At 42.1% G+C, this 123,775-nt stretch overlaps 2 protein-coding genes across 2 annotated transcripts; both read right to left on the bottom strand.

Annotated features, from left to right (window-relative positions):
• Positions 1-16,343: 16,343 nt before the first annotated feature.
• Positions 16,344-21,953, bottom strand: LOC120030817 (neurexophilin-1-like). The gene is made up of 2 exons (XM_038976270.1): positions 21,906-21,953; positions 16,344-17,105 (listed from the first exon to the last, which is right to left on the bottom strand). Exons 1-2 carry the CDS (start codon positions 21,951-21,953, stop codon positions 16,344-16,346), a joined length of 810 nt encoding a protein of 269 aa, XP_038832198.1.
• A 776-nt stretch (positions 21,954-22,729) lies between these two features.
• On the bottom strand, positions 22,730-115,921 carry LOC120031609 (thrombospondin type-1 domain-containing protein 7A-like). Its single transcript, XM_038977414.1, has 33 exons — positions 115,633-115,921; positions 114,307-114,789; positions 113,493-114,216; positions 112,660-113,448; positions 112,026-112,551; positions 105,650-105,701; positions 86,709-87,540; positions 82,555-82,809; positions 81,389-81,570; positions 70,583-70,738; positions 69,698-69,901; positions 64,620-64,814; positions 56,911-57,169; positions 52,541-52,656; positions 49,585-49,720; positions 49,226-49,329; positions 47,677-47,871; positions 46,991-47,257; positions 42,452-42,630; positions 41,844-41,849; positions 41,430-41,563; positions 41,044-41,197; positions 39,470-39,611; positions 36,357-36,472; positions 35,571-35,688; positions 32,925-33,070; positions 32,271-32,445; positions 29,256-29,429; positions 28,115-28,210; positions 27,895-27,980; positions 27,323-27,536; positions 26,604-26,691; positions 22,730-24,831 (listed from the first exon to the last, which is right to left on the bottom strand). Exons 1-33 carry the CDS (start codon positions 115,919-115,921, stop codon positions 24,741-24,743), a joined length of 7,683 nt encoding a protein of 2,560 aa, XP_038833342.1. The 3' UTR covers positions 22,730-24,740.
• Positions 115,922-123,775: the final 7,854 nt, after the last annotated feature.

The following is a 123,775-nucleotide window of genomic DNA, read 5'->3' as shown; positions in this document are numbered from 1 at the left end:
AATAAATAAATACATATTATTGAAGAAGGCACAGTGATACTGAAACGTTGGTGTTTTACTCAATACATTACTGGGAGTTTATATATATGAAATGTGCGACTATTTATTTTTCTAGGTTACCGTTTATTCGCCGTTAGTCAGCACCTCCACACAAAACAATTTTATCTGGGTGTGCTCCAACTATCCTTTTTATTAGATCAATATCTGTTTTAAAATAAATACATATTATTTTGAAAGAATAGCTGCCAAATACTTTTTATACAGGGAGGGACCAGGAAATCTGGTCACAATGCGGACACAGTGGACTGATATGAGACACATTTTAATACCATGGTTTCCATGTGTTTGATATCATTCCATTTGCTCTGTTCCACCCATTATTATGAGCCGTCCTCCCCTCAGCAGCCTCCACTGGAGTAAACATATTTCTGAAAATGTGGGCACAATCAGAATGTGAACAAGATCAGGGGCTGGATTCACAAAACATTACTTACGAAAAAACTTAAGAAGGTGCTTAAGACAAAAAATAAGTTCATAAGATAGTTTGTAAATGCAATTCCTCAAAATGTTCTTAGGAACTCGTAGTTTTCTTAGGAACTTTGTAAATATCTTTCTTAAGAACTTCGTAAATATCTTCTTATGTGGCATTGACATTAGTGACGTGCTTGAAACTAATAAATAAGCCTATGTGACAGGGATGATAGGATTTGGCCCACTATAATAAAATGTTGATATTTACATTTTATTACATTTATTTTTTTGCTTTATGTCTCGAGAATAAAATGTTTTAGTTGGCTCGTGGACCCTTTACACACACACACACACACACACACACACACACACACTATAGCCAGACTGACGTTAGCTACTGTACATCAAAATAAAAAATGGATAACCAAGGAAAGCGGAATAAAAACTTCAGCAAACAATAGCTTGAAGTGATGGTGGAGGAAATAGCAGCCAGGAAATGATTGCTGTTGGGGAGACTTGAAAACTGCGGGGTCACTGCAGACACCAAAAAGAGAGGATAGGCAAGAGTGGCCGAGTCTGTCTCTGCCGTCGGGGGTATGGCAAAGGACAGAGACTCCGTAAAAAAGAAGTGGTCTGACATCAAGTCGGCTGCTAACATGCTGCCCAGACCGGACACGTCGCGTGCGCGAGCGTCGCAAAATAAATGTAGAAATCCATGTTATTCAATTATTGCACCCACTCTGCTCACGCACGCCAACGAGCGTCTGCGATGCCAAGGGCTAAAATAGAACTCCTTTCTATTTCTGACGCAGATCGCGCTGCAAGTCCTGCCTCTCTCATCCCCTCATTGGTTTATAGCACCAGGTACCCACGCCCTATCTCCTCATTGGTTATACCCACGTGGGTGACTGAAAGACGAACAAGGTCAGTGGCGGTAATCGCAATATAAAGTCAAGAGAAGAAAAAGCCTGGAAGGAAGAGAGATGACTAGAAACGATTCGGTTGACCGTTTTATGTGTGGATTAATTGGCCGAGTAGAGGACCTTGTGCATTTCAGGTGAAATAACAACTCAATGTTTATATCCCAGGACAAATTAGCTAGAAACAGCAAGCTAGCTAAATAGGACAAATTAGCTAGCAAGTGCAAGCTAACTAGCTAAATTGCCATAAATGTTTAATGCTTTTCGACCTGTCCCCAAATTAATATAATTGGTTCAGAGTTTGTTTTGATATTTTAACCTGCGTGTCATGATCGCGTTTGGTGTGGGGGGACAAAATACATTTATGCACGATGGAGCACGCACGCAGCCGGTTTGGGTTCCGTGTTAGTTAACCAACGCGTCCCGACATTATAGCCAACAACATAGCTAACGACGTTAACGTTAGGTAAGTTAGCCAAGTTCTTCTTTGCAAATTGACGAGATAACGCTAGCTATTTAACACTTATAGAATATTGTAATATATTGTTAATAACTAGGTAGCTAGATAATGCACGTTTAATTTGATTTCTTGCTGTATTTAAATATCCGGTAGCCAACTGTGTCTGTGGTGCAAGAAAACGTTCATGGTTACAAAAGTATCCATTCGTCTCAAGACAAGGGTTTAGCTGTCCTAAAGTTAAGTACATTTCCAAGAATAAATCCTAAAGCATTATTTTCAAGAATTTCTTCTTAACTTTTTTCTTAGGAAGAAATTTAGGAAAAACCTTAAGAACATTTCCAAGAACTTTATTGAGGAATAGCAACTTTGCTTAACTTTCTTCTTACGTCTATAGTTAAGGAAAAAATGGCAGTTAAGAAGAAATTTCTTAAGAAGGTTTTGTGAATCCGGCCCCAGGACAAATGATGCATTACAGCACCAGCTAATTACACAATTACAAACACTTACCATAAGATGTGCTAATTGTGATGGTACCATTTAGATGAACCAGAAATAAGAAATGATCAAGGTGACACCCCCACACATGTGATATCATTGAAAAGCCCAGAATGTCCTCTCAAAGGTAAACCAGGACCTAACACAGTGGCATGTATGGCCTTAGAGCTAAGGAACAAATATTAATGTCCATTAGAGAGGACAAAAATTAATTGTTGGGTCTCAGGAGGATATGACATCATGGCCTTATGATGAATTGATTAACAAATAAATACAAAATATAGTCAAGGGACAGCCCTTTGAAAGAGATGGAGAGAGAGCGCGAGAGAGAGATATGAAGAATGCAAAAACCTTGGAAAGAAATTGAGAAACCTATCCAACCAAAAACACAGAGACCCAGAAAACCTTAACTTATGCCTTTATGGGTAAACACTGAAACAGTACATAAGTACCCTAAGAAAAAATAAGGAACAGCATGTCAGAAAACAGCTCAATGTGATTGAAGAATGCATAGAATCAAATCACTTCTGGGAAATTGGAACACACTAAACAAACAACACAAAGAGCTATCTATCCAAAACCACTTCTCCAGCCTTTTCATCATATAACAAAGAACCAAGAACAAAAACATGATAATTTACAAAACTTAGAATCAGCTATTAAAGACCACCAGAACCCATGGGCTTCTCCAATTACATTGGATGAGCTACAGGACAAAATACAAACCCTCCACCCCAAAAAGGCCTGTGGTGTTGATGGTATACTAAAGGAAATAATAAAATATGCAGACCATAAATTCAAATGGGCTATTCTTAAACTCTTCACAATGATCCTCAGCTCTGGTATCTTCCCCAATATTTGGAACCAACATCTGGTCACCTCAATCCACAGAAGTGGAGACAAATTTGACCCCAATAATTACTGTGGAATCTGCGTCAGGAAAAATCCTCTGCAGTATCATCAACAGCCGACTCCAACATTTCCTCATTGAAAACAATGTTCTGAGCAAATGTCAAATTGGCTTCTTACCAAAATATCGTACAACCAATCACGCATACACTTATTGACAAACAAACAAAACAAAAGCAAAGTCTTCTCATGCTTTGTTGATTTCAACAAAGCTTTTGACAAAATTTGGCATGATGGCCTGCTACACACATTGATGGAAAGGGGGAAAAACATATGACATTATAAAATCAATGTGCACAAACAACAAGCGTGCAGTTGAAATTGGCAATAAACACACATATTTCTTTCCTCTGGGCTGTGGGTGAGACAGGATTGCAGCTTGAGCTCCACCCTCTTCAACATACTATATACAGTATATCAACAAATTGGCGAGGGCACTAGAACAGTCTGCAGCACCCGGCCTCACCCTACTGGACTCAGAAATCAAATGTTTGCAGATGATCTGGTGCTTCTGTCCCCAACCAAGGAGGACTTACAGCAGCACCTAGATCTGCTGCACAGATTCTGTCAGACCAGGGCCCTGACAGTGAATGTCAGTAAGACGAAAAGAATGGTGTTCCAAAAAAGATCCGGTTGCCAGGACAACAAATACATATTCTATCTAGACACCGTTGCCCTTGAGCACACAAATCATTTTACCTACTGTACCTTGGCCTATGTATCACCACCACAGGTAACTTCCACAAGGCTATGAACGATCTGAGAGACAAGGCAAGAAGGTCCTTCTATGCCATCAAAAGGAACATAAAACTCAACATCCCAATTAGGATCAGGCTAAAAATACTTCAATCTCGACTTTGTTTTGGGCCTAACAAAACTTGTGCCATTATATCCTCCAAACACCGGCTTCTCAGGCATTATCACTTAAATAGAATGCCTCTATGGTTGTAAGGTCTGGGGTCCACTCACCAACCAATAATTCACAAAATGGGACAAACACCTAATTGAGACTGCCTGCAGAATTCTGCAAAAATATGCTTTGTGTACAACTCAAAACCCCAACCAATGCATGCAGACTTAGGACTATACCCGCTATTTATCAAAATCCAGAAAAGAGATGTTAAATTCTACAACCACCTAAAAAGAAGCAATGCCCACACTTCCACCACAAAGCACTCACCTACAGATAGATGCACCTAGAGAAGAGTACCCTCAGCCAACAGGGGCTCTGTTCACAAACACGAAGAGACCACAGAGCCCCAGGAAAGCAACACAATTGACCCAACCAAATTGTGATAAAGGAAAAAGATAACTATTTTACACACTGGAAAGAATCAACCAAAAAACAGAGCAACATGGAATGCTATCTGGCCCTAAACAGAGAGTACACAGTGGCAGAATACCTGACCACTGTGACTGACCCAAAATGAAGAAAATCCTTGGCTGTGTACAGACTCAGTGAGCATAGCCTTGCTATTGAGAGAGGACACCATAGGCAGACCTCGCTCTCAAGAGAAGACAGGATATGTGCCCACTGTCCACAAAATTAGGTGGAAACTGAGCTGCACTTCCTAACCTCCTGCCAAAGGTATGACCATATTAGAGACACATATTTCCCACAAAGAATTTGAAATCAACTCAAACTTTGATCAACTCCCATATCTATTAGGTGAAATATCGCAATGTGCAATCACAGCAGCAAGATTTGTGTCCAGTTGCCATAAGAAAAGAGCAACCAGTGGAGCACAAACAACATTGTAAATACTTATTTATCTCCCCCCCACTCTTCGTACTACAACTATTTGCACATTGTTAAAAACTCTGTACATAGCTGATAATATAACACTTGAAATGTATTTGTCTTTTAGAAATTATTTTGAGTGCAATTTTTACTGTTAATTTCTAATTTTTTTGTTGTTGATGTTGTTAAATTAGTTTCTTCTTCCTAGGCCGTTATTGAAAATAAGAATTTGTTCTTAACTGACTTGCCTAGTTAAATAAAGGTGAAAAAAATAAAAATAAAGAAGCCCCATTGAATTGAGAGAGAGAGGAGAGAGAAGGGAGAGAGAGAGAGCATACAGAATGTGTCTTTGATTTACTAGCGCATAATGTTTTCATAATAAAGACACATTTGTAAGAGGCAACATCTGTACTGCAATAACATGGTTTCCATCAGCATACATTAACCTACTATGGACTATCAAGGAAATGAATAGCAGATATGCTGCGGTAACAGTTATGACCATGGGATAGCAGCAAAACATCAAGGAAAGGAGAAAGAATTGTCCCTCCCTTTCCATTGAAGCACTGACCTATAGATGTCTCATCATGACAGAAGTCCATTCAAGTATAGTTCCTTACATTGCATACTATTATGGAGATGATGCCTCATCAATTCAATGATAAAGATACAATTAATAAAAAGTTGTTGAATCCTCATTGTGAGTTTCAACATCATAGGCCCACCAAAAGGCTTATGACTGAACCAAATAACCTTTTTTCATGTCTATCTATGGAATGTATCTTTGTGTGTATCTATATCTATGTAATGTATCTTTGTGTGTATCTATATCTATGCAATCAATCAATGTGTGTATTTATATCTATGTAATCTATCTTTGTGTGTATCTTGTGGTGGAATTATTGTAATCAAAAGGAGAGACTTTTAGATTTCTTCAAAACAAGCAAACTTTATTATTTAATTAGTGCAGTAATGGAGCTGGTCGGTAATCACCCCCGGAGGTGATCACTGAGAACTCAACCAGCTGGTTTGAGCCACAGGATCTTATAGCAAAGTCCATCCTCCTTCAGTCTACATGACAAACAACAGATGTATGGAATGGGTCACAAGGTTAAGATTTGTATGAAAGATACTTATAATTCACAGTAGACAGTATCTGCTGTAAAAACAGTTCTTATTGTGTAGAGACCAGTGTCTGGCCCCCCAACTCCATACTGGAGCCATCTCCCCCTGGTACCCCAGTACAGAAACATTAACTCATGCTCTGGAATGTGGTATCACCCAAAGACATCGTAGATCTTCTAGAGGCCCATCCTCAGTAGAACACACACAGATGAGCGTTCTAACAACCCCTTATTCTGTTGCATAAAACAACAATTTGATGCAATAACAGCATTATAACATAATTTTGTAATTTCCACCATAATCTACACTTCCGGTCAAAAGTTTTAGAACACCTACTCATTCAAGGGTTTGTCTTTATTTATTTGTCTAGTGAAGACATCCAAACAATGAAATAACACATATGGAATCATGTAGTAATGAAAAAAGTGTTACATATTGTTATATATTATACATATATATTTATATTTGAGATTCTTCAAATAGCCACACTTTGCCTTGATGACGGCTTTGCACACTCTTGGTATTCTCTCAACTAGCTTCACCTGGAATGCTTTTCCAACAGTCTTGAAGGAGGTCACACATATGCTGAGCACTTGTTGGCTGCTTTTCCTTCACTCTGTGGTCTGACTCATCCCAAACCATCTCAATTTGGTTGACGTCAGGGGATTGTGGAGGCCAGGTCATCTGATGCAGCACTCCATCACTCTCCTTCTGGGTAAAATAGCCCTTACACAGCCTGGAGGTGTGTTTGGTCATTGTCCTGTTGAAAAACAAATGATAGTCCCACTAAGCCCGAACCAGATGGGATGGTGTATCACTGCATAATGCTGTGGTAGCCTTGCTGGTTAAGTGTGCCTTGAATTCTAAATAAATCACAGACAGTGTCACCAGCAAAGCACCCCACACCATAACACCTCCTCCTCCATGCTTTACGGTGGGAAATACACATGCAGAGATCATCCGTTCACCCACACCGTGTCTCACAAAGACATTGCGGTTGGAACCAAAACTCTCCAATTTGGACTCCAGACCAAAGGACACATTTCCACCGGTCTAATGTCCATTGCTCGTGTTGCTTGGCCCAAGCAAGTCTCTTCTTATTATTGTTGTCCTTTAGTAATGGTTTCTTTGCAGCAATTCGACCATGAAGGCCTGATTCACACAGTCTCCTCTGAACAGTTGACGCTGAGATGTGTCTGTTACTTGAACTCTGTGAAGCATTTATTTGGGCTGCAATTTTGAGGCTGGTAACTCTAATGAACTTATACTTTGCAGCAGAGGTAAGTCTGGGTCTTCCATTCCTGAGGCAGTCCACATGAGAGCCAGTTTCATCATAACGCTTGATGTTTTTTGCGATGAACTTGAAGAAACTTTCAAAGTTATTGAAATTTTCCGTATTGACTGACCTTCATGTCTTAAAGTAATGATGGACTGTCGTTTCTCTTTGCTTGTTTGAGCTGTTCTTGCCATAATATGGACTTGGTCTTTTACCAAATAGGGCTATCTTCTGTATACCACCCCTACCTTGTCACAACACAACTGATTGTCTCAAACGCATTAACTTCTTATGGCTGCAGGGGCAGTATTGAGTAGCTTGGATGAAAGGTGCACAGAGGTGCCCATAGTAAACTGCCTGCTCCTCAGTCCCAGTTGCTAATATATGCATATTATTATTCATATTGGATAGAAAACACTCTGAAGTTTCTAAAACTGTTTGAATGATGTCTGTGAGTATAACAGAACTCATATGGCAGGCAAAAACCTGAGAAAAAATCCAAACAGGAAGTGGGAATTCTGATGTTGGTAGATTTTCAACACAGCCCCTATTGAACAAACAGTGGGATATGGATGAGTTTGCACTTCCTACGGCTTCCACTAGATGTCAACAGTCTGTAGAACCTTGTCTGATGCCTCTACTGTGAAGTGGGGCCGAAGGAGACAGGAAATAGTCAGGTCTACCATGACCTGACCATGCTCTGACCATGCACGTTCACATGAGAGGGAGCTCTGTTCCATCGCATATCTGAAGTCAATGTAATTCTCCGGTTGGAACGTTACTGAAGATTTATGTTAAAAACATTCTAAAGATTGATTCAATACATCGTTTGACATGTTTCTACTGCCTGTTACGGAACGTTTTGACATTTCGTCAGCTTTTAGTGAACGCGCTTTCTAACTTTGGATTTGTTTACCAAACACGCTAACAAAAATAGCTATTTGGACATAAATGATGGACATTACTGAACAAAACGAACATTTCTTGTGGAAGTGGGAGTCCTGGGAGTGCTTTCCGACAAAGATCAGCAAAGGTAAGTGAAGATTTATAATGCTTTTATGAGTTTTGTTGACTGCACAATTTGGCGGGTAACTGTAGGGCTTCCTTTTGTGGCTGAACGCTGTTCTCACATTATTGAATATTGTGCTTTTGCCATAAAGCTTTTTGAAATCTGACACAGCGGTTGCATTAAGAACAAGTGTATCTTTAATTCTATGTAAAACATGTATCTTTCATCAAAGTTTATGATGAGTATTTATGTTATTTGACGTGGCTCTCTGCAATTTCTCCGGATATTTTGGAGGCATTTCTGAACATGGCGCCAATGTAAACTGAGGTTTTTGGATATAAATATGAGCTTTATCGAACAAAACATATATGTATTGTGTAACATGAAGTCCTATGAGTGTCATCTGATGAAGATCATCAAAGGTTAGTGATTCATTTTATCTCTATTTCTGCTTTTTGTGACTCCTGTCTTTGGCTGGGAAAATTACTGTGTTTTTCTGTGATTTTGCTGTGACCTAACATAATCGTTTGTGGTGCTTTCGCTGTAAAGTCTATTTGAAATCTGGCACTTTGGTGGGATTAACAACAAGATTACCTTTAAAATGGTATACGATACATGTATATTTGAGGAATTTTAATTATGAGATTTCTGTTGTTTGATTTTGGCGCCCTGCACTTTCACTGGCTGTTGTCATATCATCCCGTTAACAGGATTGCAGCCATAAGAAGTTTTAAGAAAGAAAGAAATTCCACAAATTAACTTTTAAGAAGGCACACCTGTTAATTGAAATGCATTCCAGGTGTCTACCTCATGAAGCTGGGTGAGAGAATGCCAAGAGTGTGCAAAGCTGTCATCAAGGCAAAGGGTAGCTATTTGAAGAATCTAAAATATAAAATAATGTTTTGATTTGTTTAACACTCTTGGTTACTACATGATTCCATATGTGTTATTTCATAGTTTTTATGTTTTCACTATTATTCTACAATGTAGAAAATAGTAAAAATAAAGAAAAACACTTGAATGAGTAGGAGTTCTAAAACTTTTGACCGGTAGTGTATATCTATCAAATGTATCTTTGTGTGTATCTATGTAATCTATCTTTGTGTGTATTATTTTTTTAAACTGGCAAATAAAATCAATCAATTATCCATGGATTTATCACAATTATATGTGTTTAATCACTTATTTGTATTATGTAACGAGGTAATTCTCATTAAATATGCAAAAACATTGTCATGTGAATCTGTGCAGTATAATCTACGAACACAGAACCAAATCTACCTAAAGCACTACTCTGTCATACTCTTCACACAAATCATAATGTCTCCTTTCCACTTCATTTAAACTTCCCTTTACTCTGAGAAGTTCATAGCTTGACCTCTGACTTCACTGGAGGGCTCTACGCCAGGCTTGGGCTAATGTAGTAGTGTCTCATTTTAATCTTGATCTCCATAATTTCCATACTTACTGATGTCCTCCACCCTATCTGTTCCTCCAACTGGTCTTATCTCAACGTCCTGGATCTTATCAAACCAATTTGGTTCTACTTAAACTACACAAGAAAATGGAACATCTTAAAATAGTTTTTTTTGGCAATACAATTCAATCAGGATAGACTCACAGAGAAAGGTTATCAATTTATGAAGATCTCAATCAGACCGGAGGCTACCTAACTGATTGTTTCTTTCTGTCTGACAAGTGCCATTCTCCTACTGCATCTTGTGTCCCCACACTTGAGGATAATCTCCATTAATATCTTGTCTTCCTTGTCACAGTCTTGTTCTTTGTTAAAATACTTCCCTCTACCCTCTCACAGTCTCTGCTACATTAGCAAATGTCACAATTAACGACTAATTGAGCAAATTGGTTTGTGTCTGCAACCAACAAACGGCATATTATTTCCCAGTACACTGGGTCAACATGAAAATGAAGTTTGTCACTATAGAGGTTTCCACTCCTCCAGATCCCTTGACCCCCAAATGGACTTCCTGCCTTGATAGGTCACTAACAATTGCCCAATTGACTTTTCTCTCTGCAGTTAAGCTTGATGATAAGGAACCATGGCATTTACTGAGAACCATAATACACTACTCTTATCTCTGTATCTGCTGTACAGTAAAGCTATGTCTGGATTTGATGGGAAACAATTCTAGATTGTTCATGTAGATTGGTCGTTTTTATTGATCCATAGGTTGGGAGTCACAAATTCCACTCTCATACCTTCTCATGATGGACCTAGGCTTTATGCTAGATTAAAACAAAACAAATGAGATGTATAAAAACCTAGGTCCATATTTTACACAGCATACTTGACCACAAGACTCTCCTGACCAGTCTTGTAAGCATTATGTGCATTTTACCAGCCTTGTATCTCGACTCTTACAGATGGAGAGAGAAGACCTGATAAAGGCTTTGTGCCAAAAGCCAGTGCTTTCCAACATTTCTTTCTCTCTAGAGTAATGACCAGTTAAACCCTTTTTTTAACCTAAACGTCTCTGCCCATCTTTGTTACAAAGTAGTGTCTGTTTCTCTCTACCTTTCCTCAGTTTGTCACTAGAACATGATCCAGATTCCAAGCCGAACTCCTCAGTGCCCAGTCATGGTTCATCACTTCTTCTGCTTGTGTTTGAAGATTAGTCTGTAGTACAGATACATCCTCACTGGGCATCCAGGCAGCTTAGAGGCCAAAATCCATAATCCCTTCCCCTTCATGGGAATTGTCCATGCACTTTACTACACTGCAATACGGTCGCATTTTCAGCAGGCTTTCAAGTCCCAGCCACACACAACCAGTGATGTGCATGTTGTGTGTTTCACCAAGTGTTGATTTTGAGAGTTAGATTGGGATATTGTATTTTGGATCCCTTCTTATCAACAGTTAATGGTTGTCAGTTACTCTTGGAACAGATGTGACAAGCACTCTTAATGTTCAAACTACTCAAGAATAATTGCTTTTAATAGGTCGAATGACATTGAAATCAAGTCTTGTCATCGTTTCTCTGAATTTCACTGTACAAAAAATAAAAGCCTTTGTCAGGGAAAGTAAAGCACTATCTGTTAATGCCATTGCCTGGCTAGTTCCATCCCCACACTGTTTGGCATGCTATGTGGCACTGAGGGCAGAATTCACGTCACTGTGTTGGCACAGAGTTTGACTCATTCAAGGTTGAGCCTTGATTTAATGGTGATGCATTTTTTAAGTGCATCATCTCTCTCTCTCTGCGTAGCACCTAGTCCATCTCTGTCACAAACACTGCCTTTCTATCCCACCTTTAGCGGTAGAGGTAGGAGGAGTGGTTCTAGAGATATAAATCAATTGAAAACTAACCCCCAGCTCAAAAACATGCCGACCCTGATTGTTTCATTGCCAGAATATCCAAGGTGGAGTAGCAGCAGAGTAGTTAAAAGTAAACATGGCACTTTATACATCAACTGGTCATGAATCATAAATACTGTTATTTACATGTCTGGATATGTTTTTTTTCTGTAATTGAAATGGGGCCAAACATATTCAGACAAGGGAGCTGAGCTCAGCCTCTTCTCCTCTCGCTGGCAATACATAACGGTAGCAGGGAAATACGGCTACATTGTCCCTGCTGATTGGAGGGCTAACACAGATGATGGGTAGAGGAATGTGTGAGAGGCATGTAATCCGCTTAAGCCTCATGTAAATTACAGAAACCAATGGATCCTTAACTTCAAAACGTCAATACTTACTTAGGTGTCTGCTTTAGATCACACAATTTCACACTTACCATTGATGCTACATCAGAACGATTCAGCCCTACTTAGCGTAATGTGTAAGTATAATATTGTATACCCAGCTGTGTAACTATTACGCTAAATTGGGTCATTGTCCCTATGATCAGAATGTGAATTTGATTAATGTGGTAAAAATTTCCAATTGAAAATGCTTCCTCAAGTCACCTTTAGAAAGCCCTCTATGGAACATTTGATTCATGGCTTGATTCTCTTTATTCTATTGAAGCAATAGGTTGAATAATAGTTGACCTGCTCTGAGTTACAGTGAAAGCTGTTGGAAATATCCATACAGAGTTTGAAAAATGTACCAGCTGACAACATGAACATGTAAAAATAGCTTCAGAAACTCTCTTAATGAATATAATGTGAGAATGTGTAGGTGTAGAAGCCTACTGTTCCAGAGAGTAGCACAGACAGATGTTCATATGGTGGGCCAATTGCACTCAAATTATGTCAAATATGAATTCTCTTCATACAGTTGAATGTTGAATAGAATTACGTCCTTCTCCAAATGGCAACAATTTGCCTGGAACTGAGTGACAAAAGTTTAGCATGTCAAATATTGCTGCACGAGCAGTTTGACAGGATTAATAGAGCGTAAACTTAATTGGATGTTGCCACAATTCATTCTATTCAGATGGGCTAAATAGTAGTGTTCATTTTGCAGCATATTTAGGGGCGAAGTGTTCATACCTAGTTCTGCCCAGGGGCATTAATCCAGACTAATGAAACGATCCTATCCTCTGTGGCTTTTTAATCTATTCACTGGGAAAGTAATTGACAAGCCACAGTATGTGCATTAGGATAGCTCCATCACCAAAGGACAGCTGTCACTAAAGCAATTAAAATGACAAAGTTTAATTAATTCTCTCTAGTTTTACCTGATATGAGACGTTCACAATGAGTGAGCTTTCATTTCCAGGATAGTAATAGCGTTTGGACGAGAGCAATTCATTTGTAATTCAAAAACCACAAGCCATTGTCTGCTAGAGCTTTAATAGTATTTCACACAGAAATTAACACCACAGATTCAAAGCAAAACACAACATGAATTCTGCAATAACATAAGATATGAAATGACAATAATGAATTACTCTGGAATTAGATGCCAATTGCACATACTCAAATAAGTCATTTGACATCCCATCTGCTTATCTGTTTATGAGTGATGTGCTATTTGGTCACTAATATAGATGTCATATCAGATAAAGAGCTAGGCTAAACAAGTGTACCTAGCCCTACATATAGTAAGTGAAGGACTGCAACAAGCATGATACTTAGCATGCTTTTAGCTTAGCTTCTTGAAAAAAGACCAAGACACAATGAATTACGGAGCCAACTACCTCCGACACCAGGAGAGCAGGATCCCAATAACTTTTTAATCCACCTAAATGTCAAGGCAATGTTTACAGGTCTCCTCCTCCTCCCAGTCTCCAATGGCTGCCAAAAGGCCAGTGGTTAGTCATCTGTTTACTCCTGCAGCTACTGGGTGTCATTGGGAGTCTGAAGGAGAAATCCCCTGATTCTATCTGCCATTTGTGACAGTTCCCCAGACCACATTAATCAGGAAGGTATCTGAGAGCAGGAGGAGACCAGAGGCTTGATGTACGGCTATGGCCCAGGACAACTGTACCAACGGACTGGATCTGGGATGGGGGATAATTCACTCATTAAAAGCCTTGTGTTAATCATGCAGTAGTATATTACAGATGGAGGGTTTCATTCATAGAAATGGTACCAGATAGAGCTTAGACTCAGAACCAAGTGCAACTATCGGACATGGCCCATCACAAAAGAGTGCAGTTGAATTGATATATATATTTCAAAGAAATAATAATTAGTAATTATATTATAATAATTATAAATCAAGTATAATGTATTACACAAAATGAAGACGAGTGTCCAGTTTGGCAACATATTTAACTGATATTATACAGAAAATGACTCTTTATAAAAATGGAAGACCCACTCGAATAATATAATCTGAAACATTTGTCATCCAGTAGCCATGATGACAGATAACTGCTCTCAATTTATGAGTCAAATGTTAACGTTTATTTCTGTCAGCTTTGTTCATTCACATCATAAATCCCTGTTCACACTCTCTTATCACATAGGCCCCTCTCTTCACAGGAAACAAAACCTATTTCTTATAAAGTACCTTGTCAAATCTTCCATTTCATTTTTCAGTTGTGTCAACAACAAACGAGTCTGTGTGCAAGTGTACAGTACTGAAATACCCTGTAGTAGTTGACTAGTTAGATGTACAATGCAAACCGCACAAAGAACTACACCTCAAGGTGCCTATCAACCTCATAAAGGATTTCTATTCACATTGTGTGTCAGTGTAATTCCCAGACATTATTCTCTCACACAGGGATGACAATCACAGTGATGGTTCTCAGAGATGTTTCACAATCAGCTACAAGCATCACATTTGCATAATGAAAGCTCAATGGCCAAATCGAATATCCAGTATCATTATTGTATAGTGTTATTACATCATCATCATCATCCAGAATTTGCGTTATTGATGTCAGCATTGGTTGTTATAATGTGTGGAGAGATGTCCCTGCAGTTTAATATATGTCCTCTGGCAAGCAGCACATTTTATGCTGTAACTTCCTTTGATTTCATTGGTTTAATGTTTTATAGCGAACAGAGTGGGGACTCTTTACTGTGTTTTTTCCTCATGGGGCAAACATAAATGGTTCTTTTTTAAATATTGAAATACACTTAGATCCATAATGAATGAAAGTCCTCCATTGATCTGATTTACTCTGCATTAACTTGTGTCGGATAGGATATAACTGAGGGCAAGAGATTGCTATCAACATGGCATCAACGTCAGAGCTGAAAACCATTGCTAACATTTTTTTCTTTGTTATCTACCAAAAACAATGTACACTGAGTATACAACACATTAAGAACACCTGCTCTTTCTATGATATAGACTAACCAGGTGAATCCAGGTGAACGCTATGATCCCTTATTGATGGAATAGGTTAAATCCACTTCAATCAGTGTAGATGAAAGGGAGGAGACCGGTTAAAGGAGGATTTTTAAGCCTTGAAACAATTGAGACATGGATTGTGTATGTGTGCCATTCAGAGGGTGAATGGGCAAGACAAAATATTTAAGTGCCTTTGAACGGGGTATGGTAGGTGGCAGGCACACTTGTTTGTGTCAAGAACTGCAACACTGCTAGCTTTTTCATGCTCAACAGTTTCCTGTGTGTATCAACAATGGTCCACCATCCAAAGGACACCCAGCCAACTTGACACAATTGTGGGAAGCATTGGAGTCAACATGGGCAAGCATACCTGTGGAACGGGTTGACACCTTGTGGAGTCCATGCCCTGAAAAATTGAGGCTGTTCTGAGGACAAAAAGGGGTGCAAATCAACATTATGAAGGTGTTCCTAATGTTAGGTGTACTCAGTGTTTATCTGTAGGAAATGTTTTTTTAAATATAATTGTTCTTATTAAATGTAGCCTAGATCCGAGATGCCTGCTATTTAGTGTGTATTTTCCCCATGTTGATGTTTTAATAATTCACTGAGACTGAAAAATAAACAATTTTGGAAGGATCTGTATTTCTGGCTGTCATACAGATACAAACATGCAACGAAATAGATGGCACGTCTTAATGCGTTCTGACACTTTCCTTCACAGTAAGTCGGCATCTACCTATTTCATTTCCGCTTTGTAATCACCAGTGACAAACAGAACTGGACAATGAGAGAGAAGGAAAATGAAAAATGCTATTCCATCAACACACAATTAGAAGACCGAAACCGTTTCTAATAGAATAAAGTGGGCTTTATCAGTTATTATTTACATAATGACAAATCTTCAGAGAAGGCTCCGGCTGAGCACTTTCTTATAGCTACTGTAGAGGGTCAAAATACATGAGTAAAAAGTATGCCAAGCCAGGAAATTTTGCGTCCTAAATGCTCTTACAATGGCCATAGGGAAGGTCTGCTCAGTGTAGCGATCTCACAAGCAGCAGGGATGCATTGGCTTTAATATTACCTTTTAACAGTTCTGTTCCGACAGTAAAGCATCCTCCCCTGTTCTATTGAGGGCCGTGCCAGCCTAGCTCAAATCAACTGACACCTCTCATGAGCGAATGCCCTGTCTGTCTCTGTTCCTTTCCCTTAGCCGCTCAGCCAATCACCCGGTGGGGAGGTAGGGAGTATCGCTGTGGTAGTTGTAATCCGGACACACTTTCTGCACCAGCTTGTAGTCGGTGCTGTAGAAGGAGATGTAGATGCAGATGACTTTGAAGGGCTTGGAGCACAGCCAGGACACATGGCTCTGGGTCTGCTCCTGAGGGCAGCTCTGCGAGGGATCGTGGGAACACAGCGACTTCCTGGTGCCCTTCTCCACCTTCTCGTACTCCACCCTGCAGTTGAACACCTTGGTGTCTTTGGGCTTGAGGACCGTCGACTGCTGCAGCTGGAACTCCACGGCCTTGGTGGGCGGCACCAGCCCCACCGACACGTTGCCCTGGCCCGTAGCGTTGTGGCGGAAGTAGACGCTGAACGTGCCGTTTCCGTGGTCTACGATCTTCCCGGTGATCAGCAGGTTGAGCTTCACTGTCTTGATGTTGGAGTGGAAGTCGCCCCAGCCGAACATCTTCTTGAACTTTCCTGTCTTGACGATGGGTCTCCTCTTGGATCGGGAGCGGGGGTCATGAAGGCTAGAGGTGTTGTGGAGCCAGTCCCAGAGCTCCTGTTTAGAGTACGGTTCCAACTTGTCATAGTTCAGATCCAGGCCAGACAGGTTCTTGTCATAAAAGCTCTGGGAGAGCAGACGACTGATGGATAAGTCCTTGCTGGTGTCTGTTGTCCAGAGGTCCTTAGCTCTTGACTTTGGTCTCTCTGACTTCAGAACGTCTGAACTTCCAGAAGCAGATGAATGGGCACTTGTAACCTGTGGAAAACAAAGAGACATTACAATCCTATATCAATGATGAAACACAACAGGCATGCCGTGAATGGCTTAAACCATTAATAAAATAAGCCTGCTGTGTAGGATAAAAAGTGATATGTCCTTGATATGCCATTGTTTTGTTTTATACCAATAGATCATACATGAACTGTAGGTCTGAAATGGCAATAAAGTCAATTCCCATTTGAAATTCAGTGATTCTGAAGGTCGTGACTAATGGATATAGAAAGAATATGTGACAAATTCAGTGCATGACACAATTGCCTCATATGAACACAGTGTCCTTTATCAAGAGTAAGGATATTCCAATCCTGCCATACATATAGATGACTGAAGCGTTTATTCAGTGGCCTACAGACGTGATGCAACACCAGACTATTACCTGCTGAATGTACCCTGAACGGTTGATTGATGATTCCTTTACTCCGGCCCTCATAATAATACAGATGACAGGGCTAAGATTCCCACTGCACTTCACGAAGAATGGTGACAGTGATGGCCTAACCCCATCTGTGGAACGTGACAGCAGATCTATCTGGGCAAAGTCTTACATCTTGTACCTTTACCTCAGATCAATACTAGGAGAATAAGGTTTTCTCTCTTTCACAAAGTTCACTGGATGACATTGCGGTAGGGTAGTCTGTATATTGCAACAGTTATAGAGCGAATGCATGTTGGATTTGGACATAGAATACTTCATTTGAAAAAGGTCATTTGTGGTGCTCAAGCCTAATTTCAATCTCATCTTTGTTTTGGACCAAATATGACTTCATACATTGAACATGAAAACAATGGGGGAAAAAATTATAATCTGCCATCTTGATTTAATTTCAAATTTTTCTTCAGCAATGTGAGTTATAAAGGGGACAGTTTACTAAACTCTGGTTAAATAATTTGTATTTTTTTGCACTTCGCACAATTATTTTGCACTAAGGAAATGTCGCTGCAATGTTCTTTAACTTATACATTTGCGTTCTCCATCTGAAAAGAAATAGGAAAGGTTGAGTGCTTCAGTTTCATTGAATAGGAAGTATGACCCATAATTCAAATAAGCCCCATTTATTTCCCAAGGCTTACTCTTTCCTGATTCATTAGCAGTGGGGTCTCCAATGACCAAATGAAAAATAGCTTTCATAGAGCTGTAATTACCTGTGCTGCTAAATGACTGAAGCTCAATCTCAATGGATTCCCCCTACTTGGAAGGACAGCCAACCATTTTTTTCTCTCTCTCATTTAACCTTTATTTAACCAAGAGAAAGACTCAAGGTTAAAAGCTTATTTTGCGAGGGCGACCTGGAAAATAAAATATTCCGTTTTTCTTTAAGGATCTCACAACATATATCCCATTTACTTGATTCAGACATGATTCTCCTAAGCAATCATATGCACAATTACACTGTATAGGGTACATCTTAAATTCCCAACATTTTCTTGAGAGCTAGCTTGGTCCTTACTGTCTTGTCATGAGGGTTATTATACTGGGTTCAACACTGACATCCAATTAGTTTTCATCTGAAGCACCTGACAGCCTGTGCAAACTGTCATGGTCGGGATTAGAGGGCTCCATGTCACATTCGCAGAGACCCCAATTCACAGATTATAACCAACCTGTAATCCACACGACAGAGATTAGGCAAATCAAGGCTCTCCTGACTAAACCAACATTTACATCAAGGCAGCCTTGTCTGTGGAAACAGGGGAAAAGGCCAAGATTACCTCGCTCTGTTTGAGAGCATGTGAGACGGAGAAGACAGAAAATTAAAAATGTTTCGCTGGTGTTAAATGGAGGTGGAGAAACAGGTTGTCACCAACAGCTGTACTGGGGTGAATTTGAAAAATGTGAGGCATTGCTCATCAGCCAGTTCTAAATCTCACTTTTTGTCAATCTTACCTGTGGCCTCAAACAAACCAGAATTCCTGCACATGATTACACAAATGCTGGGATGATTTTATCATGGAGGACATACCCTGTTAAAACCTTATTGGAAATACCCTAGCGAGTCCTATTGAAAATACCCATGGACATAATGTAGTAAACACAGTAGATGGATGAACCTGAATGTTATCTCTTCCTGTTAAGGCATCCTTTCCCTAGATAGAGGAAGATAAAGTATGGTACTATACAGTAGCTTCCCTTAAGATAAGGAGGATATGCTATAGGTTAAAATCCCAATATAACAACAATGTCTTGTTCTGATAAGACAACCTTGGTAGCTAAAAAACACCTAGGAGAGACTATTAAAAATGTTTGAGCTTTCATTCACTGAAATGGTACTGCAGCTGGAACTCTTAGGGGGGTTTCTGGGGCAGACTTGTCTCTTCTGACAGACTGTTACCATTTTAGCAACTAAATTAAGTTAATTCTGGGTGCTGAGACTAGCTGACACTTCCGGTTAAACAGTCATTAGAGCTGGAATGGTTGGAACCAGCTATCTCTATTCTTATTCAAAGCAACAATGTCGTCCATCTTGTTTAGGTAGTTGGAGTGGTTTGTTTACCATAACTTGGCTCAGGATTTTGTGTTCTAGTGAAACAAAATTGCACCATGTTGATTAATCAATATACATCCAAGAATCATGGCCAATCCACACCTTCTATTTAGCATATAAAGGATCTTCACTGACATGACATACTTGAGGTCCCTTTCAACTCTCAGCTACCATATGTGCCTAAATGAATCTCAGAGAGCACCTTACAGCACTGGTCAATCAGAACCATTCAGAATCTGTGAGTCCGCAGGGACATGATTCCATCGTTCAGTGAGCAGAATGGAATTGGATCTAAGCGCAGTAAGACTGTATACATCTCCAGGGATATGTTTTAGGGCAGATGTGGCCTACTCTTCTCCTGGAGAGCTACTCCCAGCAGGGTTTTGTTCTAGCCCTAATCTAACACTTGATTCTACTAATCAGTAGCTCTCCTGGGGGAGCTGGCCATCACTTTTTTAGGGGATCGTTTGGTTGTACTGATATCCAAATTGATGTTGGAAAATGTAGGATTTTCTTTCTCTGATGTTTTCATGGATCAGCTATAGCATTCTCCGAGATGAACAGCGATCAACGTGAAATCACCAGAAAGCTCGGTCTCCATGTTACCCCCACTGTTACCTGAGGGGGTCAAAGATTATGGGCTTTAGAGTGAGGCATCTCAAGACATCTCAAATAGGTGTGAAATAGAATGATAGACTATCAAACATAGCAAACTTAGGGCGGTATTCTCGCCGTGAGGTCTGTAGAGGATCAAAACGGTCAGTAGTTGGACTGAGGGTATTATCGTGGCAACAAAAAAAAAGCCACTAGTTTCTCCAACTCACCCAGAGGATAAATACATAATCATATTATTTCACACACGAGTTGGTTCAAAGGGGTCCAAAATAAGTTTGCGAGGTTCCCATGGGTCTGTCAATCTGTCGAAGGAGCTCGAGGCTAGAGTTTAGGATGCGCCGAGCACGAAACAATTATGACCACCCCATTAAAGCATGGCGAAGCAATTTGGAGGCGAAGCCTGGAAAAACATTCACATCAAGTGGTACAATTGAGAGTAAACACTTTCTATACCTCCAACACTTCATGTTTACAGTACTGTAATGACATTTTACAGTAATGTAGTATTAGTTTAATATAATTGCATCATAATCCACTGAATAAAAGTGTTCCTTAAAAAAGAGAAGGCTTCATTAGTTCAGGGGATAAAATGATTAGTGAGCCTAGTCAAGTGTGAAATTGAGTTCATCATTTTCAAGACTGCGAATTAAATTCGATAATGGGAGTTAAGTCGTAGAAACAATTATTATTAATTGACTTATTTCAATCACTATGCAAATGAAGTGCTGATAACCCAAGGTAACTATTGAAGATTAGTCAACTTTGTGGGATTAAGTTCAAATAATGTGTAAGAGACAATTTGGGCCTGTTTCTCTTGCTTGTCTGTTGACAGATTTACCTCATGCAGGGTTACTACGTACCAGAAGATTAACACAATTGGGATGTCAGAAACTGTGATGGCATAACAATAAAGATATTATGTCAAGCTTCTCAAAAGGTGAAATGTCAAGCACTAGTACTTTTCAACGAAATTGAGTGACTCAAATGGGAGAGTAATCTGAGTTGATTGATTCAAATTAGATCTACAACCATCGGAATGGGAATGACAAAATGTTTCCCTCTGCCCACAACATAATAGTACATCTATTAAAACAATAGATGAGTCAAAGATGTAAAGGGAAATTTCACAGTGGTTCAACTTCATATTCATCATCTCCAGCACCAACCCAACATCAATATATGGGAAAATGACACGTTTCTATGTTTTGTAGTAAAAAAAGATAATGGAAGATAAGTGTTTCCAATGACATCGTCAGTGTGCATCGTGTGATTTTAACCAATTGTTAGTATGCATTGCCTACTAATTGTCTACTAATTGGTTGGCGATGTCATTGGAAACACTTTTCTTCCTCTATCTTCTTTACTACAAAACATAGAAACGCGCCATTTTCACATATGTTGATGTTGAGGTGGTGCTGGAGATGATGAATATGAAGATGAATTATGGTGACATTTCCCTTTAAGAGTAAAATCAAAGACTGGTGCTCTCCAAGGTGCTGAAAAGTATACTCAAAATATGTATGCAGCATATACATTTAGCAAACACTTGTGAGTAAAAAGATCTTTGGAAAAATGCTATGGCACAGACAACATCTGTACATTTAGCTGGTAGCTTTGAACTCAAGATTTCAAAAGACAGAAAAAATACTAGAGAATTTACAACAAAAACTCAACTTACCATAGAAATGAGTGACAGGAGAACAAGGCACCAACATGTGGACTTCATTCCTCTTGGTAGTCCTTCACTTTTCATGCCAACCTGTACGCAAAACCCTTTCTTGAAAAAAATCGAATTGACTAGGTAAAAATGCCACAACTAGAGATAAATGACAAAAGGAAACCTGAAAAAGACCCTGGAGCAAATAGTAGGGATCAATCAATCTTCAGATTGACTGAGGGTTGAAAATCAAATGCTCTGTCTATGTTTTGTCTATTGGAAGATATGAATGATACGTTCTTTGTGGCAGGATTAGTGGCGGTGTTGCGTGAATGGTAGTGCTTGTAGGTCTGATTGTCAGTGTGATGTGATGTTTTATAGAGCGAGAGAAAGAGAAGAGAGAAAGAGGCAAAGAGAGAGAGAGGGATAGAGAGAGGCAGGAAGAGGGAGAGAGAGAGGGAGGGAGAGAGAGAGAGAGAGAGAGAGAGAGAGGCAGGAAGAGGGAGAGACAGAGAGGCGAGTAAGAGGGGAGAGAGAGGGAGGAAGAGGGAGAAACCGAGAGAGAGAAAGGAGAGCGAGGGAGGGAGTGATAGAGAGGCAGGAAGAGGGAGAGACCGAGAGAGAGAAAGAGAGAGAGAGGAGAGCGAGGAATGGATAGAGAGAGGCAGGAAGAGGGAGAGAGAGGGGGTAGAAATAGAGAGTTGGAAAGGAGACTGCAAGAGTGCCTTGCAATATAACTTTTCATTTGTGTCTAGAGAGACATCTAGTGGTCTAGATCTAACATAATGACAGCACACTCTAGAAAGGCATCAATCAACATTTTCACTGTAACTTAGTATGTTTAGAACATTTTCTTCATTTATTTTTAGTAATACTTCCGATACATATATAAACAATCTTTACAAAACGATGGAGTCTTATCTTTTTTTTTTACAACACACAACTTGCTTCAAGAGAACCCCCATCTGTAATATCATACACCCACTGCAATATTCAAACTAAACATTTCTGTGCAATACAAAATAAATGTTCACATATGTTGACCTTTTTTTCCCAAAAAATAAAAAATGTTATTTTTTACAAGGAAAACTGACAAAAAAGTAAACATTCTCCTCATCAGCTGTTCTTCTAGAGATCAGGCAGTGGTCGAATTCTGCCACTGTAGAACAGCGGCATTATATTCCCTCTGTATTCCTATACTGTAATGAAGGCTGCTTAGATGGACCTCAATATATACAGAATATATGATGTAATATTGTACGCCGAGAGAACAAACTGCATCATTATCATATGTCTAAGGGCACTATGATATGGGTCATTGTGAAAAAGGACATTTCGAGAGTCTTAAGAAGTCAGAACTGAAAACAACTGTAGTGTTCCTAGAGCCTTTGTCCAAGAAAATGGTACTGTTCAACTTCCGTCTAAATTCATCAATCACCAAATTCATCAATCATTCATCACATGAATCAATGACATACAGTATTAAACCTGTGCTGCACCCATTATTAAATATGTTGGTTTCATGAATGTATATGGTACTGTAGATAGTTGATCATTGACAATAAGGCAGAAGTTAGGTTTGCGTGACATTAGAAGTTAGACAAAAATACAATAGTAGTCACACACATCGTTTTAGCTTCAGAAGGGTTTTGTTTTTTGCGAAACAAGTTATCGAAAAAATAAGAAAATCCATTTGCCCATTTATCTTCCATGTACATATGGACTATGTTTCATATTTACAACATTTAAACCATTGGAAATATCTCATTGTAAGCAAGAACAGAATCAATGGTCCTCATTTAAGTTGTCTATTCGATTTCATTCAGGCAGAGAGAGGGACAATACCAAGCAAACTACAGTATATAGACCACAAAAGATACTGGACCAAAAACAAAATGAGTTGTGACAAAATAAAATCTATACATATTTACTATTGATTCACACCCCCTGTGTTATAGAATGTGGACATCATCTGCAGTTATCATGTATCCATGGTCTTGAAAATGCCTATTATTTTCACATTTTATTTCCAACTGCATATGGTTGTGTCTTAAGAGAGGCAATGTTCTATGGCAATACAACGTATAAGTCATCATGTGCATATCATGCTGCACTAATGTAGTGCAATAATAGTGCCTGAAACAAAGCAAAAGGGAGACAGGCAATAGATCCAGTAACCAGGGATTTTTTTCTCATCTTGTGTTCTCTGTCTGTATATGTTTATCCTTCAAGATAGTCCACTGCCTAGGAATCAACCGGAAACCAAAAGTATCTCTTTGTTTGCGACCGAAGAAGGAGATTTCAGTCAAAATCCAGAAAGGAAATAAATCCAAGCCTTTTCATGGAGATTTTCTCCCCTTCCCTGCGGTGACTTTTGGCAACGTGCGAACCGTCAGTGCATCCTAAGCCTCCAGCTACTCAACGTTTCAGTGACAAGCAGAAAACACAGCAAAGAAATGAGCTTGTGCTGTTTGTGTTCAAGGAGAAAAAAGTTTCTCTTCGCAGCAGCCCTTCCATTTGAAAGCAAAAAGGGCAAACAAAAAAAGGCATTTTCCTCGTAGTGAGTGGAGGCCTTGAAGGCTTTTGCTTAAGGAAATATCACAAAAGAAAATGGGGGAAAAAGGAGAACTGCTGCTTGAAATGGACTAAACCCAAGTATCTCTAAGTGGAGAAATGTTTCCTCAATTCCAATCTCCATTTAACTCATGAGGACCCAAAATGGATTCAAGATGGCCGTTGGTCTTCTTCTTCTGATCTGCAGATGAAAACATCCCTGTCCTTCCTATGATGGGATATGTCTCTTTGTTTTTACGGCAGGTGTGGCAGGTCTCTGGAGGACTAGGCTATCCCAGAGTCCTACATGTCAGCGTCCCCATCATAGGCTAGGGTGAGAGGTTTCAGTCGGTTGTTCATCTGCCTCTGTCTCTTTGGTTTCTTTGGCTTTTTGCTAAGAGGAAGAGTAGACAACACGTTACCCTGCCTTACAATCTGTACACTACAGTGCAAGTAAAACACCAGCAGCACTAGAAAGTGGCATACTATTATGTCAGCTATAACATATCGCTGCGTTTGTTCTAAATGAACGATATCTCTATAAAACTGACATTTCGGGAAGACATGGGCATATTAAAAAGATAAAAAGCAAGTTAAAGGTATTAGTATGTCCATTTGCATTAATGTCTGTGGCCGTGCTTCACTTGACTTCTATGGCTCGGAGTTATAAAGTACCTTTTCTATAGGTTATGACAGTGCAAGAATATTACAGAGCTATTTAGCAAATGTCACCATCCTAGGAAAAGAGAAGCACGATTGTTGTCCTGCAATCATTAATGCCTCATAAAGATGCATGCATAAATGCTTACTTCTACTGCACCTGTGCATATTTCTTGATGGTAGTGTGAACTTGATCATCCTCAACAATTGGTGTTCCGTGCATTATAAACGTAAGCAACATAATAAATGTATGTGACAATGTATGGTAAATAGAGGATAAACAGGGATGAGATGGCAGAGGGGATTTGATAAAAGCAGGGGAATGTTGCTACTACTTTAAAATATAGTAGCTATCTATCATGGCCACCAGAGGACAGTATTGCACCATCATTGTGCCATTTTTCATTCAAGAAAACAAATTAGTCCACAGGAAAAGGCCTGAATGAGTCTTAATGGGGTTGAATTTGTATTTTTTTATTTTTTTTTATTTAACCTTTATTTAACTAGAACAAATTCTTATTTACGATGACGGCCTACACCGGCCAAATCCAGACGACGCTGGGCCAATTGTGCGCCGCCCTATGGAACTCCCAATCATGGCCGGATGTGATACAGCCTGGCTGCGAACCAGGTACTATAGTGACGCCTCTTGCGCTGAGATGCAGTGCCTTAGACTGCTACGTCACTCGGGAGCCCAAATCAGTCAATGGTAGTCACATTAGTAGTCACTTAACCCTGGTCACATATTTTGTTCCAGGCCAACACTAACACTTCTGAGTTAACTAATCTTCATCTTGAGTCATTGATTAGTAATTGGGTGTGTTAGGGTCTGGAAACCACTGCCCTAATGGTTTCGGTTAATGATTTGGTGAAGGTAAGGTCATCCTAAAGTCGGAAGACTTCCTACAACCAGGTTCTATCTGGAGCCTACCACCTACAGTATGAGGGACCCCTAGAAGGTGATTTCCTGGGACCTCACCTGCACCAGCAACTTCACACAGCTGGTCAAGCGGGACATGTCATGTGACACTGGTGGAGGGGTCACAGGTTAGGGGTCAACGGTTGGCACTGCAGCTACTCTTTAGCTGCTGCCCTGGCCGCTGCCCTGGCCGCTGCCCTGGCCGCTGCTTTGGCCACTGCTTTGGCCACTGCTTTGGCTACTGCTTTGACCCAACTCTTGGCAATCGGGGCACATGTAAGTCAACTCATGTACATTTTGGCCCATCCAGACCACCGTCCCATTGGCGTTGGACTCGGTGGCCTGAAGATGGCGGCGCAGGACGCTGTAACTGCTGCTGGCGACAGATGGCATGAAGAAAACAAAACAAACAACAACAAAACAATAAATACACCAAAAAGATGAGGGGGGGATGAACCGACTAATGACTAAATGAAAGGGTTCAACATCTGAAATCAAATCGGACCAAAACAAATCACTACGGGGATTTTTTAATGAATGATGAAGGGATGGATGAGTAAAAAAGGACAAGATCAGAGCGGACTCACCAAGCTAGGTATATCATAGACACTATGAACATGAGCAGTACCAGGGCTCCCGCTGCTACACCATATACCCACGTCTTCAGCTTGCCATCTGTGGAGGAGGGAGAGCTGTCAGTTCAGCTGGCTACACGACTGACTGGGTCTAGTTTCCATTTGTTTCTGGCTTTGAAAATTTTGATCTGAATTGTGCTTTGGAGGACATGTCTAGACAGTCTCAACCTGTTGAAAATGGTAAGAGCCCAAGTGCCACTTACTGACTCAGTGACATGCAGCACTCTAACCAGAAAGCACTATGGTGTTAACCAAGCAAATTCGCTAAGAGTGTACAGGACATTAGCATAATACATAGTATCTCTTGTATTGGCTGCAATCCTGTTGCAGCATCTAACAAACCATCAGCCACATGCTTCCTTTTCATTTCATGCACTTATTTAGCCATGATGACGGAGTAGCAGAGAAACATTCCTCTGGTCCAAACTGGTCCTCCCATCACTTTACATTCTTGCTATATTTGCTATTGTCAGAAGTGTGTGCAGAAATGTAACTCTCATAAACCAAAAGCTATAAAAGCTATTTACTGTGGTTGACGTAGCTGCATCTGTAAGAAATAATGCCCCCGCAGCATCTATCAAACTTTCATGGGTTTTACCTTTTGTACTCTGCACCTGCAAGCTACTGAATGTGTGTTCACTACTTCTACGCTAGTGACGTAGCTGGTTCACCTGGTCCAAAGGGCTGCAGGTACCAGGTGCGTCCGGTGCGTCCAGGCTGTATGGTGGCAGGCAGGGTGGGGTTGATGGCACGGCTGGTCTTCACGTCAGTCTTCTTGTCCCCGGCTGTGGGGATTTCCAGGATGGGTATGGGGGAGCACTGGTTCAGCTGGCCACTGGAGGACATCCCCTCGGTGTAACCCTCCTCGCACATACACATGCTGGCCTGAAGAGGGCAGTGTTACACACATACTGTTCACTGCTGTGTCTGAATATGTTACTATCTGTCGAATCCTTGCTTCCTCTGTCCTTGTTTCCTCAAATCCTTTCAAAGCTAATTGGAGGAGGAGGTCAGAGGGAGGGACCTTGGATTCTCTCCTTTGATGCACTTTGAAAGGAATTGAGGAGACAAGGATGGAGGAAGCAAGGATTTGACAGGTATTAATGCTTTCAGACACAACCACGGTTGTCAGCTTGTCACTATCTGGCCATGCTAGAATGGACTGAAGTGCAACGCGTTCAGAGCACAAACCTAATCTGAACCACTCTCACTCAACATAGATAACTACCCATGAACAGCTCACCTCAGTGCAGAAGGACATTGGCATTTGACACGGCGGGTCACAGGAGTTGTTGTCGTCTCCTGGAGGATTGATAGGGGGGCATCCTCCTGTAGGTAAAAGGTCACCAAAGAAGGTTCAGATGGCATGTGATTGGTCAGATCTTTAGGCTTTGATGTCAACTCTAATAAGGCATATGGAAAGAAGTGCATTAAGGCACCATTGAAGGTTTAGTAGTGCCTACCAGTGACGTTGAGTCCATCAGAGCGCTGACACCAGGTGACACGAGAGGAGCCTGACCACGTGCTGCTCATCCACTTGTACTCAAAACACTCCCCATCTGTAAGAGCACAAGACATAATGATATCGATGAGCCATTAAGTCAGGTACAGAACAGAGCCAAATTGAATTCAGATCAGTTCTACTGAATTAAACGGAACTTAATTGAACAGAGGGGTGTGGTTCGATTTTTACATTCTGGATGAAAGGCTCAGTCTTTTGCTAGATGGCTTAGCATGAACGCTGTTAATGTTTCATCAATATCTCCATCAGTGCTCCAAGTGACCCTTATTCTTTGGGGAGCCCTCTGTAACTAATCACCTGCAAAACCAGTTCAACTCTATCGTAAATGAGCAATCTCAATCTCATCTCAAAAATGTACATTTTTCTCTCAGTGCTCGCTGGCTACAGTATCATCGCTACAATCAATACAATAGATTTTTTATAGTGTCATCGGTCAGGGTATAATGATCTGGTGTGTTTCTCTCTCTTTCTTCCTCTCCCTCTCTCTCTCTATTCCCTATATTGCTTCCTCTCCCCTCTCTCTCCTGTTTTTCCTCTCCATCCCATGTCTCGCTCCTTCCCACTCTATCTCCCCGTCTCCCCTTCCTCTTCTTCTTAAAGAGCGCCGGGCCACCCCATCCCCTCTCCCACACGGGCCCATAGTGATGCTTATAAACCAGGTCATCCCAGCGATGGCTGCTGTGGGGCGGCCGCAGCAGTGGGTGAGAAAACGAGGGACTCCCCAGCCAGAGCCCAGGGGAACGTAGTGGGGGGTTGGGGATTCACATAACACTGTATGCTCTAGTCTAGTCTAACATGAATAAGATGCCTGAGGGACCATGCTAGTACTGTATATAAACCTGAGGAATTTGTTTTGCCATATTTTAACCTGGTAAAATAAATTCCTCATGGGAATGTTATTTGACTTCGATGAAAACATAAAACCTGGGTTGTATTGATTAGGCACCAAATGGAAGAAAACAGACTGAAGTGGGACGGGACTACCTTAATAGTCCAATAAAAAAACATTCATTTTCATCTTCCATTGCAAAACATTTAGCTTGTGTGCCCTAATGAATACAAACTTGTTTTCCCAGTCTCACCAATGCAGGGTCGGGACTCCCAGTCCTGGTCAGGACACAGCTGGACATTCTCAGGCTCCTGGGCCATGACGGCTCGCGAGCGCACCTGGACCGAGCCAAAGTCCACGCCGGCCCCTTTGGCACACACACTCAGACACGGGCTCCAGTCAGACCACTCCATCAGGTAGCATTCACCTACAGACACACACAGAGAGAGAGAGAGAGAGAGAGAGAGAGAGAGAGAGAGAGAGAGAGAGAGAGAAAGAGAGAAAGAGAGAGAGAGAGAGAGAGAGAGAGAGAGAGAGAGAGAGAGAGAGAGAGAGAGAGAGAGAGAGAGAGAGAGAAAGAGAGAGAGAGAGAGAGAGAGAGAGAGAGAGAGAGAGAGAGAGAGAGAAAGAGAGAGAGAGAGAGAGAGAGAGAGAGAGAGAGAGAGGAGATAGGGAACCACACAGTTGTTAGCCTCTTTGTTCCATTTGGAGTGATATGCCTGAAGAAAAGACAACAGAGCAAGAAACACAACTAAAGCTAACCAAGTCAAATTCTCAATAGGGGGTGCTGTTTTCACTTTGTAAAAATTTCGTTCCCAAATTAAACTGCCTCGTACTCAATTCTTGCTCGTACAATATGCATATTATTATTACTATTGGATAGAAAACACTCTCTAGTTTCTAAAACCGTTTGAATTATATCTGTGAGTAAAACAGAACTCAAGTTGGAGCAATTTTCCTGTGAGGAAGTGAGAAATCTGAAATCAGGCAGGCTGTTCTGGGGTCAGTTTATTAATTTGCATGTCTTCTATTGGTCGAGATGCACTGCATACGCCTTCCCCTAGATGTCAGCAAATAGTGAGAATTGGAATGGAGTTGCTAGGCAGATCTGAGGCCATATAAATGGTCTGGGAACGTGGGGTGCAGTCTTTTCATCATTCGCCATGACGCAAGACAGACCTCAGGATTGCGTTCTGGAAAGCTCCCGTTATAGGCCTTAGATATATCCGGCTCTGATTTTATTCGATATAGGTGTTAAAGACATCATAATGTTGTTATTTTAAACCGAGTTATATCAGTTTATATCAGTATATTGCGATTTTCGGATATTTCTTAGTGCTGCGTTATAGTGAGTTGGACACGTCTTCGCCACATGGCTAATGTTTACTGCTAATTCCAAAGTTGAAGGCGACAATCTACAACCGAGCAATGATTCCTCTGGACAAAGGACAACTTGCCCAAGATTCTGATGGGAGCTCATCAAAAAGTAAGAAGTATTTATGATGTTAATTCGTTGTTCTGTTGAAAAATGTTGACCTACTATTCCGCCATTAATTTCGGTGCGGTCTCGCTTTAACGCACGCTGTATGTCGTAGTAACGTTAGTTTTAAAAATCTAACACAGCGGTTGCATTAAGAACTAATGTATCTTTCATTTGCTGTCCAACCTGTATTTTTTAGTCAAGTTTATGATTAGTTACTGATTAGATTAGGTGCCTCTCCCAAGATTTCTCCCGACATTTTGTTGGCAGCTTGGCTACTATTCTCATTGTATAACCACGATTTGTGCCGCTAAATATGCACATTTTCGAACAAACTCTATATGTATTGTGTAATATGATGTTATAGGACTGTCATCTGAAGAAGTTTGAGAAGGTTAGTGAAAAAATTAATATCTTTTGCTGGTTTATTCGTTATCGCTATTGTTGGCTTGAATCAATGCTGTTGTGTGGTTGGCTATTGTAGTAAGCTAATATAATGCTATATTGTGTTTTCGCTGTAAAACACTTAAAAAATCTGAAATATTGGCTGGATTCACAAGATCTTTGTCTTTCATTTGCTGTACACTGTGTATTTTTCATAAATATTTTATGATGAGTATTTAGGTAATTCACGTTGCTCTCTGTAGTTATTCTAGTTGCTTTGGTGAGAGTTGTGATGGTGGCTGCAATGTAAAACTATGATTTATACCTGAAGTATGCACATTTTTCGAACAAAACATATGCTATACAATAAATATGTTATCAGACTGTCATCTGATGAAGTTGTTTCTTGGTTAGTGACTATTTATATCTTTATTTGGTCGAATTTGTGATAGCTACCTATGCAGTAAAAAAATGGTGGGAAAAAAAAGTTGTGTCTTTTGCTATCGTGGTTAGCTAATAGAAATACATATTGTGTCTTCCCTGTAAAACATTTTAAAAATCAGAAATGATGGCTGGATTCACAAGATGTGTATCTTTCATCTGGTGTCTTGGACTTGTGATTTCATGATATTTAGATGCTAGTATTTACTTGTGGCGCTATGCTAGGCTATGCTAGTCAGCTTTTTTACTGATGAGGGTGCTCCCGGATCCGGGATTGTGACTGTGATTGTGAAGTAGAAGTTAAACAATTTAAAGGCAATGCTACCAAATACAAATTGAGTGTATGTAAACTTCTGACCCACTGGGAATGTGATGAAAGAAATAAAAGCTGAAATAAATAATTCTCTCTACTATTATTCTGACATTTCACATTCTTAAAATAAAGTGGTGATCCAAACTGACCTAAGACAGGGACTTTTTACTAGGATTAAATGTCAGGAATTGTGAAAAACTGAGTATAAATGTATTTGGCTAAGGTATATGTAAACTTCCGACTTCAACTGTATGTTCCCCCATGACTAAAACTGGTTTAAAATGAGTTTGGCAGGATATTGGTCAGTAGTATTTACTTGTGGCGCTATGCTAGGCTATGCTAGTCAGCTTTTTTACTGATGGGGGTGCTCCCGGATCCGGGATTGTGACCAAGTAGAAGTTAAACTCTTGGGGTTGAAGAACGTCTATTAAAGTTCAAAGCAGATTGTTGTTGATGTAATGTATGTGTATATCTGCATAAAAAGGAAATGTTATGAATTCACAGTGTGTTTTTTCTCTATGCTGTTTTTACACAGGCATAGGCTTCATCTAGATCTATGCTACCACCCACACTGTACCACGATGCACAATATAAATAACAGCACACCTCCATAAGACGGGAGCGCTGCATACTGTTAGCTGGTTGGTTACCTGGACAGGGCAGAACACAGGTCTCCTTCAGTATGATCACTTTGTCTCTGTTGACAGCCAGCTCCAGACCCCCACACAGCTCCTCCTCCACCATGCTGCCCTCTCCCTCTCTGGAGCCGTCCGACACGAAGCACGACAGGTTCCGGTAGTGAAGTCCCGCTCCGCATACCACCTCCTGGGGGAGACAGACACACACACACAGAAGCACACACAGAAGCACACACAGACACACACACAGACACACACACATGGATAAGTCAGATCATGTCCTCTGTGTGTGTTAACTGAGTAAAAGGGTCAAAGAGAGAATAAGACAGTGTGTGGTGTAGCCTACCTCCACTCTGCACTCAGACCAGGGAGAATAAGACAGTGTGTGGTGTAGCCTACCTCCACTCTGCACTCAGACCAGGGAGAATAAGACAGTGTGTGGTGTAGCCTACCTCCACTCTGCACTCAGACCAGGGAGAATAAGACAGTGTGTGGTGTAGCCTACCTCCACTCTGCACTCAGACCAGGGAGAATAAGACAGTGTGTGGTGTAGCCTACCTCCACTCTGCACTCAGACCAGGGAGAATAAGACACAGTGTGTGGTGTAGCCTACCTCCACTCTGCACTCAGACCAGGGAGAATAAGACAGTGTGTGGTGTAGCCTACCTCCACTCTGCACTCAGACCAGGGGCTGTACTGCCACCTGTAACAGGGTCTGACAGGACAAGGTTTCCACTGCTCCAGCTGAGAGGGACAGGGACGCCCGTCTCCCTGGGACCCCTGCACCACCACCCTGCTACGCCACATCCGCCCTAGAACACAAAAATGCAGTGACATCATTCATGTGAGACACTCACTGGACAATTAGTCTTGTACAGATGTAGGATCTTAATTTGATCACCCTGTTGCAGGATAACTTTCCTGCAATGCAGTGTAGTGTATTTGAGGTTTAAAAGGCTCCTGAAGTAATTTTCACTTTGAAAATTCAGACTTGATTTTTCCCTTTATGAAACACCTTCAAAAATGTCCATGAATTATAATCCAGATAATAATTCACACTTCCTGTTGGTGAGGATTATTTTCCTGCTGTTGCTAAACTGACTCAAATGAAGATTCTACATCTGTAGTAGTTACAGTATCACATCTACCGAAAGACATGTAGAAAGTCTGCAGACGTTGGGACTATTTGATTCAGAAAGAGTGCTTCGACTGGGATTCACATCAACATATGACTGATGTCTGAATAGGGAGATGCGTGAGCTCGGGCTACAAACCAAACACAGCAGTGATGTCCGTCTAGACAAAGGCAAGTCAATGATGTGTTGTTCCCTCCAGTATTCTTTTCCTTTCTTTTGAATGGAACAGTCTGCTAAAGTTCATCCTTTGTTTTAATGTCAGGTCATTCACCATTCAGTGCATTCAATTCAATTGGCAAATACATGTAATTACAGTATAGGCCTACAAACAGTTATTGTGTGTATTTATGTACATGTGTATTCGTGTGTACTCCTGTGCGTCTTTGCGTGTGTGTTACTGTATTATTTATAGGTTACTGTATTAGTCGTCCCTAACTGCTTGACAAAGGCAGCTCTTGAAAAAGCCTGCTACACTGTTCTGTCCTCCAGCCATATTGATTACCTCTCTACTTCCACTCCTCCACTTGAGCAAAATGACTTTTCCTTTCTGTTCTGCCAACTACTGCCTTCCTTTTATATAACACCAGTACAGGACCATATGAGGTGGTGAAGTCTCTTATGTGTAATGGATGTGGTGTGCTGCAGTTTGAGCATTTTGTAAGCTTTCTTGATTCTAAAGGCTTTGCAATGTGATGTATACAGTAGTTATACTAAGAGTGTATCATCTCAGATGAAGTATAGGTATTAAGTGAGCTAACACACACACACACACACACACACACACACACACACACACACACACACACACACACACACACACACACACACACACACACACACACACACACACACACACACACACACACACACACACACACACACACACACACGGATTGTGATTTGCTGTAACACACTGGTACTTCAAGTACTGCAGACTCAATGTCCACCTCTCCCTCGCATTCATTCCTCTCTTTCCACCCCTCTCGTATAAATCCATCTCACTGCTTCCATGCCACATACTCTTTCAAACCCCTTTCTTCGTCTCTGTTTTGCAATTGGTCACATATAACAGCTCATTTTCCAACACAGAGCCAGCAATCCTCTCTCTCAACCAAACAACAAAGAACACCTGCTACACTTATCAGACAGTAAAATACAACATTTTCCATCAGACATAATACTACCTCACATCATGTTCTAGCCAACAGAACATCCTCTATAGATCAGGTGAGGATCCCCATTGCATCTTTAGCCACTCTTAAAACACTTATCTCTTGCCTGTGATTCAGCTGCAGGTGCTAGAGGCTACAGGCTGGCTGTTACTTCAAAGGGCTTCCCACAGGGCCGCTAGCAGACAGACATAATAGGACAGAATCAATTGTCTGATGCTGTACAACAACAAACAACAAAGGACAGAGCAGTCACTTTACAGGGCGATGTAGGATGCAATCTCTCTCAGTTCAATGAGCAGTCTTGCAATTTTTGGGGGGGAGTTCTCCCAACCCATTAAGAGTGTGATGTGTGATTGTTTTTGCGCAGACGGAGATCCCTGTGATCGTTGGTCATCTGACAGTGTAGAGGAGCTGTTGATTTAACATGGGTTGATAGCACAGCGAACGTAGGAAGGTGTGCATTCTATTACGTAAGGCCATCGAACGAAACAGAGTGAGCTTTGAAGATACTGTATGACCGTGTTTAATGCCGTTTGTCTCGTTTGTAATCTTTGTTTTTTTTTCCAAACCCTGGCTGCCTGAGATATTTTGTGATATTAGCTTGAATATAATATTTGTAGGAAACAAATCAATGCACTGTATCTCATATGGAAACAATATTCATATAACCACCGAGATGAGTCTGGTTTGATGACCCTCAGGAGAAGTTAACCCATTAAGTGTCCTTCAATTCTTCTTGATCATCTCAGACGTTTACCTAGGAGCCATTGACAGTAAAAGGATATAGGAGTATATATACATTTTTTAAATTGAACCTTTATTTAACTAGGCAAGTCAGTTAAGAACAAATTCTCCTTTACAATGACGGCCTACCGGGGAACAGTGGGTTAACTGCCTTGTTCAGGGGCAGAATGACAGAATTTTACCTTGTCAGCTCGGGGATTCGATCCAGGAAACTTTCAGTTGCTGGCTCAATGCTCTAACCACGAGGCTACCTGTCTTACCATCCAATCCACACGTGTGCGAGCATTCCGACCAGGCCGACCAATCAGAGAGCTGGCAGTTGACGGGACACTCCACCACACAGGAAATGTTCATCTGCCACTTCCTCTCCAGGCTCAGCTATGAAAGAGCAGGATCATTATCAGTCACAGTATCAGTCACAACACCTATCATAGTGGCGTTTTGCAACAGACTGGTACAGCCAGCCCAGACCCATTGCTTCTTACTTCTGTCTGACCCCTAGGTAAATAGCCTATAATTCTCAGGAGCCGCTGGTTCTGTTCTGGCACAAGATGGGCACCCGGCTTGTTTAAACCCTATTATCCCTGATTGAGCCGGACTGAAACTGGGCCATGGGTTCAATAGCAGTGAGGTTAGTTTTTCAACTGCAGCCTGCAGGGTACAATTTGAGAGTGTCTGACTGGATTATGAATGAACTGAGTTGAATCTGATGGGGCTACAGCAATCCTCATGTGTAAACACTTCTAAATGTTTTATGAAGATACGGTACATGCCTGTCATTTTATTTGCCTATAATCACTTGTGGCTGATACTGATCCAAAGAGATAATATATTACGTTATTGCTGCTCTGCTGAGCTAAATTAGTAATACTCCAAGGACACACAACTTCAAACTATTGACAGTACAGATGGTTCAGTTACTCTGGAAACGGTCCAATTTCAGTATCACTAGTATTGACTCAGTATTGACTTTCATCATAGTGGACCTGAATGAGAGTTAGGATTGTAATCAGGAGTTGGGGATAGAGCATTTAAGAGGATCCCACCTCCTTACAGAACTTGAGGTCGACAGACTTGCCGTCGCTGCGTACACAATCCAGCATCCGCGTCTTGATGCCATTCCCACACACAGCATTGGCACTTAGCTGACATGTGCTCCAGTCTGAGGGGAAAAGGCAGACCAGTATGAAAATCACACTCAAATTCAAGACAAACTCACAAACATACACTGAGTATACTAAACATTAGGAACACGTTCCTAATATTGAGTTGCACTCCCTTTTGCCCTCAGAACAGCCTCAATTCATAGGGGCATGGACTCTACAAGGTGTCGAAACGTTCCACAGGGATGCTGGCCCATGTTGACTCCAATGCTTCCTACAGTTGTGCCAAGTTGGCTGCATGTCCTTTGGGTGGTTGACCATTCTTGAAATACACAGGAAACTGTTGAGCATGAAAAACCCAGCAGCGTTGCAGTTCTTGACACAAACTGGTGTGTCTGGCACCTACTACCCCATTCAAAGGCACACATTTTTTTAGTCTTGCCCATTCACCCTCTGAATGGCACACATAAAACAATCCATTTCTCAATTGTCTCAAGGCTTGATAATCCTTCTTTAACCTGTCTCCTCCCCTTCATCTACATTGCTTGAAGTGGATTGAACAAGTGGAATCAATAAGGGATCATAGCTTTCACCTGGATTCACCTGGTCAGTCTATGTCATGGAAAGACCAGGTGTTCTAAAATGTTTTCTATTCTCAGTGTACAGTATGGCCCGAGATGATTTATATATACACTAGATGGCTAACAGGGGGGCACTGATTTGAAGCCCCCGCTCCTCCATTTTACTACTCCCCCACCGTTGTAAAAAATAAGCTATAGAAATTCCTTTTATTAATGCATACATTTGTTTTTATCAAGTTTATTCTATCACAGACACCTTAATGCATACTTTGAACTTATATGATGTAAGCTAAACATAGAAATAATTATTAGTAAATATAAAATAACATTTTCCTTAACGTATAACTTTTAGAGAGTAATAATGTTGCTGTCCCCACTACAATATTAAAATTCTTAAATACATGTCATTTTGTCCTTGAAACATTTAATTGAAATACTGTAAAGAGTTCCATTTATTCCTATGGAAGACTCGTTCTTCTGGGGAGTACCAATATGTCCGACCGGTGGCTTCAAAGCCTCTCATTGGCCAATACACAGCATTTGCAATCTAGTGTTTATGTACATCATTGCCCCAAACTGGACAGGAGATACGCATGCAAAGCTTCAATCATTAGGCAAAGGGTACATTTGATGTCAAAGCCTGTTTTAGGCAGTTCCAACCCCAAGTCATTTTCTAAAGATAGGATATGTACTCAGTTGAGTTTGATGTCAGTTGATTATTTTGGCAACAGACGCATTGGGAACACCTCTAACACTTGAACTCATTAACTGAACAGAGTCATGACCGCTTGTAACACCTGCTCTGCCATGCTTTTGACAGCTAATCTAGGGCACATGACGGAGGAGCACGTAAAAAGATCAAGAGAAACGCCCACGCCTATTTCAAGAGAAGTGGTGGAATTGTCAGACTTGCGTAAAAGTAAAGATACCTTAATAGAATATGACTCAAGTAAAAAGTCACACAGTTAAATACTACTTGAGTGAAAGTTTAAAAGTATTTGGTTTTAAATATACTTAAGTATCAAAAGTAAAAGTAAAAGTATATTATATTATGCAAACCAAATGGCACAATTTTTTATTTTTTTATTTATGGATAGCCAGGGGCACACTCCAACACTCAGACGCCATTTACAAATAAAGCATTTGTGTTTAGTGAGTCCGCAAGATCAGAGGCAGTAGAGATGACCAGCGATGTTCTCTTGATAAGTGTGTGAATTGGACCATTTTCCTGTCCTGCTAAGCATTCAAAATGTAAGGAGTACTTTTGGGTGTCAGGGAAAATGTATGGAGTAAAAAGTATATCATTTTCTTTAGGAATGTAGTGAAGTAAAAGTTATCAAAAATATAAATAGTAAAGTATTCACATAAACAATCCTCTGAAGTGAAGCATATCGTTTGAATCCAGAGAAGTTGGAATCCCAGAACCCCAGTCAAATAACCATGTGGCTCTAGTTAAGCCATGAAATATGTCTACCACTGAGGGGCCCGGGGATCACTCAAATGCCTGCAACACTCTGACAAAGATGAGTGGCTGTTTTTAGCGGCTGTTTTAAGTGCTCAACTCCTGCTGCAAAGCTTTGTGGCACTCGGGGGAGTGGAAGAGGGAGATTGTGGAGAGAGAGAGAGAGAGAGAGAACGATTCAGACAAGCAAAGGCAAAATGGATCCTGGCAACATCAAATAGAGCATTTCCAGTAATGATCTCTCCTGGTATTTTATTTACATAGTTACTGTGTGGCCCTGAAAGGCCTGGGTGCCGCTGGGAGCAGAGAGCTACAGATTAGCAGTGAAGTGAGCAACAGACAGAGAGAGAGGAGAGAGAGAGAGAGAGAGCTACGATATTGAAGATAACACTACACATCTCTGGAATCACAGAGGAGCCACCAAAAAAGACTGCAGTTTAATTGGACCAAGTCGTTTTGGAGTAGTACTAGATAAGAGTATGCTGCACCAAGAGTGTGCAATATTAATACACGACCTTATAGTGTGTATATCGATTTTTTTTTAACTGCATTGGTTGGGTAAAGTTATTTCAGTATGAGTAAAATTAGAACACTTAAAAGGCCCAGTGCAGTCAATAACATGATTTCCCAGGGTTTTGTATATATTTCCACACTATGAACTTGGAATAATACTAGGAAATGGTGAAAATGATGATAATGCCCGTTTAGTGTAAGAGCTGTTAAAAAAGGGTAGGATGCAGTCACCAGGCGGAGAATAAGTTAATATATCAAGAAATTGCTCACGCTAAGAAGCTATTTTTGTTTCTTTTTGACCATTTTGATTGAAAACAGTCACAGTAAGGTACTTAATTGTTACCCAGAAATTATTTGATATTGAGGTAAAAACAGCTGCATTGGGCCTTTAAGTAACAGTGTAAGTAGATAGCCATTGATGAGGGAAAGTAGCTACTTATAGACAAACTAAATGGAAGATGTCAGTGAGATGTTCTGCGATTATTTTTTTCTTCTTCTACCTGTGATGTTGTAGAAATAGTGAAAGCAGTTCAGGTTCAGACTACATGGCTCCTTCTCTGTGGTGTCCGGACATTGTCTCCCTGCTCCAGGTGACCGGATGGCGTAGGCTGTCCGTTTCCTGCTATTGTTGTAACTGCATGGCTGAAAGGTAGGCACAATTTCACATCAACATGGAGGGGTTGAGCAAAAAGGGGGAGGGTTGTGTATTTTTCTTATAGCGTAAATGATTTACAAATCCATATTGCAGCAAGTCATAAGAAGTCTACGTAGACAGATCACTGAATTGGAACTAAGCCCTTTTTCAATGGAGAGGCCTTGTCGCCATGATGTCCATATTTATTGAACATAAAGGTCGATTCAACTGTGTGAATTTGAAGGCTTCTCTTTCTCCATATTTAATTGTCTTAAATAAAAGCGGATTAACATTCCATGTTTTGATGTCATGCCATTCCCAATTCCCAGGGCTGCCAACTTTCACATATCCTCTCTACTGGCATTCCTGGAATATGGAATTCCTAGGAATTTCGCGGAAAAACGTTGAGGATGCTTCTCGAATAGATATTCCATCCTAACATTCCTTACATTCCCTTTACACAGTGTGAGAGTGGGAAAAACACTGCCTCTGGAATAACATCGCTGGAATGTTTTATTCGCCATGAATAAAACATGGGACAAGCCCCGCTGGTACCGGCAAGACTCCATGTTGCGATTGGAATTGTGGGAAGTCAGCATGTCAAGCACTTAAAGAGAACGGGGTGTGATTAACAATGGCTGGTGCCTTTTCAGGAAACCAGCAGGTGACGTTGAAACAGTTCAATCGCTCTTTTACAACCAATGAAATGTGTCAGAGGGGGAGGACTGGACCTCTTACTGCGGTTAACTACTGGACTTTGATTATATTCAGTAATATTTTATACATGTGTCTATTTTACAGCTGTGAGACAACCATGGTCGGGCTGCCTTTACCATGTTACAAAGGCTTCCTAGCAGTGTCAGGCTGGAGAATGAGAGTGGTTCATGATCCGATCAGAGCAGGTGCATCTGTTTCACAAGGGGATTTTTACATCCAGAAATAGATTCACCTCCACTGAAGTCTCGATCAGGAAGTAGTTACATCGGTTTCTTTCCCTGTGTATTTTAATGGGTGAGAATTGGATAATGTGATTCACAGGCATTTGTTACCGCTCTGCAGCACATATTTCTTTTTTATTATTTTTCTGCTTCCGTGGAGGAAGAAATATCATACTGTGAAAGATTCACAATCCATTTATCCTAAGAAAAACAAACTCTTTATGTTAGGTTCCAGTCTCTTTCAAAAAGTGAGAAATGGGTATCACAGTTTCAGTCACAGGACTTCATATCACAGAATCAGTGGGTGAATTAAAAAAAACTATCCTACCGATCCAGGGTCAGTTCTTACCACAGACGTGTACCAGTGGTTCTTAGCAGGCTGCAGCAACTCCAGAGAGGCCAAAACTTTTGTACAGATCCAGGATACCTCTTACCACAGCCATCACATACACATCATACATACATGAATAGAGATGATTGGCCTCCGACCAGTTATTCTTACCAGGCTGCAGCGGTTCCAGCTGCTCCAGTCAGAGAGGACACAGTCCTCGGGGCAGGGCAGCCGGCTTCCCCGCGTCCCCAAGGGCATGTCCTCCGGGTCACACAGGTAGTCCTCCACAGACTCAGATGGACCGTCAATAGTGTTCAGCATACACCTACGGGATTGGCCCAGAGATGTGTTCATATGACCTTACATAGTCAAAACATTTTCCATTAAAATCAGCTGTCAATCAAATGCAATATATACAACATATTTACATGCATATGTTGAGGACCATGGATTTATACTGTGTGTGACACAACGGTCTTCGTATGAGGGAGTAGAACATTGCTTGGGATGGTTTTATTTAGTCTACAGTAGTGTGATGTAGTGAAAGGGTATAGTACCTGACTTTGCGTGTCTGGACGCCCTCTCCACAGTTCTCCTTCAGGTCCAAGTTACTGACCTTCCACACACTCCAGGGTTCAGCCACCCACACATACTGACTGCAGTCACTAATACATGGCACAACCTCATACACCTGGGGGAAGGCACCAGGCAAGGGATTTGACATGAATATGTCTATGGTTATTACCTCCGTTATCATTGAGTTTGGGTGACAAGAATAGCGTCAATGATATTACTGTGTTGAGATGATTAAGACATTACCAGAGGTGTTTTGTTAGTGCTTATGTCTGTCCTTTTTAATCTTACCCCGCTACATCTGTGAATGTTCTGTACAGTACTATGCACAACAAGAGATATTCTGTATGTGGGACATTGTTGACAATATGAATTCATAATACTGAAAAGGGTCTTACCTGGGCCTATTGTGTTAATCCGTATCCAGTGTGCATTGTGGAATGAAAGTGACAAAGATTTGGTATAATTGACAAATGCAAATATTGAATTGCTTAGATCAAACATTTGATTAATGTGACGTTGTAAATAAAGGCTGCCTCTGTGAAGACCACTTTAGAGAATTCAAACACTGAGAAACAGATCAACATGCCATGAAATTAATCCACTTCTCTGAATCTGTTTCTATTCATATTGAAGGTAAAAAATGTCATTTCTCAAATCAGGGGCATTTCTGTGGATGGATCCATTTATAGTATCCATTCCCCTGGCTCTCTATTCTACCCAGCAAAAGCAATTTGGCAATCATGAGAGAAAGTAACGGAAGGTAATTCAAACGGAATATTTTCATGAATATTTAATTTGTTTCTCTCTCCTATGTGTTTGTAATAATGTGCTTCTAACACAAAACGGTGTTATTTATCACAAACAGTGCCTGAAAAAATAATTTATATTAGGAAAAACTGGCATCCATATTAGGAAGTCCCTCAGCTGTCCAACAAAATTCTTACAAGTTAACATGAACTCATTTCTACATTAGACAGTCTTGTGAGTGTTTCTCATGCTGTACCTGGTTGATGTGGTCCAGTTTGGGGCAGGGTCGCCCTCCGTTGTACGGTTTCTCCCGGAGCCACTTGGAACGCACTTTGACCCCGCTACCACATGACTTGCTGCACCGGGACCAGTTGGACCACTCGCTGAGCTTACAGTCTGACGGACAGGGGATGATGCATGCCTCCTCAATGTAGCCTGCATGGAGGAGAGAGAGAATGGTGTGAGAAGGGCCAGGAAAAGACAAGGGCCCATAGAGGCCCCCAGGAGCCCTATGATGCACAGCCCTTCCTTTCCATTGTATAGCATCTATTCTGGTCTGATTGCGATAAGGTTATGACATGTTATGAAACGTAATGGCATGTTCATGACATTTTCACGAAGGAGTTAAAGCATAATGTTACCCATTATATTTTTGTTTTCTGTAATAAACAATAATGTCATAATAAACTCTTGTGAAAATATTGTATGTGCAACTTGGAGAAAATCCAAGGTGTAACGATATCACATGACCAGAAAACCAATACCAGCACCAACAACATGAGCAAATAATGACTCAGCTGTTGATTTACAGAGACTGCTGATGTTGTGCTATAACAATAGAGCAACACTCCAGGGTCTCATATGGAGCTGTTATATAAAGTCGAAAAATACACTTGAGCAGTGGTTTGGGTCGACTGTAAGCAGTTGAATCTATGTTTCCTCAAGTGGCTGACAGGGTCATGACATGGCAACTGGGTCTGGCTGGCTTAAGCATCTAACTCTGCTTATTACTCCTGTTTATCTGCATCCCTACATCCCCAAGCCTGATATCCTGTGTCTGTCTCGACAAACACACAGAGGTCGCAGGCTAATTCACTGGAAGAGGTTATCCATGTGAACCACTGGCTACATTTCAGTGGAGAACAACACGTTTCTTCTCTATGCTTTCACGAGACGGTTGTTAATGAACTGGAATGTACGGTGTATAGTATACGTTTGAGGGCTGGGTCTGGTCTAAAGCTTCAGGGTTGAAGGCCTGAGGCTGTGTTATTGTGTAACAGCGTTTCCCTGTGGTCCCATCCAGATTGAATTGGAAAACATCTAAATCAATGAAGTGAACACGCAAGGAGACAAAATGAGGTGCTTTTGCATAAAATGCACTTTTTGACAACATTCTGTCTTCCTGAAGACTCTCTAGGTGCTCGGTGTGTGATTGATTTGAAGCCCCGGCTATTAAATTGCTACCATTGTCAGCAGTATTTGACCCTGGAATCCTGTTCAAACATAGGATCTCCCTGAGTGATGGGACAGACCACCTGACAGGAAGACGGGGTGGCAGGGAAAGAAGCCTCTCCGATCCCAACAGGGATGACCCTAATGGCACAGTGACACGTCTTACTGTCATGTGACATCACATACACCAGTGGAGGCTGGTGGGAGGAGCTATAGGAGGACAGACTCATTGTAATGACTGGAATGGATGAATGGAACGGTGTCAAATACATCAAACATATGGAAACCACATGTTTGACTCAGTTCCATTTATTCAATTTCACAATGTAAATGGGACAATATTTTAATATTTTAGTTGTCTCATTAAATGCTTTCAATATTTCTAAATGAATTTGTATAATTTATAGTTGGTTAGAGATTTTTAAGTTATATAAATTTGGAGCTATTGACATTTTAAAATATTGTCCCATATCCCTTAAGGATAATGAATGCCAAACCAAATTGACCATGGGCATGCTGATCGTTCGCGTGCAGCTGCACGTTCCTGAATTGATGATTACTTGGGTGCTGCCAGCTGTGGGATGGATTGAAATAAACCCAACCCAAGGAAAACTTACACGCTACCCTTCATTCCGTGACGTACCATTGTTTTCCAAATTATCTCTCAAATCTCAGTTTGGATGTGACTGACTTTATGAACAAAATTATCCTATTTACACTTTGTGACAGTAGAACAAATGCTTCTGACTAATATCGGTGCCACATAGGCCATTTTCAACCAGAGAAGTTGTTTATTGCCTTCAATTTCTCTTTACGCCAGCCCAATGATCTGAAATCATCCCTTATGCCAACTAGTTCATGGACCCTCGCAAATGTGTTCATCCCCTATACATCTACACTAACCCCTTGCTACAGTTCTGTTCCTACACTGCCAATTCCAATCAGTGGAATTAGACCAGAGTTAAACATACAGAGAATGTCTATATCTGTCTGATTAGTACTGCAGCTACAGTGTAAAGACAGTTTCAAACCAAAACACATTTTGATGTATAGTTATCCGCTGTGTGTCTGCAGGGGTGTGGTGGACTGAGAGGATACGAAGTGGGAGAAACACTGCATATTGTATCACATTTCTTGAGGGATCCATAGAAAGGATGTGTTGCTATTTAATCAGAACTTTTCTGTTGCACAGCACAGCTTAGATTTAACCCATTGCGTTCACCTGATTTTTTTTGCTGCATCATTTCAGCAGTTTGGAAGTGCCCCAATCATCTCTTAATACCATGGCAGCCCCTCCTCCTCCCACTACATTAGCTAACCCTAATCCTCAACAGCACTCTCCTGCCCATGCAGAGTAGTTCACTAGCCCTTATTAATATGTCGGCTCCCAATCGCCTCCAACTTAACCACATCCCCACCACAACCTCACACACTGCTAGAGGTTACTGGTCCTTACCAACATGTCCGCCTTACTACAAGCCATCACCTACAGCGCAGATTCCCACAGTGACCTCATTCCTTCTTAACCACCCAATTCCTGTCAAGCCAAGGCCAAGCCTCTCAAGCCATCCCATAGTATATAATCATAGAAAAGGTCATGGCTGAGCTACAAAGTACGGAATCCATATTAGGGACATTGTCAAGGTGAGGCGTGAAGGTCTAAGGAGGAGGAATGGCAAGGTTCCTAATATGGATTCTGTACACATGGTCACTAGTCAGTATCCCAACCAACACCTTTTAACCCACCATGGAGACTTGAACAACTCACATGTGAAACGTTAACCCCAAAAGAATGGCGAAAACTCCATAGACTCCAACAAATCAGTAGTAGATGAACTTATGTCAAATCATCACTGCTTGAGTCCAAGACTTTAAAAAAGGTTAACAGTAAAAGGACTGTGCATGTCGTCGCTGAGAGCAACACAGCCTTTCAGCGTTAATCTCCGCCTCTATTGATATCTGGGGCGAATAGAGATAACTACATTCGATGATCTCTATCACAGCCTGGGGAAATATGTCACCATACACACAGTGTTTCCTCTTCTATTCATATTAACCCTGATGATGGGAGGAAGAGAGAGAGAGAGAAGGAGAGAGCAAGAGAGAAGGGAGATAGAGAGAGGGAGAGAGTGAGAGAGAGGGAGAGAGCAAGAGAGAAGAGAGATAGAGTGAGAGAGAGAGCAAGAAGAGAGAAAGAGAGAGGGCGAGAGAGAAAGAGAGAGGGAGAGAGAGTCAGAGAGAGAAACAGAGAGAGAGAGAGAGATAGGGAAGTGATATTGCATGTATAACGATACATACCGTAACGAGACGATACGTGTCATCTCAGTAACAAAAACACATTATTCTAGAACACTATCAATAATTCCTTCCATAATAATATACAGTATACCTTGTCCCACAAACACACACATATTTTCTTTCCTAATACGTCTCAGTGTCGGGCTCCAGTCATACCCACTGCCAGGCTTACCAATGTGCAACTGAATCTCTGAGTCATAGCTTGGGCTCTGTTCAGAAATGCATGACACAGACGTGTTCATTTCTACATCTCGCTCTGTGCTACTGCTTATATCAGTGCATGTCTTCAAAACTCAACTATTCTAAAAGCAATTTGTCTGCATGTGTCAAATTAGAGAGGGCATCGAGTGTTCCTTTGCGCTTCATGTTTTAAGAACAAGGAGATAGGAGCGATTCAGATAAGAAAAGTTCAGACGAGAATGTTTGAGAAAATATATCATGTCAATTTTTTTTTTTATCCAGTAAAAAAAAAAAAAAGTAATATTAATATTCATGAGAGCCAGAGAACTTTGAAAGTGGTAAAACATCTTACATTCTAATACAGATATTGCAATGTTTTGTACACGCAGTGCTTATTGTTTCACTGAAATCATCATTGGAGAGAAACCTAACAACCCAGTCGACCCACATCCCCGCCCTTGGCATCAAACCAAGCACTGTAGCTGTGATTTGGAGCAGATTTGGTGCTGGCAGGTCAGCAGTCATCATCAGAGATCAGGGGTCATAGTTAACGGAGCAATGCATGATGCCATTAGGAGCACACTCTCTCTGTGTGTATTAGTTAGTGTTTATTAGTGTGTGTGTGTGTATTAGTGTGTGTGTGTGTGTATTAGTGTTTGTGTATATTAGTGTGTGAGGGGCTCAGGGGGGGATTACGGCTAGTCAACTTCCCCCTGGGGGGTGTACACACACACACACACACACACACACACACACACACACACACACACACACACACACACACACACACACACACACACACACACACACACACACACACACACACACACACACACAACCCACTCCCCCAACAACTCCACCCCACCGTGGCTGTTGCATCGTGAGGTCTCCACCAGTCTGTTGTCCTGGTCGTAACACACCATGGCCTGGTAACGGTAGCCCTGGCCACACTCCTTGACGTTCCCCTGGACCTTCATGCCCAGGAGGCTCTCCACCCGGTCTCCCCCGGCCAGGATGCAGTCGGACCAGTTGCCCACGGGCTGGGCGTTGTACTTGTCACACGGGCAGTACTGGGTCTCGCTCAGAGGGTACATCTGGGTGTTCTTACACTTGTCCTTCTTCTTGCTTCTCCCTGGGGTGGAGAGAGGATAGGGGTTAGTAGGTATGACGTTTGTGTTTGTGTGTGTCTGCCTTCCTGTCTGTCTGTCATGTGCAATTTAAAAGCTAAACTCCATCCTGTCACTAGGCATTAATATGCATCATTATGTTCTCATTGAGTACATGTAAATATTCCACATCCAGATTAATTGGAACAGACCTCATTAAAATTCTTAGGCTGCTCCCCAAAACAAGAGACTTGATCTAATAGTTGCTAATAGCATCTATGCTGCACTCTAGCAGGCTACATGCTACCTCCCCTTCTCGCAAGGTCATAGCGTAAACTGAATCAGTCATGTGTTGCTTATAAGCTATAGAACTTCCTTAATGGACTGCCCCTGTGCAAAGGTGCCATACTACCAAAAGTCCACACGTTTTGTTACTATTCCTCACCTACAAGTAACCTCTTCCTGGTACGGACCCCCACACAGTCAGCTGTGCAGGACGAGAACTTGGACCAGTTGGTGAGCTGGCAATCATCCTGGCATGGGAGCTGGCACCGCTGAGTGATGGGGGGCATGGTGTTGGCAAACTTCAGACACTCTCCAATGTCTGCCTGCGCTCCGTCCAGCTGGCGACAGGACACGGCTGTGGGGGGAAATCAAAGGCACAGTGTCCCTTACAGGGTTGGTGGCCATTTTGTCTGGGTCACAGAAATTTAGCAGGAATGGAGACATTGTTTGGTTCGGTAGGGTTGCAGAAATGGTGTACTATATAATACAGGGTGGTTGTCAATTGAAAACAGCCTCAGGCAGACTTTTTATACGGCCAGTAACAACTCAGAAAGAAGAGTTAGGGTAAAATATAAATAACGATCAATACAGGTTCAATATTAATATGTCAAATATGTTGAGTTTTGATTAAAAGGACATTACTGAAGATATTGCAATATGTGCTTTCGTTATGCTGTAGACACTCAAGATACGATTATTTTTCTACACCAAAGTAACCTACAAGCAGAGTTCTGCTCAAACTCCCTTGGGCCTCTGTTGACTCTATACGTTTGGATTGCTGTAGTCTGTTGATATGTGTGGGGTTGTTTGTGGTGGCATGTGTGTTGACAGTGAGTGTGACTGGCGGTCAGGAGTGTTCCAGGTCCCTCCAGGTACACAACAGTGAGACGCTGTGAGAAGCTGTGAGACGCCCCAGGGGTAAAGAGGCACTATGTCTCAGCATGTCTCAGAGAATGACAAACAGTGACCTGGATTCTTTAGAGCCCAGGGATGTTAACGTCTACTATCACAGGCTATGAGAGTCAGCCCAACACTACAGGAGGATTGTGGATGTCAGATCGTTTGTATGAAGAAAAATAATATGTAACGTGTCTCTTTCCATTTATGTATATTAGCACTTCACAAGTGGCAATTTACAACATTATAGTTCTCATTTGAAGCTATACAACAATGTAATTTTTCTGTGACCTGAAAAAACACATTTACACTACTTTGTTGTAAAGCTCCTTTTATCTACAGTAGGTGAGCCAATCCTGAATGCAAGTAAAACGTATGCTTCAAAATGCTATCATATGGTATTTGCTTACAATTTAAACATATTTACAGGTTGTAGTTAGCCAAAGGAGGAATGTAGCAGCTCTCCCAAATGGAGCTGTGATTGAAGCTGCATGAAAAGAGCCTAAGGTACCTGGTACTTAGAAACTGTCTCAAACAAACAAGGTGGATGCCTAGTCATGAAGACATTGACATCCTAAATTCACTGAGGGATGACAAATGGTGTCCTCAGTGCTGTGGGGAGTGTCAACCCCAGTTCACGTCTTTGCCTAAGGAGAGGAATTTGACAAGTGGTTTAAGAAGCACAATTTGCCTCTCCTAACCTTGCCAAAATAATGTCAATTTCATTGTGGATGTTTAGATTGGATAGAAGAGGAAGTAAAAGAAGGGGATTTGTGAAGGAAAAAAGAGATGGTTAAAGGATGTCATTTCACCTCTTGTTTGAAGACCTGGTCCACATGTCTCCTGAGCCCCTGGGCTGTCCTCCCTGATGTACCATGGCACCAATTGACACCTTCTCCATTTGTGTGACTTCCACCTGCATTAGAGGAAGTATTGTGATGATGATGATTGTGATAACGATGTTGAACGTGATGATGATCATCAAGTCAATGTCATCATAATCATTAAAATCATCATATTCAACATGAACATTATCAGCAGACAGTAGAGGTAATTAGTGTATAATAACGATACACTTTATGAGTAAGAGTTGCTAACGATAGTAGCAATAGTATCATCATTGGTGTAATCATCTCCATGTACAGTGTCTTCAGAAAGTACTGTGCTGTACCTGTAACCAGGGCAGACTTTAGGAGCCTCACAGTCCTTCTCCTCCTCCAGCACCTCAGGACAGTCTTGGCCCCCGTTGGCTGGCAGCTGGAGGATGACGCGTTTTCTCGACTGCTTCTTCTTCTGAATGTTACCAGCTGACAAAGCAAACAGTACATTGAGTATTACTTTAATTATATCTTATTATTAGATTTTCAAACACCGGAAATGTGTCACAGTACCTAAACCTGTCTGGCTCAGTGTTGGACTGTCTGTCACAGTGTTGGACTGTCGGTCACAGTGTTGGACTGTCTGTCACAGTGTTGGACTGTCGGTCACAGTGTTGGACTGTCTGTCACAGTGTTGGACTGTCTGTCACAGTGTTGGACTGTCTGTCACAGTGTTGGACTGTCTGTCACAGTGTTGGACTGTCTGTCACAGTGTGCAGCTCTCTCACTCATGGAGAGTGGAGTAGAGCTAGAGCTAGGTCACAAGGTTAAGCGACCCTCTCCCTCATTGCAGCGCTAGATAGAACTTTGTGGAATAATGCAGATCTATGGGGGAAAAAACGATGTTCTGTCACAGCGAACAAGCTTTATTCGGGAAGCCCATTTGATTGGGAGATATGGTATATACATTTTATGTGATACATTTGGGTTGTGGGTTCACAATTCTTACCTTTTATAAGATCTCTGCCAAGCAGGGAGGGAAAAATCTACCCAGGACTTACTGCACATGCAACAATACATGCACAATGGAACTCCTCATAAACACTACACTGTCACCGGCAGTTTTCTAAATACATTAGGACATCCTTTTACTAAATTGTCAGAAGCATCATCAGACCTTGGTAGTAGCCTATTTCATATGCCTCTTTCAATGCATTTCTCTGGAAAACAAGCAGAAAACTTTGAAATTTGGCGTTTGAGAAACATGGATGAACGTCTAATTCTGACGTGAGACTGTGAGAGCTGGTTGCTTTCATGAGCTCGAGAAATGTAGCAAACTTTCCCCCACCTTTTAGATAAGAAAATATCCACCTACCATTCTGTCATGTCAACCATCCATCCAAATCAAATAATTCCATGTGTTCGCCTTTGTCTTTATTAACGTTCACACACTTGGCCTATTCCATGATATGGGATAATCCAAAGAGCAACACAGCAGCTGTTGATTGCCAGTGATCATCCTTCATCACGTAGCCTTTGCTATATATAATCAACACACAACTTTCAAGGAGTATGGTATTTGATGCAAACACATAAGAATACTTTTCCATTTCATTAAATTACATCACATTTCTCTTGTTCGCTCAAGGAAGGCAATTTGGCCCTGGCTTGCAAACAAAATATGTCATTTCGCTGTCATTATAGAACGTAGATTATTTTTTGTAGATCTGCTTAATTCCACAAAGTTCTATCTAGGACTGCAGTGAGGGGGAGGGTCGCAGAACCTTGTGACCTAGCTCTAGCTCTACTTCACTCTCCACTCTGAAATTTGCCGCTGTTCCCCTTTAAATGATGTCGAGACATTCCATGTCAAACTGACACATTCAGGGTAGAGTGGGCAAATGTTGACTGCTTTATAGTTGCAGTAAAATCAACATAGTCGTCAAGTTCAAATCTAATGAAGTAGCATCAACAAGATGGATGCTTTCTCCGCGATCAGCGGTATTCCCAATAGACACACCCGTTGAATAAACACAATTAAGAACTATAAAGTTCTGCCAGAGCTCTGACTGTAGACCACTGGTTCTCAATCCTGGTCCTGGGGACCCAAAGGGGTGCACATTTTTGTTTTTGCCCTAGCACTACACACCTGATGAAAATAATCAACTCATAATCAGGCTTTGATGATTTGAATCAGGTGTGTAGTGCTAGGGCAAAAAACAAAAATGTGCACCCCTTTGGGTCCCCAGGACCAGGATTGAGAACCAGTGATCTATACTGATTAAGATGTAGTTTTATGGTCCAGGACTGGCCCAGGAGTGATGAATCATTTTATATGAATGTATTACAGGCTCTGTGTATCCCTGACCTTCCGTTTCAACCAGTGTGGGTAGGAGGCAGGTCATCCTATACAGCAAGAGAACATCAGCACTACTATCAAAATACACGACAGAGTGTGTGTGGCGAGGGCCAAAGATTCATGCTCTCATGCCAAATAAAGAGGTCATCAAAATCTGAACGATGATGATTTCATCCCATAAATCAATGTAATGTATTCAACAATGTTCTCCAGCTGTGGCCATGGCTGTCTGACAAAGGTGACCTGGTCTGAAGGTGTTTTTATCACAGCATGAAAACAGCAATAACAACAACAACATGGCACCCTGTCACTTGTAGCCACAGGCTAGTATGTTTACTGGGTTGCACTAAATTAGGTCATCTTGGGGTCATCCTACATGTCAATCTGTCAAATGAAATATCCGTAAAGAAACGAGAGTAATACAACTTAAGGAAACTGTAATGAGTTGTTTACATTGGATGCATCACCCAATTGGTGCCTGTTTCCTTATTCGTCCCAGTTTTCCAATTGGTTTATAATATCAATGATTTCTATGCTTCATGATAAAAGCTGACATGCATAATATTCCTCTGAGCGGTTGGATAAGCAAGTAATTCCATTTAGGAGAGCATTTTTGCTCCATAGTACCTAGCTCCCAAGAGACTTACAATGAACAATGAAGTACAGATGTATGATATTAATTTGAGCCAGTATGCTAAAGCAGGAAAATAATCCTGCAGCAACAGGAAATGTGAATTATTATTATGTGGATTATAAATAACAGACATTTTTTGTAGGGGTTGATACATTTAAGGGAAAAAGTCAGAAATTTCTAAGTGGACATTTCAAACTATAGAAGCCTTTTTAAGACTCAAATACACTGCATAGCAGGTAAGTTGTCCTGCAACAGGGTGATCAAATTAAGATCCTACATCTGTCTTTGCACCGTAGCTTGAATTCTTCTTTCATACCTGCATCACAGGTGGGAGAGCACTGGGACCAGACGCTGAAGGGGGTTACGATGCAGTCCTTCTTACAGGGCATTCGACAGGGCCGCACTGTACCTGGACGAGGACTCTCAGGACATCTACATGATAAGCATACACACACACTACTGGTAACACACGCAAACACATAGCTGGTAACACACAGACACAGGCTTCTCACTTTGGCTGCAGGAATTAAAATGACTCATCGGATTGGCCAAGAGCCACGGAACTATCGAGGAACAATGATAGATTTTTGGCTTAGAAGATACTCCTCTCAGAAAGTACTGTAACCTGCTTGACTTTGTACTATGTCGTTTTTCTATGTAAAACCACTTGGCTTTTACTGAGAGAAATCCAGTGTTATCTGAAGCACAAACTAGGACAACAAGAAGCAACTGTCTGATAAGAAGTCCTTTATCTTATGTCCATGTCAATCCATGGTACCACTGACAGATAAGAAAAGAGGGGGCCTCCCGAGTGGTGCAGTGGTCTAAGGTACTACATCACAGTGCTAGCTGTGCCACTAGAGATCCTGGTTTGATTCCAGGCTCTGTCGCAGTCGGCCGTGACCGGGACACCCACAATTGGCCCAGCGTCGTCCGGGTTAGGAGAGGGTTTGCCCGGCAGGGATGTTCTTGTCCCATCGCGCTCTAGCAACTTCTGTTGCAGGCCGAGCGCAATCCACACTGACAAAGACGCCAGGTGTACGGTGTTTCCTCTGACACATTGGTGCGGCTGGCTTCCGGGTTAAGCGGGCGTTGGGTTACGAAGCAGTGCGGCTTGGCTGGGTTGTGTTTCGGAGGACGCATGGCTCTCGACCTTCGCCTCTCCCAAGTCTGTACAGGAGTTGCAGCGATGGGACAAGACTGTAACTACCAATTGGATACCACGAAATTGGTGAGAAAAAGGGGTAAAAGTAAAAAAGGAAAGATATCATCTTATGTCTTATGTAGGGCAATTTAAACATGACCTACAGTATATGGCTTTAGCAGCTCAGCAGCGCCTTTGTTAATATTCATTCCTCTTAAATGGAGAATCTGCATTTAATTCCTCCAGGCTAGATTCAGTTCACTATAGATAAGACCCTCGATGGGAATCCTTCCCGTTTTAAATTGATTCTATTACTGGACGATAATCCGTTAGATCGCTGGGATTGTGGTTGGAGTCGGTCTTCATATTTAACGGACAACGGGTTATATGTAATCTTCAGCCTGTAGTTATAAGTACCTCTGATCCCCAGTGAAAGGCCACTGGATGAAGATAAACGGGGGAAAATTGTCCGTCTAAAAGACATCAAGTCATTTGATTTTTCGGAACATGGGCTCTCCTGGGGCATTTTAAGTGATGTTGCAGCTCTATTTCCTCATCCTATTGCTGAGATAGCATAGATAGCCTAGCTAGCGCTGATCATCTGTCTCAGATTTACACACTGGGAGCAGGAGCACTGTCTTCTTCTGGGGTTGCTCCACTCGTTAGCACTGTGTCGTCAGGGGAGAAATAGGGTGCCTCACACACAATGTAATAATGCAGCAGGCAGCTATGCGAAGAGAGGAGAGATTTACGTTTAATACCAATAGAGAGAGAGATAAATCCCTCTTTAGTGAGACAAATCCTCTGGCATGTCCGTACACTGTTTCTACACTCCAAAGCAGTGCTCGAGGATGGAGAATAGAGAGCTGCTGATGATGATAAATATGGGTCAGGCTTGGATCAAATCAGTTTCTTATTTCCTCTTTAGGTTTAAAGAGTTTACACGTATTAACTGTATCAACAACAGGCGCAAAGGTAATGGGAACCTGTTGAAGGACAAGCTACTTCAAAAGACTTCAAAAGAGAAGCCTACAGGTACCAATCTTCTAGGCAAAACAATAGAAGATGAGACATAACAACATGATCCAGATTGAGCTTTTGAGCTGAGCATTTACCTACCTCACTACACCTCCCAGAACTAATGCTGAGTACCCTCCAGCAGACAGAAACATCCCTAATGTTCCCTTTCAGTTTTAACGACGTTCCAGACAAAACATAGTCAAATATGAGACACAACAACAGGACCCAGATTGAGTTGTTGTCCCGAGCACTTAACTACCTCACATAACTAATGCTGAAACTAATGCTGAAACTAATGCTCCAGCAGACAGAAACATTCCTACTGTTCCCTGTTACTTTAATTGTATTTTAAGGCCAAGTGTAATGATAGGTACTACGCAAATTTTGCATGATAAAAATGATATTCTCATGAAAAAAACAGGCCACGTTCATTGCCAAAGCACAATACCGCCGCTGCAGAAAACTCAGTCTTCGCGGCTATTGAAGTATGCCGACTTTTTGACTGGTCATTAGATTATCCAATTAAAGCATCCTCTGGTTTTGGCCGACTTGTTTTCCCTGCTAGTGTTATCATATCTTAATGATCTTTAAATGTAATGATTTGTAGTGAGGCAAGAAACACAACATTTACTCTGAGTCTGTCCCACAGCACATCATTAAGAAGAGTCTGCTAGGGTAATGTTTTTGTTCTGCTATTTTCTATTATCGCTTCAATAATCTGTTCGGCAAGAGATTCTTCAAAATGAGCATACTGTGTGGTTGAACAGAGAGTGAGGAAACATTGCAACCCACATCGTTTTAAGAGACCACAGAAGCACACAAAGCCTGGCACAAAACGATAAGCACTAATTAAATGCATTCTTAAAAAGTACAACAGCAAATAACATAATTTGTTTAATATTCGGGGGGAAAACAGGTCCGGCTTTGCGTACGTTTCTTTGGCCACTGTCTCGACAGCTTTCAACCATCTGTCATCCACAGTGACTAAACACAGTTGTCGTTAGGACGACACATCCACGTGATTGACTATGACTGTCAAACACTATCACAATTATTCATCCCAACTCCTTTTCCGACAGTCCAAGTAAGCATCAGTGCGATCACACAAACGCGTCGGACGTCAATCCCCATGCAAATTGTCACAATCAATAAACCAAGATGTTTTAGTTCCAAATCCCCCTGCAGTACTCTGTATATAGACTGATAGAAGCGCATGCCTGAGGGAGTGACATATTTGTCTCTGAGAGACTCTCTTCTCTATTGGGCTTTAACAGTGTGTGTGGTGACACTGTGTGAGGTTCACTGCCTCGGGGTGTGTGAAGACAGCTCTGCCCCCTCTGTGAGTGAGCTGAAGCACATCTGCATACACACCAGCGAGGCAGGCGTGTGTTTGTTTGCTCTGCCAGGTTCCTGGGGGAGGGCTAATCAAACCTACCTGCCAAGTAGGATGGTGGGAAGAGAAGACACAGGTGGAAAAATAACAACTAGAGACCATGTCAAGTCACAATGCAGCGCATTGAGTGCAGGCAGGGTGAAACCACCTCTACACTTAAGCTAGATAGCTACTGGGCTTAGTGGTTTCGTTTGGAGATGAGTCCACACCATCTCTCCAAGGAATGGAAAAGATTGGCGCCAATTGGACATGGACTCACCCTGACATTAGACCACTTTTGAAGTCTTACAATGACTGACAAATATTGATTTTAGAATGAACTATCCCTTTACAACAAAGGACTTATAGACAAAGCACTGAGAGAAAGCACTTTTGGAGCTTTGCCAGCTTCAGCGGTCTTAACCTAATCCGCCATGACAGGGGAAAGCCTCTTTAAGAGCAACAGCGGCTTGAAAGAATGCAAAACATGCAGGAAAGTTATTTCATAACAAAGGCAAAATACAGTGGCCTTAAAAGGATATGGACTCTATAGCAAAGCCTATGATGGCCCAGCACCTTGGACAGATACCACTGGGAGGTTTTACTTCAGGACCTTGGATAGCAACAAGATCCGTAAACTGTAGACTCAAGGTTAAGATTTCTGGATCTTACATACAGCAGGTTAATTAGTTAAATGAACATCAAATCCCAACTAGATAAGCCTAGCAAAGCAAATCAGCAACCATGCAAGAGCACAACTTTAGGCTAACTGTAAAGTAAACTTATTGATGCATTTTGAGGCTGCGGTGTATGTTCTGCATTGCAAACCATAGACATCCTGCAGCTCTCATCTTGTGGTGATTTAATTGCCTTAAAGTATCAAAGCCACTTAATTACTGTCATTATCATCAGTGGGAAATTACACAGGCCTAAATGAACAGGGTTAATTAGCCTGTTTGGGACGGCATATATATTTATTTATCTGGGTTTGCCTGTGGAGTAGAGATAGGGCTTGAAAGCGACTCTTCATACCGTATGACTGCTTGTCATACCTTTCTAAATAACTTTCTAACTCTCTCTCTCTCTCTCTCTCTCACACAGACACACAAACTCACGCACGCATATACACCTAGGGCCTAAATGTTCTTACTTCTTGGGCGGCACCTGTCCCACGTTGACCCGGACACAGATGACCTTGCGTGTCTGCATGCCCTGGGAGCAGGGGCCCTGCCCATTGGTGTTTGGGCCAGCAGCAGACCTGGGGCCAGTGGTGGTGTTGAGGGCTGAGGCTGAGGGATCTTCAGTACAGGGGCCCCAGGGGCCAGTCTGCCAGTGATACACTGTACATGCATGCTCGTTGCAGTTACGCACCTCCTGTAGAGAACTGCTGTTGGGGCACATGCCACCACCTAGGAACACCCACGCACACATGCACACGCGCACGCACAAACAAACGCACGCACACAGAAAGGGCCAGCTGATGAGTTATTTTATAGCGGTTCAGCATCGTGCACAATGACAGTGCAACATATGATAAGCAATTAGTTCAAATTCTCTACCACACCACACACATATACAGGGTAGTTCCAACGTCATCAGTCAGGGAGGTTCTGGCTTATACATGAAGCCCTTAAATAATGACAGATTCTGTCATAACAAAGTCTGAAAGATTCAGCCAATTATTGATAGTGACAGTCCATGATTGTGTTGAAAGACCTCCCCCGGTGATTGACAATGCATTTTAATCCTCCAGCCCACTTTGAGGCTCAGATGATTCATCTCCTCCTACTGCTAGTTGCAAGTCTGATTACCAACCCACTTCTCCACCTCTGTTGGATTTACAACATCCAACACATCCAACATCACTCTGTCCCTTCCTCACCTCTCTCTCTCTCTCTGTCTCTCTCTCGCTCTCTCTCACACTCTCTCTCTCTCTCTCTCTCTTCTGTCTGTCGGTCTCTCTCTCTGTGTCTCTCTGTCTCTCTCATCTCTGCTCAGTGGAGGCAGGTGGGTCGATAGAGTGAGATTCAGAGCCCTTAGTGCTTCAGAGTAATTGCAGACACTTACAGGTTTGGGCATTGATGAAGGGGCATTGTGGGACTGTAAGTCCTCCACACCTGCAACATCCTGAGATGAAAGCCAACCTGTTCCATAATGAGCAGCAGTGATGTTGTTCACAGGCCAGTCAATGTGGAATGCCAACTCAGACAAATCTAAACCTGATGGCAAATTAACAGACCTCCTCCTCCTTCCTTTCTGCTGACTGCTACCTGCTTACATCGCTGACTAACCATGTCGCTTTGCTGGTTCTGCCAATAGCGTAAACTAACCGGACAAGTAAGCCACAGATGGTGCCCAGACTGACCTAGAAAAGTGGTTTGGTTGGGCAGAGGTAAAGTCTATGTTGATTCTACAGGGAGTTGTAGTGGATGATTTATGAATGGTGAAGCAAAATCAGTCCAGTCTTAATGTGACAAGTTGAACTGCTTTAATGCTACTCAAAGGATGTGGCTCATGGAATATGGGTTCATTCATGTTTGCGGTATGAATTTCATCACTTTTCTGACTTATTCACAAAATGTACTCGGAAAGACATCCATAATGTATTGGGTGTCTGAGCTAGCGCGGTTACATTTAGTATGCGGCTTATGACACACTGGAGCTTGGGATCACCTAACAGACGGCACACTTGACTGCTAAAATATCTATATTTTGAGAGGTATTCTTCAAACAGGAAAATGTTAAAAAAATATTGAAGCAGCATACATGATGATGTGAAGACTTTCCACATTGGTGGGGAGGAACACCAACCAGAAAAACTTTAAGGGCCCAATATGCAGTTTCTGTATCCATTTTTGGACATATCATAAATGAATGATATATAGAATATAGCTTAAAAAATGCCTAATAAACTTAGTTAATCCTCTACAGGATCAGTGGGTCCCCCACGGGACAATTGAGCTAACGTAGGCTATTGTTATTAGCATGAGGTTGTAAGTAACAAGAACATTTCCCAGGACATATCTGATATTGGCAGAAAGCTTAAATTCTTTTTACAGTAGCTATTACAGTGAAAGAATACCTATTGTTTGAGGAGAGTGCACAGTTATGAACTTGAACAGCACAGACTAGTATATGTTCCGGAATTCATCCAATGGCATTGAGGAATATATCACTTCAGTCATCGGCTTCATCAATAAGTGCATCGATGACGTCGTCCCCACAGTGACTGTACGTACATATCCCAACCAGAAACCATGGATTACAGGCAACATCCGCATCGAGCTAAAGGCTAGAGCTGCCGCTTTCAAGGAGCGGGAGACTATTCCGGATGTTTATAAGAAATCCCGCTATGCTCTTAGACGAACCATCAAAAAAGCAAAACAATACAGGATTAAGATTGAATCCTACTACACCGGCTCTGACACTCGTAGGATGTGGCAGGGCTTGAAAACAATTACGGACTACAAAGGGAAACCCAGACGCGAGCTGCCCAGTGACGCAAGCCTACCAGACGAGCTAAATGCTTTTTATGCTCCCTTCGAGGCAAGCAACACTGAAGCATGCACAAGAGCACCAGCTGTTCTGGATGACTGTGTGATAACGCTCTCGGTAGCCGATGTGAACAAAACCTTTAAACAGGTCAACATTCACAAAGCCGTTGGGACAGATAGATTACCAGGACGTGTACTCAAAGCATGCACGGACCAACTGTCAAGTGTCTTCACTGTCTTTTTCAACCTCTCCCTGACCGAGTCTGTAATACCTAGATGTTTCAAGCAGACCACCATAGTCCCTGTGCCCAAGGAAGCGAAGGTAACCTGCCTAAATTATTACCGTCCCGTGGCACCTACGTCAGTAGCCATGAAATGCTTTGAAAGGCTGGTCATGGCTCACATCAACAGCATCCTCCTGGACACCCTAGACCCACTCCAATTCGCATACCGCCCCAACATATCCACAGGTGACGCAATCTCAATCACACTCCACACTGCCCTTTCTCACCTGCACAAAAGGAACACCTATGTGAGAATGCTGTTCATTGACTACAGCTCAGCGTTCAACACCATAGTGCCCACAAAGCTCATCACTAAGCTAAGGACTCTGGGACTAAACACCTCCCTCTGCAACTGGATCCTGGACTTCTGACGGGCCGCCCCAGGTGTTAAGAGTAGGCAACAACACGTCTGCCATGCTGATCCTTAACACTGGGGCCCTTCAGGGGTGTGTACTTAGTCCCCTCCTGTATTCCCTGTTCACCCACGACTGAGTGGCCAAACACGACTCCAACACCATCGTTAAGTTTGCTGACGACACAGCAGTGGTAGACCTGATCACCAACAACGATGAGACGGCCTATAGGGAGGAGGTCAGAGAACTGGTAGTGTGGTGCCAGGACAACAACCTCTCCCTTAATGTGCGCAAGACAAAGGAGCTGATCGTGGACTACAGGAAAAGACGGGCCGAACAGGCCCCCATTAACATCGACGGGGCTGTAGCGGAGCGGGTCGAGAGTATCAAGTTCCTTGGTGTCCACATCACCAACGAACTATCATGGTCCAAACACACCAAGACAGTTGTGAAGAGGGCACGACAAAACCTATTTCCCCTTCAGAAGATTGAAAAGATTTGGCATGGGTCCCCAGATCCTCAAAAGGTTCTACAGCTGCACCATTGAGAGCATCCTGAACCAGTTGCATCACCGCCTGGTGTGGCAACTGCTCGGCATCTGACCATAAGGTGCTACAGAGGGTAGTGTGAATGGCCCAAGCTTCCTGCCAATGGGGCCAAGCTTCCTGCCATCCAGGACCTATATAATAGGTGGTGTCAGAGAAAAGCCCATAAAATTGTCAGAGACTCCAGTCACCAAAGTTATAGACTGTTTTCTCTGCTACCGCATGACAAGCGGTACCGGAGCGCCAAGTCTAGGACCAAAAGGCTCCTGAACAGCTTCTACCCCCAAAGCATAAGACTGCTGAACAATTCATAAAATAGTCAACGGATAATTTACATTGACCCCCCCACCCCCTCCCTTTTGTACACTGCTGCTACTCGCTGTTTGTTTGTTACCTATGCATAGTCACTTCGCTCCCACCTACATGTACACATTACCTCAACTAGCCTGCACCCCACACAGTGACTCAGTACCGGTGCCCCCTGTATATAGCCTATATAGCCTTCTTATTGTGTTACTTTTTATTATTACTTTTTATTTAGTCTACTTGGTAAATATTTTCTTCTTCTTGAACTGCACTGTTGGTTAAGGTCCTTAGGGCTAGGGGGCAGTGTTCGGAAGTTCGGATAAATGACTGTTACTCAGGCCCAGAAGCTAGGATATGCATATAATTGGTAGCATTGGATAGAAAACACTCTGAAGTTTCTAAATCTGTTACAATAATGTCTGTGAGTATAACAGAACTGAAATTGCAGGCGAAAACCCGAGGAAAATCCATCCTGCTTCCACTAGATGTCAACAGTCTTTAGAAAGTGTTTCAGGCTTGTTTTTTGAAAAATTAGCTAGAATTTGTAGTTTTTCAATGTGGCTCTCATTTGGACTGTAGTCTTGTGGCGTGTGTGGATGAGGGTGCGCACTTCGTTATTTATCTCCGGTATTGAACACACTATTCTCCGTCTTAAATGTTATAATTTATTTACATATTAGGGTACCTGAAGATTGATTAGAAACGTTTTTTGACTTGATTGGACAAAGTTTATTGGTAACTTCTGGGATTCCTTTGTATGCATGTTGAACTAGTGGAACGGGTGGATTACTGAATCAAACACACCAACTAAACTGAATTTTTGTGTGTAGCTGGGACGCTTGGGATTGCAAACAGAGGAAGATCTTCAAAGGTAAGTGATTTATTTTATCGCTATTTCTGACTTTTGTGACGCCTCTGCTGGTTTGGAAAATGTTTTTTATGGTTTTGTGTGTGGGGCGCTGTCCTCAGATAATCGCATGGTATGCTTTTGCCGTAAAGCCTTTTTGAAATCTGACACAGCGGCTGGATTAACAAGAAGTTACGTTTTTAAATGATGTAGGACACTTGTATGTTAATGAATGTTTATTATTAGGATTTTGTCATATAAATTTGGCTCGCTCCAGCTTCCTCGGATGTTGTCGATTTTGATCCCGGTAATGGGAGGTTTTAAGGGCTTGTAAGTAAGCATTTCAAATCAAATGTATTTATATACCCCTTCTTACATCAGCTGATATATCAAAGTGCTGTACAGAAACCCAGCCTAAAACCCCAAACTGCAAGCAATGCAGGTGTAGAAGCACGGTGGCTAGGAAAAACTCCCTAGAAAGGCCAAAACCTAGGAAGAAACCTAGAGAGGAACCAGGCTATGAGGGGTGCCGGGTGGAGATTATAACAGAACATGGCCAAGATGTTCAAATGTTCATAAATGACCAGCATGGTCAAATAATAATAATCACATTTTTCACGGTAAAGTCTACACTTGTTGTATTCGGCGCATGTGACAAATAAAGTTTGATTTGATTTCATTTATTAATAAACCAATTAGGCACATTTGGGCAGTCATTGGATCAGTCTCAAACTTTGCACATACACTGCTGTCAACTAGTGGCCAAAATCTAAATTGTGCCTGGGCTGGAATAATATATTATGGCCTTTCTCTTGCATTTCAAAGATGATGGTACAATTTGTTTTTTAAACGCACGTTTTTTTCTTTGTATTACCTTTTCCAGATATAATGTGTTATATTCTCCTACATTAATTTCAAATTTTCACAAACTTCAAAGTGTTTCCTTTCAAATGGTATCAAGAATATGCATATCCTTGCTTCAGGTCCTGAGCTACAGGCAGTTAGATTTGGGTATGTCATTTTAGGCTATTTTTTTTTTTTAAAGGAGCGGGTCCTTAAGAGTTTTAACTGTCGTACCCCATCAGAAGCTAAAATATAAGCTTGTTTAACTCTAATGTTTGTAAACAAAGTAAATGTAGACAAACACTGTACTGTCACGAATCCCGTTTCCTGAGTCTGTTTTTTGCCTGTGTTCTGTTCTGGAGTGTTTTTTCCGGTGTCCTGGAACGCACCCTGTCTGGTTGCCGGGCGATTTAGCTAGTTGGGAGATCTCAGATTACCCGCACCTGTATCCCATCAGCTATCTGCACACCTGGTCCTGATCATCATCTCTCCTCTTCATAAGCCCGGACCTGACATCCATTCCCTGCCGGATCGTTAGCCATTAACATTATTCACCCGGATCACTTACCCCATTCCTGCCTGGTCGTCGGAGGTTTCCGCTACTCCCTTGGACCCACCTATTCACTCCCATCAACTCACCACCGCTGCCCGCTACGCCACCTGGATATTTCTACCCCTTCATATTCACTTGTAAATAAATACTCACCTTCTTCCTACTCTCCTTGTCCTGGTCTGCTTCTGGGTTCGATTTTGAAAGAACGTGACATGTACAGCCTCAAAACAGGTTTAAAACCATACTTTTGATATAATGGATAATCAATCCTTGCATCCATATCTCTGTCTATACATTTTAGAGTAGTTACATTTCTCCAGCCCCATCCCTCAGCATTTTACTGAAACAGTGACGGGAGTACTTTTTTTATTGTTTCAACAATGATTTGCCCCTTTAAATCATCTACCTAACACTCTACGCTAACAATATCCACTACTCATCACCTACTACTGCTACTACTAGTACTACTACTACTACTACTGCTACTAATAGAACTACTACTACTACTACTACTGCTACTACTACTAGTACTATTACAAATTTTAAAGATAAAAATAGAATGTACCTAAAAGCTTTGGAAACTTTGGCACCCTTGAAAGACCTTTGGAAAACATTGATATAGAATGTCAAAATTCTCACATCAAGATATGAGAACGTGTAAATACATTTGAACAATGAGTTATACTTACTTACTGTACAAAAACAAAAGCAACTACTTCTTTCACTACATCTATTGTTACTAGGATTTTAAATCAAACCTACAGTGCCCAAAGGTTGTCGAGGTATAACTACAGTAACGTATATAAACATTGACAGAAATCCAATTATTTTGTCATTTGCCAACATATCGCTAAGGTTAAATGTAGCTAACAGCTAATTTCAATCACAAGGGTTACCCTCCATCACTGTGATCCATGCCACGACCATTGCAGTTACTGCGGGGAGGTAAACAACATGCAGATCAACTTTTAGCCAAATGTTTCAATGAAAACAAAAAATCATAGTGACAGACAGAGGTACAGACAGACAGACAAACAAACAGACAGTAACAGACAGACAGACAGACAGACAGACAGACAGACAGACATGAACAAACAGTAACAGACAGCGGGACAGACATACAGTAACAGACAGTAACATACAGCAACAGACAGAGGGACAGACAGACAGGCAGTAACAGACAGTAACATACAGAGGGACAGTAAAAGACAGGCAGTAACATACAGTAACAGACAGAGGGACAGTAAAAGACAGTAGCAGACAGTAACATACAGTAACAGACAGAGGGACAGTAAAAGACAGGCAGTAACATACAGTAACAGACAGAGGGACAGTAAAAGACAGAAGCAGACAGTAACATACAGTAACAGACAGAGGGACAGACAGACAGTAACAGACAGTAACATACAGTAACAGACAGAGGGACAGACAGACAGGCAGTAACAGACAGTAACATACAGAGGGACAGTCAAAGACAGTAGCAGACAGAGGAACAGACACTTTAAAGGACAGTGTGACTTGAAAGCTATACAAAGAGAAAGACCCACTTAACATGGTAAATGAACACTACAGTAGATATACAATACAGACCGTACAGACGGTACACCATCTACAGTATATAGTTTCATAGTCACCTTCGCCAGCGTTGTAGGCCAGTACGGAGCGGGTCCTCAGCTGCTTGCCCTCGATGGTTTTACTGGAACAGGTTTGGGAGCAGGAGGACCAGGAGGTCCAGTCGCTGAGGACACAGTCCTTAGGGCAAGGCACATCACAGGCGATGGGCTCAGGGGCAGGGGCTCCCCCACACAACTCCTTGTCCACCATGTCACCTGGGTGGCACAATAGAAAACAATAATTGATTGAACTGTTATATACTTTTTCAATACAGAAAAAAATCTTTAAAAAAAACAGAATCTGTAATTGTACTACACTTTATATAACTTAGCAGACTCTTATCCAGAGCAATTTCCAGGAGCAATTAGGGTTAAGTGCCTTGCTCAAGGCACATCGGCAGATTTTTTCGCCTGATCGGCTCGGGATTCAAACCACGAGGCTGACTGCCACCCTCCATTATAATGTCTACAATATGATAAACCACACTACAATTTTCTGGTCCATTGGTGGGGTTGTTTGTATATTGTTTCCTTAGTGTCATCGAATGCTAATCAATTTCAACCCATACAATTCATTAACACAGACGTTCAACTTGATCTGTTGTCTTCCTTCTGACATCACAGCTAGATCAAATGTTTGGTAACTGTTTAATAACGTGCTGGGTTAAGGTTATCGAGGATAATCTGTACAACATATTAATAATGACGTCGCTATTCTCAACGCAACTCGATCTGAATACTGAATTAGCTTTGGACATAGTAAGTACAAACTCACACGGGACTTAAACATTTTTCACTTACATATTTATGATTCATGACCACTTAAGTGGGTTATACTATTAAGCCACATATTCTGTATGTGCTTTTAACAGGTTAACATTTTACTGTAGTGGGCTAAATCAGGGTCACACAAACAAATCTACTTTGAAACAAAAGTATGTTCCTCACACAGATGGTTATGAGCTTACAGTCACCTGTACCATGTCAGATATAGAGTTGAAATGTATAACACTTTGAGTTTGCATCCCAATATTACACTTCATATACATCACAGAAGACTGAAATATAACCAAACCGTTTGACATAGATACACCGGATTTTCTGTTGAAAAGTGTATTCATTATGAAATTAGGAAAAATATTAGGAAAGGGCTACCATGTTGCAATGATCTGAATTCAAGACACTTCAAAAAACAAAACGAGCAACACAATGGCTCGGCAGAGTAAATATGGATCTTTCGACGGTTGGTTTTTGCAATTTCAGGCTGAGGATGAGTTGAGCTTCAAACCCTCCGATTGGCCCGCCTTTACATTAAGATGTCACTTTGAGGAGCATTCAGGGAACCAATCGTGACTGAACCGAGACAGTGTGGAAATGTGAAGTGACAAGGAAACTCAGTGGCTCTCACGGTGGCAAAAACATGAACGAACAGAACACCCTTTATTAGAAAAACTCCAGGCTTAGTGAACTGAGAAAAACAGTTTCTTTTAAATTAGTCAGAACAGTGAATATCAGTATATATCAGAAACGCTCAGTATCGACAGTGGAGTTTCAATGACATTTGTATAGACTTTTGTCTGCGGTGTGGCTGTTTGTTGTTGGTGTGGCAGTTTCATAAAATTCAGCCTCAGTACGGCAGACAGACATTGAGCCCAAAGTCTCTAGGGCAAAAAGTAGCACAAAATCATAACACAACAAATATCAGTGGAGACAGGGGGGAATCGGTCAACGCCAGTCAAGATAGGTAGAAAAACACAAAGAGGTTGTGCCTCTCACAGAGCTTCTAGGAAGACATCACCTGACCTGGCAATAACCCTGAATTCCACTAGTGGATGTACATGTACAGTGTGTGTCCTGTGTGAGGTGAGATGACAATGTAATGTAGGATGTTTCAGTTTTTCCGAATTTGGAGGATGATAAGAGGTCGTTGTCAAAGGAGTATCGTAGGAGTATGATTTGGACTCAATCCATTACAGTGCCTGTATCTTTCTCTGTGTATCTCTTCGATATCTCTCTATATCTCGTTCATAACGCTCAAACTAGGAATGGCGACTATACCTGGGATTGATAACATAGCATCTTTGTCAATCACACACACATTCTGAAATCTGCTGAAAAACCCAGACAGCATCTCTCTGCAGCGGCTGCCATTGTCTTCAGTCAAACATTCTTCAGTAGTAAAGTGGAGCAGTAAAACCACGAAGCTACAAAGTTAAGGGAGTCCCCGAGACTCAGGGCCAGAGAGAATTGATTTGATTTAGTGCGAGCAGGGTTTAATTGCTCTGGCTGAGAGAGTGAAAAGGGGGAGGGCAATATGTGGCTATGCTGAGCTAGGGAAGTGTTAAAGGAGACGGGGAGGGGGATGTGAGGTGGGGGAGGGCGTCTGGAGAGAACTCCATGATAAATGGCAGCCATGATAAACGGCAGGGCGGCTAACCACCATTCTCTCTCTAGTCGTACCCAGCTCTTCACTCAGTTACAGTATAGCCATATGTTAGAGGGTTGGTAGAGAGGTCACCTTGAGCAACATCTGATTTTTTATCCAGAGGGTGAGACCCTGATTTAAGGCATCAGCATGCTTCAGTTCGGCTGGTGCCTAGCTGAACTCGGTTAGCCAAACTAAATGAGTGTGCTCGCATTCTCCCTTAAAAGACCTTCGCTTGAAAAACAAGAAAAAGTGTCAATAGTACTGTTTGTCCATTTTGAAATGCCGTAGCCAGTATACATTTACTCAAAATAATCATAATTAATCTAAGATAAATCTTAGCCACTCAATTTTACATCTAACTAAGATGTTTGGTGCAGTATTTCTCAATCAAAAAATGTGCTTGAAAATTAGTCGCCTTTATTGAAGACTCTCTTCTGTTGACCAATCACCGACGAAGGGGGCGTAGACTTCGGCTCCGAACTTGCCTCCATAAAAAATTGTATGTGCCCGAACAGCCGAAAAAACCCTCACCGAAGTTCAAAATAAACAAAAATGTCAAAAAATGTTGTCATAATATACGGTGCATTCGGAAAGTATTCAGACCCCTCGACTTTTTCCTTTTTCCCACATTTTGTTACATTACAGCCTTATTCGAAAATGTATTCCATATTTTTTTTCACTCATCAATCTACACACAATAACCCATAATGGCAAAGCAAAAACAGGTTTTTAGAATTTTTGCAAAAGTACATAATTTTTTAAATTAAATATCACATTTACATAAGTATTTACTTTTTGAAGCACCTTTGGCTGCGATTACAGCCTCGAGTCTTCTTGGGTATGACGCTACAAGCTTGGCACACCTGTATTTGGGGAGTTTCTCCCATTCTTCTCTGCAGATCTCAAGCTCTGTCTGGTGGATGGGGAGCGTTGCTGCGCAGCTATTTTCAGGTCCCTCCAGATATGTTAGATCGGGTTCAAGTCTGGGCTCTGGCTGGGCCACTCAAGGACATTCAGAGACTTGTCCCGAAGCCACTTTTGTATTGTCTTGGCTGTGTGCTTAGGGTCATTGTTCTGTTGGAAGGTGAACCGTAGCCCCAGTCTGAGGTCCTGAGCACTCTGGAGCAGGTTTTCATCAAGGATCTCTCTCTACTTTGCTCCGTTCATTTTTCCCTTGATTCTGACTAGTCTCCCAGTCCCTGCCACTGAAAAACATCGCCACAGCATGATAATTCCACCACCATGCTTCACCGTAGGGATGGTGCCAGGTTTCTTCCAGACATGGCATTCAGGCCAAAGAGTTGAATCTTGGTTTCATCATGCAGAGAATCTTGTTTCTCATGGTTTGCGTGTCTTTAGGAGCCTTTTGGCAAACTCCAAGCGGGGTGTCATGTGCTTTTTACTGAGGAGTAGCTTCCATTTGGCCACTCTACCTTAAAGGCCTGATTGGTGGGGTGCTGCAGAGATGGTTGTCCTTCTGGAAGTTTCTCCCATCTCCACAGAGGAACTCTAGAGCTCTTGGTCACCTCCCTCACAAAGGCCCTTCTCCGCCGATTGCTCAGTTTGGCTGGGCGGCCAGCTCTAGGAAGAGTCTTGGTGGTTCCAAACTTCTTCCATTTAAGAATGATTGAAGGAGGCAACTGTGTTCTGTGTGCAACTGTGTTCTTGGGGACCTTCAACGCTGCAGAAATCTTTTGGTACCCTTCCCCAGATCCAGATCTGTGCCTCGACACAATCCTGTCTCGGAGCTCTGCGGACAATTCCTTCAACCTCATGGCTTGGTTTTTGCTCTGACATGCACTGTCAACTGTGGGACCTTTATATAGACAGGTGTGTGCCTTTCCAAATCATGTCCAATCAATTGAATTTACCACAGGTGGACTCCAATCAAGTTGTAGAAACATCTCAAGGTTAATCAATGGAAACAGGATGCAATTGAGTTCGAATTCGAGTCTCATAGCAAAGGGTCTGAATACTTATGTAAATAAGTTATTTCTGTTTTTTATTTTTAAGAAATTTGCAAACTTCGCTTTGTCATTATGGGGTATTGTTGTAGATTGATGAGGACACCTTTTTATTTGATCAATTTGATAATAAGGTTGTAACGTAACAAAATGTGGAAAAAGTCAAGGGGTCTGAATACTCTCCGAACGCACTGTATGCACAAACTTTTCCGAACTGTTTCGGCTGGGAAGCCTGCGGACACCTTTATTCATCACAGATGTAAATAGTTAATCTGGAAGTGGTGAGCTACTCTTGGGGGGGGATCAGGGAGCTGAGCTAACAATGTGGTGGATTCTGAGCATAATAATAAGTCAGAATACTATAGTACAGTTTTATTGTACTATGCTAGCTTAGCAGGCATAACTGGTTGAAATAACGTCTTAATGACAACATTTCAACCATTTTCTGGTTGTAACAACGTCATTTCAGTCAGTTTTGCCTGTTGGCTGTGTTATACATGAATTAGTCAAGCAAACCTCCACTGAAAATAAAGGACTCTGTAATGTGCAGTAACCAAATCAATAAACCTATAGACTGCAATCACAGAGCTTAATCTACAATCACACAGCAACGATTATGGAGACTGAGTTTAACGGAATTAACGAAGGAAAAATCCAATTGAAATAATCTTTAGCCGATAATTAGTTATTACCATGATTTTCCTCACCGGTGCTGTTGACACACTGGACCTGAGGTATCTGTGTCCCGGAGCCACACGGCAGCTCCCCGTCGGGGATACACTCATCCAGTCTGACCAGGCGCCAGTCCCAGCAGCTGGGTTCGTCACATGGGACAGCCTCCACCAGGTGAGGGCAGTTCCCTGGTCCACCTGTTGGCTCATTGCTCATCTCCCGTTTCCTCAGTTTAAAACCTGCCGAATGGAAAAAGACACATAATTCAATTTAATATGAAAAATGTAGAATGAAAAATTATTTTTCTCCTTTGGAATTGATCTCTTCAACAGCTCTCTCAAAATGGAATAATAAGATATGTTACTATGATAAGACTGGGATTAGTGTACAAGTGCAAGCAAGTAATTGCCTAGTTAATTGTTTGCACTTTAACACATACTGTGATCAAATTGACCATACATTGATACAAACAAGAGGATTTCATTGCGAAGAGCCAGCGTGTAATTATCATGTGGGTGTTGAACCACTCACAGATGTTAGATACTACATTTATGCCAGAATATGTTTGTTTAAGAGGACTTTACGATGGCTACAATAACACCAACTACTATATATTCACTGTTAATTACTGTATAACCTTCTGAAACAGTGCCTTGTTTATAAATGGTTTATAGGTGTTCAGTAGATGTTCAATAACTTCAATTAACTATCCACTAAGCCTAACCCTAGCCCTAACCTTAACCATTATCCCAACCCTGAACTTAACTCTTACGTAACCTTTATTCTAAACCTAACCCTAACCTTAGCAAGCATTTGATTGTTTGTTGATAGTGTGACCATCTGTAGATCATCTATATGGGACTATCCAAATAAAGTGTGATCGACATACAGTAGTCCCACTCGAAGCCTTATCCACACACCTTTCTTCCCTTCTTGGACATCACAGTTCTCATAGGTGCAGGGTCCCCAGGCCCCCCATGGAGACACTTCACACTCGATGGGACAGGGGATGTGACACAGCTGGGACGTGTTGGGGATGGGACCCCCACACAGCTTGCTGTCCACAGGACGGGATGCTAGGGACATGGAAATAAGGGACAGGCATACAAATATACTTACAGTATAGTCAGAAATATACTGATATATTCCCGAAATACTGTATATGTACATTCCCTTATGTATTTATTTTGACAGTAAAGCTAAAACATTACATTTTCAATTTCATTAAAATGATCAAATGTTTCATGAGGAGACAGAACAGAGTGTTACCTTTAATTTAAGGGTATTTCATACAAGTCTGTTTAGAAATTAAAGCACTTGATGTATGTAGTCCCCCCATTTGAGTGACAAAGTTACAGAAGGCACAAATATCATACCCCCAAGACATGCTAACCTCTCACCATTAGCATTTTGGATGGGGGGGGGGGGGTATTTATGCCTCTAACTTTCTCACTCATCATTGTTCACGATTCGTTCATGATTATCTGTAATCATGGTACACATTAAATCAAATCAAATCAAAATTGTCAAATGCTTCATAAACAACAGGTGTAGACTAACAGTAGAATAACGGGGCCTTTTCCAACAATGCAGAGTTAAAAATAAAGATACATTATTTACCATTCATTTCTATTGGGCACAACATAATTTGAAACGCAACCAAAACAAACTGCAAAAGCTTGATGTAATCATTGTATGCTAGAAATATGGCTTTCATTTATCAACTTTAATACACATACTGTATAAGTGAATTTGTCCGACTACTTGACACCTTCAAATGAGGAGACTAGATACATAAAGTATTTTTTATTTCTTAACAGTAAAACAGATATGTTTGAAAAAACCCTCAAACAAAAAGTGACATTCTGTATGAAACATTTGATCTGAAATACAAAATGCTGGAGTATAGAGCCAAACTAAACATTTTAGCTTCACTGTCCAAACAAATACTTAGGGGATTGTACATACTAACATAGTCATACTAACATAGTCATACATATACTGATATATTCTGAAATATTACGATATACCCAGACAAATACAGAGAAATAGATGAACAAATATACTGAGAAACAGATGAACTGTTAGATTAGATACAGCAGTGGTATTTAAGTATTTTCTTGGAATCGACTGAGTATATTTTCCATTTGTCTGTTTGATCTTATCCCGTACTTGTCTTTATGCAGAATGTTTACTAGTGTTCTTGGTTATGATAATGCAGAGGAAAATGCAAAATGGAAAAAAACGTTGGTTTTTACTTCAATGCACGCCTGTAGCCTAGTGGTTAGAGCGTTGGACTAGTAATCAAAAGGTTGCAAGATCGAATCCCTCAGTTGACGAGGTAAAAATCTGTTGTTCTGCCCCTGAACAAAGCAGTTAACCTACTGTTCCTAGGCCGTCATTGAAAATAAAATAAAATTCTTAACTAACTTGCCTAGTTAAACAAAAAACAAGGTCCTAGAAGAGAGCACATGAAACCCACAGTAAAGGTCTACAGTCTGTGAAGTGCTGTCATTTCCCTTTGTTTTTCGTTTCCCCCTGTTAGCATACTGTTAGCATTTCAGGGTGATAAATGAACTCTGATGAACCTTTCAGCGCAATCTAACACTTGAAACAGGCCCACCGCTCTCACTGAAGACACATGAAGGCTGTACCGAAGGTGTGAAAGAGCTGCAGTGTCTCCTCTCATACATATTCTATGAAGAATAATCCGGTGCTATGATTCCCCTGTTGTCGCGCTTCAGATTTAGAAGCTGTGTACACGATGCATATATTCCCGCAGAGGAACTTCTCTTCACGCAAAGGAACAAAAGAGAGATTGTTTTTCTCGGCAGGAGGATAAGTGAAGCCGACTGTGAGACGCCATTTTCTGGATGTTTCTTAAATGCACTTGAATAAATGGGTTTGTTTGAAAGTTGGAGTGGAAAGTTGGTGAGTGGTTTTGTGTGTCTGTCACATCAAAGCTGTTTTGGAACAAAGCACAGTGCTGGTTGTTCTGGTTGATGCAACAAAGGCTCTTGATCTCCTAACAGATTGTCCAAAGCAAAATCCACTACCATTGGCTACACTGTCAAATTTACACCCCTCAGCCACAGCATATGAACACATACACGCACAGATGCAATGTTCAGAGGCGCGTGGGCACACATGTGGACACGAACAGACGTACACACACACACATGCACATGCACAAATGCACGTACGCACACACTTGCACACACCTGTATATGTGCACACACACGTACAGACACTCAATCTATGATCCAAACACACGTACAGACACTCAATCTATGATCCAAACACACGTACAGACACTCAATCTATGATCCAAACACACGTACAGACACTCAATCTATGATCCAAACACACGTACAGACACTCAATCTATGATCCAAACACACGTACAGACACTCAATCTATGATCCAAACAGACGTACAGACACTCAATCTATGATCCAAACAGACGTACAGACACTCAATCTATGATCCAAACACACGTACAGACACTCAATCTATGATCCAAACACACGTACAGACACTCAATCTATGATCCAAACACACGTACAGACACTCAATCTATGATCCAAACACACGTACAGACACTCAATCTATGATCCAAACACACGTACAGACACTCAATCTATGATCCAAACAGACGTACAGACACTCAATCTATGATCTAAACAGACGTACAGACACTCAATCTATGATCCAAACAGACGTACAGACACTCAATCTATGATCCAAACACACGTACAGACACTCAATCTATGATCCAAACACACGTACAGACACTCAATCTATGATCCAAACAGACGTACAGACACTCAATCTATGATCCAAACAGACGTACAGACACTCAATCTATGATCCAAACACACGTACAGACACTCAATCTATGATCCAAACACACGTACAGACACTCGATCTATGATCCAAACATTGCATCAACGGTTGCAACACTTTCAATCAATTACACTTGTACACAAACACACTTTCTCACTAAGCCGGATGTGAAGATCAAGATGTCCTCACACGTCTCTCTCCCTAAGTCTGACAGCTCCAACAATACATTCAGTGCTTCGAGTCTTATCAAGTCAAGAGAGCTGAAAAAGAATTCTACCGAGCGTATAAAGCACAGCTTTGAAATTGATATGCAAAAGGAATTATTCCCTTACAAATGGTCAAATACTGCATTTGGTAAGCCTGATAATCCTTGTATTATTAGTGTGCAGAACAGACTTAAATCTAAGTACATCAATCCATTCTGAATAGAAATTGTCGACCAACAGATTAGTGGTGTTTGTGATGAAGAAAAACCCAGTATCTTCATTACACGACTTATACAATGTACTTGTATTTCCTGCATTGTATTGAAGCTACAATAACAAATGTCCCTACCGCAACTAATGTGAGTGCTGCTTATTGTGTGCCAGAGCAGAAAAACAGGGGGAAAACATCTTACAGATGCTTTGCATATTCCATTTGGAAAAACAACACTGAGTTATTTCACCATTCCCACAAAAGCTTAAAAACTTGTCCCGATGTGCCAGGCAAATACTTTGTTGTCCTTTTTCCGTACCACTTCTTGAAACCGTTTATGCTCAAACTTAGTTGAAAACGCATGTTGGTGTTTCAGAAAACGACACTACTTGAGACGCAAAATCTGCGGAGAGACCAACCTATCAAAACACTGTCATAGTATCATCCATCAAAACAGAAATGCATGCTAACAGTACATACTTCAATTGAGAAACATTATTAGGAATGGAAAGGAAAAAAGTAGAACAGAGAAACAGCAAGGAGGAGAAGAATACAGAGAGAGGAGGTTCGGATTGGTCTAAAGCACCTACAAGGCAGAGAGAGGAGGTTCGGATTGGTCTAAAGCACCTACAAGGCAGAGAGAGGAGGTTCGGATTGGTCTAAAGCACCTACAAGGCAGAGAGGGGAGGTTCGGATTGGTCTAAAGCACCTACAAGGCAGAGAGGGGAGGTTCGGATTGGTCTAAAGCACCTACAAGGCAGAGAGGGGAGGTTCGGATTGGTCTAAAGCACCTACAAGGCAGAGGAGAGGTTCGGATTGGTCTAAAGCACCTACAAGGCAGAGAGAGGAGGTTCGGATTGGTCTAAAGCACCTACAAGGCAGAGAGAGGAGGTTCGGATTGGTCTAAAGCACCTACAAGGCAGAGAGGGGAGGTTCGGATTGGTCTAAAGCACCTACAAGGCAGAGAGAGGAGGTTCGGATTGGTCTAAAGCACCTACAAGGCAGAGAGAGGAGGTTCGGATTGGTCTAAAGCACCTACAAGGCAGAGAGGGGAGGTTCGGATTGGTCTAAAGCACCTACCTGTAACTTCAAAGCTGATGGATAGAAGAGGGGGAACACTAGGCTTCTGCTGGTTTGAGGTCTGACCCTCTGCAGGCACAGGGAGATACAACTATAAGCAACACTGTCACTGGAAAGGGAGAGGGTTTTGGAAGTTGAGGCATACGTTAAGTGCTGTTACAGGAGTCTAGCGGTTTTCCAATATGAGTATGAGGCTTGTAGAAAGAATAAGGATGGGAAGCGCTGCAGGGATACACTTGTCGATCTTTAAAAATGTAGATTGAAGGTGCTCTAATAAGATCAGTCTAGTTACCCCTAGAAACTGATCAACAGTCAGTTTTGGATTTTCCCCTCTAGAATGGTTAAGGTTTGGATTTAGGGAGGGTAAGGTGATCCTGGACCTGTGTTTAAGGATGTGTTCTTCTAGGAGAGTGGTGATTTAGTTTATGCATGCAGTGGTGGTTGCTGTAGACTTCACTGAGGCACTGTCTGCCTGTGTCTGCCTCTATCTACGTGCCAGCTGGGGAGATTACCCCCCTGATGGGGAGGAAGAGGAATCCTGCGCCAGGAAGATAAGAACACTCTCCCTTCTAACTCCCACACACACACACACGCACACACACAGACACATGTGGGAACACAAACATACACATACATTTAATCAAAATCATTAGTACATTCTCCTTTAATGTCAGTCAGTCTTTAACTGCATACCAACGCAACGTGTGTTTCAACATGCAGGAGGAAAAGATGTGGTTTCAGTATCTATGTTTAGAAGAGAGATAGAAAGAGAGAGAGAGACTGTTGTCAATGCAAAGAAGCCCAAATTGCGGTAGTGACGTAAAGACATACGACAGTAGTAGAGGCAAGCATTTACTCAGAAACTATTCACACCCCTTGACTTTTTCCAGATGTTGTTGTGTGACAGCCTGAATTTAATATTGATTCATTTGAGATTTTGTGTCACTGATCCACACACAATACCCCATAATGTCAAAGTGGAATTATGTTTATTAGAAATGTTAATATATTCATTTAAAAAAGCTGAAATGTCTTGAGGCAATAAGTCTCCAACCCTTTTGTTACGGAAAGCCTAAATAAGTTCAGGAGTAAAAGTTTATTTAACAAGTCACATAATAAAATGCATGGACTGCAATAATAGTGCTTAACATGATTTTTGAATGACTGTCTCATTTCTGTTCTCCATGCCTTCAATTATCTGTAAGGTCCCTCAGTTGAGCAGTGAATTTCAACCACAAAGACAAGGGAGGTTTTCCAATATTTCACAAAGAAGGGCACCTATTGGTAGATGGGTAAAAGAAAGTAGACATTGAGTATGAGCATGGTGCAGTTAATTACACTTTGGATGATAAATCAATACACCCAGTCTCTACAAAGATACAGGTACCTTTCCAAACTCGGTTGCCGGCGAGGAAGGAAACCGCTTAGGGATTTCTTAGGGAGTCTGTTGGGATTTCACCATGAGGCCAATGGGGATTTTAAAACAGTTAAAGAGTTTCATAGCTGTGATAGGAAATAACTGAGGAGGGATCAACAACATTGTAGTTACTCCAAACTACTAACATAAATGAGAGTGAAAAGAAGGAAGCCTGTACAGAATAAACATTTTCCAATAAACATGCATCCGGTTTCCAATAAGGCACTAAAGTAATAACTTTTTGTCCTGAATACAAAGCGTTATGTTTGGGTCAAATCCAACACAACAAATCACTGAGTACCACTCTTCATATTTTCAAGTATGGTGATGGGTGCATCATGTTATGGGTATACTTGGCATAGGCAAAGACTAGGGAGTTTTTTGGGGGCTAAAAATAAACAAAAAATCCTACAGGAAAACGTTCAGTTCAGTTCAGTCTGCTGTCCAACAGACACTGGGAGACAAAGTCATCTATCAGCTGGACAACTACTTAAAACACAAGGCCAAATATACACTGGAGTTGCTTACCAAGACAACATTGAATGTTCTTGAGTGACCTACAGTTACAGTTTTGACTTAAATCGGCTTGAAAATCTATGGCAACACTTAACAATGGCTGTTTAGCAATGATCAACAACCAACTTAAAAGAGCTTGAATAATTTTTCAAAGACTAATGGGCAAATATTGTACAATCCAGGTGTGCAAAGCTCTTAGCTACTTGCTCAGAAAGACTCACAGCTGTAATTGCTGCCAAAGGTGATTCTATCATGTATTGACTCAGTGGGTTGAATACTTATCTAATTAAGACATATTAGTGCTTTATTTTCCATTACATTTAAAAATATATATATAATTCTTCTTCCACTTTGACATTAGAGTATTTCATGGAGATAGATGACAAAAAATGACAATTAAATACATTTTAATTCCACATTGTAACCCAACAAAATGTGAAAAAAGCCAAGAGGTGTAAATATACTTCTGAAGGCACTGTAGATAACACTGCTGTTGTCACGTTCTGACCATAGTTCTTGTGTGTTTTGCTTGTTTTAGTGTTGGTCAGGACGTGAGCTGGGTGGGCATTCTATGTTGTGTGTCTAGTTTGTCTGTTTCTATGTTTGGCCTAATATGGTTCTCAATCAGAGGCAGATGTTTTGTGTTGTCTCTGATTGGGAATCATATATAGGTGGCTTGTTTTGTGTTGGGGTTTGTGGGTGGTTGTTTCCTGTCTCTGTGTTTTCTCTGCACCAGATAGGGCTGTATCGGTTTGCCACATTTGTATTGTTGTAAGTGTTCACAGTTTCCGTCTTGTTGATTAAATCATGTTGAACACGGAATACGCTGCGTCTTGGTCCGATCCCTGCTACACCTCTTCAGACGAAGAGGAGGAAGGCTGCCGTTACAGCTGTGTGTACTGTGTATGACATGACACACAGAGTTTGTGTGTGTACTTGTGTCTTGTGGTGTATCGGTCACAACAGGAGAGATACGTCTATCTTCATCATACTTAAAGGGGCAATATGTGATTTCTACACAGTTTTTAAAAACTTTTAAATGAATGATATATACACATTGATCCTTGAAGAATAGAACTTAAAAATGCCTCAAACTGTTTACCCCATCCGAACCGGAAATATAAACTTGTTTTACTCCAATGTTTGTAAACACTGTAATTGTAAAAATACACTGTATAGCCTCAAAACATGGTTGAAACTAAAGCTATAGTAGTCCTTGCATCGAATTTGAAAATGATTACATTTCTCCAGCCCCATCCCTCAGCTGTTTACCAAATCAGTGGCGGGGTTAACACTTTGTTGTTGTTTGAACTGCAGATTGCCCCCTTCAAGCTCAAATTAGCACTTTCTCCTGTGCACAAAAAATATTGTCAGAATATAATTATCACTTCACCAACAATTACCGTTCCAACGACAGGAACATCTCCTGATATATATTGAGTGGCTGCTGCCAACATACTGACTCAAATCTCTAGCCACTTAATAATTAAAAATGGGATGTAATAAATGTATCACTAGTCACTTTAAACAATGCCACTTTATATAATGTTTACATACCCTACATTACTCATCTCATATGTATATACTGTTCTCTATACCATCTACTGCATCTTGGCTATGCCGTTCGGCCATCGCTCATCCATATATTTATATGTACATATTCTTATTCATTCCTTTAAACTTGTGTGTATAAGGTAGTTGTTGTGAAATTGTTAGATTACTTGTTAGATATTACTGCATGGTCGGAACTAGAAGCACAAGCCTTTCGCTACACTCACATTAACATCTGCTAACCATGTGTATGTGACCAATAAAATTTTATTTTATTTGATATACTAGCTAATTGTGCTTCTTGCGTAATGGAAATGCTTTGTGTTTTTCTCACACCATCTCCACTGGTGGTGCTTAGTTTTAGAATCCTTGGTAATATAATTACCAGTGCAGCATTGACTTAAACTGGGCTTGACAGGTCTGAGTGTCAAAGCCGAAGTGTTCTCACTTTTCTAAGGCTTAAGAGTCACACCAGGACAGTTGACGATGCACAAATCAGGTTATGTTATGAAAGGAGCTCCACTTCCCCTGTTGCCTCTCGCTGTAGTATGCAGTGTTCAAGAGTTGCTATGGTAATTCTGTAATGGCTACACTAATTGTAGACCACAAAGCGGGATTTTAATGGTGTTATTCAGATACTGCTGGTGTTAGGAAATGTCAGAATGGACACAAGGTATGGAACTGTGAATACTGTACATGACAATATGTGTTACTGAATTTGTTAGACACGAGACAATGATGCTGAAATAGTTTGGTGTGCCAACATGTAACAATTTTTTTCTTTGTTGTGAAATGTTTGGGACTGTTTCGTACAACCTTTACAGACTTGAGACATGCAACAATATCAGAGGTGGGGCAAAATTTGTCACGTTATAGCATAGTCTTCTTTGATGTTGATTATTACACATGAGATGGTTGAATGGTTAATGAACATAACGCCATCAGATATGCATCCGTATTTTGGTGTTGAGACAGTTTTACATAGGAAAGACTTTGTTATAGGAAAGTGGTAGGGAAAGATCGAAATTTACTTGGGGAAGGTGTGGTCCGAAATAGGGGAGGGTTGTGTGTTTTTTTATTGGGCACAGGGAAGGGCACTGCGTTTTTTCCATGATTTACATTTTCTCTTCTGCTTGTATTTTCCCTATAAACAATGACTTGACTTACTTTTGATATTACCCTAATACAATTTAGAAACATTTGTTATGGCGTGGCTATTATAAAGCTTTAGCTACTGCAGGCCTATGATATGAAGGCAGCGTGCCCCGGCGCTCCAATTGGACTCTGACAGTTGAACTTGAGGTGAGGAAGACTTGTTTCAGGCCTACCAGAGTTACTTCTATAATCTAACAATATAATGCTTATCTTTATACAAAATATTCTGATTGAAAATGAACTAATTCTACTTCTACATTCTATATCTGTATAGCAGACGCAGTAGCCATCTCACATAAAGAAATGCTTGTCGGTGTCATAGCATGTCACCGGCATATCTCTCTCTATCGCTCTAGGGTTAGGTCTAAGCTTCTCTTCCTTTATATAGGCTATATATATTTATTCAAATGTTAATATCATACAGTGGACATCTAAGCGCTGATACATGTAGTGCTCAAATTTCTGATAGCTGAACTGTGAGGTGGACAATTATTGTTTTAGGAAAGTAGCCTATAAACCAATAAAAAATAGGCTATAAAGTTTTGCATATGCTACACATCGAAACACAAGGAATAGTGTTTTTGTAATTTGCTATAGGTTGTTTAAGGACAGGTAAATGTGGCTCATTTGGCCAATATCCCTCGTCTATTGATGGAGCTGGACGCGCCAGGTCGGATCTGAATGCATATGGATGTCCGGTAAATTAACATCTTCCCTGTCATGTTGTTTCCTAAAGAAAACTCTCAAATGGCATATTGTTTTTATGAAGATTTTAGAAGATCTGTCGCCAATTGGATGGAAACCTAGCTAGTGCGCTAGTCCCGTGTGGCTTTGATTATGCCTGCACCTCACGGTTCACCAGCAGCCCTAAACATCTTAAGAATATTCTACCAGCCAAACAAGCTGGTACGAATTGTACTTAAACTCCTCCCTCATACTCATCTGGAAGTTGAGCATTTTTTTGTCTCTATCTCTGTAATGTGTCTGTATCTCTGTAATTTGTCTCTATCTCTGTAATGTGTCTGTATCTCTGTAATTTGTCTCTATCTCTGTAATGTAAGTATATGTATTTATGTAGAAAATAGGGACCACAATGGACATAAGTCCCAGACTTATTTAAAAAATCTTTGTGTATATATGTATATATTTTTTACTGACAAATAAAATCAACCAATCAATCCAAACTGAAAGAGTCATCTGTTACAAAACACTAAAAAGTTGAATGTCATTCAGAGATTGTCAAGCCTTCTATACTGGGTAGGCCTACAAGGTAGGGAGGGAAGTATTTTCTGTTTGTCAAGATTGACATATAGTCTATTTATTGTGGTGTTGAAAACACAAACCATGATGTGGAAGTGCCAGAAGTCGGTCTGCTTTGTTTATTGATTGTGTGGTGCATTGGCACAGAAACCTGTTGGTGGTAAACTCTTTTTATATAATTATAAATATGGCTCGTCTGGGGTAGTCGGCGAACCCCTGACTTTTTGGCCCCTCGACTGTGAAACAAAAGTATGCTGAAGTCGATATCCACGTTTATAAACACAGGGTCGTAAACGTGATTTAGAGTTAATTCTATGAGGGGGAAGGGTGTTCCATTTATTTTAATGTACAAGGGGAGGGTCATGTGAAAATATTTTTACGTTGGGGAGGGGCGCATATTTTTTTATGACACCTTTGATCAGTCCCTTATATATAGGAAAGACTTTGTTATGGAAAAGTGTTATATATAGAAAAGCCTCATTACCATCTTTGTCTTTGAGGTTGTTGAGGTAGGTCAGTAGTTCGGCGTTGGCCTGGACACAGTACACCTCTCGATTCTGGAGGCCTCCCCCACACAGGCCAGTCTGGTTGCTACGCCGACGGTCCTGTTGGCTTAGCAATGAATCCACCCTACAGTCGCTCCACTCTGTAGTCCTCCAGGTGTAACTGTGACGGTGACAGAGATGGGTGTGTGGGTGTTTTGCTGTCGAAACACATTTAAAATCTGACTGATGTTTCTTTAGCTAATCAAATCCCTGACATGTCTGTGCTATAAAAACACATTTGTGACTTGTGTGTTGATCTGTTCTACCTGCATCTGAGGCTGCAGCTGCCAAACTTGAATTACACTAATCCTTATCGCTCCACTACAACTTCAATAGCTATCAGCTCCATGTTTGGCTAATTGCTTCCAATCCATGTAACACATGAGTAATATGAAAATATACATTTTAGTCATAAAAATAATACATTTTAAAGGCTATGTCACGACTGATAGTTTTATAGATGGTGTGGTTTTGAAGTATTTCGCAGAATCGGAACAGGAAAGCTCAAGTGTTGTGTGAATGGTTGTGTAAAGACGGGATATGATCTGTGTGTGTGTGTGTGTGTTTGCGTGGCAGGTTACAGGATAGACAATATTGTCATAGACTCCACTTGACTGGAGTCGTGTCTGGCAAAAGCTCAAACACTTGCACCAATCTTTCTCCATATGCTCTCTCCTCCACCACAGACACAGGCCCACACAAACAAACTCATAAGGGCCACCCAGGAGAGCGAATTAGCTAGGTGAAGTAGCTAATGGGAAATCCACAGGATGAATGTATCACCTCTGTCAGTGAGAATCCAGTAGACTTTGGGATGTTAGTGCACTAAGTGGTTCCAATTTGTTGAAAACTTCCTGGAGGCCTATCAGGTTCCTGAACTATGTACGGTAGTATCTTTCGACACACTGGTACTACTGTGTAATACATTACATTTGGACACGACATTTCATAATTTTAAATTCCACTAATACAACATTGACTTAACCCACGTTCAAGCTCTAGGCCTACCATAAATGTTCCGTATCTTTCTTACCATATATTTAGTGTAAAACTATAACTTCCACACATACAGCCACACATCCTCATGACACTAAGTGACACTCACGTGGCGCAGGGCAGTACTCCATCCCCCTGGGGGTCACATGGCTCCGTCTCCTCCAGCGGCGGACAGTCCTCCCCCTCCCCCACGGAGAACTGGTGCACGCGTCTGGTCCTGGAGCGTTGGCCCCGGGGGGACTCAGGGTCTGGGTCTAGACAGGCCTTGGAGCAGGGGCCCCAGTCTGCCCACTCGCTCAGCTTACAGTCCTTAGCGAGGATGCAGGACTGGACCGTCAGAGGGAGGTCCCTGGGCAGACACCGACTGGAACACAGAGGTGAGGCGAGAGCAGAGGAGTGGCAAGGTCAGTAATCTGAGATCAGTCTGGGAGCTGCCTGCAGTTTGCGACAGTGGATGTGAAAGCTGGTCCTGAGGGAGCCCTGTGTGTGTTGGTGGTCCTAGAACAAGTGGTCAGTGGGTTTCAAAGACAGTCGAGGGACATTTTGAGGTAGAATTTGGCGTATGTTGGTTGAATATGTGGAATGTTAGTTTTCGTCCTGTCTATTGCAGTGTGTCATTCATCAAGGAAACATTGTTTTACGTCAGATAGACTGTTGTGTTAGGTGACGCCACCACCTGTCGGAAGACAATGGGAAGCCAGGGGTCATTCATCAATGAGCTGGATGTAAGTACATGATACTAATACTATCATATACTATAATGTACTAATACTTGTACTATAGTAGAATGTACATTGTACTAAGAATGTTGTAATAAGCTGTATTTAAGAGTCCTTAAGGAACTGACTGGCATTGAACCCTAGTACTCAACCCTTCACTCAGAATCATCACAACTTAATAAACAATGCAGAAAAAAGAGATGGAAAGGGTTTGTACAACAGCCCCCACATTTAGGATGTGAAATGGTTGCTGGTTCAAATCCGGCTCAAAGGACCATGAGAAGAGGGGTTTTGTACATGTAATACAATACAATACATAAAGTTACTTATACTAGGTTCATATCTACATCAATTCTGAAGGGTAGTGCCTCAAAAGCATCAGAGTAGTAACCACAACTGATCAATCACCAAAAGCAATCACTCAGTTAATCATTCAACTTGCAATTAGAGCTAATGAATAAACGCTGCCTCTTTAAGCTCCTTTAAATGATTAGGAATGAATGCCGACCATTTTCTGTTCCTTGCTCTGTTGCGTGCATTGCCTTTCCCTGAGGCGCTGCGGCTGACGAGCTTTTACTGCTAATTACAGCTCTGCTTCATTTAGAAACCTCTCATTTAGACGACGCCGATGCCACACCTCACCTCTAGCTTCTCACATTTCTGCTAGAAACGAGTGAAACTGGTTTGAAAAACGCTTGAAAAAGAGCCTGAGTTGTGTGTTTAACCACTCTGTCTCCACAGATTAAGATACCTTTGAATTCTTTGATCTGGTGGGCCTGCAGGTGTGACGTCAGACGAAGATCCGCTGTGCTGCCAGCAAGGCACGCTGGTAGAGTTTCTTTCTCAGTGAACAACATTCAGGAATTAAAACAAAGGTTTTGTGACACAGTGAGGATAATGGCTTGCTTCCTGACTCAGATGAAACTTCACACAACTTCACACAGCTTTAAAGCGTCCATTGACCCTTTTCACGGCATCTCAATCTCTTTCAGTATTTGATGTTTTTGTTGTGTCAACTTTTTATTATATTCTGCATTGTTGTAGGGGTTTTGAAGTCTTAAAAGTAGTCATACTTTAAAAAAATCTCCGTCAGTCAGACAGAACATGGACAGACAAACAATTTCACTTGAAATAAGAGAGTAATAATATTTCAAAAACACTCAAACTCTCGTTTTAAAACCAATAAATGTTATACGACAAACAACAAGAAATGCCATGAAATTCCACAAAGCAGAGTTTGGTTTCTGAAGAATATCCACATTGAACCCAAACGTGCTCATTACACAAGGCTTTGGCTAAGAAACATGTACAATTGAAGCCTACAAAACCAGCTGTACTATGTGGGTCAGGGAATGTGAAAACCTGGGAGAAAACTTTTAACCATCTTTTTTAGTGCCTTGATGAAAACAGTTTAGAAAACAGAGTGGAATGGTTGGAAGGCCAGTGAGGCCAGTGAAGAGAAACAAAAGCATGGTAGTATATGAGAGACTCAAATATGTGAGACTCAAATATGGAAGACTCAAATATGGGAGACTCAAATATGGGAGACTCAAATATGAACTTAAAGATGTAAAGTGATACTTTCTAGAAGTGCTTCTGGTGGTAAATGGAAACTTCAGAGGCCAACATGTAAGCTGGAACCTACAGTAAATAGCCTACACATGCATGCTGTTTTCATATGATTACATGTAAAGCCAGCCACTATTCTACAACCAGGCTAAAACAAAGTCTAATGAGTCAAGAGAAAGCTGTGGCCCAACGATGACAGATGTACATCAAACAAAATGGGAAATGAAGTCAGCAAGATGTTCGGAGGACGACTGCCTAGATTCACTGGGTATCGCTTCAGAGAGAACCCAGCAAACCGGGAACATTCCCAGAACATTAGCTAAGATTCTCATTAAGTTCTAGTTAGGGTTTTATCTAACTTTAGGATGATAACATCCCAAAAACACCCAAAGAATGTTTTTGATAAGAACGTTTTTACTTTATTCAAAAAATGTTTTAAAGGAAATATCCTTGGAATGTTCTCTTAACATTCACGAAAATGTTGTGCACAACATCTGTAACAACCATCACAGAACATTCCCCCAAATGTTCTCATTAGGTTTCCAGGTAATGTAATAACACAATGTACCAGTAAAGTTTTTATAACAAACTGCTGCAACAAAATATAAGGGCAACGTTCTGGGAACGTTATTGCAACATCAGGCAAATGTTTTATACAAACATTGTATAATCATCATCGCAACTGGACAGTTTTTGTGTTATGAAAACATTGCCGCAACCTAACGAATGTTCTGGGAACTTTCACAGAAACAATGTTGGTTTGCTGGGAAGTTTGTTCCACTTTTCTGAAGTGACAAAAACAACAATGAATATTTCAGGACCAGAAATAAACAAGTCAAAGATTAATATTTACCTTCCTAAGGGCGTAAGATTTGTTTTCACGGTTCTTTTGAAATATTTGATCCCAGCCACTGCTGAGAAATTGGCCCCAACAGCGCATTAATGAATATATTTAGTACATAATTGATCAAATCTGTAGCATGTGACACATACATAATGTGGATGTAAGGCTATATAACGGAGACTGTAGCTCTCCTTGCTAGAGATGAAAGACCTCATGGATTCTAAGATGAGAGGGACTGTACCGTGCTGACATTTGAAGTTATTGTCACTCAGCATAAAACAAAGACATCATTCAACGTGAAAGAAAGAGCTTCAAGGCAAGACAGGGTTAGGGACAGCATCAAGCCAAGACAGGGCCCAAGGAAATGTAATTTTACTTGAAAGGCACACGTGCAGTCTTGTCTACTGTATAGCGTATATATGATATAGTATGTGAAGAACCTGAATCATTGATAACCTGAACCATATTCCTAATGTGAAAGATTTCTATAAAAAGTATTTGGTCAGCAGCATTTAAAAACAAATGACTGTTCTTTTTTAAGTTGAACTGAAATTGCTCTTAATAATCAAGCTTTTTGATTTGAAATTGCATTGTGCAACTCATCCTGCTCTTTTACAGTCAAAGATCACAGAAGACTTTTCAAAGTGCTTTACAAAGTGCTGGCTAAGATTTAATCCCTGTCACGGAATGAGCACCAGTGAATAAAGTAGACATCAGAAGGTGGGAGTGCTCCATTGCTTTGACAACAAAGCAGAGACAAATAACCATTCCCCTACCTGTCATCCACTGTACATCAGTACAGTACATCACCTCACAACGTAATACTGTGCTTACAGTTCTGCAGAAGATAAAAACAACCACTTGCAAAGGCCTGTTTAGACATGTGGCTGGTTTGTGCCTATTTTAAGATTGCGTGTTATTTAAGGACAAGCCAAGAGATAACTCAATATGATGACTCACAGAATTACAGTTCTGAAAGGACAAAAACACATGGTTTCCTTTGACCAATGAAATATCATGGTTTGCCCATTTAGACTAAAAGTACAATTTTAAATGACAACCAGCACACAGACACAAACTAAGGCATAAGTATTAACCCAGATCCTGAAATACTGATGCTGAGCCACTTACCTGAGTCCCACCGTGCTCCCGTTCCTGTGTGCACAGGACACCGTGCGACTCTGGTATCCCACCTGGATGTCCCAGAAGGGGCTCTCCTGCCTGTTGAGCCGGTTCCTGGTCCGTTTCTTCTGGATCAGCTCCCTAGTATCAGGGTCTTTGACCCCAGGCCTCTCCCTGGCCCCCCCTTTACCCTTCCTACGCTTGGCCTGCCGCACCGGGCGGGAAATGGGGAGAGAACAAGGCATCCAGGGCCCCACCCTGAGGCTGTACACCCCCTCAGGCCCCTTACAAGGCCCTGGCTTACAGGTCTGGAACTCAGTCAGGTTGGGGCAGGCGGAACCCCCGAAGAGTGGAGGCACCAGGACACTGCGCACCCGGTTCTTTAGGCCGGTTCCACAGGTTTTTGAGCAGGATGTCCAGGGGGTGAACTCAGACACTACACAGTCATGAGGGCAGGGGATGAGGCAGGCCTGCTCTAGTCGAGGCTTGGGCTCAAAGTACTCACAGATGTTGTCGTCTCCGGGAGACTCGTCTGACCTTAGTATGCAGCCCACCTCCCGAGTCTGAATGCCCTCCTCACCCCCATTGCATACGTATGGCCGCATGCCCCCAAAGGTCCTTGCTGACACGGACACACACTGGTTCCAGGCACCCAGTTTCCAGTCGTAAAGGTCCTTGTGCCAGTCACATACACGGAAGCAGTTCTGCTGGTTGGTAGGCCGCTGGGACTGGTCACAGTTGGTGTGGAGGGTGGTCCAGCCGTCCACGTGGGCACACCACACAGCCCGACTCTGGCTGCCACCTGGGCCACAGTCACTGCCCATACATCTGCCCCATGGCCCTTGGGAACACAACACAGACAGGGTTAAAATCACCTTCTTTTTTTGCATCAAATGGTAAAGTGGATACAGTTTACACTATACAGTATATCAATTGATGGGAAATTGATTATTTTAGGGGCGGTAGTTTATGAATCATTTAGAAAAAGCAAACCATACAAATATCATCCACAGGCGCAGTGGACGGATCGATGGAGACCAGTAATGTCATAGAGAACCCGGACCACGCCTTCATACTCGCCGACAGAGGCACATAGCACATTGACAATTCATGCACAAAAAAATGTGTACATCATCTATTCTACTATAGCTCCCCTTTCAGCTCCACATTATTACTCTGAATGAAGTCTCCATTGCAGCCGTAACACAAGAGCTTTCTCTGACTTTTACCCCCACGCCAAACCTCATCACAGTAAAAAAGCTGCGGCGTAATAGTCGTGCTGTTCATTGAGTCATTCAGCTCAACCTAATCCTGACAATGTTGTGCTCTGACGCTGTTATCCACAGGCTAGTGATAGCACAGGACAACCGAGAAAGAAGAGGAGATTAATGTACAGCTTCACCTCAGACCAACCCCAATCACTGGTCACTTTAATAAATGGATCACTAGTCACTTTATACAATGCACTCTAAATAATGCCACTTTAATAATGTTTACATATCTTACATTACTCATATCACATGTATATACTGTATTTTATACCATCTATTGCACTTTGTCTATGCTGCTCGGCCATCGCTCATCCATATACTTACATGTACATATTCTCATTCACCTCTTTAGATTTGTGTGTATTAGGTAGTTGTTGGGGAATTGTTAGATTACTTGTTAGATATTACTGCACCGTTAGAACTAGAAGCACAAGCATTTTGCTACACTCACATTAACATCTGCTAACCATGTGTATGTCAAATAAAATGTCATTTGATTTGATTTGAATTGATTGTGTTAGATGATGGCCTCGAGCTGAGTGGTATCCGGGTGAGGGTGCCTTGTGTTTACCCACATTGCACCCCTAAACTGATTCCCCCCCTGTGGAGGACGAAGAACCATAGTCTGCCTGAAACAGGCTGAAACATTTCCTGCAATTATCAGACCCAAATGCCTCAGATGACAGCCTATTAGTGGACTCATCTCCTCGCTCAGCTGCTGATCTCGCAGGCAGGAACTGGCTTGAAACAGCGTATCAGCATGTCGACAGAGGCCTCAAGGCACATCACACATGGCTGTTTTATTTCCCCCTATATCAACACAAGATCAATGCCCTGCTGTCAGACTACACATGTATCATATATAGTTGTGATTCAGGGGATGTCTGGGCATCCGTTAGCTACCGATCAGATTGGGGTTCATTTAGTAGCCTTATGAAATGGGGTGTCTGGGGTATTCAGCACAAAAGAGGCAGGGGCTGAACTATCTGAAGCATTCCCAAGGCTTATCCCCATGTTCTGTTTGCCTGAGTAAATGATTTGCCGCGGTATATCAGACCTATTACCACAGGTATGACTAAACATCTATTTTTACTGCTCTAATTGCATTAGTAACCAGTTTATAATAGCAATAAGGCACCTCTGGGGCTTTGTGGTATATGGCCAATGTACCATAGCTAAGGGCTGTATCCAGGCACTCCGCTTTGCGTCGTGTTTAAGAACAGCCCTTAGCCGTGATACATTGGCCACATACCACACCCTCTCGGGCCTTATTGCTTGAATATATAACTCAGGGGAGATTTTTCTTTCTTTTGTGATCCTAGTTAACATTTTTACATAATGTCCAAGGGCCTTAACAGATCTCCCATAGGCTCAAGTGCACATACTCCCAACTCTAAGCAGCAGATTAGGCTGGAGTAAGAAGTGTAACATCCCCACTGTTGGAGAGTCAGTCGGATCTCTCTGTCCCCATGTGATCATTAATGACCAGACATGTTTTGGCTCCCACAGGGTCATCCTCACTAAGGATGGAGTCACACAGAGCTGTTCACTTGGTTGTGTTTGCTTGTTATTTATCCTTCTAAGACAGGAACTACTTACTGCCAAGGTCAGGGATTATTTTGAGCTGTCCTTGCTGTCTGACAGATACTAGAGTGGTGGTCCTATTGCCAAGAAATTCCTGTCGTTACTTCTGGTTTAGGTGTCTCATAGAGCACTCAAAATGTCTGTCATTCTACAGAATGTCAGGACCAGGTTGGACAGGTGTTATTATGAGCAGATTAGGTTGCTTTAGGAAAACCACTTAAAATAAAGTGCTATCACATCTCAGATGGCCAAAGCTATAAAAAATAACTGTAAAATGAAAGAGCCAAGGGCCTTGTATCCCCAAACTACCATACCCAACTGCGAGTAAAGTTCAGTTGCAGCACAGAGTGAAATGGAATACAAAAAGCCCTCTTAAATACAATTGCACGTAACCCTTGGCAGAGATGAACGTCAACATATTGAACATGCCAAGTTGAGCCCCTGTTAAACCCAGTAGAGAAATTAGTTAGCTAAAAGGCCTACAAACAATCTAGCCAAAAAGCTTGCAAACAATCGGATGAGCATTACACAAGGCCAAACTATGTATCCCTTCAGAGAGACCATGGAAAGACAAAGGATGAAGAGACAATCTCCACATAGTCCTAAGGGGTAGTACAGAAGTCTGCATTTGAAGAGAATGCATCATAAGTTCTTAAGTTACTAAAGTATGGTCAGACACTTCATTTCACTTTCAAATGAACATTGACCTTTAACAAAAAATAAACAACACCAAATTGGGTTATAATGAAAAAGAGAAAAATATGTCTGAGGAGAAGGAAGAGACCAGAGGCTACCACTTAATGTCTGCTGAAAAACTTTGAGCTGCTTAACATTCATGGATAATTACCAACCCTATGTTCAGTGTGATCTGTGCCCTTGGCCATGTTTCTCTAAGCTACAATCCATTGACTAAAGCTCTTCCTCTCACAATTGACCTGAATGACATTAGCTGGAATACCACAATGACGCTTCCATGGTTTAAAGGGCTTTGATGATTTTGATTCATCAAGCACAACATACAGCACCGCACGTAACTCTGAGGCAGACTTTCGATTTAACCCATACAATGTTAAACAGTTTCTTCCATTTAATTATATTTTTCACAAATAGGAAACATTGTGCAGAATCTGTGTCATTATTGATGCCATGCCATCTTCATGAACAAGTGTCATGGTTACCATCTGCTAGTCATCTCATTGGATTCAGCTAATTAAATCATTAATTTCAGTGATCAATAACAAACCGAAGGTGGAATACTGCACTGCAGCTTGTAGGAGACAGACTCATTTGTCACTCCTGCAGTGACAAGATATTTTTGGCATTCTGCACAAACCACCCATTCATGTGTGTCTGTCAAAATCCAACTGTCAATGCATTCAACAGCAGACAAATTTCAAAAGGTCAAACGCAATGGGCCATGCTCCACTTAGAAATCTGTCAGGAAATATGTTCAAGCTGTCAGTAACAGTAAGAACACGATCAATACACCTCATCATTTCACATGGATCTCTTATGTGTGTTGTGGGAGTTTATGTTGTTGCCCAAATGTTCTCTTGCCCCAGTTTGAGGCAGAATGTTGTGGGAAAGGCAGTCAGTGGCCTTTAAATAATGGGATAGGGATGGGAGTGTCCCTCCTGCTTTGCAGTGATATTCAACATGCCCATCATGCAGCTCTGACAGGCGTGCTTTATGAGAACACAGGAAAGGTAAACCAGATAACCAACAGTAAATCCTACCGCAATTAGTCACAAGCCACTGAATCATATTTCAATGAAAGGGAGAGAGCTGTTTTCAGATAACACGCTTATGATCTATTGTAATGTGGTCTGACACAGTAATTGGACCAAATCAACAATCTACCATTCATAAAATTGTCATGTTGACATTTGAAGTTCAGAGGTTGGACATTTTGATTGATTACTTCCACAAATTCTAACTGATTCTGTCTCTTCATCTGGGAACAGATTGCAGTGTTTTTCTTAAACAATAATTATAGAAAGGATCAATGGCGGGAGGACATAATGAACACATTTCACAGCGGAATAGACTTCCATTATGCAAAGGAATAGAATGGAATGGATTTTGATGTATATTTTGGACTTCCATCAACACAAGCGCTTATTGAACTGGGATACAAATAATCACATGTGCTGCAATGTAGCCTATATGCTGATCACTTTACGAGATTAAACGAGTTGTAATAAAAAAAAGGTATGTAGAAAAGTCATCTTTATTTATACCAAAACACAAAATGTAAACCACTGAAATATGAAATATAATCCAGAAAATAATGAAATAGCATCGTTGCAGGTTTTAGTTAGATATCCTAATCCATGTAAAACATTTGAAAGCCACTGCAATACAAAAACAAAGCCCCCGAAATGATGCCAGCAAAACTGAGAGTTTTGAGTAAGGATAAGACAAATCACAGAGAGAGAATGTGCCCCTTGGTGCTTGGCACTGCAGTTAAATATTAATATGATGCCAGTTAGGAGCACATTGTTGACTCCAATCTAAAGAGGCACTTCCATGGAAGACTTCCTTGGTGTGGTAGAGGATGAGGGGTGAGAGAGGGGTTATTCTATAATCTGCCTTTAAGAAAAGCCAGCCATTAGTCTGCGAGGAAGAGTTGCACTTTACATGAAGTGAGCTGGGTTGTGAAAACAGTTGCATGTGTTGCTAGGAAGCCTGCACGGATACCATGAAAAGGGGCATCTTGTTTCCATTTCTCCTTTAGCAGGGAAAATCATACTGTCGCTGTTATTGCTATAAATCTGGGGGCATATACAGTCCATAAAGGCATACACAGAATATCATCTGTCTAATGTTACGCTAATGCTTTATGTGACCAACTCTTCGCTATTTGTGTCTGCTATTGTTGTTAGTCAATTTCGTATCAATTTTGGGGTTAAAAGTGCTCTTGGCATGAATGTGTGTGCCAGTACAGTGTGTTTGTGTTGTATGTGTGCACGTGTGTGCATGTGTGCGGACGTGTGGGTGCATGCACAAGCGGGCGAGTCTGCATGTGCCGTGTTCCCATGTGATTGCCTGCACGTGTGTGTGTGACTGTTGCTCCAGGGCCAGAGATCTGATAATGTACCTGCCACTTTATTGAGATAAATGGTCCAATCACACGGTGAGATCTCCCACCCTCTGGAGCGCCTCTGCTTAAGATTAGATTACTGCTGCCTACGATGCATCATTCTCTACATCTCAATTCAATAGTAAAGTAACACAACACTGGGAAACTCCATAGAATAAGGATTTGCAACTGGCACTGGGGAGGAGTCTGCCAAACTAACACACATGTTCTAAAAGGCAGCCAAATGCAGCCTTAAGAGCAACATGAAGGTTTAAAATGGTCATTTTATAGCTGACAGTCCACAGCAGGTCATGGATGAAAGTAGAAATAGAAAGTGAAACGACAAATAATTTTTTGGTGGGCCGGAAACTATTACTAAGCGTGTGTGACGTATGCTTTGTCTGCTACAACACAGCGTACGTGTAGAGAACAATACAATTAGGAAGTCACCGCTTAGAAATTACATTAATCCTATAATCTTATAATGCTCCCATTACAAAGCTCTGAAGACAAAATACTAGTAATTCTCAATAACACTTAGAGGTAATTCTCTATGATCCCAGCAAAGGTTGGTAGTTCATATCAACTAAGTTACATTTGTTGATCATATGACAGGTAACTTCAAAGTGGACAAACCATCTGTAAAGGTGGTGGGAACGTTTACAGTACTATACTCCAGACTAAACACTGCTCTTCACAGGTGGTTTTGGCCAGTCAATGGCCAGCGTGCCCTTTTGACCCTGGGCACTAATCATAGATTAGACAAAGCTTAGAGTTGCTAACATGGATCCTGATCAGAGAGAGATGTTGACATGTTAGTGTAAACAAGATCTTTGTTTGGATCAGGACAGGAGAAAAGACAAGGACAGGAATAGGCTGAGCGGTCCTCAATTCACGACAATGTCATGTGATCCACAAAATCATCATGTGACCTGTTACGATTGAGAAGGATCTAAGATTGATGTTAGTAGATGAAACATGTTTCTAATCAATTAATGGCTATATAATAAAACAGAAATGTTGAGAAATTGTCGTGTTGGGCTGATAATTAAACTCCACAGCTGGGATGATTGTACTTCTAATTAGTGCAGGATGGGAAAATAACACTTCTAGGACACTAGTGCCTAAACTTGGAACACGAGGTGTGGACTCTCTTTCCTGTGCCTATGGGGATCCCTCTTGGATTGTGATCCAGCAGCACTATTCTTTTGGACTGAGTAGGAGTGTGGGAAGTGTTGGTAGAGAGTGGATACCCCAGCCAAGCCTAGCACAGTACACACACACACACACACACACACACACACACACACACACACACACACACACACACACACACACACACACACACACACACACACACACACACACACACACACACACACACACACACACACACACACACACACACACGTTGGGCCAAAACAGACAGACTGCACTCACACTTAGGTCGACACACAGCTTTCTGTCAACTCTTTTCATGTTTTCTTTCATTTCATATCAGCTGTGAGATGTACGATGTAAACAGCAATATAAATACACCTTTGGGGTGAAAGACATTAACTTTCTTTTGTATCATGTCTCCTAATCAAAACAAATTACCATTGATTCCACTTAAATGCAATACTACTCTTAAAAGCCCTCATTAGAATGTGTCTGTGTGAATACCAAATCTGAATGTCAGATTATGTAGCACTGTACATACTGTATTTACATGGCATGTAAACCCTGACATCAAGAATAGAAACGTGTCATGCTATAATTCACCATCATTCACTTGAACCATCTAAAGCCAGAGGACCTATCATTTACAATACAGAGACAACATGCCAGACAACAGATGCAAAGGCCTTTGAGTGCAGGAAGTGTGTGCCAAAGAGAGTAGTTTACCCTCACACCTGTTCTTTCTCCAGGCAAACTAATTCTACCTTTTTAATTTCTTGATTCTAACAGCAAGGGTCGGGTAGACGTAGCTAGTGGTCCCTTGGGTGATCCAGTTCTATTGCTTTTTGGGGGAACGGTTTCAGAGCGCATGACGGTGAGGTTGAGGGAACGGTTTGAGTGCATGACGGTGAGGTTGGGTGAACGGTTTCAGAGAGCATGATGGTGAGGTTGGGGGAACGGTTTCAGAGCGCATGACGGTGAAGTTGAGGGAACGGTTTCAGAGCGCATGACGGTGAGGTTGGGGGAACGGTTTCAGAGCGCATGACGGTGAAGTTGAGGGAACGGTTTCAGAGCGCGTGACGGTGAGGTTGAGGGAACGGTTTCAGAGCGCGTGACGGTGAGGTTGAGGGAACGGTTTCAGAGCGCGTGACGGTGAGGTTGGGGGAACGGTTTCAGAGCGCATGACGGTGAGGTTGGGGGAACGGTTTCAGAGCGCATGACGGTGAGGTTGGGGGAACGGTTTCAGAGCGCATGACGGTGAGGTTGGGGGAACGGTTTCAGAGCTCATGACGGTGAGGTTGGGGGAACGGTTTCAGAGCGCATGACGGTGAGGTTGGGGGAACGGTTTCAGAGCGCATGACGGTGAGGTTGGGGGAACGGTTTCAGAGCGCATGACGGTGAGGTTGGGGGAACGGTTTCAGAGCGCATGACGGTGAGGTTGAGGGAACGGTTTCAGAGCGCATGGCGGTGAGGTTGGGGGAACGGTTTCAGAGCGCATGACGGTGAGGTTGGGGGAACGGTTTCAGAGCGCATGACGGTGAGGTTGGGGGAACGGTTTCAGAGCGCATGACGGTGAGGTTGAGGGAACGGTTTCAGAGCGCATGACGCTGAGGTTGGGGGAACGATTTCAGAGCGCATGACGCTGAGGTTGGGGGAGTATCAAATGATACTTTAGCCTAATTTGCTACATAGGTCATCTGCCTTTTTTGCAATTATTTTCCATTGGACAAAAGATGTAACCCACAAATGTTTGCTTAGGTTTTTTTTTGCCAAACTAACAATGTCTTACTGTATTTAAATTATTTTATTTGATTTAAACTAACTTATGTCTTAATTCAATTAAGTTAAGGTGCTGCAGTCTCTCAGCAAAGTGTTGAGACGTTTACTGAGATCTCAGTTCTCAAATTGACAGCGACACTGACTGCAAGTCCACTGTGAGGTCTTGTTAGGATGTTGGGAAATAATGTTATATTATGTTTACAAGAGAAGCATATAGTGAAAGGGCAAAGCAGTGATGATAGGTTTATCGTCCTCTGATTTCTTTGTCAATATTTCTGGATGCTTGTATTAAATGTTCTGTTCATTCTGTAGGTATTGATCTGGCTGGGCATTTGACTCAAAATGTTTCAATGTGTTGCTTGCCTGGATTGGTCAATCACTTGTTGAGTCCAATTCTTTCCAAATGAACACTTATCCTCCAATCCCGAAAACACTGTGATTGAAATGGTTTTTAAAAGACATCCCCTGACCAACATTTGGGCACAGGTAAAATGGCAGGTGAACTTATTACCAGGGTCAAATCAACTGTGTCAATTTTCTGTAGAGGTTCAGATGGTGGATAAGTTAACTTGGAACTGTTGAAGGTTTGTAAGTGAATGACTAAATACATACACAAAACACAACATGCTCTTAAATATATAACTTGATTTGAACAAATACTTATAATACATACAAATAGTATGATAAAACCAGAATATCTTCTTCACAGTGCTCATGTGCCTACGTGTTGCATGAGCATACTGTGTATGTACGTGTTGCTTTAGATAATATTTTCTGCATGAAGTGATATTTCCTGCATAGATGCGGAGGAAGAACAAATACAGCGAGCGGAGGATGAGGTAATCATCTCAATGTCAACTCTGTAACTAAGAACAAATCCTTTGAATTATGAATCAGGGACTCTACTGCATGCTATGCCAGTGAACATGAATGCTGTTGAAGGCTATGGCATCTTTGAGTTTAAAATAGAGAGAAAATACGTATTGGGTGTACTGCATTGACATTATAGCATACTCTCCAAAGAACTGCTGGAAACTGTCAAATGATTTAAAAGAGATTAAGGTGTTTTTCACGACAGTGAACTTGATCCAGCAGCACATTGCCTAATCATCCTGCCATGAGTGGAAGACGAAAGAGAACATCATTCTCTACAAGAAACATCAACTTCCTCAGAAAGAACTGTACTCTGTTCTCACGAAACCAATGTATTCATCACGTAAAGTTTCTGCTTCATCTCTTGGTTTAATTACACACCAGGGTTAAGCTCACTAAATGCAATTTTATAGTCTTTTCCATCCTCATCTTGCTATTACAGGAACACGAGCCCAGTTGGTATCCGCGCTACACCGGAGTGACGAGTGGCGTTGCACCTAATGAAATCATGAGGCAGAAAAGAGCAGGGAGAAAAGTGTTAACCTGGAGCCACAGAAATAGCCCCCGTGTCAACTGGAGGGGAGAGAACTGTGATCCCAATCTCAAACATTTCCATCCACAGTGCTAATGCTCCAATCCCCCTCACTTCCCCCCTCCATGTTCACCTGACAGCTCCTCCCTCTGTTAATTGGCCAGATGGGGAGATTATGGCACCTCTGGGACACGGTTGCTAGGATATTAATGGTGGTCACGGAACAGACACGGATCTCGTCATTTCTCGCTTCTCTTTGGTGTAAAGGTCTCAAATTAGATGTTCTCAAAGGTTTTGGTTTTCAAACATTGCACACCAATGGCTGATTTTGTCCATATGGTTATTTACCAGTATAGCCGTACTGTATGTCCCATATTAAATAGAATACAATTTTATTGGTCGGGTACACAAATTTTGCAGATATTACTGCTGGTGCAGCGAAATGCTTATGTTCCTAGCTCCACAGTGCAGTAATACCTAACAATACAAAACAATACAAGGTACTACAAAAAATAAAAATAAAGGAATTAATAAATATATAAATATAAATATACAGTGAGCTCCAAAAGTATTGGGGCAGTGACAGTGTTTTTGTGTTTTGGCTCTGTACTCCAGCACTTTGGATTTGAAATGATGCAATGACTATGAGGTTAAAGTGCAGACTGTCAGCTTTAATTTGAGGGTATTTTGAGCCATACCGGCTGAGCGGTTTAGAAATTACAGCACTTTTTGTACATACTGTAGTCCCCCAATTTTAGGGGACCAAAAGTATGGGGACAAATTCACTTATACTGTACGTGTATTAAAGTGGTCAAACGTTTAGTATTTGGTCCCATATTCATAGCACACAATGATTACATCAAGCTTGTGACTCTACAAACTTGTTGGATGCATTTGCTGTTTGTATTGGTTGTGTTTCAGATTATTTTGTGCCCAATAGAAATGAATGGTAAATAATGTATTGTGTCATTTTGGAGTCACTTTTATTGTAAATAAGAATAGAATGTTTCAAAACATATCTATGTGGATGTTACCAGGATTACGGATAGTCCTGAATGAATCGTGAATAATGATGAGTGAGAAAGTTACAGACGCACAAATATCATATCCGTCAAGACATGGTAACCTCTCACCATTACAATAGCAGGGAGGTTTGCATTTTGGGGGGGGTATGATATTTGTGCGTCTGTAACTTTCTCACATCATTATTCATGATTCATTCAATTCATTCAGCATTATCCAAAATCATGGTAGCATCGACATTAATGTAGAAGTGTTTACAATAAAGGTGTCTCCAAAATGACACAATACATTATTTACCATTCATTTTTATTGGGCTCAAAATAATCTGTAATCATACTCAATCCATGTCTCAATTGTCTCAAGACTTAAAAATCCTTCTTTAACCTGACTCCTCCCCTTCATCTACACTGATTGAAGTTGTTTTAACAAATGACATCAATAACCCATAGCTTCCACCTGGATTCACCTGGTCAGTCAATGTCATGGAAAAAGCAGGTATTCTTAATGTTTTGTACACTCATTGTACATACGAAGTGTGTTAAAACAGTATTTAAATATTATTCAAGTGACCAGTGTTCAATGACTATGTACATAGGGCAGCAGTCTCTAAGGCACAGGGTTGAGTATTAAATGGTAGCTGGTTAGTGACAGTGACTAAAGTTCAGAACAGGGTACTGGTCAAAGGCTGGCTAGTGGTGACTATTTAACAGTCTGATGGCCTGGAGATAGAAGCTGTTTTTCAGTCTCTCCATACCAGCATAGATGCACCTGTACTGTCTTCGCCTTCTAGATGGTAGCAGTGTGAACAGATTGAATGATATTGATATCAATATCATTCAATGTGTCAGTTTCGAAAGACACAAGCTTGACAAAAGCCACACATATTTTACATACACTGCATTGGTGTATGCATGCAATACCATTTGGAGTTCATACACTCTGTTTGCCCCTGCCAGCTGTGCAGCTCTCTACCCTGTATTTTCAAAGAGCCAATGTAAGGAATCAATATCAATAATTGATGCTAAACTGTACAAATCAAGGGCCCCCTGAAAGATTGGCCTGTGGCCAGTACATATTGCACAATCATATAGCTTGAGAGAGAAGGAGGTGCTATAAGAGATCCCCAAAGGATTCATTAGTTCAAGGAAAACGTACCAAATTGGGGGGGGGGGGGGGGGGGGGGGGGATTGAGAGGTCTGTTTGTACACCAGAACAGAAGCATAAATCAGCATACACCAACACATGAGCCAATCTACTAGAAGGATGTTTAGTGATCCATAGGAGTGATGAAACTGTATGAGGGCTGTGCCTGCTTGCCAGTAAATCCACATGGCTAAACCTCTAGTGTCCAGCACCTGGACCACAAACTTACAACATGAAAAACACATCTGAATTAAAGTTACTTTGAAAATGATTTGAGAACGTCTTTACAGCTAACCTTTTGAATGAGATCCAGATTAGATCTAAAAGAAACATATGTTGGGTTGTATTTATAGACCTTGAGCATCTTCCATATTCCATGCATTCCTGATATTTATCCGAGCACTGAATCCTCTATGAAGCAACGGAAAGCTACATGAGAGAGAAACTCATTAGCCACAAATAAACCACCCACAGTTCCTCATATCTGTTCCAGCTCCACACATTAGAACACACCACCTTCAATGAGTCACAGTAGAACAAGATGCTCCATTCTCGGCTCTCTCTTTGGTGATGTCTTTGCAGGATTGCAGGTAGAGACTGCAGCTTTTGCTGGTGTTTCATTGTGGAGCGGGAGGCCTGAGGCCACACTCGTCGGAGGGGACACATACTCTTCGCTGTGATCACACCAGGGGTCGGGTGCAATAAAGGCTGCCACCCTCAATCTGCAGGCCAGGAGATGAATGAGCAAACCTCTGTGTTTCTGCTCTTTGATTCCACCGCTGTGCTGAGCGAGGTAAACATGAGAGGAGAGGGGAGAGAGGGGGGGGCTTCTGTCTTAGAACACACATACACTGAACACACACACACACACACACACACACACACACACACACACACACACACACACACACACACACACACACACACACACACACACACACACACACACACACACACACACACACACACACACACACACAGAAACACACCCATTCAGACATGTGCCCACATGTCCATAGTTGCTTATCAACGGAAACAATCAAGGGAGAAGCGAACGTCTGCTTTGCATCTGCAGCTTGAAACGTCATCATCATCCTACTTACATACAAATCCCTCTTCCTCCATCCACTCACAGTATTTCTCAGCGCAGTGACAACCCGCAAACAGCATATTTAGATTCCATGCGAGTTAACACAATCAGACTAAACACACATAAACAAATAGCTTTCCTGTATCTGGGATAGAACACGAACCCCAAGGGCAATACATTTTCCAAACGCAGCCAGAAACCCCGGGACTCATCTCGTCAAACATACAGTAGACACCTTTCCCTGTCACAACATCTGGAACTTTCCACAGTTGAAGGTTTAATCACGTCGCGGCGGCAGGGCATCAGGATGGGTGGTGAGAGAGTGGCGAATCCATTACAGTGGTAATCAACAGAGAATGGGACAGGAGGGCAGAGGGGATGGAGCGCTGCCAGGTAGGCAGGCTGGTGGCACACATAGTAGGGAGCAACAACAGCATGGGCATGGTGGTACTGTACCCAGACAGACTGACAGACATACAGACACAGATCCCCCTCTACATGCTGCCTCATGGTTCCATCTGTTAGTGTTAGGGGGCATGGGTGGAGAAGAGGGGGAGAGCAAATATGACGACGGAAGCATTTCTGCCTCCAGTAAGTGTGTGTGTGTGTTTGGGGGGATTGTGTGTATGTGTGTTTGTGTGTGTGTTTCTGAGTGACACTGAAGACATTCAGTGTGACAACTGTGAGTGTGATTTGGGAATATTGTAGGGTAAATTTGTTGCAAGCCAGATGTTTAAGGCTACATGGGATTTATTTCCTCCCAAAACATGTTGTACTAGCCTAGTCCAGGGTTCCGCAACTGGCGGCCCACGGGCCAAATTATTGTATTTTTATTTTATTACGTTTTCTGAGCAAAACAATGAATAAAACGTAAATCTTTTTTTTTATTGTTGGACATAAAAGACTGTAAAAACAACACCAAAACGGCTCCAAGTGATTTACATTTTCTAAATCTGTTCCAAAATATTTTACGCATAATAATGAGATATGTGATCGTATACAAATGTAAGCAAGGTTTGAAATTATTATGTTTTAGTCAAATATTATATCTGTTTGGGCTTGCAGTCTACAAATAATTTGTCATTATGTTCCGGCCCCCTGACCATCCACTCAATAATTTTTTTAATCTACATTAGTTGATGATCCCTGCCCTACTTCATGATTTATTTGTGCGAGTATACGAATGAAGGACATAAGATCGTTTTGGAGCTCAGAAATGTAACAACTACAAGACAATCCAATAGATCGGATTGAAATTTGAGCGACTGAGTGGATACAACTAAAGTCAAGGCATTTTCTGATGGGCCGAAGTCGAGCTCTGTAAAAGAGGGTCTGAGGGAGTCATCTGGTAAAGACGGTCTCTTACTTTGTAGCCGTGATCCTTAGCTTTGCCTTTCCAGGGTCAGATTACTTTAATCCAAAGAGAAGTGTTCAAAGAGAGCCCAGTAGGTGGACAGATCAAAGAAACCCAGTACCAGCCAAGGTCCATGTTCTTTAACACTGCATTTCCTGTGAATCCAACACTACTCTGCCATACTACCATACCCCCCACGTCTCAAAGAGAGATGGGAGAAGTTTGGGGAAATGGAAGGATGAGAGGAGAATGATTCTCCCGTGGTAGCACTTTGATATAGGATTTGAGGAACGTAAAGTCAAGCAATTTTCTAGAAACGATAAGAGAGTTAGTGGGCTGGATGTTGAAGTTGCTACAAGTGTATTTTGCTATAATATGGAAAAGTAGTTTGAGTTTAGAGACTTGTTTTATGTACATTTTAAAATACAATCCTCTCCTAAGAAATAGGAAAATAAGATGGACTGGTAAAGTAAGTCACCTGGTTTTCACAACAAGGCCGAAACACATTGGGATATAAGCTACATTTGAGAATACATTTATTTTGATGGATGGAAATAAATGCCGTCTGAAGTTGAACAGCGCACATCACTTTTGATTGCCAAAGTCGTGTAGCAATACCCAGCCACTGAGGTAATAAAGAGAGAATCTCTGACTTAATCAATCTTCGGATTTGGCAGCAGCCTGGACTTAAGAAGTCATATTATTCCCCTCGCCACATTATTCCATCCTGAAGGTCTGCATCTGTTTTCACAACGGTCTTCTGTAGCTACTTCTCTGTTCTTCTTTCTCCCTCGTTCTCTTACTATCTTCTCTCTCTATCTCAATGTCTGTCACTCTCGTTTCTCTATCTCTCTGCAGTCTCTCCATCTTTCTCCTTGACTCTCTCCTTCTCTCTCCTTCTATCGTTCTCTCTCCCTCTGTCTGCAACTTTTTCTCTCTTTTCTCGTTTTTCCTCTAAAAACAAAGGTACCCCAGACGAGAGAGATCGTACACGAGGGGCATGTGAAATCCACTCAGACAACTGAGTATTATAATGTCATGCACCCTTAAAGGTTAATACAGGCTGTTCCCATGTAATAGACTTAAGCCTTTGATGATAACCAATTCACTTCACAGAGATAGTGGCTCAGTTGAAGGGAATTGATGCCACTGGGGATAGCCTTTCTCTCTTCTCTCTCCACTACTTATTCTCTTTCTGTCTCTCTCCTTCAACTCAAATCACATTTTATTTGTCACATGCACCGAATACAACAGGTGTAGTAGACCTCACAGTGAAATGCTTACTTACAAGCCCTTAACCAACAATGCAGTTTTAAGAAAATACCTAAAAAAAAGAAAACATTTTTTAATAAATAAAAAATACACAAAGAAATTATATTTAAAAAAAATCCTAGCTCTCTCCCGGCTTTCCTCTTTAGCAACAGCTTTGTCCATCTTTCTTCACTGTGAAAAATGTCACAACGCTGCTGTTTATATGAAGTTGATTGGAATGATTTGAAAATTATGCTTTAGTTCGTTCAACCTATTCTATTCAATTTGCCTGAAATCAAATAACTAATTCGACAGATTAATGTGATTTTTAAAATTGATTAAAGGTTCTAACAGCGGTGGGACAATGTAGCGACGGCAGCCTATCAGAATCAGTTTGAGGCGTGGCATATTGGGGGCGTTTGTTCTTTTTGCCCCACCGTGAGAGTAAATGTAATTCCAGTTAATCTAGTATATTGTATTCTTCATTCAAACATACCATGTACCTTGTCAGCATCTGTAATGAGAATTGTGTAAGTGCATGTGATACAAAAGATAAGGAAGCAGATGTTTGTTTATGATCTTATCGCACCTAAATGTGGCAGTCTTGTGTGGAGAATATGTAAACTTTATTTATATTTTTTAACAAACTTATTTTCTTGTTTTAAAGTGAATTTATTTAATTGCTTGTAACCCAATTGGATAGAGTGTTGAAAGAAATAGGGTGCAACTTGAGATGTACTTTGGTAATAATAAAATAAAACAGTTGCCATTGAATCACATACAGTATTTGATTTCAACAAATGTAGTATTTTCAATTGAGAAAAGCTAAGTTATTTACCTGTAACCAGGAAGTCTTTTTTCTAGGTTGATCCATTTTACAGTGTTTCTCTGCATACTGTATCTCTCCTTTTTCCTCCACCTCTCTCTTGTTTCCTTCCCTCCATCTCTCTCCACTCCCACCCTGTCTCTCCACCCCGTCTTCTCTCTCCCCCACATGGTGTCTACTCTCCAGTCTGTGATCATGTAAATACCAGATGTAGTGGGGTCCTTGGGCCAAAGTGCTTCACAATAGGGTCCGGGCAGTCAACCAGAGATGCCCTGAGCATGGAAGAGAGGATTTCAATGATATTAATCCTCTGAAAAGTGCCATTGGCCAGGGTTAGATTTCATCTGAACCAGATTTTCTTTAATGGAGTGCCATAGCGGTGTAGTGCTGATCCAGTGCCTTCTTACACTGGTTTAGATGTGTTATCAGTGGAAAACGTCTATTTTTAATGGTGTCGGCGGTGGGGGATAGATGAAAGGATGTGTCCACATGCAACAACCACACACTGTACACAGATAAGCACACATATCCACACATCCCTCCGCCCCTTCAGATCTGCAATGGTCTCACCAGAGGGTTCACCAGTGGGGTACAACAGCAGCAGGACTGACCTAGATTTTACACACATATATAATCCAACGCGGTCGCACGTACACTCGCACACACACAAATTCATGCACACACTCATGCACGCACGCAGGCACACACGCGCACACGTGCGCACACATACAAACCTGTCTGTGTTCTGTTAAATTAAAGAAGGGCAGAGAAGAAACAGTCCTTCCCTTTTAAGTATTTTTTTGTTGTTGCTGTGTTGATTGTTTTGCACTGTTATTGTTACTACGGCTTATTTGAAATAATCTTGCTCATGATACTTAATCTTCTACTGCGGTTGAGCTCTTACTTTCTGCTAAATAACAGATTTGAAGAAAGTTAAACTACAAGAGCTTGGGACTATCAGCATTTTTGTCAAAATGTATTTATTGACAATGTTCTCTACCTATATAGTGTATTATAAGTACTCCAATTCATGTTGTTAAGTAGAAAACACCATTCAAGTCAACGAGGGCTCGGAACATTAAAGCCAATTATCTCAGAATCATCTTTTAACAGATAGAACCTTATAGTCAAGCCCTCGACTCTCTCTTGCCATGAAGCAGTCTAAACTTTGGGTCTGCACTACCACTCTACAACAGGGAGCCAGAATTGAACAAGTACAGGTGCAAAGGGTTTACGTCCTCACATAAAGCAGTCATCATATCACTGTTGCCATGGCTACAGCTTTCTAGCAGCTCCAGAAGAGGTGGAGGAATGACTGACAGCTGTGACAGCTGTGTAATCCTGCCGGCCCCTCTCTGGGAAAAAACACAATCTTCATTAAAGCCCAGCCGCTCAGCCTAGCCGTCCTCCATAGACCCACCAACCAGAGAGATGAAGACAGGGAGAGATGGGAATGGAGTGGGAGGACTGAGTGTGGATTCATAGAGCCAGCTCTTGATTACGATTATTATGACATATAGAACCGGAGGGAGGTTTCAGGTACAGAGGGCTCGGGCTGTCTTACTTTCGAGCCCAGATGGAGGCATAGACGGAGGCATGGTAAAAGACGCAAGATTTGTAGTTCAAATAAACGAGGCAAATGTCATCACAGAGGTCAGCACCAACTCATGTCATCCCTCGTTATCTTGGTCTCTCCTGAACATCATCGTCCTGTGTTCCTCCTGGGTATTAGTCATAGTCGATGTTATTTACAAATTAGTCATTGTCCAAGTTATTATTGACAGTAATAGCCACTTGTATCATTGTAGAAGGGACAAAACAATCACATCAGATATCCAAAATAACAACTTGTCATTTACAATAGACAAGTGAGACAAACGGCTTACATGACAGAAGAGGGTATAGTGAGAAAATCCTGTGGCACATTCAAGAGGATTTTCTAAAAGATTCTAGAGAGGTCAAATGTGCCATGATGAATTACTGTGGCCTGTGATGCCTGGCTGCAGGTTGGCTTCATGACTTCTCATAGAGGCCTGTGTAGGGACAACACAAAGGATGAATCAACAAGAAATACCTTCTAATAAAGGTTTTCTATTGTGACAATAGCAAATTGTTGTGGTTTCACTGGTTTGTGTGCGTAATGTGTGTAAATCTGGGATTTCTGAGTCTAGCAGGTTTTGATTATCCAAACCGCCAAAAGATGACAAAGTTTAATTTGCAGATTTTCTGATAGCACAGTGAGTGTTTTGATTGGAGGACTGAGAGAAGCAAACAATTATGTTGCTGCTTAAACTGTGTAATCACAACATTATACTTTCTCTAATATGAAAAATAAGTGCAAAGAAATACACCAAAATAATTGAAAATGATTATCTGATATATAATTGCAGTTCATATTAATCCCACAGATAGTTCCCCTTCAACACACTGGAATAATTGTTTTAAATGATGGTCGAGCCCTAAGCCTCTTTTCATGACACTCTTATCATTCACACAACTTTAAGTGTAAAACATTTAAAGAAATCCATAAATATCTAGTTGCACCAAGTTACTGTAACAATGTTCTTGAAATGTCAGAGAAAAACAGAGGGAGAGAAAAGAGGGAGAGAATAGAGGGAGAGAACAGAAAACAGCAGATCCCTAACCCTGAATCTATTACATGTTTGTAGTGAGCTATAAGTGGAGGTGTGATCTACAGGAATACTCTTCCTGCATTCCTGCAACCCATGCATGAGCTATTACCAAAGGGTTAGAGGCGCAAAAGCCAGTGAATGCATCTCTCTATAGGTGTGAATGTGGAGTTGCTAGTGCACGTGTGTCAATGTGTGTGTACGTGCACGTACAGGATGGTAGAGCATGTCTGTGAGCGAATGCCAGAGACCTGGTGTGAAGTGCCATGCGTGAGTCCTGGCCCCACACCCAAACACCCACGTGAGCCAGGAAACAGAGAGAAAGGATGGATGGATTAATAGAGGGAAAGGAGAGGAAGAGGTGGAGGAGGAGGTGGAGAGGCAAGGCTGCCAGCTCCTGAACACATTGACAGATAAATGAATGGATGGACGAATGGATGGATGGATAGATGGATGGATAGATGAATGGAGGGATTACAGAGGAGAAGAACATAAAGAAAGAGCAAGGAATCAGCCATTCGGAATAGACACTGTAGATTTATAAATGAATGGATACCAGAGAATTAGAGTGAACGAGTGGAGAAGCCAGAGGAGGTATCTACAGTAGCTAGCAAGGGAGCCAGAACAGCCCTGTGTGTTGACCAGGCCCCGTGCGCCCTGCCCTGCCCCGCCATGGCTTTCCTCTGCCTGGGGCCATCTGCTGCCCTCGCTCTAATCCAGGGGATTTTCATAAGTGATTAGCCCATGCGTGTGTGAAATTGACATTAAAGATGGTAGTACTGTGGGGAAGGACACTACAAGCCTCAGATCTCAGATACCAACAGCTCTTCCTGTACAAACACCATCTTAAAAGGGCTAGATGGCCAGGGATTCATGTCCCAGTATCACCAAGACAAGGTTAACGAGTGGCTAAACACAGGCCCAACCGGGTTAAACTGTATATTGCAGAGTGGTTTCAAGTATCAGGGATCTGCTAGCTATGGTCCGGTTAGAGCTACTGTAGCACTTGAGAACTGACAATTGTTGTCAGCTAACCACTTGATGGACCGTTCAGCATCCTACCTCAACACTTATAATCAATATGCAAAGCAACACTTCAGTACTAGATACTGTACAATTATTGTATAAAACATGTGTAATACATGCCTGTGGTTCTCACTGGTAACCATATCATCATCAGATTCCGTTCTCAGATATTGGCCCGTCAGGTGGAAGCAGAGATTGTCCTTCATTCTCATGCACTGTCTGACCCAGGAGGCTTGAGCATTTGATTCCACTACCATAGATTAAATCAATCTGTATTTACACATGATTACACGGAGCAGTATATTAATTCACCCTGGGATCACTGAGATAATGAAAGCAAAATGTATCTTGCGCAATATAGTAGGCCTTCATTACTTTGTATAGTCATTGCATGCTACAGCCTAGCAGAGAATATATTTCAATTACATTTCCATCACGCCATTGGTAACATGATACAAATAAGATAAGTAAAACCGAAACTCATACAAATGTGTAAAAACGTAATCAAATACGGTACATCGTTGGGCCTATGATGCGGTATGATGCGGTATGATGCAGTCAATGAACCCACCACAGAACTAAAACTAAATTTCCCACCACATTCCAATACAATGAACACACTAGTCGTGCTCATCCTGAAGTAATACAACTGAGCAGGACTGAGGGATGGGTGGATGGAGTGATGGATGGATGAGTGGATGGACGGATATTTCTCCACTTCTCCATCGTATGCCTTTATTACCATCAGCAGAGCAGAGGTGTGTGGACTAGAGACTCGTCTCACTAAAGTAAATGTCACTGCTCCCTCTCAGAGAGCCCATTTCCTCTCAACCCACTGAAGCTGCCTTATTGCTTCCCACGGGAGATGACAGTCTGTTTTGAATGCCACTCCCAGAGTCTAAATAGCATGTTTCCCCAACGTATCCGCTGACTGAATGAGAAGAGTTCACCATGTTTCCCCAACGTATCCGCTGACTGAATGAGAAGAGTTCACCATGTTTCCCCAACGTATCCGCTGACTGAATAAGAAGAGTTCACCATGTTTCCCCAACGTATCCACTGACTGAATGAGAAGAGTTCACCATGTTTCCCCAACGTATCCGCTGACTGAATGAGAAGAGTTCACCATGTTTCCCCAACGTATCCACTGACTGAATGAGAAGAGTTCACCATGTTTCCCCAACGTATCCGCTGACTGAATGAGAAGAGTTCACCATGTTTCCCCAACGTATCCGCTGACTGAATGAGAAGAGTTCACCATGTTTCCCCAACGTATCCACTGACTGAATGAGAAGAGTTCACCATGTTTCCCCAACGTATCCGCTGACTGAATGAGAAGAGTTCACCATGTTTCCCCAACGTATCCACTGACTGAATGAGAAGAGTTCACCATGTTTCCCCAACGTATCCGCTGACTGAATGAGAAGAGTTCACCATGTTTCCCCAACGTATCCGCTGACTGAATGAGAAGAGTTCACCATGTTTCCCCAACGTATCCACTGACTGAATGAGAAGAGTTCACCATGTTTCCCCAACGTATCCGCTGACTGAATGAGAAGAGTTCACCATGTTTCCCCAACGTATCCGCTGACTGAATGAGAAGAGTTCACCATGTTTCCCCAACGTATCCGCTGACTGAATGAGAAGAGTTCACCATGTTTCCCCAACGTATCCGCTGACTGAATGAGAAGAGTTCACCATGTTTCCCCAACGTATCCGCTGACTGAATGAGAAGAGTTCACCATGTTTCTCCAACGTATCCGCTGACTGAATGAGAAGAGTTCACCATGTTTCCCCAACGTATCCGCTGACTGAATGAGAAGAGTTCACCATGTTTCCCCAACGTATCCGCTGACTGAATGAGAAGAGTTCACCATGTTTCCCCAACGTATCCGCTGACTGAATGAGAAGAGTTCACCATGTTTCCCCAACGTATCCGCTGACTGAATGAGAAGAGTTCACCATGTTTCCCCAACGTATCCGCTGACTGAATGAGAAGAGTTCACCATGTTTCCCCAACGTATCCACTGACTGAATGAGAAGAGTTCACCATGTTTCCCCAACGTATCCGCTGACTGAATGAGAAGAGTTCACCATGTTTCCCCAACGTATCCGCTGACTGAATGAGAAGAGTTCACCATGTTTCCCCAACGTATCCGCTGACTGAATGAGAAGAGTTCACCATGTTTCCCCAACGTATCCACTGACTGAATGAGAAGAGTTCACCATGTTTCCCCAACGTATCCACTGACTGAATGAGAAGAGTTCACCATGTTTCCCCAACGTATCCGCTGACTGAATGAGAAGAGTTCACCATGTTTCCCCAACGTATCCGCTGACTGAATGAGAAGAGTTCACCATGTTTCCCCAACGTATCCACTGACTGAATGAGAAGAGTTCACCATGTTTCTCCAACGTATCCGCTGACTGAATGAGAAGAGTTCACCATGTTTCCCCAACGTATCCGCTGACTGAATGAGAAGAGTTCACCATGTTTCTGCTCTGACCCAGTATGGCTGAAGTAGTTGTCAGTCAAGGCACTGGGAGGACACGACCCTATGTCCCCGCACAATGTGTCCCCCTCGTCATCTGTCTCCTGTCCTGGTCTTTCAGGGGGCACTTGAGGAGATTAATAGGACAGTGTAGGTCGGTTTATTCAGTCATACACTCATCCCTTTAAAGCGATAGAGTTTAAACAGCAGTCAAGGGATAAACTTTCATCAGAATACGATAATATCCCACAACTTATCCCCTAATATTACCATTGATCTGCTTACTCTCACCACACAAACACTAGTATATACAAAGTAATAAATACCAGTAAATACACGCTAAATACATTTATGACCTAGCTACTCTCACCACACAAACACTAGTATATACAAAGTAATAAATACCAGTAAATACACGCTAAATACATTTATGACCTAGCTGCCGTCTAAATATCATATGTTGTGAGCTGTTGGAATATTGCAGAATATGGTGTAAATGTGCAAATCCTCTTAAATCGCTATAAATAAAGTTTTGGGGATAAAGTGTAATCTGTAATCCAGCCTGCATCGCTATATCAGTAATGATCAGTTCTTAGTGTAAACTCTGCCATTCAGATTAAAGGTAGACTCAGCGATATGACATAGATGCAGAAAGTACATAACATAGTGGGTCTATTTCCGCAACAACTAAGAGCGCTGAAGCGCGAGGCTCAACTTCTCTGTTGTTTTGGGTCCGTGGCCACTGAAGCAAACCCGTGCACATGCGCAGAGATACTGTGTGTGACCGTGTGAGAGCGAAGTCTTGCATCTTGCTCATCTCAATCTCTGTGGTGCTGCTCGTGGCAACGTCATTTCGCTGAGTCTACCTTTAAACAAACTCTTGTGCTTCCTGGCCTGCACACTGCTGCGTCTACGTGGGACTGGACAACTTTAGGATGAATGGGCCGTTTTCACAAAGTACCCTTTTTGGGCGACAAGGATACAGCTTAATCTGCTTATGCAACATTTACGTGAAAAATAACATTTCACCCTCCACTACAACCCCAATGTGGGTCAAAAGAAGAGATTTTGATAACATGAGATGTCAGTGCAGTTCTCTATGAATCTCTATCATCAAACAAGTTTCTATGTGATGAAATATCTGTAGAGTTCAAAGGTGCTGTTAAAGATGTTACAACAGGGGCAAAACTTGAAACCAACCCCAAACCGTTCATCTTGATACGAAACGCAAATCTTCTTTGAAATGTTTCACCCTCCCTTTCCAAGGCAGAAATCTGCTGACGCTGTGTGTAAGTTGTATCGCTGTTGTTGCCGCTCTCCAGAAATATGAATACACCGTGGGCTGCAGTGCTGCTGACTGCTCAGTTTCCAATCTGGATATGAGACCGGTCACACGCTACTGCTTCAGTTATCGCCCATTAGAGCCAAACTGAAGAATGGAATATACAAGAAAACACTTGCATGCCATGATCTCCAACTCCCAAAGAAATCACCTTCATTTATTCATGGCCTAAATATGCAGCCTGTTGCTATGGGTCTTAAAGAGTGGCCAGCCAATTATATTTCAGAAGCTGGTATGCCCTCAGGTACTATGGTAATGAGGGTCAACATGGGTCATATTAAAATGCACTCAATAAAATGAAGCTGGGCTCCATAAGGATTCATTCAATTGGGATGTTGCCAGAGATATCCCCCATGGCCATTTCTCCAGACAGCATCTCTTACTGAGGCAGCTAGATGTGTGTTTCAGTATGATAGGTTGGATAAAGGAATAAAGACAGACACCAATGTCAAGTTCAATAGCCTTGTTAAGCATTGTACAAATCCCTACGCGTGGAGTCTGGGGAACAGTCCAGCTAGTCGATTACCTATCAACTAGACTCCGTAACATCATCCTTTTCAATAGAAAGTGCAAACATAACGGCATAACATTGAGTTCTTAACAGTCAAGTCATAACAATTGAAAAGCATGACATTTTCTTTTTACTTCAGTTGTCATCTTCCTTTTTTTTCTCTTTTTTTTAATTAACAGACAACAAGTTAAGTCTCTTGCTTACAGAGTAAGCCTGTCCGGTGGCTTGCACAGCCGACCCACCCGTGAGTAAGTATTGGCTCTGACAGGTGTAGGATTAGGGCCACGAGCTGGAGAGTTTGGTGGGGTAGAAGCCTCACCTTCAGTTGGCTCATGTCTCAATTCTGCACCCCTTACCCTTAGGCCTGGACTGTGATCCAGCTCATCTAGGTGAGTGTATGACATGTTCTGGTTTGTCTGCTCTGCTACGCGCAGATCCACCCGATTGCGACGATAGAGGGAGCCACCAACATCCACCAGGTAAGAACGTGGTGCAACTCTCTGTAGGCATGTGCCCAGCCTCCAAAGTCCTGTGTGGTCTCCCGGCAGCGGTTTCATCCTTATAGTTTCACCCAACTCCAGCTCTGGTAGGTCTCGAGCAGTCCGGTCGTAGAAGCACTTAGCGAGCTGCTTTCTGTGACGCAGTTTGTCCGTGACGCCAACCATGACGCAGGGCTCAAGTAGCTTGTTAGCTATGGGGATAGTAGTCTTCAGACGTCTGGACAGAAGGCGTTGTGCTGGGCTGCTGTCCATGTTTTCGGTGGGTGTGTTCCTCCACTGTAAGATCGCTTTCCATGGGTCGTTGCTGTCGCGCAAGGCCCTGCTTAACAGGTTTTTTGCAATCTTGACAGCTGATTCTGCCTTGCCATTTGCTTTTGGATGTCTTGGAGAGGAGGTCACGTGGTCAAACTCCCATTCTGAGGCGAAACGCTTGAACTGTGCAGTGAATTGTTGGCCATTGTCCGTGATTAACTTGTCAGGCTGACCTTACCTTGCAAACTGCGCCTTGCAGCGCTTTATGACCGTCTCTGCAGACAAGTCAGGGAGCAGTTCAATTTCCCAAAAGTCAGAGTAATGATCAACGATGAGAAGATAGTCCTTTTGTCTGTGGCTGAATAAGTCCATGCTGATGATTTGCCAGGCCCTTGTGGGCAGTTCGTGTGACATCATGGTTTCCTTTTGCTGTTCATGAGCGTACTCGTTGCATGTGGTACAGTTGCTGACAAAGTCTTTAATTTCTGCTTGCGTGTTTGGCCAGTATAATGTTTCACGAGCCTGGCGGTAGCATGCGTCACCTCCAACGTGACTGGAGTGTATGCGGGTAAGCATCTCTGGACGTAGTGATTTGGGAATAATGACCTTCTGACCTCTGAACAAGACGCCATTTTGCACACTGATCTCATCTCGAAAGGTCCAGTATTCTCTCACTGTGAAAGGTGTCTCCTCTTTCAGATATGGCCAACCTGCGAGAGCCATGGACTTCAGTGACTGTAGGTGTTCGTCCTTGTCAGTATGTTGCCTGATCTGGGCTAGGCGGTGATCTGTGACGTTTAAGTAGTCTGCCTGATTGATCTGTTGAACATCTTGTTGTTCCTGCTGTAGTGAACAGATGGCCTGCCGCTGATAGGCAGTGCCTCTACCTGTACATTGTGCTGTTGCCCTGCTCAGTGTGTCGCTGATGTACATCTCTGGTCCTGGCTTGTAAATGACCTTCAGGCTGTAGTTTTGCAGAGTCAGGAGCATGCTTTGAAGCCTCTTGGGCGCGTTGAGGAGAGGTTTACTGAATATGGAAATGAGTGGTTTGTGGTCAGTTTCAGCGGTGACCAGCTCTCGACCATAGTAGTGATGGAGTAGTGATGTAGTGAGTGATGGAATCGCTGGCAGGAGAAGACGATGCTGAGGCACTCTTTCTCAATTTGTGCATAGTTTTGTTCGGTGGGGGTGAGCGCTCTCGAGGCAAACGCAACGGGCTGGCCTTCCTGCATAAGGCAGCATCCAAGTCCCCTTTGGCTAGAGTCGCTCTGGATTGTGACAGGCTTCGTGACGTCGTAGTAGCGCAACACTGGCATGTATGAATCCAGAGATTTCATCTCCTGCACTGCGGCCTCGTGCTTGGGTAGCCAGTGCCACGGTGTGTCTTTGTCCAGCAACCGGCGCAGAGGCTCACAGACTGCTGATAGGTGTGGCATGAACTTTGCAAGATAGTTTGCAAAGCCGATGAGACGCTGTACTCCTTTTGCATCAGACGGGTTTGGCATGTCGAGGATCGCTTGGACCTTGTCTGGGTCCGGCTTCAGGCCTTTTGCCGAGAGAATGTGGCCATGGAAGTGGACGTCTTTCACCTTGAACTGCAGCTTCTTCAGGCCAAGACGAAGCTTAACTGATCGGCAGCGCTCCATCAGTGCCAGGAGCTTCACATCGTGGTCGCGTTCTGCTTCTTCGTCTGTTTCACCACAGCCTACGATCAGGATATCATCGGCGATGGGTTCAATGCCCTTGAGCCCAGCCAGTAACTCGTGCTGCTTGCGTTGGTATACCTCAGGCGCCACTGAGACACCAAACGGGAGCTTGAGCCAGCGTTTCCGACCCCAGGGGGTCTAGAAGGTAGTCATGAAGCTGCTTTCTTCATCCAGCTTGCATTGAAGGAATGCATCTCGGGCATCCACCAAGGTGAAAATCCTGGCCTTGGGAAGCTTATAGAGGACATCCTCTAGTGTCGGCATGATGTAGTGGGATCGTTTCAGTGCTTGGTTCAGATGCTTTGGGTCGATGCAGACCCTCAGCTTCTCTGTTTTTTTCACTATGACCATATTGCTAATCCAGTCAGTTGGTTCAGTCACAGATGTCATGTGGCCATCGGCCTCATACTTGTCCAGCTGGGCCTTCACAGCCACTTTCATTGCAATGGGCACATTGCGAGGAGCACACTGGACTGGAGTGATGCTCTCATCCACTTCAAAGTGTACCTCCCCAGGCACTGATTCAACGGGCATGTTGAATACATCGTCATATCTGCTGAGTAGTTGTTCTTTGGACAGGGGTCCATGCTGGACATGATCCACAATGTGCAGGTCATTTGGTACAGTGAACTGCATCAGTCCCAGGCGTTCGCATGTAGAGCCTGAGAGGAGAGGATTTTGACTGGTTTTCACAATCTCAAACTCCAGCTTGTGTTTGCGTCCCCGAATAACACATTCGGTCTCAAAGGTGCCCATAGAGCTCATTAGTTCTCCTGAGTACAGCTTTAGTCTAGTATCGCTGGGCAATAGATGTGTGTCAGGTGCCAGATTGATTTTGTCTTTGTAGCTCATTACGTTGCATGTAGCACCCGAATCCAGTTGACATTGTTGTTGCTTGTTGTGTAATCGTAGTGTCACAAACCATTTCTTCCCTCTTGAGTGTACAGCCCCAATGGATTCATGCATGTAAATGTCACTTTCACTGTTCAGCTCTGAACATTGAGTAACATCATCAACACAGTGAATCTTGCCCTCACTCACCCTTCTTTTGCTTTTGAGACACACTTTTGCAAAGTGATTATTAGTTCCACAAGCTCTGCATGGTTTTCTGTAGGCAGGGCAGTGCTCTTTGCCACGTGTGTGTGTATTCCCACAGTATTTATATGCTACGGGGCTCTCTGTGTTCACCGTTCGTGGTGAATTACTCTGCCTCGATTGGTTTTGTCTGAATGTCTGCCTAGCAACAGCGTGAACAGTATCAACGTCGGAGCGTGGGGTTTCCGTTTCCATTGCTCTCATTCTCATGTCAGTGACTTCAGCAGTGCGGCACATTTCGATGGCAGTTACTAATGTTAAGCCTCTCTCTCTCAGTAGACGCCGGCGCGTATTCTCATTTGCAATTCCCAGTACTATTTTGTCACGAATCAATTCATCTTTCAATCCCCCGTATTCACAAGTGGCGGATTTCTCTCTCAAATGGGTTACAAAGTTGTGTACTGACTCACCCTCTTCCTGTTTGCAGCTTCCGAAAACGAACCGCTCGTAAATGACGTTTCTGGCGGGTTTGAAGTAATTCTCCAATGCATCCAATATAGCCTTTGCATCACACTGTTGTCGTGCCGTGAGGGTGAGATTGTGCCGGTAGATATGCCTGCATTCGCTGCCCATTAAACTCCTCAGAGTTGCCGCTTGTACCTCGTTGGGTTTCTCATGTAGACCGGTCGCCAGCGCATAGTCCTCGAATTCATCCCTGAAGTTGTCCCAATTAGTATTCCAATCCCCTGTGAGAACCATGTGATTTGGTGGCGGAATGTTCGCTGCCATAGCAATGGAATAGGAGATGTCTTTGCCTTCAGTCATGGAGGTAGGTAGTGATGCTAGCTAGCCAGCTAACAACGAGTTGATCAGTGTTGTGAGTAGGAAACGGCGTGTGTTCGCATATGGAACGTAACTGCGCCTATACTGTACTTAGCTACAAAATTAACAAACGTGTGTTTTCCGAGCCACTTCTGATACCATGTTTCAGTATGATAGGTTGGATAAAGGAATAAAGACAGACACCAATGTCAAGTTCAATAGCCTTGTTAAGCATTGTACAAATCCCTACGCGTGGAGTCTGGGGAACAGTCCAGCTAGTCGATTACCTATCAACTAGACTCCGTAACAATGTGGGCTTGTTTTCTGCCAAAGGCACTTGTCGATCTCTAACACTGTACATTCAGGTGATAGCACAAGGCTATTAAAAACCAGGCCTTAATGTTTTTTCAGTACTGCTGTTTTTTTCCTGGTAGTTCATTGATTGTTTTCTTAATTGATTTGGCCAGATAGTCCACTCTCCTGGAGTCCAAGGTCTGAGTCAGATCCTGAATAGAGAGGAAGGAAGAACACCAGTCGCTCTATGGATCTTGGCCCGGGTTTGAATTACCCTGGTCTAGTGGGAGTCTGGGAGAGTGGGACATGCTGTGCTTGTTTGACCATGATAATGACCTTAGGTTATGGTATTGAGCTTCTGACCTTTTCCCTCATATGCTTTCCAGACAGGCTGTTCACTCTGGTGCGTACAACACTACATGACCAAAAGTATATGGACACCTGCTTATCGAACACCTCATTCCAAAATCATGGGCATTATTATGGAGTTGATCCCCCATTTGCTGCTAAACAGCCTCCACTCTTCTGGGAAGGCTTTCCACTACATGTTGGAACATTGCTGCGGGGACTTGCTTCCAGTCAGCCACAAGAGCATTAGTGAGGTCGGGCACTGATGTTAGGCGATTAGACCTGGCTCGCAGTTGGTGTTCCAATTCATCCCAAAGGTGTTCAATGGGATTGTGTTCAGGGCTCTGTACAGACCAGTCAAGTTCTTCCACACCGATCTCGACAAAATATTTCTGTATGGACCTCGCTTTGTGCATGGGTGCCTTCCCCAAACTGTTGCCACAAAGTTGGAAGCACAGAATCGTCTAGAATGTCATTTTATGCTGTACTGTTGATTTCTCTTCCCTGGAACTATTGGGCCTAGCCCGAACCATGAAAAACAGCCTCAGACCATTACTCATCCTCCACCAAACTTTACAGTTGGCACTATGCATTCGAGCATGTAGCGTTCTCCTGGCATCCGCCAAACCCAGATTCGTCTTTCGGACTGCCAGATGGTGAAGTGTGATTCATCACTCCAGAGAACGCGTTCCACTGCTCTGGAGTCCAATGGTGGCGAGCTTTACAGCACTCCAGCCGACGCTTGGCATTCCGCATGGTGATCTTAGGCCTGTGTGCGGCTGCTCGGCAATGGAAACCCACTTCATGAAGCTCCCGATGAACAGTTCTTGTGCTGACGTTGCTTCCAGAGACAGTTTGAATCTTGGTAGAGAGTGTTGCAACCGAGGACAGACGATTTTTCGCTCTATGCGCTTTCAGCACTCGGCGATCCAGATCTGTGAGCTTGTGTGGCCAACCACTTTGCGGCTGAGCCGTTGTTGCTCCTAGATGTTTTCACTTCACAATAACAGCACTCACAGCTGACCGGGGCAGATATTTGACTAACTGTCTTGTTGGAAAGGTGACATCCTATGATGATGCCACGTTGAAAGTCACTGAGCTCTTCAGTAAGGCCATTCTACTGCCAATGTTGGTCTTTGGAGATTGCATGGCGGTGTGCTCGATATTATATATCTGCCAGCAACGGGTGTGGCTGAAATAGCCAAATCCACTGATTTGAATGGGTGTCCACATACTTTTGTATATATAGTGTATGTTGTCATAGCAGGTGGTTGGGACTGGGAGAGCCACTAACAGCTAGGTCGGGTGACATCCCTCACTGCTGGAGCCATCGTTAGGTGGAAATGTATTCAGTAACAATGGCCTGTCAGTACTCTTCACACTGGCCCATCTCATTGAGGGATGACATCAGTCCAGCATCATGGTTACACATACAGTAGCTACAGTATGTCCACAACACTAGAGGTGGAGTAGTGGGCTACTTGGTTCAATTGTTTTTTGAGTTGCAAGGGGTCATCTACATCTACATTTCCTTCCTAGAAACACCCATATTGGTACAAGTGGTTTGGAGGCGGGCCAACGGTGTGTCGTCTGTAGGCCTGTTGCGAGATGCACATTCTAGCTGGTCAACGCAATCAAAACATCCTATTTTGTTAGGTGGATAAAACCAGGAATTTGTTCAACAGTAAATTACATAATTACTGTAATAAACGTGTTTGCCCTGCAGCTGGGCCTGCCTGTTTCGCTGGGGCCGGCTGCTGTAATGAGCGAGCCTCTCACACTCTCTCTCCCCCTCGTGCTTGTATGACATTTCAAAATGCAATTGCGGGGAAAAAAACAAAAACTTTGCAAGCAATTTGTTTTCCATATTAAAGAGAGGGTCTCAGCTTTTTATTTCTCAACGATCATTACTGAGCTTAAAGCACACTGGTCAGTCTATGTCATGGAAAGAGCAGGTATTCCTAATGTTTTCTACACTCAGTGTAGCTAATGTGTTGTGAGTTTCCACTTCTTCAGGTGGTGAATTAGCACCAATTTAATTTGGCCTATACAGTTGAAGTCGGAAGTTTACATACACTTAGGTTGGAGTCATTAAAACTTGTTTTTCAACCACTCCACAAATCTTTGGTTAACAAACTATAGTTTTGGCAAGTCGGTTAGGACATCTACTTTGTGCATGACACAAGTCATTTTTCCAATAATTGTTTACAGACAGATTATTTCACTTATAATTAACTGTATCACAATTCCAGTGAGTCAGAAGTTTACATACACTAAGTTGACTGTGCCTTTAAACAGCTTGGACAATTCCAGAAAATGATGTCATGGCTTAGAAGCTTCTGATAGGCTAATTGACATAATTTGAGTCAATTGGAGGTGTATCTGTGGATGTATTTCAAGGCCTACCTAAAAACTGAGTGCCTCTGCTTGACATCATGGGAAAATCAAAAGAAATCAGCCAAGACCTCAGGAAAAAGATTGTGGCCCTCCACAGGTTTGGTTCATCCTTGGGAGCAATTTCTAAACGCCTGAAGGTACCACGTTCATCTGTACAAACAAAAGTACACAAGTATAAACACCATGAGACCACACAAGCCGTCATACCGCTCAGGAAGGAGACGCGTTCAGTCTCCTAGCGATGAACGCACTTTGGTGTGAAAAGTGCAAATCAAATCAAATCAAATTTTATTTGTCACATACACATGGTTAGCAGATGTTAATGCGAGTGTAGCAAAATGCTTATGCTTCTAGTTCTGACAATGCAGTAATAACCAACGAGTAATCTAACCTAACAATTCCACAACTACTACCTTATACACACAAGTGTAAAGGGATAAAGAATATGTACATAAAGATATATGAATGAGTGATGGTAAAGAGCGGCATAGGCAAGATGCAGTAGATGGTATAGAGTACAGTATATACATATGAGATGAGTAATGTAGGGTATATAAACATAAAGTGGCATAGTTTAAAGTGGCTAGTGATACATGTATTACATAAAGATGGCAAGATGCAGTAGATGATATAGAGTACAGTATATACATATACATATGAGATGAGTAATGTAGGGTATGTAAACATTATATTAAGTGGCATTGTTTAATGTGGCTAGTGATACATTTTTACATCAATTTCCATCAATTTCCATTATTAAAGTGGCTGGAGTTGAGTCAGTATGTTGGCAGCAGCCACTCAATGTTAGTGGTGGCTGTTTAACAGTCTGATGGCCTTGAGATAGAAGCTGTTTTTCAGTCTCTCGGTCCCTGCTTTGATGCACCTGTACTAACCTCGCCTTCTGGATGATAGCGGGGTGAACAGGCAGTGGCTCGGGTGGTTGTTGTCCTTGATGATCTTTATGGCCTTCCTGTGACATCGGGTGGTGTAGGTGTCCTGGAGGGCAGGTAGTTTGCCCCCGGTGATGCGTTGTGCAGACCTCACTACCCTCTGGAGAGCCTTACGGTTGTGGGCGGACAGGATGCTCTCGATTGTGCATCTGTAGAAGTTTGTGAGTGCTTTTGTTGACAAGCCGAATTTCTTCAGCCTCCTGAGGTTGAATAGGCGCTGCTGTGCCTTCTTCACAACGCTGTCTGTGTGGGTGGACCAATTCAGTTTGTCCGTGATGTGTACGCCGAGGAACTTAAAACTTACTACCCTCTCCACTACTGTCCCGTCGATGTGGATAGGGGGGTGCTCCCTCTGCTGTTTCTTGAAGTCCACAATCATCTCCTTTGTTTTTTGCTGATGTTGAGTGTGAGGTTATTTTCCTGACACCACACTCCGAGGGCCCTCAACTCCTCCCTGTAGGCCGTCTCGTCGTTGTTGGAAATCAAGCCTACCACTGTAGTGTCGTCCGCAAACTTGATGATTGAGTTGGAGGCGTGCATGGCCACGCAGTCGTGGGTGAACAGGGAGTACAGGAGAGGGCTCAGAACGCACCCTTGTGGGGCCCCAGTGTTGACGATCAGCGGGGTGGAGATGTTGTTACCTACCCTCACCACCTGGGGGCGGCCCGTCAGGAAGTCCAGTACCCAGTTGCACAGGGCGGGGTCGAGACCCAGGGTCTCGAGCTTGATGACGAGTTTGGAGGGTACTATGGTGTTAAATGCTGAGCTGTAGTCGATGAACAGCATTCTCACATAGGTATTCCTCTTGTTCAGATGGGTTAGGGCAGTGTGCAGTGTGGTTGCGATTGCGTCGTCTGTGGACCTATTGGGACGGTAAGTAAATTGGAGTGGGTCTAGGGTGTCAGGTAGGGTGGAGGTGATATGGTCCTTGACTAGTCTCTCAAAGCACTTCATGATGATGGAAGTGAGTGCTACGGGGGGGTAGTCGTTTAGCTCAGTTACCTTAGCTTTCTTGGGAACAGGAACAATGGTGGCCCTCTTGAAGCATGTGGGAACAGCAGACTGGGATAAGGATTGATTGAATATGTCCGTAAACACACCAGCCAGCTGGTCTGCGCATGCTCTGAGGACGCGGCTGGGAATGCCGTCTGGGCCTGCAGCCTTGCGAGGGTTAACATGTTTAAATGTTTTACTCACCTCGGCTGCAGTGAAGGAGAGCCCGCAGGTTTTGGTAGCGGGCCATGTCAGTGGCACTGTATTGTCCTCAAAGCGAGCAAAAAAAATATTTAGTCTGTCTGGGAGCAAGACATCCTGGTCCGCGACGGGGCTGGTTTTCTTTTTGTAATCCGTGATTGACTGTAGACCCTGCCACATACCTCTTGTGTCTGAGCCGTTGAATTGCGACTCTACTTTGTCTCTATACTGACACTTAGCTTGTTTGATTGCCTTGCGGAGGGAATAGCTACACTGTTTGTATTCGGTAATGTTTCCGGTCACCTTGCCCTGGTTAAAAGCAGTGGTTCGCGCTTTCAGTTTTGCGCGAATGCTGCCATCAATCCATGGTTTCTTGTTTGGGAATGTTTTAATCGTTGCTGTGGGTATTATGTCGCCGATGCACTTTCTAATGAACTCGCTCACCGAATCAGCGTATTCGTCAATGTTGTTGTTGGACGCAATGCGGAACATATCCCAATCCACGTGATTGAAGCAGTCTTGAAGCTTGGAATCAGATTGGTCGGACCAGCGTTGAACAGACCTGAGCGCGGGAGCTTCTTGTTTTAGTTTCTGTCTGTAGGCTGGAAACAACAAAATGGAGTCGTGGTCAGCTTTTCCGAAAGGAGGGCGGGGGAGGGCCTTATATGCGTCGCGGAAGTTAGAATAACAATGATCCAGGGTTTTACCAGCCCTGGTAGCACAATCGATATGCTGATAGAATTTAGGGAGTCTTGTTTTCAGATTAGCCTTGTTAAAATCCCCAGCTACAGTGAGCCTCAGGATATGTGGTTTCCAGTTTACATAGAGTCAAATAAAGTTCGTTCAGGGCCATCGATGTGTCTGCTTGGGGGGGAATATATACGGCTGTGATTATAATCGAAGAGAATTCCCTTGGTTAACTTCCTGACTGATGTCAGAACAACAGCAAAGGACCTTGTGAAGATGCTGGAGGAAACGGGTACAAAAGTATCTATATCCACAGTAAAACTAGTCTTATATCGACATAACCTGAAATGCCGCTCAGCAAGGAAGAAGCCACTGCTCCAAAACCGCCATAAAAAAGCCAGACTACGGTTTGCAACTGCACATGGGGACAAAGATCATACTTTTTGGAGAAATGTCCTCTGGTCTGATGAAATAAAAATAGAACTGTTTGGCCATAATGACCATCGTTATGTTTGGAGGAAAAAGAGGGAGGCTTGCAAGCCGAAGAACACCATCCTAACCGTGAAGCACGAGGGTGGCAGCATCATGTTGTGGGTGTGCTTTGCTGCAGGAGGGACTGGTGCACTTCACAAAATAGATGGCATCATGAGGGAGGAAAATTATGTGGATATGTTGAAGCAACATCTCAAGACATCAGTCAGGAAGTTAAAGCTTGGTCGCAAATGGGTCTTCCAAATGGACAATGACCCCAAGCATACTTCCAAAGTTGTGGCAAAATGGCTTAAGGACAACAAAGTCAAGGTATTGGAGTGGCCATCACAAAGCGCTGACCTCAATCCAATAGAACATTTGTGGGCAGAACTGAAAAAGTGTGTGCGAGCAAGGAGGCCTACAAACCTGACTCGGTTACACCAGCTCTGTCAGGAGGAATGGGCCAAAATTTACCCAACTTATTGTGGGATGCTTGTGGAAGGCTACCCAAAACGTTTGACCCAAGTTAAACAATTTAAAGGCAATGTTACCAAATACTAATTGAGTGTATGTAAACTTCTGACCCACTGGGAATGTGATGAAAGAAATAAAAGGTGAAATATATCATTCTCTCTACTATTATTCTGACATTTCACATTCTTAAAATAAAGTGGTGATCCTAACTGACCTAGGACAGGGAATTTTAACTAAGATTAAATGTCAGGAATTGGTGACATCCTGAGTTTAAATGTATTTGGCTGAGGTGTATGTAAACTTCCAACTTCAACTGTATATAATATTAGTGCACGTACAGAGGAAGGCAAATTAATCTCTATTGAACAAGCCCAATTTTGACAGTAAAATATAACAAAAATAGCCTAATTGTCAACCCAAAATTCATGTCAGTCACTGGATTAGGTTGCATATCCAAATACATTGAATTTCTGCTTGGACATGTTAGATGTAACAACGTATTTATTGAATACCATCTCAGTAGTCTATTATACCTGTTAAAAGGATCCGCACCTTTTTTTCAATTTTCGCCTAAAATGACATACCCAAATCTAACTGCCTGTAGCTCAGGCCCTGAAGCAAGGATATGCATATTCATGGTACCATTTGAAAGGAAACACTTTGAAGTTTGTGGAATTGTGAAAGGAGTGTAGGAGAATATAACACAATAGATGTGGTAAAAGATAATACAAAGAAAAAACCTACCATTCTTTTGTATATTTTTTGTACCATCATCTTTGAAATGCAACAGAAAGGCCATAATGTATTATTCCAGCCCAGGTGCAATTTAGATTTTGGCCACTAGATGACAGCAGTGTATGTGCAAAGTTTTAGACTGATTCAATGAACCATTGTATTTCTGTTCAAAATGTTGTATCACGACTGCCCAAATGTGCCTAATTTGTTAATTAATTTTCAAAATTGTGCAGTCTCCTTA

Source organism: Salvelinus namaycush, chromosome 37, assembly GCF_016432855.1.
Source record: "Salvelinus namaycush isolate Seneca chromosome 37, SaNama_1.0, whole genome shotgun sequence".
In the NCBI taxonomy this organism is placed as follows: domain Eukaryota; kingdom Metazoa; phylum Chordata; class Actinopteri; order Salmoniformes; family Salmonidae; genus Salvelinus; species Salvelinus namaycush.
This window is presented reverse-complemented; position numbering and strand designations above follow the sequence as displayed.

Bases quoted from the DNA above. Each gene is read 5' to 3' on its own strand.
- LOC120031609 (XM_038977414.1), bottom strand. From the start codon at position 115,921: ATGGTTCTCACAGGGGATTGGAATACTAATTGGGACAACTTCAGGGAT. The intron at 47,872-49,225 runs GTGAAATGACAT...TTCCCCCCACAG, and splicing joins ACCAGGTCTTCAAACAAGAG to CCGTGTCCTGTCGCCAGCTG. The intron at 24,832-26,603 runs GTGAGTCCGCTC...TCTTCCTCTTAG, and splicing joins TCTATGATATACCTAGCTTG to CAAAAAGCCAAAGAAACCAA.
- LOC120030817 (XM_038976270.1), bottom strand. From the start codon at position 21,953: ATGAAGTCCACATGTTGGTGCCTTGTTCTCCTGTCACTCATTTCTATG. The intron at 17,106-21,905 runs GTAAGTTGAGTT...TGTTTTCCACAG, and splicing joins TCCTGTCACTCATTTCTATG to GTTACAAGTGCCCATTCATC.